At 42.4% G+C, this 121,896-nt stretch overlaps 2 protein-coding genes and 1 long non-coding RNA gene across 7 annotated transcripts in view; 2 read left to right on the top strand and 1 right to left on the bottom strand.

Moving 5' to 3' along the window:
- Positions 1-1,580: 1,580 nt before the first annotated feature.
- Positions 1,581-70,106, bottom strand: ccdc66 (coiled-coil domain containing 66). Of its 2 annotated transcripts, XM_067998752.1 has the most exons (19): positions 69,985-70,106; positions 56,076-56,140; positions 49,713-49,738; positions 48,011-48,443; positions 46,168-46,360; positions 42,419-42,537; positions 31,324-31,466; positions 28,950-29,129; positions 27,721-27,852; positions 22,768-23,039; positions 19,532-19,616; positions 18,006-18,167; positions 16,506-16,650; positions 16,260-16,385; positions 14,585-15,108; positions 7,982-8,040; positions 4,822-5,075; positions 4,170-4,297; positions 1,581-3,069 (listed from the first exon to the last, which is right to left on the bottom strand). In XM_067998752.1, exons 1-19 carry the CDS (start codon positions 69,993-69,995, stop codon positions 2,974-2,976), a joined length of 3,153 nt encoding a protein of 1,050 aa, XP_067854853.1. In that variant the 5' UTR covers positions 69,996-70,106; the 3' UTR covers positions 1,581-2,973. The 2 variants fall into 2 exon arrangements, with proteins under 2 accessions (XP_067854853.1, XP_067854854.1); XM_067998753.1 differs by lacking the exons at positions 49,713-49,738; positions 69,985-70,106 and having other exon boundaries at positions 56,076-56,134.
- A 129-nt stretch (positions 70,107-70,235) lies between these two features.
- On the top strand, positions 70,236-75,216 carry LOC137334187 (uncharacterized). Its single transcript, XR_010966092.1, has 2 exons — positions 70,236-70,697; positions 74,619-75,216. It is a non-coding gene; the product is annotated as an uncharacterized lncRNA (long non-coding RNA).
- A 37,950-nt stretch (positions 75,217-113,166) lies between these two features.
- The window catches only part of LOC137334185 (ERC protein 2), a 631,578-nt gene continuing 622,848 nt past the window's right edge, over positions 113,167-121,896 (top strand). For all 4 annotated transcript variants that reach the window (XM_067998749.1, XM_067998748.1, XM_067998751.1 and 1 more), the window contains exons 1-2: positions 113,167-113,227; positions 113,782-114,002. The gene's annotated coding sequence lies outside the window, so the exon portion shown is untranslated. The remainder of the gene's footprint in view (positions 113,228-113,781; positions 114,003-121,896) is intronic.

Below are 121,896 nucleotides of genomic sequence, written 5' to 3'. Positions count from 1 at the left end.
AATGTGGACTAATCCATGATTGTGCTATGCAAATATAGTTGATATAGTACTGTGTTTCTATTCTGTTCTTGAGATTCCTATCCTTAGCTTAACGGGGCAACAGGTCTACCCCAGGTTAATAGATTTTAATGACACTTCTGGAGGAAAATAAATCAGACCAATGGAGATAGGTGAAAACTGTTTATTATTTAACCTGTAAATAAATCAAATAGGGAAGGCACAGCAAGATATTCAGCAGCACCACACTAAAAATATAATTACGCAAGGGGTTATATGCCTTTTTGGAATGTTTCTTCAGAATGTAAGAAACAGCTTTTCAACAAAACTTGCTTTGGTGCAATTTGAATCTTTTACATAGAATAAAACTTAAAAACAAGTACTATGATTTATGCTATGGGACAGTTTTCACATTACAATGATGGGGATTCACTAAAATAGTGCAAGTTTTACACTCTGCCACTGTGACGTATTACTGTCCAGATTCTGCGGTTTCTGCTGGAGAGAGTTCAGCTCTGAAGGAAAGGGTTAACTTTGCCCCATTCGACATTATAAATTTGAAACTGCAAAGGCAGCAATGTGGAGAAACTTTGAGAAGCTTCAACTGTCAACAACCGATAAGAACGAAAGCAACAATGTGCAAAAACTTCGAACAGGCCTTTGGTTCTCAAAACAACTGACTTGGAAAATCAATGCTGAGACAGTTAGACAAATAAACAATTTTCTGGGTTCACATGGACAGGAAGCTACAGCAGGTTTCACACGGTGGAAAGGCTGCACCTGGGTTCACAGTTTTGAGTAGCCCAGCCAACCGTCCATCATTAATGCAATAGTGGGTGAATGGCCAAAATGGGATGTCTCTTATCTTTTCGTCACACCCAAACTGCCAAAAATCATATAAAGATGGGACATTGTGGCAGCTTATTTACTGCAGTCAGTGGAGCCTAATGAAGCACATCCAACAAGAAGAAACTTCAAGAGCTACAAGAGAACTAATCACTTTTCTGCCTTGATGCTGAAATCCTTGGTTTTATGGTTGCATGTATTGCTTGATGCTTGTGTGAATGGTTTAAACCATTAAATAATCACCGATTAACAAAACTACTATTATGTGTGACTTTCTTTGACTACTGTCCAGGTTCACGAATCACTGGAACATCTGTTTTCCTACAACTCCTATAAATGATGAAATCCCCTTTTAGATCCAAATTTTGATATAGCCTACTTCTATATGGACTACATTTCATCTGCTTTTTCTCTGCTATGTCCTCCAAGAGTAATATTTGTTTTTTTTCCCCTCTAAATAAATGATTCAGGTTCATCCACTGAAACTTAACATACTTCTCTTCAATAGTGTGATCACACATGGCATTGGAGTACAAATATGCTTTAACATACACCACAGGTTCAGGTTTCACTCTACTGAGATAGTCCGATCTCCACTGTGGAGTTGCACCTGCAGAAATCTCAGCATAGAAGTGGAGAGGAGGAAAAAAGACAGGTATCATTCCAGGGAGAAAAATACCAAATAGATCCTTTATAATAGATCATACAAGAATTAAAAACCACACACACATTACAACTTTCAGATCATTAAAACAATTTATTTCATTCTGTGCTTTGCTGAATGGTAAAAACAATTTATACATAAATTAAAAAATTAGAATTGAGAGTCACACAAAATTGAAGTTCTCTTTAAATATAAAACTGGTTGTCAACACACATTTGACATTTGTACCAAAAAAACCTAATAATTACAGGTAGTTACAACAATCAGTAAGCTTCGATTTATGTTGTTTGTGAAATATCCGTCTGCCATTTTTATATGGTCCCAGCTCTTGGGTCCTTTCATGCCACTCATCACTGCCTGGCTAAAAGAGTGGACAGGCAATGTGCCCTTGAACTCTGCTAATGCTACTGTGGAATTGGCTACTGGAAAGCAGAATTATCCAATCCTAAGAGATTTGGCTGCTCCTTTTTTCCTCATAAATGTAAACCTTTGCCTTATTACTTCAAATCCACTTCATTCTGCCACTGGGAAACGGTAACCCATATCATTAATGCTCCTATCAATATGTATAACAATTAGGGGAAGCATCAGGCATTTTACCACAAATTGAGGAGCACACATATAATTGCTAGACAGATGGATTTTTGAAGGAATAAAATGTTCCATGCTAATGTAGCACAGATGAAATCCAGCCTTTTTTAGTTAAAAAAATTGAGTACAAGGGTCATTCTAATACCATTGTGGGAGAATCATAACACAAAACCTACAGCTGTTCAAGAAAGCAACCCACCACCACCTTCTCAGGGCAACAAGGGATAGGCAATAAATGCAACGTTGCCAGCATTGCCCACATCCTGAGAACAAGTATAAAATATTTGGGGATCATATACTTAGCAGTTCCCTTCAGCCCCTCTCACCACTTTACTCAACTTGGGAAGGCATAAACAAAGAAGACCAGGAAGCTGCCAGCTCCCTACACCCCTCCCAAATGCCACCCAACAATGGAAACAGCCTCTCTGTCGCTTGCATCAGTAAATGTCATGCTTAATCTCCTATTCAGCCTTCAGGAACCTGCCAAAGATAGACTCCATGCTTGTAAGTAAACGATTGTATGTGGAGTATTTTGGGACATCCTGAGATGCTTGATAAGGTGCTTTATAAATGCAAGTTCCTTCTTTGTGTAGTGCTACTTAACAGTACACAAATTTCTACATGTCACTCAGTATACAACTGAATCCCAAATGACCATAAATGCATCCTTTACATATTCTGCTATGTAAACTTTGTAGATAACATCATCAACAACAACAAAAAAAATAGCAGCCATTACATTTCAATGCCTGCAATAATTTCCAACAGGTTACTATCTAGTGCTATCAAAGTGCTTTAACTATTTCATCCACAAACTTGATTTGTCTGAAGATATTATTTAGCAGCCTTGGGAGAAAAGAAGTGCTTCTAACTGATCATAAATGTTGAGAAGGTACTAAATATTGCTCATCTTGATGTAGAGGACTGGATGTTAGACCAGTTTCCAATTCCCTTTGTTTCTGCATTAGACCCTAGAAACAAAGGACAAGGATATTGATTTCAGGTAACTGTACTTGTGGTTTTTGTACATTAGTACTTAAAATGTAAATTCTTCATTGCAATGTTTGTACCCTTTCACCTTTGAATTGCCACTACGGTCTCCAAACATGGCAAAATATAGCATCTACACATCTCTACTAGTCTTAAAAAAGTGAACTTCCAGGTTTACCTTTATGCACCCTCCCCTTAAACACATATCTACATAATAAATGACTGACAAAATCACATCCAAATTGTACCTTTCAAAGTTGCTTATTCCCATTATTTCATTAGCAGGTTATATCCAACCAGTACCACGAATGCACTCAGTCCTCACTTCTCTCATCTTCTTGATCGACACTGCCACCCACACTGTCTGACCCATTCAGCTATCATATCCTGACCAAAATTAACTGACCTTTTCAATTATGTTTTAAAAAGTCATGCTTTATATTTTTCTGACATTTCCTTTTAATCTCCCAGGTTTGTCCCCTGTTTCTGGGTATATATTAAATTGTATAATTTCTGTTTCAGTACTTTGGGGTGTCACCAAATGACATCACTGTAAATCATAAGAATAATCAAGTACTAATGGTTTTAGTGGAAAAATATATCGGCAGCACGTATTTTAAAAGAGCCTTGCAGTTTAAAATTATTGTGTTATCATTCCAGTGCTGAGTTATAGTCAGTGCTATTTTGTTTTGTGGAGCACCCTCAATGTGGAAGCCTCCTTGTGACCACAGGGAACTGTGAGGGCCTGTGATGGATCTGCCTAGAGACACACTCTGGGCCAGGGCTGGGAGAGAGTTACAATGCGGGGACTGCGGGGTTGGTGGGGGGGTGGTGGGATGGTGTGGCTGGTGAAGCAGAAGGTTAAAAACTGAGAGTCAGGACTGGGAAGCCACACCTTTGTTGGCAGCAGAGATACTGCACAAGGTGGTCTCTCATCACATCTGATTCTATTTGGTTGACAGGAACCAATGAATCAGCAGTTGTGATGATCAGTAAGATGGCTGGAAATAGAAAGCCGACGGATACAATTTTAAAAATTTATACAGATGCATTAGTATCTGCTGTGCGGAATGAGTCTTACCTGGCGAAGCTCTGAAAGCCCTTTGAGGATAGCCTGCTGTCGTTCCCGGTTTCTCACCAGATCAGGGTTAAGAAGAGGATCTCTTGGATGGTCTGAACTATAGCTTTGATGCTGCTGGTGATCTGGATCTGAAAGAAGGGATGCAGTAGAAAACTTGGATATACCTAGTCAAAACTGGACTTATACAGTTTCCCTGATTCACATCTATCACATAAAAAGATGATCAAATAATGCAGTGCATTCTTACTACAGAAATCAACCTCTGTGTTATATAGGAACCCACAAATCTTACCCTCTAATTTAAGTATGTTCCAAAGTAGAAAAATCACAGCATCAGTTGTACAAATTATTACATTCTGGGTGGATTTTTAAAAATGATTAAATGTACCTTCTGAGATAGGGAATTTACTACAAGTTGTAACAGAACTGTATACCTTCTAATGTTATGTAAATGGAGTTACTGAAAGAATATTACACTTCTCGGTCAATAAGCCAAGAGAGGCACTTAACATGGCAGCAATTTTAAGAAAGAACCAAACTGAAAAACGGAAGCCATGACCCCAGCAGGTGTATGTGCCAAACTGGTGACCAGAGGTACAATATGTTTATCACTTTTTTAATGAGCTCCTAAATTAAAAACAAGGCTGCATACCATTGCAATGCTTGTACTGTGGGTCATGTGTTGACGGCCTCGACATTGGGGCATCAGGATCCAAATGATACACCTCATCTGTGCGCACATAAGGAACAAAGTTGGATGATGGTGGTCTGTCATTGTCTGATTCATTAGCAGATAGAGCCCTTTGGCACCATTCGCCTGCATTCATGTTTTGAACTGTATGAAATTCCTTCTGCTCCATTTGGAGATGTTTGTTCCTCAGTGCAGGAACTGGTGGAGATTCAGACCTACAGAGAAGAAAACAGCCATTAAACCTTCATTTCTCATTACATCATTTATTCTCGCAAAATTGTTTCCATTCATTCTAGTACATAATTTTACTTCTACTGTAAAATAGCAATTGTTTACTTCAGACATGGTTTAAATATAATACTGCAGGCTAGTCTATTAAACATAGAAAATATTTTTACTGTCAGCCCAGCATTAAAGAGTTCAGTTCCTTCGTGAATACCTTCAATATTACATGGACTAGAATTTATATTGCATTTTAGAGACCCCAAATAGCGTGAAACATAGAAATAACTTAGCGTGAAACATAGAAATCTCAAGATTGTAAGAGATCATACGTCCATCTAGTCTGCCTTCCTACTATCCTAGCAGCTGTAACTGGTAGTGTGTTTCTCTTCAAGGTACTTGTCCGATGTTGTCTTCAAATATCTAAACTACCTATCTCTACAGTCTCCCTCAGTAAACTGTCTCACTAACCAATAAGTGCATATGGGTCTGATGGTCTTTTCTCATCCTGAGTGCATAACAATTTATTAATTGTTTCTTTACATTTTGTATGAATCTACTTCTTCTCAGTTTGAACTAATGCCTCCTCATTCTGCTTATGCGTGCCAATACAAAGAGTACTGGTTGATCTTCTGCATCTCTGAGCCTTATTATTTTGAATACCTCAATCATATTCCGTCTCTAGTCTTCTGCTTTCCAACAAGAGTCCCAGATCCTGGAGACTATCCTCATAATTTTTAATTTTCCAATCCTATTATCTTAGCTCCTTTTTGTAGCTATTCCAGCTGAGCTTCATCCTTTTTGTAGTGTGCATTCTGAAACTGCACAGAATACTCTAAGTGGAACCAATGCTCAATTTAATGGTAGAATTACTTCTTTGATCTACTTTCCATTCTTCTTGTTATGTAACCCAACATCCCATTTGTTTTTTTGACAGCTAGCAGACATTGACCTGATATCTTGAGAGCCATCAATTATGACCTCAAGATCCCTTTTCTGATTTATCTTGGTCAGTATTTTCCCATTAATTCTGTAATCTCACTGCCTGTCCTTTGACTTTAAGTGCTTTTCAATATCTACATTACATTTATCTATTTCTGTCAATTATTTGATAATTTCCCCAAGCAATGTAGGATCTCCTGTAGCTCTTATTCAACTTCTACTGTATTAACTACAACTGCTATTTTAGTGTCATTCATAAATTTTGAGTTCATTAATAAAAATGTTGAAGAGTATTTTAGTGTCCTACTATCTATTCAGATCAGTGTTTTCAAGGGGGTGATTTTAGCCCTCCTCGCCTGATGGAAACCAGGTGGGTGGGTGGTTAAAATTGCTGGAGCCAACCGATCGCAACTGAGCAGGTGGTAAGGACACCCGCCCAAAGCCAGCAGGGGTCTGTTTTAAAGAGGCACGTCAGGTCCCGATTCCATAATCGGTCCCGATTGCAATCTTACCTTGGTGCCCTTAGCAGGAAGCCACAGTGAGTTTCCCGCCAGGCCAACCCATCACTGAAGTGGATCGGGGCCAAGAGAGGCTCAAAAAGTTATGTTTTTACATTTTTTAAAAACTTTCTTTGTGGGGCTGGGAAGAGCATAAGTGCTTCCATAAGGAAAGCTTAGGCCTTCCCTGCCACAGATCTCACAACCCCCTTGCTGATGACAAGAACCCCGCGGGACAGCCCCAGCAGCCGATCCCTGGTCTTAGCGGGCAGCCTCCATGCCGCACTATTTCCTGCCACTTCTCACCAACCTCCCACACGGAATGGGTGGGAAGTCGACAGGTGGAATTTAAGTGAGGCCCCAAAGCTAAAATATCCTGGGCCGCATTTCTGGAGCAGCGGCTGAGTTTCACAGCACAGAAACAGGCCATTTGGCCCAACTGGTCTATGCCTGTGTTTATGCTCCACACGAGCCTCCTCTCGGCTTACTTCATCTCACCCTATCAACATATCCTTCTATCCCTTTCTCCCTCATGTACTTATCTAGCTTCCCCTTAAATGCATCTATACCATTCGTCTGAACCACTCCATGTGGTAGCGAGTTCCACATTCTCACCACTCTCTGAGTAAAGAAGTTTCTCCTGAATTCCTTATTGGATTTATTAGTGACTATCTTATATTTATGGCCCCTAGTTTTGGACTCTCCACAAGTGGAAACATCTTCTCTACGTCTACCCTATCGAACTTCATAATTTTAAAGACCTCTATCAGGTGACCTCTCGGTCTTCTCTTTTCTAGAGAAAAGAGCCACAGCCTGTTCAGTCTTTCATGAAAGGCATAACCTCTCAGTGCAAGAAAGATTTACTGGGATGATACCAGAACTTTGATATCCTTTTTGTAATATAGAGACCAGAACTGTTCACAGTACTCTATGCTCTAACCAAGGTTCTATACAAGTTTAACATAACTTCTCTGCTTTTGAATTCTATTGCTCTAGAATATAGTTTCTAACTCACACTGTAGCTCACCTGCCCAAAACTGGCCCAGAGTTACAATCGGGGCCCAAGTGTTTGTCGTTTACCCAAAGACTTCCAGTAATTTGGTTGCACTGGATTGAAGACCATAGAAACAAATCTTTGGGTTATAACCTCACTGCAGTAGCCATACTTTACAGAAATCACAGGCTTTTGTTTTCTTAAAAAATCTTTCAGATACATTTTCTTCCTTAAAAAAAGCACAAGCAGCAGTGGTGCAATTCCTGATCCCACCAGTCTATCGGCATGGAATTCCACCATGGGACTCAAACCCATAGTTGGAAAATAAGGAATAAACACCAGACTAATTTTTTTCCTTAATGTTTTCTGTACTAAATTACTTCTTGCTCTCCGCTATATGTCTTTAGCTCATGCTCAATAAAAATACTATTCTCCAAATCTAATCACAAATTTCAGCAAAACCAACCTGTAATCCTTGTCAGCAGGTAATCTACTATTTGAGTTGCTTCTTAGGGCAGGGTCTTCCTGTAAATAGATTTAGTACCATACAAGTTAAACAATGAATTGCAAAATTTGAAAATTACACAACTTTTATTTTTTTTGAATGTTTGTTTGTGGACCTTTGCATACCAGGAATATATTGGAAAAGTGATTTAATTGATTGTTCATTTAAACAATTCAATGAAGTAGAAAACAATGTTTTACACATTTGCAAGCATCCTTATTAATGCAACAATGCAATTTCCATCTGAATATTCAAAAACACACCCTCAAGCCCTTGAAGTAATTTCGGAGATAGCAGAGGAATGCATTATAGATACACCTTCTGCTACAATGATTTGTAAAGCTCCAATCAAAGTTTTCTATTACTGCTCTGTAACCTTTTGACTTCTTGCAGAATCTTGGAGAGAGCGGGAGGAGGGGACAGGAAGAGAGGGAAGAGGGCGAGGGGGAAAAGAGCAAGAGGGCGAGGGGGAAAAGAGCAAGAGGGCGAGGGGGAAAAGAGCAAGAGGGCGAGGGGGAAAAGAGCAAGAGGGCGAGGGGGAAAAGAGCAAGAGGGCGAGGGGGAAAAGAGCAAGAGGGCGAGGGGGAAAAGAGCAAGAGGGCGAGGGGGAAAAGAGCAAGAGGGCGAGGGGGAAAAGAGCAAGAGGGCGAGGGGGAAAAGAGCAAGAGGGCGAGGGGGAAAAGAGCAAGAGGGAGAGGGGGAAAAGAGCAAGAGGGAGAGGGGGAAAAGAGCAAGAGGGAGAGGGGGAAAAGAGCAAGAGGGAGAGGGGGAAAAGAGCAAGAGGGAGAGGGGGAAAAGAGCAAGAGGGAGAGGGGGAAAAGAGCAAGAGGGAGAGGGGGAAAAGAGCAAGAGGGAGAGGGGGAAAAGAGCAAGAGGGAGAGGGGGAAAAGAGCAAGAGGGAGAGGGGGAAAAGAGCAAGAGGGAGAGGGGGAAAAGAGCAAGAGGGAGAGGGGGAAAAGAGCAAGAGGGAGAGGGGGAAAAGAGCAAGAGGGAGAGGGGGAAAAGAGCAAGAGGGAGAGGGGGAAAAGAGCAAGAGGGAGAGGGGGAAAAGAGCAAGAGGGAGAGGGGGAAAAGAGCAAGAGGGAGAGGGGGAAAAGAGCAAGAGGGAGAGGGGGAAAAGAGCAAGAGGGAGAGGGGGAAAAGAGCAAGAGGGAGAGGGGGAAAAGAGCAAGAGGGAGAGGGGGAAAAGAGCAAGAGGGAGAGGGGGAAAAGAGCAAGAGGGAGAGGGGGGAAGAACAAGAGGGAGAGGGGGGAAGAACAAGAGGGAGAGGGGGAAGTGGACGAGAGAGGGGCACAGCTCCATGTATTTCAATGGGCCTGTGATCTGTCACACTGTCATTAATGCCAACATTATATCCCTCACATAACCTCCCATCTCAAATTTATATATTCCCTTTGTAGCAGGAATTGTGTAAAGCTGCATCCTCGATATATTTGCTCAGCTCCTTTATCATTGGCCCAAGCTGGACATCTCCTGCTGGGTGGCAGGAAGTATCGCCACTTCTTCAGCATCTGCTTCTGTTCTCCTCCTGAAGGCACAGCATTGATGGGCCTGCTTCACCTGTCCTGCACCGACACACCCCCATGCCATCTTGCAAATTGGCTCAAAGCCAGTTGCATGCCCCCAAGTGGTAACAACCATAAATCCATAGCTGCCCATTGCCCATTGAAAATTTCCCCCCATAGCAGCGCCCAGAATAGGCTGGCGGTTGACAGTAGCAATTCTTGAAGGAGTCGGGGTGGGAAGGGGCAGAGAGGCACAGCAAGACTGCCAGTGCGTTAGCCAACTGTCAGGAACAAAAAAGCTGGAGAGAATGGTCCCAGAACAAGCTCAGAAAAGTGGGCAAGATTTTTTTTGGGCAAGATTTTTTTTGGACAAGGGAGGAGAGATGAAGGAGGAGAGAGCAGTGCTGAAAACCTTCCCAATGGCACAGTAGAATTTTTTATTACATGGAGCTTTAAGGGGCTGTAGATAGCAGAGCATACAGGGTGTAAAATAGCCTAGCAGAACTGACAGCTAGGCCATAATGCCATGAAGAATGCAATACCAACCAAAGATCCATTTGGGGCACAACACATGAAAAGAAAAAGAAAGAAATTAAAATGTTAAAAAAAGCACACAGTGCTTTACCTGGAGAAAAGGAGCCTGGATGATATACGGAGCAGGATCAGAATATTAATTGCACAGCAGAACCACCTGGTGGCCAGAGCCTGCAACTGTACACCAACTTGCTTCTAGTACCAGTAAAACAGCAGATGTTTTATTTAACAGGAAAACGTTACGTAAGATAAAGTGTGACAGCTCTAACATTGAAAGTCCTATCACAGTGCCACCTACAAGTATAAGAGGGACTGCAAGAAAATATGGACACAGATTTAAGGTGATTGGCAAAAAAACCAAAGGTGACATGAGGAAAAACTTTTTTACGCAGCGAATAGCTATGATCTGAAATGCGCTGCCTGAAAGGGTGATGGAAGCAGATTCAATCGTGGCTTTCAAAAAGGAATTGGATAAATACTTGAAGGGAAAAAATTTGCAGGGCTATGGGGAAAGAGTGGGAGAATGGGACTAACTGGATTGCTCTTACGAAGAACTGGCATGTGTTCGATGGGCTGAATGGCCTCCTTCTGTGCTGTAATCATTCTATGATCCTATATAATTGGATTTCCCATACAGCAGGTTGACATAGGAGTTTTCAATGGAATTCAAGCCTCATGTACCAAATTTAGTATATTACTAGTCAATCTCCCATAGAGTTGCATACTGGTAGTTAAAACCAATTTGAATTTTTCAGGTCAAGCAGGGTTAGAGGATAGGGAATAATGGAAATGCGGGGGAGAGGAGAGGTTAGTGGGAAGCAGAACAGGAGAAAAGGGTGGGAGAGGAGATGACAAGGGAAAGCGAGAGGGAAGAAGGAGGAAGGAGACGGAGAAGAAATAAAGGAATAAGGGGTAGCCAAAGATCACAAAATCATTTTGGAAGGGCCGCTGCAAGAAAATCGTCTCCAGCTGGTAAGGGGGCCGGCAAACGACTAGAAGTGAGGCAGTTTAAAACTCAATCGTAACTGACACAGTCTCAGGATTCTTGTTACACCATTGCCTGTAGGACTTTACACTGAGTACATGTGTGTGAGATACTACTGGGCTGCTCACAGAGAAAGCTTCAAAAACAACGGGGGAGTTGCTGAAAGAAGACATTGCAAGGTGAGTGGACATTCGTAGGTTGGTTGGTGCACACTTTGCTCTTCTTGATGCTGGCTTACCTAAGGAACGAGTGTGGCAGCCATGGATTGGCGGGGGGGAGGGGGGGCGAGGACCCTGGCAACAACTCTATCAGAAGACCACAACTCTATTAGAAGACCACAACATTAAAACAGCTCATCAGAACTTCACTGACAGCAACAGAGGAGCATCCATGAGGTAACGAAGCAGGATCTGCCAAATCATCCTGGGATGCAAATCTCTGTCAGCAAGGGCGGGGAGGTGGGATGATGTGGAGAAAAAAAGAACTGGTAAACTTCAGAGTAGCCCCCTCCTCAATTTTTGGACACTTCTTTGAAATGCCTTTGTTTCTGTCCTGAAGTGATTTGTTTAGGTTCTTAGCCTTCTGTCTTTAAAGATGCTTTTTCAGACAGCCCAATCATTGGGTACTGCTTGCGGGCTGAAGATGATCTTCAACATCCCAACACGTAACTGAGGAGCAAAACTTTATAGTAGAATATTTTGTTCAGTATGCAAATTTCAACTTCATCACAAAAGCACCAGGGTGGCAACGGATAAGGCAATTTCAGTTGAAATTTTAAAAAGGTTGGGAAACAACGGACTAGAAATTGCACAGAGGCGAGGCAATGCTCACCGCAGTTCTTGCGAATTAAATTATCGAAAATACTTACTGCAGGCTCTGTGGCGTAGAATTGCTTGATTTTGACCTTTAAAAAAAATTGTGCGCTATCAACTCAGCTGCTGAGCAGCATGAGTTGACGCGCACGGAACAGTCTGTGAGAGGAGAAGACATGCTCACAAAATCTGTCAGGAAGAGAAGTCACGCTCACAGATTCAGGCTGCTTTGCTCAAGCAAGCAGCAGACTTCATTCATTTAATGTTGGTATTCTGGATGTCATTGTAAATAAAATGTTAATTTTTTTATATAAAAAGCCAAAGAAATAATTGAATTAAATTAAAGAGACAGAAGGGAAAAATAAAAATAAAAATGTTAATTTTTTTTTAATGACCAAAAACTATTAAAATAAGGAGTAATATGAGACTCCACATTTTTAAAAGTTAATATTTAGTTGTATGGCAGTCATTAAGACTAACCGCAGTGTTAAAGCTTAATTTAGACCTGGAATTTTTAAGCATTCCTGTTTGGTGGCGTAATTAGTTACTTTCCAGCTGAGCAAGATTATGATTTTTCAATGATTTCTTTGATTGCAGCGTGTGATGGCCCTTTAATTCGAAGATGTCATATCGCTGGTGAACCACTAGGAACAAGGTCACGATTTCCGCGTTTTACTGCGCATGTGCAAACGTGGAAATTTGCTCCTTCAATTCGCCACTAAAAATGGAGCGCGCTGTTGAGCTCCTCCGTTATTTCAGGAGCAATTTCTGGCCTAACGGGTTGCTCTAATCCACAATGGGGATTTCAGTGTTGTAACATTAATTGAGCCCTAGTGTATTTAATGTATCACATAACGTGACCCTCACAACATCATCTACAGGCGCAGTGCCATTAGAATGTTGCAACCACTCACCATATATATATCTCCTGCGTGGTGCACATGGGGAGTCAAGATGGAAGGCAGTATTTAGTTCAAGCAGGGTTAGAGAGTGAGGGGACAATTGGATGGAGGTGGGAAAAGGTAGGGAGAGGACAAACTGGAGCCAAGGAAAACAGGGAGGGAAGGGAGGTAAGTGAGGAAGGAGGGAAGAAAGATTGGGATGGAGGAGGAGGATGGGGAAGAGGGAAGGGAAGAGAGAGGAGACAGAAATTCAAATAAACAGGGCCAGGGTGATTGAGAGATGGGACAACCAGCAATCAAGGTAGGATAGGGTAGGGGTAAGGTTTAGATGGGAAATACAGTCAATGAGGGGGTGGGGCGTAGGAGGGGGAGCTGCAGCCAGTGGGAGGGGAAGGGATTGGCAGCCATGGGGTGGGTTGGAACAAGAATTGCAAGGGGAAGGAGTTGTTGGTAGGGGAGATGTAGCTAGCAGTGAATGATCATTTGTGCCAGCGGGCGGGGCGGAGGTGTGACACTGCTAGCAGGGGGATGGAAGGAAATGTGGCCCAAAGACATGCTCAGTGTCAGAGGTGCAGACTTGCTCATGGCGTGGAGAGGGGCAGGGGAATCTGAAAACTTGATTTACCAGGGTAGGGGACACACGTGGGACATTCTAATTAGGAATGTTTAAGCTGTTTTTCATTTACGTGGGTTATATTTGATGCATTTTTTCCTGTCACTTCCTCTTAATTTTAGGATTAACTCAAAATACCGTTTCGACTCTCACATGACATTATTTGGTGCCCCATTATTTCCAATTTGTCATTTAATGTTACATCGCCAACATCATCTACTGGTGACATACCTTTTTCAAATTATCAATTATAGCAATACTGACACCCACATCTATTTCCTAAGGAATAAAGATTATACCTTTCTATTTTTTTTTTAAGTAGGTAGAATCCTGACTTTAGATTTAATTGAACAGCAACTCTGATCAGCCTGAACTTCAACATTTCTAAAAAACATAAGCTGTGGCGATCTCTTGACTTGGGACAGCTAATGCTGTTCAGAAAAAGAGAGAAAGAATAAGCTTTATGATAGAAACGCATTGTCTTCATGGTAAAACCTTCACATTAGAAGTTATTTGTTTGCCAGAAATAAGAATCCATTGAGTGGTTACTACTGTATTTCCTTTCATTAAGAATAAAGTAATTGAAAAATTAATAAATGATAAGTCACAGTAGCAATAAGATTGCATACATACCTCATGAAGCTAACCAGATAGCTTGTGAGCGACAGTCAAATTTCTCTATTGACCACAATAAATTTGTTTAGATCATGTTATTTTCTCCCCCCACTTTCTTACCTTACCCCTCCTCTCTGGAAGGCTGTGACTTACATTGAATTCAGCAAACCTCTGGTAAACTACCCAAATGGCCATTCTTCATTTGTGAGCTGGGATAGTGAATACTGGAAGACTGCTAACCTCTCAACAGTAGGAGTTACTGGGTAGTAATCAAAAACTGGAGCCCTGATTGATTACCCCCACCCCAGTGTAGGGACAGGGCTGTCACTTACAGCACACCCAATGCTACCTTCGCTTGGATTAGCCATCACAGTATAGGTTCAAGATTCAACTTCCTGGTTTGTATGTTTCAATACCATGTTGAGCAGCACTTTTACCCACCGAACATTAGAGACCCTTCAAATCATATTTAATGATCACAAGCACAGAAACATGAAAATGATCTCCAGTTTCGATACTACGGGTGACAAAATATCTAGCGTTATCTCACTGTTGTACTGAACATGTTGCAATATAGCTATAATGTGACCTCATTACCTTCCTCAGAACAGATAGTCCTTGCCTTTCTACAGGATGAGATGACACACCAACAGCTACTTTTGCCTGAAGTGCTGGCACCACTGGTGAAGGTGGGCTCTCTGCTGAGAACTCTTTTGAGGACTGCTTTTTCTTAGGTCGATGCTCTGGAACATTCTTTTCCAACAACTGCAACAGTTCCATCTGTCTTCTCATTTTCTTTTCTTCTCTCTCTTTTTGTAACTCTTTAGGATATCGTTCCGAGGCAGGAACGTACCTCTTATTTGTTTTGTTTGTATTCCATTCTGGACGTTTCTCATTTTTTCCTTTCTTAGTTCTTGCAAATTGATTGTATGAATCATCAGATTGTAAAACATTTTCTTTTCCAGTTACAACCATCTTTTCACTTGGCTTTGGCTTCTTTTTGGTTTTCTTTGAGTTGGATGCGATGTTGTATTCTGCAGCAATGTCTGGTGTATAGGGTACCGGACTCTGATCTATAACTTGCGCATTGTGCTTAACTTTTCCAATCAACTCAAAATCCTCTGAAAAACACAAAAATTGTTGCAATTTTCTACTTCAGCTAGCACTTAAATGGAATTTCCTGTAGTTACGGAATCATACTGTGGAAGAAATACAAGAAAAACTATCATAAATGATACTACAGGGAAGCATCGAACCAAAATAAATGAGTTTCTATCAATAAATGGTAGTATAAAATTTAATTACTAGGTGAGTCAAATTTTTCACTTGCTTTCTACACAGTCGATATGCAGGGCTAGTAATTTGCAACAAGTGATCTGTTATTGTTCAGAAACTGACATTTTCACAGCCTCTGGGGGCTTTTTTGTGTGACACACCAGGCAGAAATCACACTAGATTTCTTGTGTGACGTCGCAGTCCACCACATTACCGTCACTAACAATATAAAACACTGCCCTTGAAATGTTATTTCCATTAGCAGGGCATTGAGCACTGTTTTCACACTTGCTGTTTTTGGGAGTTTGTTTAATAATGCAGAAGTAGGTAAACTATTTTGTATACCAATTTACTCCATCAGTTACTAGCTATGTAAGTGTAATACAGAGTTATTGTTTTTCCAGGTATCTGCCATGTGAAAGAGAGATTTCACAGCCATTTGATAAACACAGGTATTGTTTCAAACTATGTACCATGAAATTTTGAATTCATAACAATGTTTCAATTAGATAAAATTGACATTGGATTGTATGCCAAACACAAAATTTCACAGAAGTTGTATTGTTGCCCCTCCCGACATTAACCATGTCTCCTTTTACGTGCATGTTGAATAGGAAAATGGGTATTTCAATATAGTACAGCCAATTATTAACTGCAGTGTTTAAATTTGAAATTAAAAAATGCTGAATTTTGCTTTAAAATGATCAGCATACATACATATTAGTTACACTTTGCACAATTTACAGGCAAATAGAATTTTCACAGCTATTTGTATCGCAGACCAATGGGCTTATGTGAGAAAATTTCAGTGGTCTTGTAAGTTGACCAGGCTTAGTCTAAAGGTGTGATTACAGTCACATTTAGGCAGTCTTACTGTTTCATAAAATTCAGTGGCAAGTTTTTCACTAGGATGCAAAATTTTCTAAGTATGATTTATTCCTAGTTTTGCATGAGAACTCAACTGAAAAAGTTAAATTAGTAATTTGCTAATACTGACCAGTTTGGATACCTCTGTCTTTTCTAGGAGAGTCCTTTGCCATCAAGATTTGTCCCAGTACCTCACTAACCTCTTCGCAAACAAGACTACTAGGTGCTGTACAGGAGCTCATGCGACTTATAGTACCTGTCAGTCAGAAATAATGTTGTCAACCAAAAGGAAGTGAAAAAGAGAACAATATTTACTACATTCTTCAACAGAATAACAAACGCAAACTCTAAAATCTGCCAGTTATCTGGTACGTGCCTTCTACGTTCTTCTGAAAATTTGAAATGTCATGTCCTTTGCGAACCAGCTCTCTAATGCGCTGTTCCTGTTTCTGCCTCTGAGCCTCTTCTTGTGCTCTCTGCACAGCTTCATAAAGCAGATTGGTTTTACGACTATGAAGTTCCTAGAAGATCAAAGATGCTTAAGACCAGTATTGCTTGTAAAGAACAAGAGGAGTGATTTTTCTAATGTTTTAACTATAACTTCATAATTAATCGGTGTTGAGAATCATTCTGTTGTCAATGAATAAAATGAGACCAAGATTTCACTGAAGTGGCAGATTTACAATCACACATTCAATGTACAAATAGTTCTTCAGTCCTGGGGCCACTTATCAATATATATATCGATTTGGACTTTGGCATAAGAAACACAATCTCAGACATTGCTGACAACACAAAAGCACTAGGGAAGGTCTTGGGCACTATTTTCAGGGCAACAGGAGCAAACAAATGGACATCTTAGCCTTGATTTTTTTACTACTGCGGAATCGAGCTGCATATTCAGTGGATGGGAGCTCCACATGCCACGAAGTTGCACTCCTGACCTCAGCTGATTTATCCAGGGTCCAGGTTATTTGTATTTTTTAGGCAGCCTCCCCAGCCTCCACTCAGTGTCCAGCTGGTGGGGGACCAGGATTGGCTGCAGCAGGCGTTGGAAGCCTTCCACAGCACAGCATGGTTGGTGGCCTTTATGCTGCCTGTTCACATTTTAAAAAGAAATAAGAACATACACAAGCTTATGCAATCAAACATCCTGCAACTGATTACATAGGCTTTTAGCTTTTTGGCCCTTTAAAATTTAAATGGCCCCTTGCTTCCCACTAAAAATAAAAAAAAGACTTGCATTTATTTTGTGCTTGTCATATTCACAGGGCATCTCAAAGTCCTTCACAGCTAGTGAATTATTTTTGAAGTACAGTCATCATTATTTTGTAGGCAAATGTAGCAGCCATTTTGGATACAGCAAGGTCCCATAAACAGCAAATGAGACAAATGACCCATTGATTTGTTTTGGTAGTGTCGTTCAAGGGAGGAATGTTGGCTAGGACACTGGGAGAACTCTTTCCACCTGAACAGGTAAATGGGGCCTTAGTTGCACACCTCATCCAAAAGACAATACAGCACTCTCTCAGTACTGCACTGAAGTGTCCACCTAGATTATGTGCTCAAGTCATGGAATGGGGCTAGAACCCATGATCATCTGACTCAAAGGCAAGAATGCTACCAACTGAGCCAGCTGACACTTAAAAACTATACTGAATACTGAGTTAAATGTTGCTGCAATAGTTTGTAAGTCAGAAAATCAGGACCAGGAGGCAATTATTACTGATCAATATGATACCTATAAAAGGATTAAAATGCAATGTAGTGTTATGGGTGCAGGCCAGGTGATAGCATTTAAACACTGAATGCCAGAAATATTGCTCACCTGGAAGTTCCTCTCATAACATTAAATTGAATGGTTAATAACACCTACCTCTTTTTCCCTTTGTGTCCGAGTCTCTTCCTCATATTGTTGTCTCAACCTTTCTCTTTCCTTTGCCAAACGAAGTTCCTCTTTTTGTTCTTCTTTTCGTTTCTGATCCTCTTCCAGTTGCTTCTGTCTGCGGCGTTCCTCCACCTGAATGGCTATAGCTTTCTAGAGCACAAGAAATATTAGCTATCATGTTGTGAGAAATTGGGACCGCCCATTGTTTCTCTTAAATATCACTACATAAATTTTCACATGGTCCAAAGAATGTAAAGCAGGGTGATAAGAGACCTGTTTCTATTCAAATAGAAGGAAAAATAGGTTATCCTAGTTCCTTTTTTGCATATTGTCGCAACCTTTCTCTCTCCTTTGCCAAACAGAGTTCCTCTTTTGGTACTTATCAATTGTGATCCCCTTCCAGCTGCTTCTGTCTGCAGTGCTCCTCCACCTGAATGGCCATAGCTTTCTAGAGCAGCCATGTGGTTTGTGCTCGTTGGTGTCAGGAAGGAATAGAATTTACTTCAAATAACTAGGATAGGCACCTAAGGTCTTTATCATAACAACCTCTGGGAACTCTGCACATCACAAGTAGGAGGAATGTCAAGGTTGTTCCAGTGTGGTGAGTTTGGAGATATGGCCTATAGAATGTAAAAGTCAGAAATATCTCTTCAGATCCAAGTAATGGGCTCAACTGCTGTATGAAGCCATTGCTTGAGAATTGGAAAATTGTCTAAAGATAGATGGCAGCAGCATCTTCAGTTATGTGGAGAGACTAGAGAAGCTGGGATTGTTCTCCTCAGAACAGAGAAGGTTAAGGGGAGATTTAATAGAGGTGTTCAAAATTGTGAGAGGTATTGATAGAGTAAATAAAGAGAAACGGTTTCCATTGGTGGGTGGGTCAGTAACCAGAGGACACAGATTTGAGATAATTGGCAAAAGAACCAGAGGGGAGATGAGGAGAATTTTTTTTTACACACACTGAGCTGTTATGATCTGGAATGCATGGCTTAAAGGGTGGTGGAAGCGGATTCAGTAGTAACTTTCAAAAAAGAATTGCATGTATACTTGGAAAGGAAAAGCTATGAGGAAAGAACGGGGAGTGGGACTAATTGGATAGCTCTTTCAAAGAGCCAGCACAGGCACAATGGCCTCCTTCTGTGCTGTAAGATTCTATGCTTCTTTGGCATATTGGCCAGAGATCAACTTATGCATGAATTGTAATAAAAATTGTTTTAAGTCTCTGGGATGTGGAGATGGGTGCAGAAACCAAAGAAAAGAATACAAGAAATTGGCTAGAAATGTTGACATCAATGTCACTTTTTGGGCCCTTTCCTGAATTCTTGCCCAATTCCATAAAATTAAATTATTTAACTTAATGCTAATAGGATTGATCCTACCTGTTTTGACAGGAGAAAATAATATGCCAATAAACTGTAAATATCTGAAAATATTAGTTATAAAAATTTGTAAAATCTAAATCCTGTATGCCCGAGTTCATTCAGTTAGTTAAAAACAAGGATAATTCTGGTTACCTGGTGTTCTAATTGCTTCTTTCGACGTAAATCTCTTTCCTCAATCTGTGCTGGATCCAAAAGCGCAGTCATGGATCGCAGAAAACTGAAATGTAACAATAATGCACAATTTCTAGTATTCTCTGTAGATTCTATAATGTTGAAATCTTAGGAAAACTAACAAATTACATGTACCATCAGATAAATGTATTACTTGATTGTTAATTAATTGTGTGACACCACAAATCACATATTCTACCAGTTTCTCTGTTGATTAATCTAATCTTGAGGCAGTATTTTTTTTTAAATTATCTGCAAGCACACTTTAACGCTTTTGGCTCACTATAGCTGCCTGGTGCTGTTACAGTTTTTCTTTTGGTTGGGCAGGTTGGACATTGTTGTCAGCAATGCCACTTGGTGATCTGTGGTGAGGGGACAGCAGCATTTTGGTCCACATGAGCTAAAACTAGTCTTGTGCTGTGAGGAATGAACAATGCAAGCTGAATCATATTCCAACATCTGTGATCTATCCCTAGAACACTGAACTTGATGGAATCGGTAGTTTCAGGTATTGGTCAAAATACTGTTGCGCCATTTTCCAGAAATGAAAAAGCTGTACCTGGGCAACTTCAGGTTCAAATTGGCCAAATTCGAATCAATTCTATTTTGAAACTGCTTACGAACTCATTGCTGGTCAACAATCAGTATACCTCAAAAAGGTTAGAAGAGAACAGAACTACAGATAGGAAAGCACTTCTGTTGACACAAACAACTGACCTCCAAACAAAAAGAGTTTGTCATTAAAAACAATAGAGCCAATTTTCCAAATTGAGCATAGCAGCAGTGGGAATGTTGCAGTGAGAGCATCATGCCTGCCTGAATTAGGAACAGCAAACCCCAATGCACCTCCCAGAGTCATGCTTCATTACACATTCACAGATAGCTACTGTTACTGTGTGTAATCTTCTGCTGATTGGGAGCTCACAATTTTGTGCTAGATAATCAGTGGGGGTGGATTTTTGGTGACAAAAAGATTTGCAACACTTGCTGAAAGTTACAAGTGTGAGAATGGAGGAATAGCAAGACCAAACATCAAAGTTTCTTGATGCAGCAATGAAGATGCTGCAAGAAGAAGTGAGGCACAGGAGTTATCCTTTTTGAAACTGCAGAGCATCCTCCCGACAGGAGAGAACTTCAAAGTGCCTAGGAGGAGGTGGCATAAAGGATCAATTATGTATTCACCATGCAAAATGCACAAAAACTGCAGCCCAGACAAGATCAGCCAAAGTAAGGCTACCCATCAATGTATTATAACAAACAGATGAGCGAAGTATGCATACTAATAGGTGTTTCCTCTCACTCAAAGAGTTTCTAACAACCATTTGAATTCTTCTGATACATACTTATGCTGTAGCAGAGCATAAATCGCAATGGAAACCCTTGGCATACTCATATCTTAAAATACACCCACCCAAAAAATCCTAACAAAATGCAGTGTATGTGGTGCAAGTACCTGTGCTCACACCCATGTTGGGGGGGATTTTAAAAAAATATATTGCTATCTGAGCACCAGTGTTTTATGCAGCCATTTGAGGCTTTGGATGCAAAGTAAGTCTGCAGTTATGGATGACCACTGAACAAAACTGAAATCTTCAATGGAACACATGACAATTCCAAGGACAGCTACAATGGAACACCCAGTGATAAAGGTCCTAAACCCAGTTGGAACACCTCTCATGAATGCTCGGACTGCTTCTATAGAGTCCCTAGGTTCCAAAGTACAGCAGGCTGTTTTGTTCAGTTTCAACATGCTGGGGGATCAGAGAGCCATTATGCAGGTCTGCATACATGGGGCCAATGAACATGATAAAGAAATGCCCAGCAGGGCATGGCTGGAGTTGGAATGGATTAGGCTGTTGCCTCTCACCATGACAATATCCAACCACCCCCTCAAAATGACAAAAGCTGGGCCTAAAAACAGACAGAACAAACAGATCAGCCACTGCAGCATTTAAAGATGGTGGCATTAATTGTAGGGTCATCTCATGATGGCCCAGCCCATGGACATATAGGGCCACCTCAATCTCAATAGGCTCCCACTGAACCCCGCAGCCAACCAACTCACTCTTACTATTGAAGATCACCTAAAAAGAGCACAACACACTAAACATAATAACCACCATGCACACATGCATTATAGTGGACAATAAATTGGGTTTACTTTATTACTTTGTCCAGCGTTTCTTTCTGTTGGTGGGGAATAAGATGCCAGCAAATGCCATCTTTCATCTTACGCCACTTAAACGATGAAGTGTTGCCATTGGGCACCTTCACCAATAATTTCACAATGACATGTCAAATGGCACTAGACTCTGCAGCTTGTGAATAGGTGCCCCAGCACCCTGAAGGTGAAGTCAAAGTTGATACTGTAGGAACTGCTCTACAGATCCTTCTCTTCTTTAAGAATTTTCCAGTTCTGCTTAGCTTTTGAAAATACTTTTATCCTCCGTCTATGATAATGAAAACAATGATTCAGCTGCTTGTCTAATAATACGTTCCCATGTTCTGATCCAAAAGCTAACTAAATATCCAACCAAAAACCTACCTAAAAAGCCAACGTCACTTCAACTGCTTCTTTTGCATGTAGTTCAACTTTAAATCCTGGTGTGACTGGGCAGAAATAATTTCCTGATCCTTGTAAGCCAAATCCTGCCAGTTAAACCCAGCCCATCAACTGGAAAATTGGCTCTAATGAGGCTTAGCTGATCTCAGTTGGGATTGAATTAAGGGTGCTACAATAATTATCAGCTCTTCTGGGCTGGGGTCAGTCAGGACTCCTACTCCTGACTGCAATCCAGAAATCCCAGAGGGTTACTGGTGCCCATGGAACAGCACCCCAGCATAAGTCGCTATCGCAAAAGAGGAGAAAATTGGAATGCATCATGAAATGTTTAAAAAGTTGTTTGCTATTTTTTCTTTATAAAGTGCTCAGTTTAGATGAGTGAGTACATCTGACAAAATACACTAACATTTTAGTCCTTATTGCCAGTGAACTCTTGGACAGCTGTGTTCCACATATTGAAAATAGCCACTGACAGTTCTTTTCTCTGTTTTCATCCTCAAAAATCAAAATTCAGTAATTTAATTCCAAATAGATTATATGGAATGTGACTTTGTAAGGGAAGAGTTATTTGAAAAATTAAACACTATCTACTTCTATTACAGTAGAATATGAAGAAACTGCAGCTGAACCTAACCTGGCCTTATGTGTGTTAGTCAGCAGATCAGCTCCCGTGTCAACAACTATGCTCCCTGTATTTTCTCCAGCAGAAGAGTTACGATGACTAAGTGCAGGAACTGCCTGAGCAGGAAACTGCTGCAATTCAGATAACGCGCTTTGTTGCCCATCCCCTGATTCAGGTGGTTTTTCCAGTGTTGATCCACAAGTGTTTACAGAAACTGGAGTCTGCTGGTTAGGTTTTATCTGGTAAGAATCAAAGTGCATAGCCCATCTGTTGTGATCGTCACCCTATTAAAACAGAAGATATGCAATAATTTATAGTTACATAGAATTACATGGAATATACAGAACAGAAACAGGCCATTCAGCCCAACAGATTCCATGCTGGTGTTTATGCTCCAGACGAGCCTCCTCCCACCATTCTTCATCTAACCCGATCAACATATCCTTCTATTCCCTTCTCCCTCATGTGTATATCTAGCTTCCCCTTAAATGCATCTATGCTAGTTGCCTCAACTATTCCTTGTGGTAGTGAGTTCCACATTCTAGCTATTCTCTGGGTGAAGAAGTTTCTCCTGAATTCCCTACTGAATTTATTAGTGACTATCTTATATTTATGGCCCCTAGTTCTGGTCTTCCCCGCAAGTGGAAACATCTTCTCTACATCTACCCTATCAAACCCTTTCATAATCTTAAAGACCTCTATCAGGTCACCCCTCAGTCTTCAAAAAGCCCCAGCCTGTTCAATCTTTCCTGATAAGTATAACCTCTCAGTTCTGGTATCATCCTAGTAAATCTTTTTTGCACCTTCTCCAGTGCCTCTATATCCTTTTTATAATATGGAGACCAGAACTGTTCACAGTACTCCAAGTGTGGTCTAACCAAGGTTCTATACAAGTTTATCATAACTTCTTTGCCTTTCAAATCCGTCCCTCTAGAAATGAACCCCAGTGCTTGATTTGCTTATTTTATGGCCTTATTAACCTGCGTCGCTACTTTTAATGATTTGTGTATCTGTTACCCCAGATCCCTCTGTTCCTCTACTCCTATTTAGAAAGATTTAAGGGAAATTTTAACCCACCCTGCCCAGTTGGAACGGGATGGCGCTTAGTTAAAATAGCTGTGTAAAGACTCACCACTCATTTCCACTTGATTCCCGCCTGCCTCCATCTTAACTGGGCCATGTTTTTAGGCGGCCAAGATGCCTGCCTGACTTAGGTGGGAGCCTCATTAATAGCAGCAAATCGGGATCCTTTGGAGTCATTAGGACTCCGATGGCATTTTAATGGCCTACTGAGAGAGATACCCGCCATGGGCACTCCATTCAGTAAAACCTAGAGGGGACGAACATGGGGCCCTCAAATGCAAGTCAAAAACTTTCCTTAGTTGGGCCAGGAGGGCTTCTCCAGGCCCCGCAAGGAATGTCTGGACCTCAGCTGCCTCAGGCTTCCCTCCTACGCAAATGCAAAATGGCCTTGATCCCCTCCTCACGACTTACTTTGGTGCCAGTGGGTGACCACTGGGCCCTGCAATGTTGACCTGTCCATAGCTGGCCAGTTGCCTTTTTCTGCCAATTTCAGGTGGGCAGCTGGCTGGCTGAATGCAAATGAGGCCCAGGAGCTAAAATAGCCGGGGCCTGAAACTGATGAGGTCAGGTGGGTTTGACGCTTGCCCCGCCCCCTCAAAATTCATTTCTAATTAAAATCCCCACATAATCTGTTATGTATTAAAGCTGTTGAGTAGGTTGTAACATTGCATCTCAAAATATATTGAAAGCTCCTATATCAGGCTTCGTCAATGGAAAAATCAATTTTAAAAGTATCAACCTTTACCTGTCGTACAAATTATGCATGTAGATGGTGCAGTGATAGATCTTTTACATTGTTAGAAGATTGATCACATAACATTAATTTGGAAAAGAAACAGCTGATACTGTAAACTGGAGTTATCGCTCCATGACATTCCAGAACCTGACCACTAGATGGCTCTGTAGCAATATGAGTGCTGTAACCACAATATCTGAATGCAAGATGCATTCATAAATTATTTGTAAGCTGTCATTGTTAGGTGTTTAACCCTTTATTTGTTAATTAAGGTTGTTTCTCCTTTGCATAGTCTCCTAAACATGTACTGTTGCGCATTACCGCACCTTGCCAGGCACTGTGATTTGACCCTGTGATTTCTGACTCTCCATGTCCTCTTCCAACCACCAAACTCTCCACCTTTTCCATTGAGTCCCTCAGCACTATTTATTAACATGCCTATAACCAGCCCTCCATTATTGTTTGTTCATTGTGCTGTTAGCAGTAGGCTCCTTGCTGCAAAAGCAGACTTTGCTCTCTCTCTCAACTGATTTTAGTTGGCAATGCCACCTGAGAAATGCAAAATCTGGTGCCTCTCCCCCAGCAACATTGCTCTGTGCCACTCCCCCCCCACCCCCGACTGTCTTCTTGTTTTATTCCTCTCTATCTCCCTCTACCCTGTCTGCATCCCCACTCCCCACTCTCAACTATCCCCTCACTTTCAATAGCAAGTGCAATAATATTTTTCAACAATAAAACTTATGAAATCAACTTTGTTCAGAAATACTGAAAAATAAAGAAATATCTCTATAATTTTATTTTGTAATTCACTGATATTTTTGCAGTTTTAAATTAAAAACATACAGGTATTTTGAGAGCCACAAAGGGCATTTAATATCAAGTGGTTAAACTATAATCAATATTGTACCAAAAATAAAATGGCTAATTAGCAACACATACAATTATACATATTGAAATTCTGTTAGTTTTTTTCCCTCCCCAGGCAGCAACTGTACAGCCTGAAACTAAAATTTCTGAAGGCATTTTTGCATTAAAAGGAGTGCAGTTGACAGCAAATATGTGTTTCCCTCACTATCAATGGCACTGTTTACGAGGAAGCTGTGGAGCTCTAGAGAACCTGACAGCATTGGAGACCCACATTTTCATGTGTCCTGTAAGCAGCTGTTGATCTCAGGAGCAATGGTATCATTAAACAAGCAGAGGAGATGAGCTTATGGAGGTTGCAAGTGTCTGTTTAAGTGCGACTTATCTAGGACCGCACACATTTGATGTAAAAAAAAGGTACCATGAGAGTTTCTTACAGTTGTGTGAAGCAGAATATTTCTTCTTTTGGCACCCATTTGTGGTTGCTATTTATTGCCACATAGAGCCTAGAGATGGTCCAGGAATAAATCAAGTAAGGAATTCAGAGTTGCTTGGATCAACATTTCAGAAATGCCAGAGATCCAATTCAGGCAGTCAGGTTTGTCCTTAACTTTTTAAGAATATCTGACATCATATTTAAACTTTTCTAAAAAGAAAAAGCTCTACCTAAACATGAAAATACTAAATAGGAATAAGTGTTGGTAGGAATGGGTTCACTGATAAAATGGGTCACTAATTGAAGCAAAAAAAAAATGCTGTGGTTATAAATTGGGAAATCAATTTTATACTCATATCAACTTTTCCCATTTGAAACCGAGGTAAATATACCCCAAGACTGCCATAGGAAAAACTAGGAAGAAACAGCAATAATCTACTTCTCTATAGCATTCCTCCCATACTGGAAGGTGTCTCAAAGTACTTTACATTAAGGGGGGGAAAAAGGATAACATACAAGAGGTGAAAAAAGAAAACTGAGAACAGGTGGGGATGAATGCATAGTCAAAGGGAAGGGTTTTGAGGATGTTTTTCAAAGCAGGTAAGAAGGTGGCAAAACTGAGGATTTAGACAGGGAGCTCCACAGTGGAGCGGCCTAAGCAGCAGCCACCAATAGTGGATCAGAAGGAGGTGGAAACCAAGAGTAAGCTGGTTATGTAACTAGGAAGGATGTGTGTGAAAGCATGTATGAATGAAGCAGATTGCTAAAGTAGGGTGGCTCAAGACTATAGCGGAATTTGAAAGCAAGAACAAGCTCGGGCACACGGAGCAAGTTGAGCTTGGAGAGGATGGGGGTAATGAAGGTGCAGAAGCACATTAGAGAAGTCTAGACTCAAAGTAATAGAGGTTTCAGCAGCAGTGGGAGAGAGGTAGGTGCAGGGGCAGACAATGTTGCACAGGTGGAGGAAAGGGGTATTGGTAACTGAACAGATGTGAGGAAAGGACGCTCAGCTTGAGATTGAACAGTACACTGAGGTTCTGCACTTCCTGACTTAGCTTGAGGTGGCAGCCAGGAAGGGTGAAGTTGAAACATGTAGATGCTGGTGTTAACTGAAGAGGATGGCTTTGGTCTTGCTTATATTAGCTGAAGGAAATGTTGGCTCACCCAGGTTTAATGGCTGAGAGACAGCTGGAGAATGTAGCACCAGCCTTTGATTGATGGAGCACGTGGAGATACTGCTGGGTGCCATTGGTGCACATGTAGAAGTTGACCCCATGTTTCTAGACGATATTACTGAGGGATAGCATAAGTGATGAAGAGGAAAGGAGTCAAGGATGGATACCTCGGGTATATCAAAAGGTATCGTGCAGGCAGGGAAAGAAAAGCTGTTAGAGGTAATGTAATGCCTGTAGTCAAACATGAGCAGAATCAAGACAGAGGGGTGCCACAGAGGTGTACTACAGGAGAGATATTGGAGGAGGATGGAGACTATATCAAAGGCATCATAGAGACCAAGGAGGATGAAGGGAGGCAGTGAGCAGAGTTTGTAGTCTCACATGAAGTCATTTGTGACTTTGACCAGTGTAGTTTCAGTGGCAAAAGCAAACATTGTGCTTAGAAGGGGATATTTGGTGCTCAGGAGCAAGAAACAAATAGGAATGAAACAAACATGCATAATCTGTAGGCATGTCTAGTAGATATTTTCTTTCTCCTGTTTCAATGAGCTAAAGCAATCTCAGGTAGCATAGCATGACTACAATACAACAAAGCAGGAAATGTGTCTTAATAGTTAAAGGATAGACAAGTTGCGTTCAGGTGTATTACTGTGCTTTTATTTAAGATATACCTCTAAATATTTTAACTTTTCTTGCATCTTCCTAATTTTTTCTTCCTCTCTTTGTTTATCCAGTTCTTGAAGCCACTTTTTTTGTTGTTCACGTTTTGCTGCACTGAAAGGATGCTCTAGTGGTGCAGATTCCTGTGTGATACCAGAAGGAAGCACTTCAAAATAATACTCTTTCTCACAGACTAAATTAACTCGAATACATACAGAAATCATACTACTTATGATCAAATTGTTTTCAGCTGCCAAACTATGTTTATATTGGTAGCGGGGTAACTGGTAGGCTCCCATTCTGCAATGTTTGCACTGATGCATATTTTAGACCTCTGAAGTTCAATTCTGTATGCGCAGCATTATTATACTAGAGCAATGACTTCAAGTCATAAAACTGGCATCCTTTGTTGCCTGGAGACAAACAGGATGGATCAAAGGATGCACTTTGGCATCAGTCCAGATACCCATATTGGGAGTCATATTTCTGATATATCAATATAAAATACACAACTGTACCGTGGGCCAGAGAAGTGAATTTTCATACCAGTGTTGAATTTACATATACAGCGTATAATATACAGTGAAACATTATAATATTTGATAATTTAGCATAACGACATCAACATGGCTTTGATAAATTCAAGTGATGCATCTTCCATGTATTGGACTAGGGAGCAAGTCTTTGACTTAGTGGTAGCATTCCCACCTCTGAGTCAGAAGGTGCAGGGTTCGAGCAAGTAGAGACCGGAGCTCTGGCTCTGAATTCTGGGTTGACATCCAATGGGATACTCACGTACAGTGGGTGTGGGTGGCCTCCCCCCCACAATTGTATGGGTTGTGGGAGCCCATAAAACCCTCCCGTCATATCGGACTAACCTGATATAAAGACTGTTATGACCATGGAAGGAGCGTTCACGTCCCTGCCTGTCAGACTGTTAATCAGCCTGCGAATCCTTCCACTACAAGTTGTACTTTATCAAAAGTTCAATACAATAGCAAGTCACCTTTTCACTCTTCCATGCTAATAATAGAAATTTTTTCTCAAATATATTTTTCTGTTGACCCAGCTCAATAAAATGAACTATTCTCTGTTTACATTAGGCAGAACATATCACAACTAGTTACTTATAATTAATTTCTTCCTAAGTAATACTGTGCTCTTCACAATTAGATTTTTTCATCAAGTGATACTTTATTTTCTCATGTGACATCATGGGGGGGAAAAAAGTACCTCTTACCCCAAGGACAAAGGCTGAACGGATGGCAGCAGGTAAATCTGGAAAACTAAAGCTAGAAGCTTTACCGACGTTACCATCTGAAGGAACTGTTGTATTCGTAGTGTTCTCCACAGTGGGGGCGGTGCTAATCACGCGACCAGCAGTATATGGGCCGGGTGCAGCTGGTAAAGTTGCTTGAGACTAAGAAAGAAGGAGGCAACAATCTACATATTGTAATCTCGTAACATACAGCAGCATTTTCTGCACAATACTGGATTACGCTGGAAAGATCTTAGTTTTGTACAACCAATAACATTTAAAAAAAGAAACATTCCTTCCAGATTTGAGAAAAGTGCTTGATAAATACATTTTCACCTAAAAGATTTCCACAACGAAGAAATTTTACTGGGAATTGTTCAGATACTGATCCATCAATGTTTCAAGGTAACAGGCAGCTATTTTAGTCAGAGAAGGGCAATTACAAAATACTCCACTATTGCTTAAAAAGCAATCAACTCTAACGTAACATCTTTTGTGTTTTAGTTTAATGCTTTTGAAATTCTCTGAAGATTTACAACTTTTTCAAAAACCATTTTAAACTTCTAATCAAATCTGAAATTTGGGCAAATATATAGAAACAGTACTCTCTTGGAAATGCAATTTGCTAAAGAGACACAGGTAGATTTTTGATTTTTAATGTAATTTACAAATTTTGCCATCCCTCATATGTCAAAACAACAATGCTTCTCCTGAGCCATCCTTCAACATACCTAGATGCTTGAAAACAGATGCTCATTTCTTGTGTGGCTAAATACTACCAGAGTTAAGCTAGTCCAGGACCTTTGCTGGCTGTAGATTGACTGCTGACTTGGGCCTCCTCAGCTACAGATAAGCCTACGCTATAAATTTCTGATCCTAGAGTGTCCATCAACGCACTACTAGCAATCATTGACCCTGTCAATTTTTACAGGTCTGTCAATCAAAACCATCGCCTCAGGCTGGCCTGATCATTTGATCTGTGCCAGGTAAGTTGGAACTACTTGTTTAACTACTGTGAAGACATGTCAGAACAAAAGACACTAACAAAGTAGCTTTTTCAAGTTTAGTACTGAAGGACTGTCGCAGGTGCCATTTTTTGGATGAGGCGTAAATCTGAGGCCCCCCTCTGCGCTCTCAAGTGGAGGTAAAAGATCCCATGGCACTATTTGAAGAAGAACAAGGGAGTTCTCCTGGCCAATATTTATCCATCAACTAATATCACTAAAAAAACAAACAGATTAACTGGTCATTTACCTCAATGATGCTACTGGGACTTTGCTGTGTGTGATTTGGCTGCAACATTTGCCTACGTTAAAACAGTGACTATATGTCAAAAATACTTAATCGGCTGTGAAACGCTTTGGGATGTCCCGAGGTTATGAAAGGTGCTATATAAATGCAAGTTCTTTCTTACATAGATTGGCTACCAAGTACTTTGAATACCTGCAATGGCCAGCCAGTTATCAAAGACACTATTTGACAGAATAATACTAATGAGTTAACAATCAGTCTATATTAGCATATTAAGCGCTCTATAATATGCTAGATATTAGAGAGCATAGTCAGGAAGCAGATATATGATTACTAATTTACAAAGTCCATCAACACCCATGCAGATAACTCGTCAAGGTTCTAGTAGTTGCATATTGCTTGGCAATTTTGTGAGTGAACCTATGTTTTTAACCCTTCATACACTGTTACTAGTAATAAATATTTAAAATCAATAATCTAATATGGATAAAAATGTTTTTTTCCCCACAGTGACAAAAGCCTTCCAGTACCTCACCCAAGCAGCTATGTTTCATGGTGAGTTACTCAACAGTAGAGAACCATCACAGCCAAGCCCAAGTCTGTCCTCACCTAATGTCCAACAAGTGCATTTCCAGCAGGGGACTATAGCTAACAGGAGCAGAATATTTCATGCTTTGATCAGAGAAGTAAAGTGTCATAACACTTTGTGGTCATCCAACACATTTCTAGCAATGTTTCTCTTCCATTGTGACTGAACAGACCATTATATTATTTTACTACTAGATTAACATGGTTCAAATCCATTTCCTGAACTTCAGTGTGGTGAATAGGGAAAATATGCAAGAATTAAATTGGGCAAAGGAACATTTCTTTATATGTGTATTTGCAAAACAAAACAGCAACATTAACAAGCAATGCTATGGCAACTAGAGCCAGACTGCAGATTTAATTAAAAAAGAAACATTTGCCTATTATTCTTCAGGAAGAGGGAGAGAAAAAAAAGACAGGGAAAGAGAGAAAGAAAAAAATAGGGGGGTTGGGTGGCAAAAGCGTGGAGAGAGGAGGAGAGATAAAATATAAAATGTTAACTAATTTTTACCCTTACCTTTGCTTCATATGTCGTAAACATCTTCTCTGCGTTGGATTGTATGGGTGCTCCTGCACCAGGCCTTCCCCATGGATTCCACTTCAAAAATTCTGAAGCTGCATTACCTTTTTGTAGCTGTTTCTTTAAAGCCACTTGTTCATCTGTAGATTTCCAACAACCAAAAATATTGTCAATTATATTAGACAACCATATTAGCAATTTGGTTGATCCTGAAAATCAATTTTATAGCCAAAGTTTACTCTCTTTTTAAGATGGGAATGGAAAGAAGAATGTTTTGCTCATCAAGACAACAACAACTTGCATTTAAATAGCGCCTTTAACGTAGTAAAACGTTCCAAGGCGTTTCACAGGAGCGATTTTCAAACAAAATTTGACACCTAGCCATATAAGGAGGTATTAGCTCAGGTGACCAAAAGCTTGGTCAAAGAGGTAGATTTTAAGGAGCTTCTTAAAGGACGAGAGGTAGAAAGGCGGAGAGGTTTAGGGAGGGAATTCCAGGGCATAGGGCCTAGGCAGCTGAAGGCATGGCCGGCAATCATAGCATCACAGAAAATTTACGGCACAGAAGGAGGCCATTCGGCCAATCGTGTCCGCGCCACCCAGCCTAATCCTACTTTCCAGCACTTGGTCTGTAGCCTTGTAGGTCACGGCACTTCAGGCGCACATCCAGGTACTTTTTAAATGAGTTGAGGGTTTCTGCCACCCTTTCGGGCAGTGAGTTCCAGACCCCTACCACTCTCTGGGTGAAAAAAATTTTCCTCAGTTCCCCTCTAAACCTTCTACCAATCACTTTAAATCTACGTCCCCTGGTTATTGACCTCTCTACTAAGGGAAATTGGTCCTTCCTATCCACTCTATCTAGGCCCATCATAATTTTGTACACCTCAATTAAATCACACTCAGCCTCCTCTGTTCCAAAGGGAACAACCATATCCAATCTTTCCTCATAGCTAAAATTCTCCAGTCCTGGCAACATCCTCGTAAATCTCCTCTGTACCCTCTCCAGTGTAATTACATCCTCCTGAAATGTGGTGACCAGAACTGTACGCAGTACTCAAGCTGTGGCCTGACCAGTGTTTTATACAGTTCCAGCATAACATCCCTGTTCTTATATTCTCAGCTAATAAAGGAAAGTATTCCATATGCCTTCTTAACCACCTTATCTACCTGCCCTGCTACCTTTAGGGATCTGTGGACATGCACTCCAAGGTCCCTCACTTCCTCTACACCTTTCAATATCCTCCCATTTATTGTGTCCTTCCTTGCCTTGTTTGCCCTCCCCGAATGCATTACCTCACACTTCTTCGGACTGAATTCCATTTGCCACTTTTCTGTCCACCTGACCAGTCCATTGATATCTTCCTGCAGTCTACAGCTTTCCTCCTCACTATCAACCATACAGCCAATTTTTGTATCATCTGCAAACTTCTTAATCATGCCCCCTACATTTAAATCCAAATCATTAATATATATCACAAAAAGCAAAGGACCTAGTACTGAGCCCTGCGGAACCTCACTGGAAATAGCCTTCCAGTCGCAAAACCACCAACGACCATTACCCTTTGCTTCCTGCCACTGAGCCAATTTTGGATCCAACTTGCCACTCTCCCTTGGATCCCATGGGCTTGTACTTTTTTGACCAGTCTGCCATGTGGGACCTTGTCAAAAGCCTTGCTAAAATCCATGTAGACTACATCAAATGCACTACCCTCATCGACCCTCCTTGTTACCTCCTCAAAAAATTCAATCAAGTTAGTCAGACACAACCTTCCCTTAACAAATCCATGCTGACTGTCCTTGATTACTCTGTGCCTTTCTAACATAGGAACAGGAGTAGGCCATTCAGCCCCTCGTGCCTGCTCCGCCATTTGATAAGATCATGGCTGATCTGTGATCTAACTCCATATACCCGCCTTTGGTCCATATCCCTTAATACCTTTGGTTGCCAAAAAGCTATCTATCTCAGATTTAAATTTAGCAATTGAGCTAGTATCAATTGCCGTTTGTGGAAGAGAGTTCCAAACTTCTACCACCCTTTGTGTGTAGAAATGTTTTCTAATCTCGCTCCTGAAAGGTCTGGCTCTAATTTTTAGACTGTGCCCCCTACTCCTAGAATCCCCAACCAGCGGAAATAGTTTCTCTCTATCCACCCTATCCGTTCCCCTTAATATCTTATAAACTTCGATCAGATCACCCCTTAACCTTCGAAACTCCAGAGAATACAACCCCAATTTGTGTAATCTCTCCTCGTAACTTAACCCTTGAAGTCCGGGTATCATTCCAGTAAACCTACGTTGCACTCCCTCCAAGGCCAATATGTCCTTCCGAAGGTGCGGTGCCCAGAACTGCTCACAGTACTCCAGGTGCGGTCTAACCAGGGTTTTGTATAGCTGCAGCATAACTTCTGCCCCCTTGTACTCTAGTCCTCTAGATATAAAGGCCAGCATTCCACTAGCCTTCTTGATTATTTTCTGCACCTGTTCATGACACTTCAATGATCTATGTACCCGAACCCCTAAGTCCCTTTGGACATCCACAGTTTTTAACGTTTTACCATTTAGAAAGTACTCTGTTCTATCCTTTTTTGATCTAAGTGACGGTTTATTCTGTCCCTCAGAATTGATTCCAATAATTTGCCCACCACCGAGGTTAGGCTGACTGACCTGTAATTACTTGGTCTATCCCTCACTCCTTTTTTAAACAATGGTACAATGTTACCAGTCCTCCAATTCTCCGGCACCACGACAGTATCCAGTGATGATTGGAAAATGATGGTCAGAGCCTCCGTTATTTCCTCCCTTGCTTCTTTTAACAGCCTGGGATACATTTCTTCCTGGTGATTTATCTACTTTCAATAATGCTAATCCCCTTAATACTTCCTCTCTCGCTAAGTTTATCCCATCCAATATTTCACACTCCTCCTCCTTAACTACAACGTCTACATCGTCCCTCTCTTTTGTGAAGACAGACGCAAAGTAGTCATTAAGAACATCTTCTGCTTCCACGTATAGGTTACTTTTTTGGTCTCTAATAGGCCCTATTTTCTCCTTAGTTATCCTCTTGCTCTTAATGTATTTATAAAACATCTTTGGGTTTTCCTTGATCTTATTTGCCAATATTTTTTCATGCCCTCTCTTTGCTTTCCTAATTTTCTTTTTAATTTCACCCCTGCACTTTTTATACTCCTCTAGGTTTTCTGTAGTACTGAGTTCTCAGTGTCTGACATAAGCTTTCTTTTTCTGCTTTATCTTACCCTTTATGCTCCTTGACATCCACTGCTCTGACATTGATTTACCTTCAAGCAGCTGTCCACTTTTGCTAAATCACTTCTTAACTTAGTAAAATTGGCCTTTCTCCAATTGAGAACTTTAACTCCTGTTCTATCTTTATCCTTTTCCATAACTATGCTAAAACTAACTGAATTATGATCACTACCACCAAAATGCTCTCCCACTGATACTCCTTCCACCTGCCCAGCCTAATTTCCTAAAACTAAATCCAGAACTGCCCCTTCTTTTGTTGGGCTTGCTATGCATTGGCTAAAAAAGTTCTCCTGAATGCAATTTAAGAATATTGTGTCCTCTATACCCTTCACATTGTTTGTGTCCCAGTTAATATTAGGGTAGTTGAAATCCCCTACTATTACTGCCCTACTGTTTTTGCACTTCTCAGAAATTTGCCGACATATTTGCTCTTCTATTTCCCTCTGACTGTTTGGGGGTCTATAGTACACTCCCAGTAGAGTGACTGCCCCTTTTTTGTTCCTTAGCTCAACCCATATGGCCTCATTTGATGATCCTCCTCTTTAACCAAAACTGCCACCCCCCCCCTCCTTTTTAATCCCCTTCTCTATCTCGTCTGAAAACCCTGTAACCCTGCCATTCCTGTCCCTCTTTAAGCCATATTTCTGTAACAGCTAAAATATCGTTCTGCCATGTGTCTATCTGTGCCCTCAGCTTATCTGCCTTATTCACTATACTCCTTGCATTGAGGTATTTACCTTTAAGCACTGCCAAATTCCCTCGTTGTTTATTTTCTAACCTTTGTTTCCTTTGCCTTCCTAAGTCACTTACTAATTTTCTGCCTTCAATCTCCAGTTCTGATTCTGTCCCATCTGAATCTACACTCAGGTGCCCATCCCCCTGTTTAAACCCTCCCCAACAGCACTAGCAAACCTCCCCGCAAGGATATTGTACCTTGGTAATGGTGGAGCGATTAAAATCGGAGATGCGCAAAAGGCAAGAATTGGAGGAGCACAGAGATCCCTGAGGGTTGTAGGGCTGGAGGAGGTTAGAGACAGGGAGGGGCGAGACCATGGAAGGATTTGAAAACAAGGATGAGAATTTTAAAATAGAGACAGAGAATGTAGTAGTGGAAGACTGAGAATAATTCAACTTTTTTTGTATAAACACTACTTAAACCTCAATGCATTATCCTAACAACTTGCCTTAATTGCAACCTCCGAACAGTTAGCACGAATACAAAAGTGTGGCATTTCCATTTCCAGTACTACCCAGCTTTAACAAAAGTTATTAAAAAAAAGTCACAATATGAAACTACTGCAGTTTGTGAAAAAGGACTTGCACTTGTAGAGCACCTAACTTGCCCCCAGAATATCCCACAACAACAACTTGCATATGTATAGCACCTTAAACATAGAAAAACATCTCAAAGCATTTCACAGAAGCATAATCAAATGAAAATGCACATCCAGCTGAAGGAGATACTAGGAGGGCTGATTAAGAATTTTGTCAAGTGGGAGTGGGTTTTAAGGAAGATCTTAAAGGAAAAGAGGGAGGTAGAGTGGCAGAGCAGTTAAGGGAGGGAATTTCAGAGCTTAGGGCCTGGACAGCTGAAGGCAATGCAGCCAATGGTGGGGCCAAGGGAGTGGGGGATGCACAAGAGGTCAGAGTCAGAGGAATGTAAAGTTCTCGGAGGTTGTAGGCTGAACAGGTTGCAGAGATGGGGGGGGGGGGGGCGCAGGGTGAGGCCATGAAGGGATTTGAACTAGGGCTATCTTCGCCTTCCAGGATGATCCTAGAGCTGTGGGTCGTTTTAGCAGAGGAGTGAGGCCCAGTGGGGCTTTATGTGGTCCAGTTAGATCTGGAGATGGATAGATAAACCAGTCATGCAACAGGTATCCTCAAGTTTGTACCCCTTGGGCAGGAAGGAGCAAAGATGGAAGCTGTACCAGGAAGAACAACTGGGATGGGAGACTGTAAAGGTTTTGTTTTGGAGATGAGGGCATCAGAGATGGAGGCGAAGGAGTCATCAAGTACATCAACAACTGCAGAGCTAACATGGCAAAATGAAGGGCCAATGGCTAGTCATTTGGGAGTTTGAGAGTGCAATTGTAAGCAACTTGTGGGGTGGAAGAGGAAAAAGTATTCAGAAGGAGGTAAGGTCAAGGGGATGGCCATGAACATGTGTAGGAGAATTTATATGAAGGAAGAAGTTTAGGGAGGATAGGAGGGCAGTGAATTCAGAGGAGAGAGGGCACGAGGAGCTGAGATCGAGTTTGAAATCACCAATGATGAGGAGTCACTTGGTGCAGAGGCTGAGGGAGGAAAGGCGAGAGGATATCTTGGTGAGAAACTCGAGGTTGGGTTTGGGGGAGACTGCAGGCATTGAGAATTTTAACGGAGAGGCAAGAACAAGATGAGATGCTCCAAAGAGGAGAAAATAGCAGAGCAGTGAAGAGGGAAGTGGGGGGAAAAAAAAAAGAGGCCAAGGCATGACTTGGCAATAAGCCCTTTGTGGTGGTTTGGCAAGGAAGATGGTGGAAAGTATAGCCAGGCAGGGAGGCTTCAGTAAGAGGATAGGTGTCGCCCTCCCCCCGTAAACCAGGATGCCAATATGATCATCCACAATAAGGTCACGGATGGCAAGGGTCTCATTTGCAAAGGAGCAGATATTTTCCTATATTTCCAACTATAGCTTCTTGCCACCACTCAGTATCCTGTAGCTAGTAGATCAGGATGGTCTCAGTCACAAGTTGCTCTAATACCATTTGGTCAACATATCTGTTGACCAGCTGATGGATGGTGAAATCAAGCTAACCATTACCAATTTTTCTTTCTCTACAACATGAAATGTAAATTGCTGTCCTCCATATAGGTTCACTGCTAGCAATTACTTTCAAGGAGTGGCACATGCATGTTACTAGGCCTGATGTTATTTCAAATATTCTTGCTTCAGTGGGAGCTCAGAATAGTCACAACAGATAGGATTATTGGAGATTATGCTTATCAAAAGCATTTGTGTGACTGGATCCAAATAAAACATACACTTGCACATCTTGCATTTCAAATTATATTGAAAGGAAGGAAAACAAAAATGTTACCTCTTTACAGGAAGAGTAACCACAGAGAAAGAACAAGTAACAAAACAGTGTTTCTTTTTTGTTGAGTTTAATGAACATTAATGTGGATCCTCGCAATCTCAGAAACTTTGAAAAATATTTTATACTCATTGATCTGTTTTCACAGAAATACATAGAACTTACAATATGGAAACAGGACCAATCAGTTGTCGATTATCTTCCATGCGAACAAGTAGTCTTAATTACATTTACCCACCCGGTTCCTTTATCCACCTATCCAACCCGATCTCGAATGTTGACAGTTTCTGCCTCAACCACCTACCATGGAAGTAAATTTCACAGCCTCACTTTCCACCACCTGCCCCGCCGAAACGGTCGTGGTGGTAGAGTGTTTCTTATCGCTACGTCATGCCTTGGCCTCTATTTGTTTCCCTCTCTCTCCACTCCTCTGGTACCTTCTCCTCCTTGGTGCATCTCACCCTGTTCTTGCCTCTCTTTTAAAATTCTCTTTGTCTACTGCCCACCCCTGCCAAGTTTCTCACTGAGATATCCTCAATGTAAAGAACTTTCTCTTGCTTTCTGTTCTCTATTCTAATTCTCTTACATTTAATCTTGTATCTATGGTCCCTCGTTCTCGACCCCTCAAGTACAGGAAACAGTCTACTTCTATCCACCCTGTCCCATCCTTTCATAACTTTAAACATTTCTATCAGGTCACATAATCTGCATTGTTCTAACTTAAAAAAGACCCAATTTGTCAAATCTTTCCTTGTATTTGTATTGTCTCATACCAGCAGCATCCTAGTGACTCTGCATTGTACCCCCTCTAAAGCCTCAATATTCTTCCTATAGTGTGGAGCCCAATAGTGGCTACAAGAGCAGGTCAGAGGCTGGGTATTCTGCGGCGAGTGACTCACCTCCTGACTCCCCAAAGCCTTTCCACCATCTACAAGGCACAAGTCAGGAGTGTGATGGAATACTCTCAACTTGTCTGGATGAGTGCAGCTCCAACAACACACAAGACGCTCGATACCATCCACGACAAAGCAGCCCGCTTGATTGGCACTCCATCCACCACCGGCGCATAGTGGCTGCAGTGTGTACCATCCACAGGATGCACTGCAGCAACTCGCCAAGGCTTCTTCGACAGCACCTCCCAAACCCGCGACCTCTACCACCTAGAAGGACAAGAGCAGCAGGTACATGGGAACAGCAACACCTGCACATTCTCCTCCAAGTCACACAACATCCCGACTTGGAAATATATCGCTGTTCCTTCATCGTCACTGGGTCAAAATCCTGGAACTCCCTTCCTAACAGCACTGTGGGAGAACCTTCACCACACGGACTGCAGCGGTTCAAGAAGGCGGCTCACCACCACCTTCTCAAGGGCAATTAGGGATGGGCAATAAATGCCAGCCTCGCCAGCGACGCCCACATCCCAGGAACGAATAAAAAAAAAATATTGCACACAGTACTCTAACTGAGGACTTATTAAGGTTTTATATAGACTCATCATTACCTCTTGGTTTTTATATTCTATACCTCTTATGATAAAACCTACAATGCCATTAGCTTTTTAAAAAAAAAACGGCCATATCAACTTGATATCCTGTGACCTTGTACCCTCAAATCCCTCTGCTGTTCCGCTCATCATGCCCACTTTCTTTCAGAGGATCATTACTGTTGTTTTTTATTAAGCACAGTGTATCACCTCACACTCACTGATATTGAATTCCATCTACTACATTTTTAGCCCATTCCCCGATCTTATCAATATTCCTTTGGGGCTTCTAAAGAATTAACTATACATGCCTCATATTTTGCTATCATCTGCAAACTTCAACACACTCCCTCTAGGCCTATATTCTGTATATCAATGATTTAAGTGAACAGAAGTGGCCCCTGATTAAGCCCTGTGGACACCACTACTCACTTCCAATCATTCTGAAAAGCTGCCCCTAACTCCTACTCTCTGGCCCCGATATCACCAGGGAGGCGGGATGGCAGCAAGGTTGGGGGGGGGGGGCGGCGACTGGGCAACCCACCCAGTAAAATCCGTCCGTTCCCCACGCGATCGCAGGTAAATTGAAGGCACTTACCGTGGCTTCCGGGTTTCCCGTCGTCAACCCACGCAGCGGGCGGACTGCGCATCCGCATCACAGGCTGTCAGCTGGAGGAGCCCTATTTAAAGGGGCAATCCTCCAATGCTGCTCCTGGAGCAAACAACCAAAATTATACAATGGAGCAGACCAGGGGAAAAGCTGCTCTCAGATTTACTGATGCCTCACTCCAGGTCCTACTGGATGAGGTGAGGAGGAGGAGGGAGATTTTCTACCCGGCAGATGGGAGGATATGGCCTGCCTCTACCACCAAGAAGGCCTGGCTCAAGGTGGCAGAGGAGGTCACCAGCAGCAGCAACGTCTCCCGCACCTGGATACAGTGCAGAAAGCGCTTCAATGACCTAACTAGGTCAGCCAAAGTGAGTACACTTACTCATTCCCCTACACTCCGTCTTCCACATCACCACCCCCACCCCACAACTCCTTCTGCACTGCCAATACTACTCTATTACATCACTCCTCACACCCACTCAAACCTCATCCTCAACTTACCTGCACTTACTCACCTCCCCAGTACTCATCCCACCACTACCACTCAACCCAATCCTCATACAATGTCATGGCTCTGTCTCATACTCACCCTCTGATGCATCTCTTTCACGGTCAGCCTCACCCAAACCAATGCATTCAGTGGTTGTCCACGTCACCATCCCTCACTCACACCTCTCTACTTTCTCCCCTTATAGGAGAAGAGAGCCCAGAATGCACGGGAGGGGGCGGGGGGAAGACCGGAGGGGGGCCACAACATCTGGTCATCCTCAAAGATGCGGAGCAGGAGGCTCTGGAACTGAGCTGCACTCTCAAGTGCCTGTCCGTCGGGGATGCCGAGATTGCCATCCTCAGCACGGGAAACACGCTGAGGATCCTTCAAAATTCACCCCTGCCAAAATCTCCACTCAATAAGGTCTGTCAAGTACCTCAACTTCTAAAGCAGCATCCCACCGGCTTTAATTGCCGGTGGAAGTCCCGCATTCGGGAGCCATGCGTGCACCCAAACTAGTCACTGAAAAACCCGGAAGACTCTGAACCTGCTCCAGGATTCTGCCATTTTAGGAGCCTCCCCCCTCCCCGCCCCCAACGCACCTGCTCGGCAATCCGAAAATCGGCCCCCATGTCTCCCTTCTAACCAATTTTTAATCCAGTTTGCTATCCATCCTGTATTTCCATACCCTTTAATCTTCTCTAATAATCTACCATGTGGTACTTGCCAAAAGCTTTTCTAAAGTCCCTGTACTACATCCATTGCATTTCCCCCAATTGTCATGTCTGTTACTGCTCCAAAGAATTTTACAGTTTGTCAAACACAATCATCTCTTTTGAAGTTGTACTGGCTGCTTCTATTTTCTCTTTATCTAGGTATGTGGTAATTTCATCCTTAATTAAAGACTAAAAATTTATCCACCACAGATGTTAAGCTAATTGGCCCATAATTTCAAGGATTAGCTCGGTTTTTAAAAATTGGTGCTACATTGGCCACTCTCCAGTCCTCCAGTACACATCCACATTCAACAGAGCCCTGAAATATCATTTCTAGGACCTTAGCAATTTCCTCCCTTATCTCCGTCAGGATCCTAGAATGTATTCTGTCGGGCCCTGGTGCTTTGTCTTCCTTTAACCTAGCTAATTTATATAAAATTTTCCTTTTATCCATCTTAATATTGTTCATCTTGCTCTCTACCACTTCAGGATTTACCTCCGTTCCAATCAGTAATGCCTGATGCAAAGTACTTACTAAATACCTCCACCATTTTTTCTGATCATCATCTATAAACTCACAATCCTCCACATAGACTTCTACAATATACTAAATGAAATCAACTACAAATTTAGCAAAACGTAAATTAAAATCACACCTACAGTACACAGGCTTACTACAACAGTTTATTTCTTTCATGGATGAACTTTCAAACACGATGGCCCTGAATTTCCGCTTTGGACGGAATCGGCAATTGCGCGGGCTGGGTTTTATTGCAAGTTTCCGCAAAAATGGATTAACATAAATCACAAATGTAAACTCTTCCATGAATCAGCACAATCCGGCAGCTTAACAGAGCGTAATCATTTATATATTTTTTTGCAATAAAAAATAATTCATGTATTTTGTATTTAAGAGTGGTAACCTGGTGCAGTTTTATTAATACAGCTGAAAATGGGTTTAATCACAAAAAATAAGCATTTTTAATAAGAGTGTCTAGTCCTCCACCTGTGAGTAACCTGGTTTTAAATCACTGAAAATGACTTAGAAAAACTATATGGAAGCATTAACTACTTTCATTGGTGTACACTAGTCAGTTTCTTAGTAAATTAAATATTTTTTAATGTTTAAAACATGCCTGTGGGCCTAAGAAAATGAGTTTAATTTTAAGACCCTCCTCGAACGGCCGCAGGCGGGCACAATCGGCAGAAACTCGCCATCCTCATTGTTTTGAACAGGGGCGTGGCCAGTTTTGTGAGCAGGGCCGGCCTAAGCATGATTTTTTTGAGCCAACGCAAAACATCGCAGAAACTCAAATTACGCTGGTAATTATGGCCACAGTAAATCGCTGTTTCGGCCTGATTGCACTGAAAAAGCCAGCACAATCTAGTGGAAACTCAAGGCCGATGTTTTTTAAAAATAAAACTTTTTCAGACACAGAACAGGATGTACCTAGTTCTTTCTTCCATTGGATTCTCTTGGCTTCCAGCTGATCCTTTTCGTTTTCTCTTTCTCCAAGGTACCTGAAAAGACCATCTCTGACTTCGTTGGGGGCACTGTTCAAAGTCTCGCTGTTCACATAAAAAGAACCAGAAGTATATTTTTTGCTGGGCTTGTTTTAAAGAATCATATACTTGCAATACAATTCTAAATCAATGAAATTGTCTCTTTGTAGGCCAAGGTGGTTGTATCACATGCTATGTGACTAGCTGTACACAATCCTAGAGAACTATGCAATTTAGATTATTCACAAAACCTCTAATCAAAGTTATCAAGTTTTGGAATAACATGCAGGGAAAATATTTAACCGATTACGCTACAAAAAGAAAAAAATTGTTTGTCGTCTTGAGTCACTGAGAAAGATATGACAACCAGAAATAAAGCCACAAACCCCAAAACATTGTGTAATTCTTACTGTAATCTTTAAAAATTATGCAATTTAAAAAAGCCCCAATTCCCCCAGTGGTTCAGTAAGTTGATACATATATGGTACTCAGCCATGCAGACCAGGAATCATAGGATCACAGAAGGAGGCCATTAGGCCCATCAAGCCCGTGCTGCCTCTTTGTAAAAGCAATCCAGCTAGTCCCATTCCCCCCACTCTTTCCCCATAGCCCTGCAATTTTTTTCCCTTCAAGTATTTGTCCAATTTCTTTTTGAAAGCTACAATTGAATCTGCTTCCACCACCCTTTCAAGCAGTGCATTCCAGATCATAACCACTCACTGGGTAAAAAAGTTTATCCTCATGTCGCCTTTGGTTCTGTTGCCAATCACTTAAATCTGAGTCCTCTGGTTCTCGACCTTTCCACCAGGGAACAGTTTCTCTTTATTTACTTTATCTAAACCCCTCATGATTTTGAGCACTTCTAGCAAATCTCCTCTCAACCTTCTCTGCTCTAAGGAGAAGTACCCCAGCTTCTCCAGTCTATCCAAGTAACTGAAGTCCCTCATCCCTGGAAGCACTCTAATAAATCTTTTCTGCACCCTCTCTAAGACCTTTACAGCCTTCCTAAATTGTGGTGCCCAGAATTGGACACAATACTCCAGTTGTGACCAAGCCAGTGTTTTATAAAGGTTCAACATAACTTCCTTGCTTTTGTACTCTATGCCTCTATTTATAAAGCCCAGGATCCTGTATGCTTTCTTAACTGCTTTCTCAACCTGTCCTGCCGCCTTCAAAGATTTGTGCACATATACCCCCAGATCTTTCTGTTCCTTCACCCTCTTTAGAATTGTACCATTTAATTTATATTGCCTTTCCTTGTTCTACCTGCCAAAATGTACCACTTCACACTTCCCTGTGTTAAATTTCATCTGCTATGTGTCCGCCCATTCCACTAGCCTGTCTATGTTCTCTTGAAGTCTATTACCATCTTCCTCACTGTTTACTACACTTTTGTGTCATCTACAAATTTTGAAATTATACCCTGTACATCCAAATCCAAGACATTAATATATATATTTTAAAAAGCAGTGGTCCTACTACCGACCCCTGGGGAACACCCACCTTCCTCCAGTCCGAAAAACAACTGTTCACCACTGTTCACCACTACTCTCTGATTCCTGTCTCTTATTTTGCTGACAAGCCTATTATGCGACACTTTATCAAACACCTTTTGAAAAGTCTCAGATAAATGGTCTCACTCACTCAGAGCAGCAGTGGAGCACTGCAAGTAGTCTCAGTGTCCCTGGCTACCTGGGTGGGGGGTGGGGGGTGGGGGTGGGGGGGGGGGGAGAAAAAGCAGTTAGGGTTCCCACTCCTGATAACTATTAAATCAACCTTTGTTGGAAGGTGTACATAAGAACATCAAATTTCCAGTCAAGTAGCCTGCCAAAATTCATCATCTAGCACCGCATATGAAAAATGGCCAATTTGGCAACGTGCAGGAGAGTTGTTGGTGCCATTGTACCCTAAATTAGCATGAATAACTGCTTTCAGGAGAATAAGAGAAAAAAAAATCGGGACAGGGGGGCAAAAGCACCCCAATATTCTACAGCGTGAATTGTTTACAAAGACGTTCAGCACAGTGCACTCCTCAAAAATAACGATTTTATTCTGAATTTCATATATCTGTTTATTCCAATGGATTTTACTAAACAAAGCAAATGTGGGGCTTCAATTAATTCAATGACAAAATGAAATATTCAAAATACTTTAAAAAGTTCCAATCCTCTTGCTTTAAGACTGCTCCTAATTTGCATCGAAAATAAAGTGAATATTCTGACACTTGGGAATAGCATGGCTGAACCTTGTACTTGCATTAGTGTTTTAGGAAACATCCATTTTTAAAATCTCAATTGCGTTTAATTTTCAGTGCACCAAGATGGTGTGATGGTGCCATGTGTCAATGTCGCAAAATGTTTGAGTGCCATGTAGGTTATAGATCCACACCAAGGATTCTTGGCACAAGGGAATTCCTCCACCACCATCTTTCTTTTGTGGTCCAGCTCCATGGGAACTGATCTTGCCTGGTTCTAATCCTACCTGTCCCAATAACATCTCCAGCAACTGATTCTCCTCCCAACTGCAGAGTCACCTCCCAAGTTCCCCAAGGATCCATCTTTGATCCCCACTTCTTCCTCATCTACGTGCTATCCCTTTGTCATATCATCTGCGGGCAAGCAAAGGCAGCTTCATTCTCTGCTGCACCTCTGCACCCCATGACCACCTCTCTACTGTCAAGACTGCCTGTCAGACACTAAATAGTGGATGATTCAGAATTTCCTTCAAACGAACATTAGGAATATTGAGGTTGAATAAGCACCCGTCTGGCAGGCTGTGAGCAATATCAACTTTCTGTTCAACCCACAGCTACGCTTTAAATCCCATATCCCATCCATCACCAAGATTATTTACTTCCTCTTCAATAACAGCTGCCTCCATCCCTACCTCAACCCACCATCGCCAAACCTCTTATTCATACCCTTGTCACCTCTGGCTCAATTTCTCCAACGCCATCCTTACCAGCCTCTTGACCTCCACCCTCCATAAACTGTAACTCATCCAATATTCCACTGCCAATATAATGTCCCAACGAGCTATAATCCCCATACTTGCTGACCTACACTGCCTCCCTGTCCCCAACACAGTGAATTTTAAATCTTCATCCTCAATTAGAAATTCTTCCATGGCCTCGGTATAATGTAATTTACTATTGCAACCACCACCAGCGTTACATTCTTCCCTGTGCCCTACAATCCTCGGACACTATTCTTATGAATATCCTTGCTTCCCTCTCTCGGCTCCATTATGGGTGGAAAAGCCTTCTGTCATCTCAGTCCTATTCCTGAAACTTGTTTCCTAAACCCTACACTCTCTTGCTGCCTTTGAAGGCCTTCCCTTCAACCAATCTACAGTAAAGATTCTATATAAATGTAAGTTGTTGTTTTTGTCAGTTGGATTGTTAGGGGGAAGGCAGCTCCCTAAATCAAGTAAGAGCAAATCCCAGAGGACTAGCCAACTGGAGCAATTCTTCGAGAGCTACTAACTGCCAATTACATAGTAGGTCGCCTTCAGGGGATATAATCACTCATTGCAACAATGGCATCATCAACTCTCCACCTGACCTTACTGATGAAACATACTACAATATAGACCAATTGTACAACTTTGCACTATAGGATATGACACTAGAATTGAGGTACTTGATTTATTTAGTGTATTTATATGGTGTTTTTGTGCTTTGTTTCAAATACCTACTTATGACCCATAGCCTTTTCAGTTTGCACAGGGTTTGCTTGTTCAACATTTGCTCCAGATTGATCAGTTGTCTGTGGTTCAAGGGATGAACTATTGTCCTGAGAGGCCTCACTATTGGCGCAGCCAACTCCATTTGTCAGGGTTGCACTATCTTCCCCTTTATGCCCCTTGCCTGTGGCCTCAGTTTCTTTACCTATTAAAAATAAAACATTAGCATTTCAAAGCAGAAATCAGTTACCTTTAAAACTTTTGTTTACTATCCTTGTTGTACTGTGTTCCCCCTTTGTTTAGTTGGGTAAAAATAATTGTGATCTATCAGTACACTTAAAATTGATATCTTTCGATTTTTTCTAAAGAGAAAATGTTGATATTTTATTCACCTGCTACAGGAAAGAACAGCAACCCACCTTAGAGCACTGGTTTCAGAATGTTGTGTATGGGGATCCTCTGCAAACAATGACATACTCCTGGGGTCCCCTGTCCTAACTTCTGTAAGTTTGTCAGTTACTCAAACAAAAACAGTGCTATGATTGTGCAAAAAATTTTATTACACAGCACCAGGAATAATGTGTTAATCGGTCAACAAATACAGTAAAGTACACATATCTGAGACTACATGAAATCCCCTTAAGGACCAGTTTGAAAACTTATGCTTTAGAGCATACATTTTAGACAGTAAAGTGACAGTATCAGTCTCTAAAAAGGGTTACTCACAGCTTTCATGGTGTGGTACTGATCAGAAGGATTGCAGGTTTTATCTTGGCTTGTGTTAAGCCAACTCGTTTCAGCCAAAGCACTAGTGTTGGGTGTTGCAGTGACCCTCAGTGGGAGGGTAGGGTAAACAGAATTAGCTAGGACCCTTGTTCCTAATCAATATCCAGTGACTCCTTTTCAAAAGCACGTATGGACATCACGGTCAAGTTTGGCAGCATTTCTTTCTCCAATCGCCCTGATCACTCGGTGTCGAAGTTCACACGTAAAGAATGGCCATTTGGGCGAAGTATCAGAGGACTGCTGTTGATGCCATAGCATACAGAAGGGAGAAAGTGGAGAAAAGCAATAGTTTAAATATGTGACTTGTGCCCTGTTGGCTAGGGGCTGCGGTAACCTGAGACGTCGGCTGCTGATACATACAGGCAGGAACGACTTTTGAACTAAAGTAACCTGGGTTCAGTTACTGGCCTCAGCTGCCTGGAACCAGTTTGAATTAACCAAGTTTTGTGAAAGACAAAGGAAATGTGATAAGACACAAGTCCTTATTTAGAAAAGGAGTAATGAGGTAATACTACCTAAGTCCTTGGGACAGAGCCAATGAGGAGAAGACCCAGGCAAAAGCGAGAAAGCCTAAACCAACGAAATAGAGAGACAGCACAGCTTGAAGAGATAAGATTCGGAATAAGAATGAAGGATCTGGGGCGTGGAGCCAGAGTGAAGACTCCGGAGACCAACCATCGCAGAAGTGGAAGACCCGACATCAGGGACGTAGAGACGACGTAAAGAGAGAGAGAGAACGGAACGCCTGGTCAGCTCTCCTTTTCGGGTATTATCCTTTATATTCTGTGACCACTCAGGGAGTGTCAGAGAAACCTAGTGTGTGTGCGTTTAGATCCTAGTTTGGGTATAAGACTGTATAACCTGGTGTAAACTGCATGCCTATATCTAACCAGACATATAAGCTATATGTATATGATCTAACGGCGTGAATAAAGTGAATTGAGAGTTAAGAGAGAATTGACTCTTCTCCTCTGTGTACTAAGCCAGTAACCGTAACCGGTGACCTCCGGTCATAACCCCAAATTCCATAACTATGGCAGAGCAGTCAGCACTCCTTCAAGACACCTACCTGGTTCTGTACTTTTGTCTCTTTCCTGGTTTTGGCTGGAATTTTTGTTCACTTGACTTATAGATGTTAAAATCTGCTGTAGTTGCTCTTGGGTCAGGCATACCAAATTCTCTCTTAATACCTCAGAGGAAATCTTTTGCTTCTTTGGTAGCTGTTGCTTTGTTGGGGCAAGTTTCTTCACAGTTGTTTTACTTCCAGGCTGACCATTTTTCGGTGCTGTTTCACCATTGTTTTTGGTTTTATTATCTGTCTTTTTGTCTGCAATCAACTGTTCCACATTTTCTCCTTTCCCAGATGCAGCAATAGTGTTAGTTACAGCATGTTTCAATAAAGGCTTCTCAGTCTTAGAATTACTTTCATGGGCTGGAGCAACTTCCTGGAAAATTTGTTTGGACCTCAGCGGCTGCGTTGTAGTTCTGTTCTTGTTCTTTATCTGACAAATATTAAAACTGTTAGCAGATGTGGTATTAACATGCTCCTCTTTTTATCTGAAGTTTAAAAATGCTTTTAGAAATGATCTTCTATAGAATGCCATCAGGTTACAGCTTACATTCTCGTCCATAAGTCTAAGATGAACAGATATCACATTTTAGAAGTAAAAACACTTTTAAATTATACGCAGTTAACTAATGTCTAAAAAATAACTGCTTACTAGTTTCAATCTCAACCCCAATTAATCACCTCCTCACCATAACCTTCAATCTCTTCATTCTAAAAACACATCTAATTGTTTTTTTAAACACATTTATATTGTCTGTTTCAATATTTTTCCATGGTAACTTATTGCACAGGATCCTTCAGTGCAGAAATTCTGTCCAGCTTCCCTTCTTAGGTTCCTATTATTTTATCATTTATCTGGATAAACTTTGTCAACTTTCCTTCATAATCTGGAAATTTCAATTCAGTCACCTCAACATTTCTTTTCCAAAGAAAATGAACCCAACTTCCTTTCAACTTTCCTCATAATTTAAAATTTCTGAATCACTGACGAGGATTTGTCACTTAGTCCATGACTAACAAAGCATTCTACATATATTAGCTGTATATTTCCCGTAGCATTTTATTAAGTTTCCTAAAACAATGAAGGGCAGGAGGGTGAGAGAGAATAAAAGAGGGACATGGGAAAGAGGGAGGGGATGAGGGAGGAGGAGACAGAGAAGTAGAGGGAGAAGGGGGGAAAGGAGAGATGAGGGTCAACATCTGCCTCAGGGGGACTGCACGGTGCCGGTGGGATTTTTTACCCATTTATTCATGTGGGGAATCCTAGTGGGTGATTTTTGCATCAGCAGTGGGGGGGGGGGGGGGGTTCCCGTGTGCAAATGCCCCTCATCGAGGGGGCATTGGGGGTTTCTTCATTAAGTGCGAGGCAGGTGCTGGGAAATGACTTGGCAGGGGCGGGGGGGAAATGGGTTTGTGAGTTTACCTGATTGGGGGGGGGGGGGGTGGGGAGTGGGTACCTAAGTACACATTTTCAGACTCAGTGGGGAGTGTTAGGGTCATATTTTTATTTCCGGGGAGGCAGGGGAAACTTGGTGGGGTCTGAATTTTGCTTCAACAATGATAGGGGGTTAAATTCTGTCACGACCGGGCATATGGTAGTTAGGGCGTGATTTTTGTCGTCAACGGGAGAGGGAGGTGACGGAATGTTGCAACTACAGATCTTTTCCGGTATACAATAGATGAATAATTTTGGACCACTTACCCTTTTAGCATCTTTTGATGAAGCATCTGTAATAAGATTAGACCAACCATGAAAATTGTACAATAGTTAGAAGGATCAGTTTTCAGCTTAAATATATTCACCTACTATAACTCATTACTCTTTTCTTGATGAATACTTTGCATCTGCCTTCACAAAGGTGAAGGATGATGCAGGGATTGAAGTTAAGGAGGAGGACTGTGAAATAATGGATGGGATAAACATAGTGAGAGAAGTATTAAGGGGATTAGCATCTTTGAAAGTGGATAAATCACCAGGGCCGGATGAAATGTATCCCAGGCTATTAAAAGAAGCCAGGGAGGAAATAGCGGAGGCTTTAACAATCATTCTCCAAACTTCACTGGATACAGGTGTAGTGCCAGAGGATTGGAGGACTGCTACCTTATACCGTTTTTTAAAAAGGGAGCGACGGATAGACTAAGTAATTACCGGCTAGTCAGCCTAACCTCAGTGGTGGGCAAATTATTGGAATCAATTCTGAGGGACAGGATAAACTGTCACTTAGAAAGGCACGGACTAATCAAGGACAGTCAGCACAGATTTGTTAAGGGGAGGTAGTGTCTGACCAACTTGATTGAATTTTTCGAGATGACGAGGAGGATCGATGAGGGTAGCGCAATTGATGTAGTCCACATGGATTGTCGCAGTGTCTGCATGGTCTCGCCAATGTACCATGCTCCGGGGCATCCTTTCCTGCAACGTATGAGGTAGACACGTTGCAGGAAAGGATGCCCCGGAGCATGGTACATTGGCGAGACCATGCAGACACTGCGACAACGGATGAATGGACACCGCGCAACAATCGCCAGACAGGAGGGTTCCCTCCCAGTCGGGGAACACTTTAGCAGTCAAGGACATTCAGCCACCGATCTTCGGGTAAGCGTTCTCCAAGGTGGCCTTCGAGACACACGACAACGCAAAATCGTCGAGCAGAAGTTGATAGCCAAGTTCCGCACCCATGAGGACGGCCTCAACCGGGATCTTGGGTTCATGTCACGCTACACGTAACCCCACCAGCAAAAAGGGGAAAAAAATTATGTTTTTTAGTATTCTCTCTCTCTCTGCCATTTTGGGTTTCTTTCTGCCTGTCTGTGTAATTGACACAATGTATATCCAGTGTACTGGGACGTGCTGTTCTCCGTGACTGGCCTGTTTGAATAACAACGACACCTTTTGATTGGTGTGATGCTGTCCCAGCCTAGTATAAGATATGCGATTTGAGAACCTTTTCACTCATTCATCTGACGAAGGGGATAATCTCCGAAAGCTTGTGATTTTAAAATAAATTTGTTGGACTATAACCTGGTGTTGTAAGATTCCTTACATTTGTCCACCCCAGTCCATCACCGGCATCTCCACATCATAGAATATAAAAGTAGGGATGTTATGCTGGAACTATATAAAACACTAGTTAGGCCACAGCTTGAGTACTGCGCACAGTTCTGGTCACCACATTACAGGAAGGATGCAGAGGAGATTTACGAGGATGTTGCCAGGACTGGAGAGTTTTAGCTATGATAACAGATTGGATAGGCTGGGGTTGTTTTCCTTGGAACAGAGGAGGCTGAGGGGTGATTTGATTGAGGTGCACAAAATTATGAGGGGCCGAGATAAGAGTGGATAGAAAGGACCTATTTCCCTTAGCAGAGGGGTCAATAACCAGGGGGCAAAGATTTAAAGTGATTGGTAGAAGGAATAGAGCGGAAATTAGGAAAACATTTTTCACCCAGAAGGTGGTGGGGGTCTGGCACTCACTGTCTGAGAGGGTGGTACAGGCAGAAACCCTCAACTCATTTAAAAAATACCTGGATGTGCACCTGAAGAGCCGTGACCTGCAGGGCTACAGGCCATATGTGGGAAAGTGGGATTAGGCTCGTTTCTCAGCTGGCACGGACACAATGAATGGCCTCTTTCTGTGCTGTAAATTTTCTATGATTCAATCCTGGTAGTGTACTGTACTATGCAGTTTGGCCATTCTCCCTTGTTTCCCAATTATGAAAAAAAGTGTTCTTCCTCTAAATTGACACATTAATCAATTTTTTTTGATAGAGGAGAAAGCTTCATACACAAATAGATCGAATTTAACTCAAGTTGGGAATCAATCAAAATTGGTAAGAGGGAGGGTTCAAACTGAGGACCCACGGAAACAGACTTGGCAAGATAAGTATGGATTGGGGGAGGGGGGGCGGTGGGGTGGGCTCAGCTAGTCCTCCATCAGGGGTGGGTGGATTAGCCCAGGGCAGGTGAGACCCAAGGTGTCCTCGAGGGACCAGGAGGAGCACAAATGTTCCTCATGGCCCACAAAGAATCTTTAAACAAAATTTTAAAACCCATTTACCTGGTCTTCTGTGGCCTGGATCCATGCTGCCGAAATCATGCGAATCTTAGTCAGGCCTACGGTTAAAATGGCTTGCGCACCCAATCATGTCATTGGGAGGCAACACTTTTTTTTATTTGTTCATGAGGTGTGCGCGTCGCTGGCAACGCCAGCATTTATTGCCCATCCCTAATTGCCCTTGAGAAGGTGGTGAGCCGCTGCCTTGAACCGCTGCAGTCCGTGTGGTGAAGGTTCTCCCACAGTGCTGTTAGGAAGGGAGTTCCAGGATTTTGACCCAGCGACGATGAAGGAAAGGCGATATATTTCCAAGTCGGGATGGTGTGTGACTTGGAGGGGAACGTGCAGGTGGTGTTGTTCCCATGTGTCTGCTGCCCTTGTCCTTCTAGGTGGTAGAGGTCGTGGGGTTTGGGAGGTGCTATCAAAGAAGCTTTGGCGAGTTGCTGCAGTGCATCCTGTGAATGGTACACACTGCAGCCAAAGTGCGCCGGTGGTGAAGGGAGTGAATGTTTAGGGTGGTGGATGGGGTGCCAATCAAGCGGGCTGCTTTGTCCTGGATGGTGTCAAGCTTCTTGAGTGTTGTTGGAGCTGCACTCATCCAGGCAAGTGGAGGGTATTCCATCACACTCCTAACTTGTGCCTTGTAGATGGTGGAAAAGCTTTGGGGAGTCAGGAGGTGAGTCACTCACCACAGAATACCCATCCTCTGACCTGCTCTTGTAGCCACAGTATTTATGTGGCTGGTCCAGCTAAGTTTCTGATCAATGATAACCCCCAAGATGTTGATGGTGGGGGATTCGGCAATGGTAATGCTGTTGAGTGTCAAGGGGAGATAGTTAGACTGTCTCTTGTTGGAGATGGTCATTGCCGGGCTCTTGTCTGGCCCGAATGTTGCTTGCCACTTATCAGCCCAAGCCTGGATGTTGTCCAGGTCTTACTGCATGCGGGCATGGACTGTTTCATTATCTGAGGGGTTACGAATCGAACTGAACACTGTGCAATCATCAGCGAACATCCCCATTTCTGACCTTATGATGGAGGGAAGGTCATTGATGAAGCAGCTGAAGATGGTTGGGCCTAGGACACTGCCCTGAGGAACTCCTGCAGCAATGTCCTGGGGCTGAGATGATTGGCCTCCAACAACCACTACCATCTTCCTTTGTGCTAGGTATGACTCCAGCCACTGGAGAGTTTTCCTCCTGGTTCCCATTGACTTCAATAACACTGCCATCTAAATAAGGCCCCCGCTCCTCTGGGGTGGGTGGCCTTCCTGTGCCTGATTTCAGGCAAGTAAAAATGAAGGGGGGTGGACCGGAATACGGCATGAACTGCCCCCTGGCCGCACCATTCCCACTGTGGGGGGTTAAAGTGTTAGTTCCCTGCCTCCTTCAATCAAAATTTTGCACGGAGAAAACACTGGAACAAGGACTAAGGCATAATTCTTTCGTACTGTAGCTTCAGATGTCACACAATCAGTTGTAAATGAGCCTTTGAAAAATGTCTCCCTTTTTTTCTAAATTGACAAATCTGGTGCCTCAGTGGAGATGTTAACATCACCCACAAAGTGAAATAAGCTAATGAAATAGAAGACTTTAACTTGTACCATAGTATGTAATAAGAGTAACAGTTACAGTTAAAATACATAAGGGAAGATTTTCACTGGCTGGGTGGAAACAGCGTGGTAGCACCCCGAAAATAGTGGGGAAAAGCTTGCCATCCCAGTCCCGATTTGTATTTGGCCAACGCCATTATCAGAAGGGACGATCACTGGGTAGCCGAAGTGCCTGCCTGATTCAATCAATAGGCCCTATTACTATGTAAATCAGAGTCCTATGATGTACATAGGATGCCAGTTGCCATTTTTTGACACAACTGAGTAGAGCATGCGCTGCGCACGCTTCGCCCAGGTTCACCTGGCGATTCTGCCAAATGGGCACCAAAAAGGTATGTTTTAACAATTTTGTGGGAACAAGAGGAGCAAGAATGCTCTTTTGGGCTCCACAAACGTAATGTGGGCCACTGCCACATTGGGTTCCTCTCCCTTCTGCGAACGCCAGCACCCTCCCCCGAGGCCAACATTGATGATAATGTGCTGGCCTGGTGCTGCAGCGGGGCATTTATTTGGTGCCCAGTAGCCATATGGTAATGAGGCTCGGCCCTCAAAATGGACCAGGCCTCCCTTGGCACTATCAGGCGGCCAGCCGGCACACTTCACCAGCGCCCAATAGTTAAAATCTACGCCATGGGGCAGATCTTTCAGCTTCAGCGGGGTCACAATACAGGCAGTAGCAGATCGACCACCCATTATAATCCTGCCTGATTTTCCTTTTTATTGACTTCAGGCAGGGAGAACAACGGGCGGCCGATCCGCTACTGCCCTTGATATACCCCCGCCGAAGTTAAAAGTTTTGCCTATAGAAAATATGAATAACTGGGACTGGATTATCTTGTGATTCCATTGAGGAGTTTACATGTCAAGCCATCTGAGTTTTATAACTCATTTGAAAGGAGATAACAGCCTTGAAATCAATTACTTTAAAAAAAGATGTATTCTGTGGAATTTCTGCAATGTTCTGTTCTCTTTCAGGTAGTTTGTCTTTTATTTTTTGTCAACAGCAAGTGTCATGCCAGACATCCATCATGGAATTCCATGAAGATTGTACACAATAACATCCACACTCAGATTAGTAACCATCTCAAATTCTGTACATTTCTGAACCTGATTACCAAATTATATACAACACAACTAGTTTAGTAAATATTTGTGCTTACTCTGTTTAATTTATATCAGAACAGCTTTCTTCCTACCACCAAATATTAGCTCATTTTAAAGTTGCTGCAGTGAATTAAACTATAGACTAAAAAGCAAAGTAAGCAATCTTTGGGCTTGACTTGAACCATACAAGGTAGCAGTCTGCTCTGCCACAGATGGTCTGATTTCAGAAATAATCAGTTTGTGTATCATGGCATTGGTTTTTCTCTTTGTACAGTACATATGGGGTTAAAAACCAGGTTCTCGAACAGAAAATGATCTAGCTTGTTTTGATATATTAACAGAATATGGATGTTGGCCTAGGTTTATCCAATCAGAATGCTGATAGGAATTCCTTCATTTTAAATGGGTTACTGTTGGTGTTATGATTGGAAAAACTAGGTCACTGCATTTGGACAGGTATCCAAGGGAGGACCCAAAATACTCAATTGAAATAAAAGCACCGTATGGGTTTTATTTGTATGAATGTTTGATTGGCAGCTTTTTGAGTTCAAGAGACACATATTTAAATTTAATTTGTCATGGTCATTTGTAAATCTACAGTGTGTCATTGCTTCTGTCACTTAGTCATTTAGTGCTTAAAATATCTGTTTGGCTGTTTCTACCCTAAACCACCTAGACTTTATTCTACTGTCTTTCGAAGTCAAGGAAGATTAATGAGGACACATTAATGACCAACAGCTGAAATACATTAATGATGATTTTATGTTCAATCCCCAAGTTCTCTACGAGTTACTCAGGTATTAGGCAGATGAAGGGGCAAGAGCTTGTTTATAGGAGTGGTCAGAGATGCTGAACCCAAGAAAAATATCTGGCGTAAAAACCTAAAAACTTAACTGAACAAAAAGCAGAGCAGGCAATCTTTAGACGAGACTTGCACAGAATGCAATAGAACACAGCTCTCCCACAGATGGTCTGATTTCAAAATAAATCAGTTAACTATCCCAGATTGCTTCCTTTCCCTTTGCCTTCAGAAATTCACATGTAAATGAATTGATGGAACCTTTAGGCTGGGATCAAACTCCCATACTTTTTAAAAAGTGAAGTCTGGATCTGTTACTTGTTAGCTACAGGGCAAACAGAGCATACATCTTCATAAATGACACAGGGGAGAACTGAAATAAAATAATTATCCTATTTCAACAAGGAAAATATGGCCTCAATGTATCCAAAATGGTGACTTGTATTATGGGCAAACAGAGTACAACACAAAATCAACCACTAAATTATCACTTACCATAAGGTGCTAAAATTAGCTTAGGCTTTCCATTCAAAAACTGTGTTTCAAGCTTCAAACCATCTCTACAAGCAAGCATAAATTGTTAGTATGCATAACATTACAGATCTATTGAAGCAGTTTTTATTTAGAATATGTTCTTTGAAAATAGTTACTTTCACAAATAACATCGTCCAGATTGATACAAATCTATTTTCACACATTTTCTGCAATGAACTTTTATAGAGCTGGTGTAAAGAAGTGTAAGTGGCCCAACTTCAAATGTTAAGGTTTTTTTTAAATTAAAAGGAGAACACAATCAAGGCATGACTTTTGTTTAAAATATGTTTCTTCTTCCCCACTTGGGTTCCATAACAATTACTCAACTCAGAGGATCAGTTGTCTACCTGTACCAGACTTCTGCTGCTCATTTGCAAAGCAAATTTCCTTTGGCACCTTTTTTCCAAATCACATGGCCATGTCGCCAAGATTAGGAATGGTAAATTTTGGAACTCAGAAGTACGTCAAGAAAATAAAAAGCCCACAATGGAGCTTTGAAGCTAAACTTTAAGCTCCTTCACGCTGGAGAACACATGAGCTTAATTACATCCCTGCAGGTAATTACTTGTCGGGAAGGAAAAAGGTCTAAAACAGCAACCAATCCCGAAACAAGTTCTAATCACTGCTCCTATGGATCAGTGACGGTTATTTTTAAACTTCTTTTGATTTAATATTTTGCCAGTTAACTACAAACATATGAAAATGAAAGACCGCAAAAGACCAGCTGGTTTACTGAGCCTGTCCCTTATTGTCATAGTGCAACTTACACGTATGATGACCACCATCCGTAAGAGACCTTTACAAAATAATTTATTGAATATTCTTCCACAAAAAAAGTAAATTTAAAGTGCATTTTATATATTCATAGAAAGGTGTTATTTAATTTCCTTACACAATGTGCTATTTATCGCTGCCAAAAACAGACTATAAATGTGAGCTATATAAGATAAATTTTTATGCAGTTATTAAGGCTCAAACTAGTACAACTCAAAACTTATCAGCCTAAGCTCAGAGGTAGCACTCTTGCCTGAGTCACAAGGTCATGGGTTCAAAGCAACTCCAAGACTTGAGCACATAATGTAGGCTGACATTTCAACGCAGGACTGATGAGAGTGCTACACTGTTGGAGGTGCCATCTTTCGGATGAGACATTAACCCAAATCCTCATCTGGGCTGGACATAAAAGGTTCCAAGGCACTATCTGAAGAAGAGCAAGGGAGTTCTCCTGGTGTCCTGCCCAACATTTATCCCGCAACCAACACACTAAAACAGATCATCTGGTCAATTAATCTCATTGTTATTAGTGGGACCTCACTGTAGAATCATAGAATCATAGAAGTTTACAACATGGAAACAGGCCCTTCGGCCCAACATGTCCATGTCGCCCAGTTTATACCACTAAGCTAGTCCCAATTGCCTGCACTTGGCCCATATCCCTCTATACCCATCTTACCCATGTAACTGTCCAAATGCTTTTTAAAAGACAAAATTGTACCCGCCTCTACTACTGCCTCTGGCAGCTCGTTCCAGACACTCACCACCCTTTGAGTGAAAAAATTGCCCCTCTGGACCCTTTTGTATCTCTCCCCTCTCACCTTAAATCTATGCCCCCTCGTTATAGACTCCCCTACCATTGGGAAAAGATTTTGACTATCTACCTTATCTATGCCCCTCATTATTTTATAGACTTCTATAAGATCACCCCGAAACCTCCTACTCTCCAGGGAAAAAAGTCTCAGTCTATCCAACCTCTCCCTATAAGTCAAACCATCAAGTCCCGGTAGCATCCTAGTAAATCTTTTCTGCACTCTTTCTAGTTTAATAATATCCTTTCTATAATAGGGTGACCAGAACTGTACACAGTATTCCAAGTGTGGCCTTACTAATGTCTTGTACAACATCAACAAGACATCCCAACTCCTGTATTCAATGTTCTGACCAATGAAACCAAGCATGCTGAATGCCTTCTTCACCACCCTATCCACCTGTGACTCCACTTTCAAGGAGCTTTGAACCTGTACTCCTAGATCTCTTTGTTCTATAACTCTCCCCAACGCCCTACCATTAACGGAGTAGGTCCTGGCCCGATTCGATCTACCAAAATGCATCACCTCACATTTATCTAAATTAAACTCCATCTGCCATTCATCGGCCCACTGGCCCAATTTATCAAGATCCCGTTGCAATCCTAGATAACCTTCTTCACTGTCCACAATGCCACCAATTTTGGTGTCATCTGCAAACTTACTAACCATGCCTCCTAAATTCTCATCCAAATCATTAATATAAATAACAAATAACAGCGGACCCAGCACCGATCCCTGAGGCACACCGCTGGTCACAGGCCTCCAGTTTGAAAAACAACCCTCTACAACCACCCTCTGTCTTATGTCGTCAATCCAATGTTGTATCCAATTGGCTACCTCACCTTGGATCCCGTGAGATTTAACCTTATGTAACAACCTACCGTGCGGTACCTTGTCAAAGGCTTTGCTAAAGTCCACGTAGACCACGTCTACTGCACAGCCCTCATCTATCTTCTTGGTTACCCCTTCAAAAAACTCAATCAAATTCGTGAGACATGATTTTCCACTCACAAAACCATGCTGACTGTTCCTAATCAGTCCCTGCCTCTCCAAATGCCTGTAGATCCTGTCTCTCAGAATACCCTCTAACAACTTACCCACTACAGATGTCAGGCTCACCGGTCTGTAGTTCCCAGGCTTTTCCCTGCCGCCCTTCTTAAACAAAGGCACAACATTTGCTACCCTCCAATCTTCAGGCACCTCACCTGTAGCGGTGGATGATTCAAATATCTCTGCTAGGGAACCCGCAATTTCCTCCCTAACCTCCCATAACGTCCTGGGATACATTTCATCAGGTCCCGGAGATTTATCTACCTTGATGCGCGTTAAGACTTCCAGCACCTCCCTCTCTGTAATATGTACATTCCTCAAGACTTCACTATTTATTTCCCCAAGTTCCCTAACATCCATGCCTTTCTCAACCGTAAATACCGATGTGAAATATTCATTTAGGATCTCACCCATCTCTTGTGGTTCCGCACATAGATGACCTTGTTGATCCTTAAGAGGCCCTACTCTCTCCCTAGTTACTCTTTTGCCCTTTATGTATTTGTAGAAGCTCTTTGGATTCTCCTATGCCTTACCTGCCAAAGCAATCTCATGTCCCCTTTTTGCCCTCCTGATTTCTCTCTTAACTCTACTCCGGCAATCTCTATACTCTTCAAGGGATCCACTTGATCCCAGCTGCCTATGCATGTCATATGCCTCCTTCTTCTTTTTGACTAGGGCCACAATCTCCCGAGTCATCCAAGGTTCCCTACTTCTAACAGCCTTGCTCTTCACTTTATAAGGAATGTGCTTACCCTGAACCCTGGTTAACACACTTTTGAAAGCCTCCCACTTACCAGACGTCCCTTTGCCTGCCAACAGACTCTCCCAATCAACTTCTGAAAGTTCCTGTCTAATACCATCAAAATTGGCCTTTCCCCAATTTAGAATTTTAACTTTTGGGCCAGACCTATCATTCTCCATAGCTATCTTAAAACTAATGGAATTATGATCACTGGTCCCAAAGTGATCCCTCACTAACATTTCTGTCATCTGCCCGCCCTTATTTCCCAAGAGGAGGTCAAATTTTGCCCCCTCTCTAGTCGGGCCATCCACATACTGAATGAGAAATTCCTCCTGAATACACTCAACAAATTTCTCTCCATCCAAGCCCCTAATGCTATGGCTGTCCCAGTCAATGTTGGGAAAGTTAAAGTCCCCTATTTTTCTTGCAGCTGTCTGTAATCTCCTTACATATTTGCTCCTCAATTTCCTGTTGACTATTTAGGGGTCTGTAGCGCAAATTGTCTGCCGCATTTCCTATTTTACAACAGTGACTACAATTCAAAACTACTTCACTGGCCGTGAAGCACTTTGAAACGTCCTGAAGTTATGAAAGGTGCTATATAAATGCAAATTCTTTCTTTAAGAGCTAAGAACATATTACATTGTCAGGTCACATGTTTTCACAACCAGCTAATTCACTGTTGCTTACCAACTAATTCTGTTTATACTAAGCTACTAATTAAAAGTATCAGCACATTAGAAGAAAATTTTAAAACGAGCTAGATGTGCTCTCTTCCTTAATAGCAAAGCAGGATCCAGTATGATGCCATGATGTACTGCTAAGACCAATTACGTGCCAAAATACATTCAACAATCTTTTGTGGTATAATAAATTATCCTTCTTCTTCATTTGTGTTACCTTAAACTACATCAGAATAGTTGCTTCATCAAACCGGCAGATGGGATGAAGCAAAGGCACAATTTTGCTTGTAGCAGTTCCACAAGAACCATTTGATTCTTCTCACTGCTCCACTCACAGTCCAGTCTGTAGTTCCTTTTCTCCCATCTTCAGCAGTTGTGTCTTCCCATCGAAAGTTTGCTCAAGTCCTTCTCCTTGACTTTTTCAAATCAAATGTTGGTTCAGTTAATAGTCATAGCTCACCTCTCTCCGCCATCAGGTATCTTCCAGGTCATCTTGAAAGTCTGTTCACAGTTGATATATAAATCAAGTGTTTTCTTTTTCCCATTGATAAAATACTCCTGCTAGTAACCCCATGAAGTATGATTTTTAAATTAAATTTCATATATACAAAACCGTATATAACAAACTGTTGAACAAATTATGTATTATAGACACTACATCACTGTTTAATACCACTGTGGTTTCATATGACAGAAAATGGTCTAGAAAGCCACTCAGTTCTACAATCTCGCTACAAAAAGTCATAATAAGAATAAAACCGGACTGACCACCCGGCATCGGACCACGAGGCACCGGACACGACAAAGGCAAACCAAGCCCAGTTGGCCCTGCAAAGTCCTCCTCACTAACATCTGGGGACTTGTCCAAAATTGGGACAGCTGTCCCACAGACTAGTCAAGCAACAGCCTGACATAGCCTTACTCACAGAATCATACCTTTCAGACAACGTCCTAGACTCTTCCATCACCATCCCTCGGTATGTCCTGTCCCACTGGCAGGACAGACCCACCAGAGGTGGCAGTGCAGTGGTCTACAGTCAGGAGGGAGTGGCCCTGGGAGTCCTCAACATTGACTCCGGACCCCATGAAATCCCTTGGCATCAGGTCAAACATGGGCAAGAAAACTTCCTGCTGATTACCACCTACTGCCCTCCCTCAGCTGATGAATCAGTCCTCCTCTATGTTGAGCACCATTTGGAGGAAGCACTGAGGGTAGCAAGGGCATAGAACGTACTCTGGGTGGGGAACTTCAATGTCCATCACCAAGAGTGGCTCGGTACCACCACTACTGACCGAGCTGGCCAAGTCTTAAAGGACATATCTGCCAGATTGGGCCTGTGGCAGATGGTGAGAGAACCAACATGAGGGGAAAACCTACTTGACCTTGTCCTCACCAATCTACCTGTCGCAGATGCATCGGTCCATGACAATATTGATAGGAGTGACCACCGTACAGTTGTTGTGGAGACAAAGTCCCGTCTTCACACTGAGGACACCATCCAACGTGTTATGTGGCACTACCACCGTGCTAAATGGGATAGATTCAGAACAGATCTAACAGTTCAAAATTGGGCATCCATGAGGCGCTGTGGGCCATCAGCAGCAGAATTGTATTCCAGCACGAACTGTAACCTTATGGCCCAGCATATTCCTCACTCTGCCATTACCAACAAGCCAGGGGATCAATCCTGGTTCAATGAGGAGTGTAGAAGAGCATGCCAGGAGCAGCACCAGGTCTACCTAAAAATGAGGTGCCAACCTGATGAAGCTATAACACAGGAATACATGCAAACTAAACAGCGGAAGCAACATGCTATAGACAGAGCTAAGCGATTCTACAACCAACGGATCAGATCAAAGCTCTGAAGTCCTGCCACATCCAATCGTGAATCCTGGTGAACAATTAAACAACTAACGGGAGGAGGAGGCTCCGTGAACATCCCCATCCTCAACGATGGCAGAGTCCAGCACGTAAGTGCAAAAGAAGAGGCTGAAGCGTTTGCAACCATCTTCAGCCAGAAGTGCCAAGTGGATGATCCATCTTGGCCTCCTCCCGATATCCCCACCATCACAGAGGCGAGTCTTCAGCCAATTTGATTCACTCCACGTGATATCAAGAAATGGCTGAGTGCACTGGATACAGCAAAGGGTATGGGCCCCAACAACATCCCAGCTGCAGTGAAGATTTGTGCTCCAGAACTAGCCACGTTTCTAGCCAAGCTGTTCCAGTACAACTACATCACTGGCATCTACCCGACAATGTGGAAAGTTGCCCAGGTATGTCCTGTCCACAAAAAGCAGGACAAATCCAATCTGGCCAATTACTGCCCCTTCAGTCTACTCTCAATTATCAGCAAAGTGATGGAAGGTGCCGTCAACAGCGCTATCAAATGGCACTTACTCACCAATAACCTGCTCACCGATGCTCAGTTTGGGATCCGCCAGGACCACTCGGCTCCAGACCTCATTACAGCTTTGGTCCAAACATGGACAAATGAGCTAAATTTCAGAGGTCAGGTGAGAGTGACTGCCCTTGACATCAAGGCAGCATTTGACCAAGTGTGGCACCAAGAAGCCCTAGTAAAATTGAAGTCAATGGGAATCAGGGGGAAAATGCTCCAGTGGCTGGAGTCATACCTGGCACAAAGGAAGATGGTAGTGGTTGTTGGACGCCAATCATCTCAGCCTCAGGACATTGCTGCAGGAGTTCCTCAGGGCAGTGTCCTAGGCCCAACCATCTTCAGCTGCTTCATCAATGACCTTCCCTCCATCATAAGGTCAGAAATGGGGATGTTCGCTGATGATTGTACAGTGTTCAGTTCCATTCGTAACCCCTCATATAATGAAGCAGTCCCTGCTCGCAAGCAGCAAGACCTGGACAACATCCAGGCTTGGGCTGATAAGTGGCAAGTAACATTCGGGCCAGACAAGTGCCAGGCAATGACCATCTCCAACAAGAGAGAGTCTAACCATCTCCCTTTGACATTCAATGGCATTAACATTGCCGAATCCCCCACCATCAACATCCTGGGGGTCACCAATGACCAGAAACTGAACTGGACCAGCCATATAAATACTGTGGCTACAAGAGCAGGTCAGAGGCTGGGTATTCTGTGGCGAGTGACTCACCTCCTGACTCCCCAAAGCCTTTCCACCATCTACAAGGCACAAGTCAGGAGTGTGATGGAATACTCTCCACTTGCCTGGATGAGTGCAGCTTCAACAACACTCAAGAAGCTCGATACCATCCAGGACAAAGCAGCCTGCTTGATTGGCACCCCATCCACCACCCTAAACAGTCACTCCCTTCACCACCTGCGCACCACGGCTGCAGTGTGTACCATCCACAGGATGCACTGCAGCAACTTGCCAAGGCTTCTTCGACAGCACCTCACAAACCCGCGACCTCTACCACCTAGGACAAGGGCAGCAGGCACATGGGTACAACACCACCTGCACGTTCCCCTCCAAGTTACACACCATCCCAACTTGGAAATATATCGCCGTTCCTTCATCGTCACTGGGTCAAAATCCTGGAACTCCCTACCTAACAGCACTGTGGGAGAACCTTCGCCACACGGACTGCAGCGGTTCAAGAAGGCGGTTCACCACCACCTTCTCAAGGACAATTAGGGAAGGGCAATAAATGCTGGCCTTGTCAGCGACGCCCGCATCCCATGAATGAATAAAAAAAACAATACTAGATCAAGATATTTTAATGTGTCAAATTACTGGATTTATTATTTATTATAAAGCCACAACATCCCAATATGGCTTTTGAAGTCATTGCTTTGTTCTTTTTTTAATTAAATGTTCTCAGGATGTGGATGAGTTTGGAAAGGCTGCATTGATTACCCAACCCGAGTTGCCCTGAGGTGGTGGTGGCTTGCCTTCTTCCTTTTCATACTCAGAGTGCATTAAGAGCCTGAAGTCATGTGGTGTGAAGCATTGATGTTTCAACAATCTAGGAGCTCTCATTTTTTTCCCCCTGGTGCCAGCAAGTAAATTACCAAATTTATTCAATTGAATCTCACAACTTGCCGGTTATGGGATTTAAACTCAGAACCTTTGGATAGCTAGGACAGTACTGTAACCACTACGCTACTGTTCCAATGTATAAATTCATCAATTATATCACAGCCTTGAAGTACCCACCAAGCCAATTATTTTTGTCCATGATACACACATGTTGATGAAGTAGCTTCCTATTTGCTTCTTTTCCATAGTACTATCATGGTAATGATACTTATTATTGACTTTATAAGAGATCTTTTATTTACTATCACCACTTGATTCTTGTTTTGATAAGTCAGCACCATCTATTTTACAGACTTCTGCCCTCAAAACATTTTACTCTGCATCAGGACTATATTGAACGTAGCTTATTAGTAAGTAATTAATATACAGGCTGCAGCCCTGCCTTAACGCCAATCCCTATGGGAACATAACCTGCTTAAAGAGGAAGTCCATCTTGTAAATTTTTCAAAAACTAGTTCCACAAAGAATACAAATGTGCAAGCAATCATTGTCATCAATCATGCCTGGTGTCAATTTATGCTTTTTTTTTTAAATTGCAAATTTGCTCTGCAGACAACAATATGGGAAACTGGCAGAATTTTGAACATACAGCTGTGAGAACTAAGCCAACCAGTTATTCTTTACTCAGGCAAACTTCCCTTTGATTAAATAAGTTCATATGCATAAACAACTTATCTGCATAGCATCTTGGCCTTCAGATGGATTCCCATCCAACCTACATATTTGATCACCATTTCCACTAGGTCTCTTGATCTAACTAGCAATAGTTAAATTCCACACTGATCTGCAAGACCAGACTCCTAATTATACAATATCTATTGTATGGTATTCCTTGGAATGTTTTATTCAAGTTGATAAAATCAATGTGTAACTAAGCAATACAGACCAGAAGGTCGCAGTATCAATTCTCAGTCTCTGCTGTGTTTGCTGATCTCAGTCAGGAGCCAGTAGAGGTATTACTATTAGCCTCGGCAACCTGGCAAGGGAAGGAAAAAAAAAATCTGCCAGGGTTCCCACACCTGATCAGCATCTACAGACTCCTGCTGGTAAACAGGCATTGCCAAATGATGACCAGATGGGGTTTTTCTGTGATGCCAAAGAGTCAAAGTAGGCTGCTAACATTTATTGTCTCACATATGAACAATGTGTGAGGTACCAGTGGACTTTACCCTTGCAGAAATCTACACCTGGGGATAGGTGGAGGAGGACAAAATTTTTCCTTGTATTCTTTAGAAATTGCAATCTAAATGCTTAGGTAAGTTTTTATAAAGAAATGTAATGGGGAATTCTTTTAGCTGACATTTCAATGGAGATTATTTAATTACATATTTCTCCAGTACAAACTGTTGGAACGAGGTACAGTATACAAAATATTGTTACAGCAGATTCAAAAAATGTCTGAGATTCTTTTGAAGAAGAAAGCAGAAAGCAAATGGCTAGCAGTCTCCACTAAGTCTACTTTTTTTTTAAATGGGAACAGTCAAAAGAAATTGAGTGTGACAATCGCCATAATTTCCCAAACTCTGAGCAACATATTTTCTGTTTCCTACAGGCCTGAGCCCTGTCACTCTACTTGCAAGTAGCCCTTTGCAAAATTGGTCGTCCCCAACCCTCAGCTCTTATGAATGTGCACCAAAACTCTCTGAACTTAGTTGAGTGGCATGCCCCTAAGGGAGAGTGCCCACTAAGCCCAGCTCCAATGACCCCCACCCTCCCCCTCCAGCCCTGAATCCACCCTCATCTCACTCTAGTTTCTCTCCCATCTTCCCAATGCCTTCTCTAAACTCATCTCATGCACGAGACCCCCTTATTCCCATGAAAATGCTGACCACCTAACTTCCCTTTCTGGACCCATGTTAGCTGACATTGTAAAACTATCATCCTCCCTCAAAAAAAACCATACTTGATCTCTCAGCCCTTGTAAAATACTGCCCAATCCCTAACTTCCCTTTTCTCTCCAAAGTCCTTGAATATGTTGTTGCCCCCCAGATCTAGGCCCATCTCTCCCGCACCTACTTCTTTGAATACCTTCAATCAGGCTTCTGCCTCTTCCACATCACTGAAATGGATCTAACCAAACTCATGAACATCATTCTAATGTGGTGCATTACTTCTCCTCATCCTCTCTGCACCATCTTCCTTCAATAACTCTCCCCTGTTGTTGAGCTCGGTGGGATTGCCCTCACTTGAGTGCACTCTTACCTATTGTAGTAATGCATCTCTAGCAATGACTTCTTTTCCCACCCCCATACTGTCACCTTGGGAATCCCCATCCCTGGTGCCCTCCTTCCTTATATACACACTGTCCCTTGATATCATCATTCAGGCATGTGGTCAGATTTCACACATACACTGATGATACTCAGCTCTACTTCTTCACAACCTCTCGCAACACCTCCATTGGCCCTGTGCTGTCAAAAGCCTTGGATGAGCCACAATTTCCTCTAATTAAACACTGGGAAGTCTAAAACTATCGTCTTCAGCCCCTGCTACAAACTTTGTACCTTGCCACTAACTCCACACCCCGGTCTGGCCACTGTCTCAAGCTGAACCAGACTCTCTTCAATCTCAAATGTAAACAATTTTACAACACCAAGTTATAGTCCAACGATTTTTATTTGAAATCTACAAGCTTTCGGAGGCTTCCTCCTTCCTCAGGTAAATGTCATGAGCTCCTTGAAGCCTTCGCATTTATACATCATAGAATACATGGGTGTTTACAGACTGCCCCTGCAACTGCCCGTTGCCAAGGCAATCACCGTGTTCAGACAGAGAGGTGTCACCTACAGAACCCCCGAATACACATTCAACAAAAAAACAAACAGGATAAAAAAACAGAGAGAGAGAGGCAGAAACATCCGGAAGGCAGAGAAAGCCAGCAAATGACCCATTATATTAAAAACAGATAGCTTTTGTTCGCTGGTGGGGTAACGTGTAGCGTGACATGAACCCAAGATCCTGGTTGAGGCCGTCCTCATAGGTGCGGAACTTGGCTATCAATTTCTGCTCGACGATTTTGCGTTGTCGTGTGTCTCGAAGGCCGCCTTGGAGAACTCTTCAATCTCGGCATCATATCTGACCCCTAAATGAGCTTTGACTCCATATCCTCTCCATCACAAAGACCGCCTACTGCCACAGCAGTAATATTATCTGCCTCCACCCCTAAGTACCCATCAGCTGCTGAAACCCTCACTGGTGCTTTCTTCACCTCCAGTCTCAACTACTCCAATCTCTCCTGGCCAGCCTCCCATTCTCCGTAAATACCAGCTTATTGAAAACCCTGCTGCCCATATTCTAGTCTGCACCAAGTCATGCTCGCCAATCTCCCTGCCCTCACTGACTCTTGGTCCCCCAACACCTATGATCTAATACTCTCATCCTGTGCTTAAATCCCCAGCATTAGATGAAGTAGGGAGGGAGGAGGCTCGTGTGAAGCAGAAACACTGGTATGGACCTGTTGGACCAAATAGCACATTTCTGTACTGTACTGTATGTACAGTACAGAAATGTGCTATGTAAATCCCTCTATGGCCTCATTCCTCCCTAACTTTGTAACCTCCTCCAATCCAATCCTCTCCTCTCCTGTCTTGTCCAGCTCCATGCATTCTGCCATCTCCTTTGCCCCACCATCATTGACCTTGCCTTCAGCTGCCTAGGCCTCACTCTGGAATTCCCTTCATAAGCCCCTCTACTAGTGTCTCTCCCTCTTCTTCTAACCCACCCCTTTGACCAAACATTTGGTCATTCCTCTATTATCTCCTTTGCCTCGGCCTCCATTTTTTCCTCTTATGCTTCTGAAGCATCTTACAATGTTTCTAGACATTAAAGACACTAAATAAATGCTGTTGTTGTGTGTGGTATTCCATACAGGGATTCAGATTCTTCCTGTGTAGATTTCTGAGCAACTTTGTTTAGATATTCTTAAGCATGGTAAGACACCCAATGGATCAAAAAATAAATAAATTTAAAGATAGTCGCCTTGATAATAGGTACAAATGTTAATGTCTGAAATTTCTTTCTTTACTCTTTTAGCAGAGTGGTTAACCCATTTTTTATGTTTCTTTTAAATAAGCTAACATCTCTGGTAAAACAGTAGAATCATTTTGATAAGCACATTAAGCATTTGTACCGATCATCTCAAAGAACAATTTCAAGGCCATAGTGTTTGATTTCATACTCAAGACTAACTTAGACTAAACTGGTTTCAGGATCCAGTAGGTCCTTTCATCAGGCAAATAATATATTAGCCCTATGCTAATATCTATATTGTGTAATCTAAATTAGTCCAAGTAAAGGTGTCAAAGAAACACTTTGGCCACTCCTCCTATGTGACTGCTTGGCTCAGTCGATAGTTCTCTTACGAGTCGGAAGGCAGTGGGTTCAAGTCCCATTCCAGGACTCGGTAATGTTTTTTTTATTCGTTTATGGGATGTGGGCGTCGCTGGCAAGGTCAGCATTTATTGCCCTTCCCTAATTGCCCTCGAGAAGGTGGTGGTGAACCACCTTCTTGAACCGCTGCAGTCCGTGAGGTGAAGGTTCTTCCACAGTGCTGTTAGGAAGGGAGTTCCAAGATTTTGACCCAGCGATGATGAAGGAACGGCGATATATTTCCAAGTCAGGATGGTGTGTGACTTGGAGGGGAACGTGCAGGTGGTGTTGTTCCCATGTGCCTGCTGCCCTTGTCCTTCTAGGTGGTAGAGGTTGCGGGTTTGGGAGGTGCTGTCGAAGAAGCCTTGGCAAGTTGCTGCAGTGCATCCTGTGGATGGTACACACTGCAGCCACTGTGCGCTGGTGGTGAAGAGAGTGAATGTTTAGGGTGGTGGATGGGGTGCCAATCAAGTAGGCTGCTTTGTCCTGGATGGTGTCGAGCTTCTTGAGTGTTGTTAGAGCCGCACTCATCCAGACAAGTGGAGGGTATTCCATCACACTCCTGACTTGTGCCTTGTAGATGGCGGAAAGGCTTTGGGGAGTCAGGAGGTGAGTCACTCGCCACAGAATACCCAGCCTCTGACCTGCTCTTGTAGCCACAGGATTTATGTGGCTGGTCCAGTTAAGTTTCTGGTCAATGGTGACCCCCAGGATGTTGATGGTGGGGGATTCGGCAATGGTAATGCCGTTGAATGTCAAGGGGAGGTGGTTAGACTCTCTTGTTGGAGATGGTCATTGCCTGGCACTTGCGTGGCGCAAATGTTACTTGCCACTTATCAGCCCAAGCCTGGATCTTATCCAGGATGACATTGTAGTGTAATACTGAGGGAGTGTTTCATAGTATGAAGTGTTAGCTTTTGGATGACATGTCAAGGCCCTGCCAGTTCAGATGGACATTTAAATTGTTTGAAGAGCAAAGAACTCTCCTAGTGTTTACCAACACACACAAAAAAATAACTGGCCATTTATTTCACTTGCTGTCCGTGGAATCTTGTTTGTGTACAAACTGACTATTGCATTTGCCTACAAAAAAAGTAACTGCCCTTCAAAAGTAATTCATTGGGACGTAATTAAGGCAAGTTTTTTTTTCTTCTTTCACACGCAAGAAGCTCGTCAACAGATCCTTCAGCTGCAACATTGTAGCGTTTCACGATCCTGTTCATTAGATTGGATTTACTACATAAATTCTGGTCTCTGATAAGCAACCCACAGCGTAACCTCCGGTTAAACTCGTCGCTTTGGGCCGCCCATTAAACCGTCTCCAGTGGCTTCAAGCCCTAGAGACATCGAAACAGCAGGCGGTCGATTGGTAAGTAACACGATTCTATAAATTAACAATTTACCCCAGATTCATGGCACAATCGTCATCTAAGCAGCTTCGAAAACGCTGATTGAAATAACTGGAGCGATGCCTCCCACAGTCCCGAATCTTGACCACGGCTTCGTCACAAACTGTGCATCTCGGTTGCTGGCCTCACATAATAACCAACTCTTTGATTGGTCCTATCTTCTGCACGACTCCCACCAATCGGCAACCCAATTATTCCGATGTCCAGGCCGCATGCGCAGAGGTGGTATTGTAGTGTAAAGTTTCTGCGTTGTGAGTTAAGTATGGAAGCTGTGATCTGTGCTCTGAAGTGAAAGCGGTAATAATGCGCGATGGCAGTAAGATTATTGAGAACAAGTTTAATAATTTTGAATAGTACAATCAGTAGTATTTGTCACCGCTCATGCAGATGTTGCTCTTATTGGTGTTTTATGGGGGCTGATAGCCATTTGGTATCTGGAGTGGCTACTCACCTGGTTTCGAAACAAGGAGTTCGGTTTTGGAGGTGGTCACCTGGTAACTTTAGTAGCCGAAAACTTGAAAAGTCCTTGCATTTAAATGAAAATACACCATATTTGTGCAAGTGGGCCCATCTACAGGGGGCACACCAGTGGGTCTATTCAAACATAGGCACAAACACCTACAAAATGATGGCAAGAACACTGGAGGCTTGTTTACAGGCGACTCTCTACTAAATGACCACGCGATTTCACTCAAGGCTGTCTCAAGGTAATGTCATTTTTGACAATAAATTTGAAGAAAACGGCTTTATTCCGTGGTACTTGAATGTTTTAAGTTTGGGCCACATTGAAAAACTTAGCCTCTCACATCCCAGTAGTGAAGGATAAAGCTAGTAAGTTTGTACATAAAAACCGTGTTCACTGTTCTTGCTTTCCTCCTTCACATCTGTTTGTCTTGTTCTCTATTTCTATTTCATGTTCTCCTTTTTCTCTTATATCTCTTCATTTCTGTATTGCTCCCTCACTTTTGTCTCCCCCTTATTTGTTTCTTCCCTTTTAATTTTCTCCTTATCATGTTATTGTATTTTTTAAATTGCTGCCTTCCCCTCTTTAGATTTTCTACAGTGCAACACACATCAGTCATCTTCACTCTGCCCAGCTGATTCCTATGCTTCTCTTTCCTCTGTTCTTTGCAGGTGCTGACTTGTTCTCTTGCTAGTTTACTTGTTAGTTTTTCAGATGCTTGCAGCTATAATTAAATAAGAATGGTGTACTGGAATATTCTATCTCACTTTATCCCGTGTTAAATATTGGTTGACATTTTCCCGCTTGTTGGTAGCACCACTGTGTTCAAAACTCGCTCCCTAAATCCTCACTAAGTGGTATAGACGAAGGACAGATGTGGCAGCTGAAACCTAGGCATCCATGAGGAGCTATGGGCAGAATTGTATACTACTGCAGTCAGTAACCTGATGGCCTACACATACCCCACTTTCCCCATCGCCATCAAGCCAGGAGATCGACCCTGGTTCAATGTGGAGGTCAGAAGGGCATGCCAGGAGAAGCACCAGGCATACCTTAAAATGAGGCACCAACCTAGTGAAGCTACAACATTACCTCTGTGCTAAATACTTAAAGCAGCAGCTTATTGACAGAGCTATGCGGTCCGACAGGAGGAGGAGGCTCCATGACCAGCCCCATCCTCAACCACAGTGGAGAAATCACGTGAATAAGAGATAAGGCTGAAGTGTTTGCAAGTGTCTTCAGCCAAAAGTGGCAAGTGTATGATCCCTCTCAGCCCTCTCCGGTCCCTATTATCATAGATGCCAGTGTTCAACCAATTTGAATCATTCCACATGCCATTCATTGGAAGCTGAGTGCATTGGATACAGCAAAGGCAGTTGTACTGCTGCCCACCAGAACTAGCTGCCCCCCCCCAGCCAAACTGATCAGTGTAGATATGACATTGGTATCTACCTGACAATGTGGGAAATTGCCCAGGCATGTACTACGCACAAAAAGCAGAATAAATTTAACCTGCCCAATTGCTGACGTCTGCAAATGATGGAAGGAGTTTTCAATAGTGCCATCAAGCGACACCGACTCACTAATAACTCCCAAAAATTCTTCAATCCAATCCAATGTTTTATGAAACAATTTTTTTCTAAATTCAAGCAAGCAGGTAATTTATGGATTTTTCTAGAAGTTTTACTTGGAGACCTTCTAAGATTTGCCTGACTGCAGCATATCTCCACCAGACCTTCATCCTCCACAATTAGACACCCTCTTTAATCCTGGGTGGCCTTACCCTCACTTTAACTATTATTGCACTTTTCATAAAAGGAAGAAATAAGTGATTTTATGTTATCTGCTAGTCTAATTCTCATATTCCCTTTTAGTCTTTCTAATTTTTTTATCTTCCTACTACATTTTCTATACTCCTGATTATCTGTAGTATTATTGGCCCTACCATTATCATATGCCTCCCTTTGAAGTTTCAGTTTAATATTGATCTCTTTTATTTATCTAAGGAATTCTATACTTCTATGCACCCCCTCTGCCTGAGAGGAATATATTTATTTTGTACACTGCATCTTACATTTGAAGATTTCCCACTGCTAATTTTTCAATCTGTTTACTAAACTTTCCGTCCAGTTAATTTGGGCCAGATCCCCTCTTATTTCACTGAACTTTGCCTTTTTCCAGTACAACACCCTTATCTTTGACTTTTCATTATCCTTTTGTATTCCGTTAAACCTAATTATGTTGTCACTCTTTGCCAACTAATCTCCAACTCTCACATCAGCTTTTTGCCCCACTTCATTTGAAAGAATGAAATCAAGCAATGCCTTGCTCCTTGTTGGACTACAAACATACTGATCTTGGAAACATACATTCTAAAAAGAATTCCCCACTGTGACTACATGCATTACCTTTATACACTTTTCCCGGCAGGTCCTGCAAAACCACTCATTGTGTTTCAGACTTTATTTTTCTTATTGTACAAGTGAATCTGAATGAAGACATTTATCTCAATTTAAGTATGCTCATCAGAAATTGCTTTTCTCAATCTGCATGAAAAAATCCTAGCTGGAGTTTTAGCAGCCACACAATTCTGTGGGAGGATTTACACATACATCCACTGGTAATGATTTGTGCAATCCAATGCAGGGAAAAGCCACACAGACACCACTGATAAATGTTACTGATGTTTATCAGAACATTAAACAACAAAAGGTTCTGTGGTATTGTGTATATAACCACCTTTCTGCATTTTGTATACATTCTTAGTAGGCAAAACATGCAACAGCATAAACAATGATACTGGAAATGTAAATCTTTTGATATAGCCTACCATGGAAGAGGTCTCCTCATAATAGCCTGGTTGAATATCCATTGTAAGTACCATTAAAGATTGTGGCTCAGTGGTTTAGCTTGGATGACTAAAGATTTATCATCTCAAGACACGTGTCACTTCTAGTCTGCTTTTAGCCAGTACAGTCACAGCCAGTAGCTGACCTGATAGCATCTGACTTCTAGTGAACTAGAATTTCTGAAATGGAATGCTAAAGTAGCTGACGTAAGCATAGGAGGATAAATATTTCATTGCAATGCACCATAAAATTCCCTCTGAATTGCACACTGTCAACAATTGTACTTCACCGAGAGAGAACTCTTAATTTTAAGTTACAATTGGTCATATATTCTTTTCCAATAATTTTAGCAAGAAAGATGTGAGAAATGATGGTAGAAAGCATTAAAGGACTATATCCTTATTTGGTGCTGATCTAATGATTCCTACCCCTCCAAATATGATTAATGAACATTAGCGAAAAGTGAATTTTTAAAAGTAATTTTCTTTGCATATTAATAAACTTGTGCACCATAACATTTTTGATTTTTATAAATAGAGGCGTAGAGTACAAGAATAATGATGAATTTATACAAAACATTGGTTAGACTACAGTTACAGTACTATGTAAAGTTTTGGACATTCCACTATAGAAAGGGCATTAAAGTCATAGGGTATGTTCAGCATAGATTCACCAAGATGATGCCAGGGGAGGGCAGCTATAATTATGAGGAGACACTTGAGGTATTGGGGCTAGTTCCACTGGAGCAGAGAAGGCTAGACATTGATTTAAGAGGGGGTTTTAAAATTAGGAAGAGTTTTGATAGAATGAATAGGGAAATATTATTTTCTGTAGTTGGGGAGTTGATGATGAGGGACCATCAATTTAAAATTATCACTAAGGGTTGTTGGAGCATGGGGTGGTTGGGCCACTACTTTTAAGGGAACGTTGGATAAATATTCAAAGCAGAGAAAGTTACAAGGCTATGGGGAGAGAGCAAGGAAATGAGATTAGTTTTGGATTGCTCTAACAAAGCCGGCATAGACATAATGGCTTCCTTCTTTGCTGTAAACTTACACGGTTCTTTAGTAATAACCGACTCTGAAATTGGGGTTGGGTGTAGGGCAGGGGTTAAAACCCCTTGAACATTGTGAATTCAAAACCTTCTTGACATTACATTTGAAGGAAAGGCTTAACTTGCCCCTTTAGACATTACAGTTGGATGTTATAAATTTAAAACTGCAAAGACAGCAAAGTGCAGTAAGTTTAAAACTACAAATGTGCAAAAGCTTCAGCTTTTCAACAACTGATAAGAAGCTTCTGGGTGCTTCTAACAGGTCTTTGGTTCTCAAAACAATTTTGGTTCTGAAAGCAATTAATTTGGAAAATGACAGTGCTGAGATAACAAGAAATCCTTGAGAAAGAGAACTGCACCTGGATTCACATGGATAAGAAGATGCAGCTGGTGTCATGGTGAAGAGACTACACCTGGGTTCACACAGTTTTGAGTGGTCCAGCCAGCCGTCCATCATTGTGCAATGGTGGCTGAGTGGCCAAAAATGGGACCTTTCTTAACTTTGTCCACACCCTAACTGCCAAAAATCATATAAAAGTGGGATATCGTAGCAGCTTCTTTACTGCAGTCGGAGGAGCTTGACGAAGCTTCACCTAGAGGAAGAACGTCCAACAAGAAGAAGAACCTGGAGCTACGAGACTGCTGATCACTTTAACTGCCTTGATGCTGAAATCCTTGGTTTTTAAGATTGTATGTATTGCTTGATTTGCTTGCTGCTTGTGTGAACTTTTTAAATCATTAAATAATCACGTTGTGACTACATAAGTGTATAATGGTAGAGGAGGGTTGTACATATTGCTTGCTTTGCTTCATGCTTCTGTGAACTTTTAAATCAATAAATAATCACTTTGATTAATGAACCTACGGCATATGTGTGAATTTCTTTGACTGTCTATTGTCTAGGTTCATGAATCACTGGAAATCAGGTTTTCCTAACAGGAGAGGGGTGCTCTTAAATTGGGGGGAGGCCTCTCAAATGGAGGGCAGGTCTCCATAATAGTGGTGGGGGACTGAAATTGGGGGGGCTCAAGTTGGGGAGAAAGAGGGAGACTGGGGGATGAGGGCTCGGGGAGGGGTAGACTGGAATCAAGAGGAGACTGGGGGATGAGGGCTCGGGGAGGGGTAGACTGGAATCAAGAGGAGACTGGGGGATGAGGGCTCGGGGAGGGGTAGACTGGAATCAAGAGGAGACTGGGGAATGGGAGCTCGGGGAGAGATTGAGACTGGGGAATGGGAGCTCGGGGAGAGATTGAGGCTGGGGAATGGGGGCTCGGGGAGAGATTGAGGCTGGGGAATGGGGGCTCTGGGAGAGATTGAGGCTGGGGAATGGGGGCTCGGGGAGAGATTGAGGCTGGGGAATGGGGGCTCGGGGAGAGATTGAGGCTGGGGAATGGAGGCTCGAAGAGATGGGGAATGGGGGCACGGAGAGATGAAGACTGGGGAATGGGAGCTTGGGGAGCGATTGAGATGGAAATGGGGGCTGTGGGGGAATGATGGGGAATGGGGGCTCCGGGGGAGAGATTGGGGAATGGGGGCTCGAGAGAGGGAGACTGGGGAATAGGGGAGAGATGGTGAATGGGGGAATGGGGGCTTGGGGGAGAGATGGAGACTGGGGAATAGGGGAGAGATGGTGAATGGGGGCTTGGGGGAGAGATGGGGATTGGGGGCTCAGGGAGAGATGGAGACTGGGCAATAAGGGCTTGGAATGAGGAAGACTGGGGATGGGGATTAGAGGATAGTAGGTCGGGAGAGAAGGTGACCAGAAGTCTGGGGATTGAAGCTCAAGGGGGGAGGAAGTGGGTTGGGGTGGGTGTGAAGACCAGCATTTCCCACAGAGCCAGGAGCAGCACTGTGAGAGGAACAGGCGGTAAAGGGGTAAGTGAAACCTGGGGACCTTACTGTTGGTAAATAGTGAAAGATTATTTCCACTGGTGGGCGAATGGGAAACTAGGGAATGGAAAGCAAGGATTCTCACTGGAAGAAACAAGGGGGAAGGGAGGAGGAAAGTTCTTGAACTGAGGGCTATTAGACCATGGGATACTTCACCACATGTGGCTATTGAGGTAGAGACTGAAACTTCATTTCAAAGGGAACAGGATAAATATTTGAAAAGGAGGAATATAATAAGATTTGGGGCAGGGGGGAATGGAGTTACAGGTTAGAGGGCCAGCACCAGCGGTCAAATGGCTGCCTCCTGTGCTGTAATTTCTATAATTCTATGAAAACTTTATTGAATCCGAGCTCAGGGAGTAGTTTAGAAATGGTGCTGAGCTGAGTTTAGAACGATGTGCCCTGTGAGAAGTGTCCCAAACACTGAATCCACTGCGATCTCTTGGTTTGGTTCAGATCAGCTCTGACTGAGGTTCCAAGTTCAGAGTTGTCATCTTCACACAGAACCGGAGTCCAAACCAGAGTCCAAGGAGATAGGGGGAGAGAGAGCAAGCTTGTTAAGTGGCAGCGACTAGGGAGCCTAACCACACCTTGTACAGTGCAGGGGAATTCTGACAGTGGTATCAGGGTGAATATCATTGGGTTATAGGATTACTACTAGATACTGATAGGATTTTGGGGCATTACACCTATTACTACGAGTTACAAATAGACTATCAGTGAGTTATTATGTTAATGTTGGTTATGAGGGGAATCTGAGTGTTACCACTTTACTATTAATTTTCAGTGCAATTTCAGTGAGTTACCATTAGTTACATAAAAACATAAGAAATAGGAACAGGAGTATGATTCTATGAGTAGGCCATATGGACCCTCAAGCCTGCTGCCATTCAATAAGATCATGGCTACTCTTCTACCTCAACTCCACTTTCCCGCCCTTCTCCCCATATCCCTTGATTCCCTTCGTCTCCAAAAATCTATCGAGCTCAGTCTTGAATATACTCAATGACTGAGCATCCACATTCCTCTGGGGTAGAGAATTCTAAAGAGTCACAACCCTCTGAGTGAAGACATTTTTCCTTATCTCGGTCCTAAAGGAGAAACAGCCTCTCAGCGTCTACCCTGTCAAGCCCTCTAAGAATTCTTTGTTTCAATGAGCTCACCACTCATTCTTCTAAACTCCAAAGAATATAGGCCCATTCTACTCAATCTCTCCTCAAAGGACAACCCTCTCATCCCAGGAATCAATCTAGTGTACCTCACAACTTACTTTCCCATCTAGCTTTGTATCATCAGCAAAATTGGATACATTTACATTCAGACCCCTCATCTAAGTCATTGATATATATTGTAAGCAGCTGAGGCCCAAGCACTGATCCTTGTGGCACCCTACCAGTTACAACCTGCCAACCCGAAAATGACCCGTTTATTCCTACTCTCTGTTTTCTGTCCGTTAACCAGTGCTCAATCCATGCTAATATATTACCCCCAATCCCATAAGCTCTAATCTTGTGTAACAACCTCTTGTGTGGCATCATATCGAATGCCTTTTGAAAATCCAAATATACTACATCCACTGGTTCCCTCTTATCTACCCTGCTAGTTACATCCTTGTAAAACACGATTTCCCTTTCATAACACTGTGTTAACTCTGCCTAATTATATTATGATTTTCTAAATGCCCTGTTACTACATCCTTAATAATAGATTCTAGCATTTTCTCTACTACTGACATCAGGCTATCTGGCCTACAGTTTCCTGTTTTCTCTCTCCCTCCTTTCTTGAACAGTGGGGTTACATTTGCTACCTTCCAATCCACGGGGACCGTTCTAGAATCTAGGTAATTCTGGAAGATCAAAACCAATGCATCCACTATTTCTGCAGCCAACTCTTTTAAAACCCTAGGATGTAGGCCATCAGGTCCAGGGGATTTGTTGGCTTTTAGTCCCATTAATTTCTCCAGTACTTTTTCTTTACTAATCTTAATTATTTTAAGTTCCTCACTCTCATTAGACCCTTGGTTCCTCACTATTTCCGCTATGTTTTTTGTGTCTTCAACTGTGAAGACAGATACAAAATATTTGTTTAATGTCTCTGCCATTTCCTTATTCCCCATTATAATTTCTCCTGTCTCTGCCTTTGTTGAGCTTGAAGATCAGCCATGATCTGATTGAATGGCAGAGCAGGCTGGAGGGGCAGTATGGCCTACTCCTGCTCCTATTTCTTATGTTCTTATGCCTCTAAGGGACCCACGTTTACTTTCATTAATCTCTTCCTTTTTATATATTTGTAGAAGCTCTCACAATCTTTTTATATTTCTTGCTAGTTTACTCATATTCAATTTTCTCCCTCTTTATCAATTTCTTGGTCATCCTTTGCTGATTTCTAAAACCTCCCAATCCTCAGGCTTAATACTCTTCTTTTAATCCAATACTTTCCTTAACTTCTCTAGTTAGCTACGGTTAGATCACTTTTCCCATGGAGTTTTTATTCCTCAAGTGAATGTATATTCTTTGAGAATTATGAATTATTTCTTTAAATGTTCACCATTGCTTATCTACCGTCATGTCTTTTAATCTAATTTCCCAGTCTACCTGAGCCAACTCGCCCCTCATACCTACGTAATTGGCTTTGTTTAAATTTAAGACCCTAGTTTCGGATTTAACTACATCACTCTCAGACTCAATATAAAATTCTATCATATTATGATCACTCTACCTCAGAGGATTCATAACTATAAGATTACTAATTAACCCTGTCTCATTACACAATACTAGATCTAAAATAGCCTGTTCTCTAGTTGGCTCCTCGGTTCTAAAAAACTGTTTTGAATGCATTCCATAAACTCGTCCTCCAATCTACTTTTGCTAATTTGGTTTGCCCAGTCTTTGATTATTGGTGGAATCAAAGTTCCTCCCACTTCTGGTTTCCCCTTGGTGAAACTCTCCCTCACCTTTGGTTCCCCCTCTTCCCCGCTCTCGGTTTCCCCTCTTCACCTGTTCATGGGTGGCCTCCTGGTTCTTGGAACTTCTCGCACAACAGCTACTGGCGCAAAACCACGAACAAAAATACTCAACTACAGGGGACCCAAACTTTATAAGGTAAATGCAATAACATTTGTAGAAATCATGTGATCAAATGTTACATGATCAAACCTTCAGCAATGCTTCCAACCAGAGTTGACAACCCTAGTGAGACATGGTATGACTAATGTAACGACTGACCCTGAGAAACAAAATCTTCAATATGACGGTTTTCCCAAGAGACTGTAAGGCATCTATGAAAATGCTTTTCTGTGGAAGATTCTCACACTGTTGCTGGGTCCCAAAACTGCATCAATTGCTTGAAATTGATAGGGCTTGTTGAAACTCAACACATAGATTGTTGGAAAAATGATCCAAGAGCCGATGCCCACATTTTCTAGATCCATGATAAAAGGCAACCCAATGGGTGACCAGATGAAAAGATCTGCACACGTTGTGAACACTTGTGGTTGGGTTTATGTTACTTATTACCCTAAATAACTAGAGCAACATTGTATATTTGGGTACAAGTGAAGAAGAATCCAAGGAAGATTGGATTTGAATATCAGTAGCCATACTCCTCAGAACTAGAAGCAGCCATGGAGATCTAAGTGCAAATCTTTAATTTCCTGAAAACTGACTCATCAAGTCTTTGGCACACAGACTTTCTTGCAGATGGGAGGTCAGGATCAGGAATAAGCATAAGAGGTCATATCTTAGCAACAAGTGGCTGAGTCATGTGGCTAGGTTTAAAGCATCATATTGATTCTCTTGTGGCTAATTTCTGTAATATTTCAGGTAGCAGGTACATTTTACTTAATTATTAAACAATAATACATTAAAGATTACAAAGGTTCTATCTTCCAAGCTGTCCTTTTGCTATCATTAACAGTCCATAGCACAACTAATATGCCTGCATTCAGATGAGCCTACTGTTACATGATCAAGCATTAGACTTAAATCAGCTTTCTGACGTATGATAATTGTTTTGTTATTTTACTTATGTATCAGCAGCTTTTGAAGCCAGTGAAATTTGAGTTACATCTTCATTAGTAACACAGGTGATGATACCTTATTTATTATGTTAACACTGCTTATATTAAAAATATTCATATCAAGTTTATAAGAAGTCAGCATTGTTCTTTGGAAAACTGTAATTAGAATGTTATTTCACATACTAGGTGATGGACAATATTACATTTATAGTGTTCTAGAACTAGACACAAGGGGGGAGATTTTGACGTGGAGCGTATCTTGGGCAGGCGGTGGGCACAGCAATCCTAATGCCCATCTGATGTAGTTCCCCAGAGGCCCAAACCATTTTCATGGTCGGCCTCATTTAAATGAAAGTGGCAAGCTGCCAGAGCTAAACGAATGTTGATAGTCAGCTCGCCAATCCGAGGTAGAGGGGCAAGAAATCCAGCAGCCCATCGTGGAGCTGAGCCGACAGAAGATGCTGAAGTGGGAGGTCAAGACTGAACAGGGAGAAGGGAGCAGCGGAAGCTAAGGCAACGGTCTGGAAGATTTTTATGGAACACAGAAAGAGCAATCCTGCTTTTCCTGCTCCCAAAAAATCACCTACAAAACATTTTTTTTTGCTTTTTTCTAAGCAATGCCTTTAAGGGATGCTAGGCTGGCTGCCTACTGCTTGGGATAAGTCACCAGAGCTTGCACAACATGGATGCTGCACATATTAAAAATGGCTTTGGGCTCTTTCTATGTTATAGGACCCCGGTGGGAATGCTGGCTGTCTATTTCAAGGCCTGCTTCAAATAAACTTCAGCTCATCCAAAACTCTGCTGCCCGTATTCTATCCCGCATCAAGTCTCACGCACCCATCACCCCTGTGCTCACTGACCTACATTTTCTTGGTCCCCCAATGCCTTAAATTTAAAATTCTCATCCCTCCCTATCTCTGTAACCTTCTCCAGCTGTTCCAAGAACCCTGCATTGCTCCAACTCTGGCCTCTTCATAATCCCTTTGCCCACCATTCGTTGCCTAGTCTTCAGCCATCTAGACCTTAAGCTTTGGGATTCCCTTCGATAAACCCACTCCCTGGAAATCTCTGTTCCTCTGACTCCGGCCTCTTGTGGTATCCCCCCTCCCTCCCTCTGCCTCCACTATTCACGGTCATGTCTTCAGCTGTCGAGGCCATAAGCTCTGGAATTTTCTCCTTAAACTGTTCCGTCTCTCCAACTCCCTCTCCTCCTTTAAAACCCTCCTTAAAACCTATGTTTTTGACCAAACTTTTAGTCAGCCCTCTTAATATTTCCTTCTTTGGCTCAGTGTCAATTGTTGTCTGACTTTGCTTCTGTGAAGCACCTTGGGTTGTTTTGCAATGTTAAAGGCGCTATATAAATGCAAACTGTTGTTGTAAAACTTATTGGGCTAGAAATTGGGCTGTCCAGCGCCCATTGTTTCGGCGCTACGCAGCCTCCCGAAGTGCCAAGATGGTGTCTTGGCTGCGCACGCACGTTTCTAGCGTGACGTGCACGGACGCCATCTTGGTAAAGCTAGTAGCGCATGCGCAAATAACGAACGCCGGCAGCATGTAAAGTAAGAAGAAAATGCATACAATCATTGTACAATGAATGCTGATTTAAAGTGATAGACACCATTTTGGGACTTAATACTCCACTCAACACACAGTCTTAACCACGACTATCTGAACCTGTCTTAGAGTACCTGGAGGATTCCCCCCCTTCCCCCCCCCCCTATTTAAAGGGACCAGGCAGGATTTACAGGTTATTTGCTGGATGCATTTGTAACTGTTTTTGGAGGTCTCTTATACTTGAATACTAGGACGAGGGGACATAGCCTAACATTTAGAGCCAGGACGTGCAGGAGTGAAGTTAGGAAACGCTTCTACACGCAAAGGGTGGGAGAAGCATAGAACACTCTTCTGCAAACGGCAGTTGGTGCTAGCTCAATTGTGAATTTTAAATCTGAGATTGATAGATTTCTGTGAACCAAGGGTATTAAAGGATATGGGGCTGAGGCGGGTATATGGAGTTAGGTCACAGGTCAACCACGATCTCACTGAATGGCGGATCAGGCTCGAGGGGCTAAATGCCACTGCCACTTGCTGCCTCTTGATATGTGCCACCTTCTCCTGCAAAAAAGCGGGACGTGTGTCTGGGTGATGTGCCTGTCATGGTTGAATAGCTGCCTGTGTGTGGTCTGTGAGTTATGGGTGGGCTGCTTGCCACAGTGGTAATGTGTACGGGTGAGAGGAAGCATTTGATTGGAAGAGTTTAGTACTGATGGAAAGAGTTTGTTGGTATGAGCGTGATGGGGGGTGTAGTGCGTGGAGCAGTGGATGTGGCTGGTGGTGCGGTTGGTAGGAGATGCCGCTTGACAGTTGACCTCACTCATCTCGACCACTCATGTCAAAGCATTGCACTTCTTCCTGCGCTGCATCCATGTTCATGGTGCTATGCGCCTGGCATTGACTTTGTCCCCTGCTGCCTCCCACTGCCTCTTGAGCATATGTCTGGAGGGCCTCTTGCCTCCCCCCCACCCCCCGCGGATATAGGATGTCCCACCTTCTGTCCACCTCTTGCACCAAGGCCTCTAGTGCATCAGCAGAGAACCTTGGTGCACGCACTCTCGCAGGCGTGGTACAAATTTAGATCAGCAGATTGGTGAGATCTGGCATGCAGATTGGAGGATGTGGGATTTAGTAGTGCGCAACCTTTATTCAATGTTTTAACATAACTCATCAGTTTGTAAACATAGGGACGGGACCTGCATCTGTGTTTTACATGTACGATGTCTGATCTCCGTTCAGACTCCATGCAGACAGCAGACTTATTTTTAGCAAATAACAGGTACCGACTACCTTTAAGAGATTTTAAGAGACATTCTCTCTTTAAGTGATTCGAGCCCCCCCTGCTGGTGGAAAGTGCATATATTCTTGAATTCTCATGCGTCAGGCCTGGTTTTTAACGCTGCTGTCTGGTAAGTGTTCAGGCCAGACGAATGTCTCGTCCTGCCTGCACAGGAAGCACCGGGCGCGGGTTAGTCACATATCGCAGTACCCGCACCTGGATTCTGGCCTAATCGAATATAACCCCCCATTATGTTCCATTGTTTCAATGTATGGAGTTCACAGGACAGAAGGGACACAGAGAAAAAAATGATCTCTCTGTCTCTCCCCTCTATGTCTGTGAATTGTGCACATCAAAACAGTGGAAGTAACAAAACTCTTTGGACTTGTTAGTAACTCCTTTCATGATCTGATGTAATACACATGCACATGGAGGTACATTTGCATACTCCATACAACTTTGCTCTAATCATACCAATTTTCCAAATATGCTACTATCACCCTAAATTACTAAGCACGTACATCTATGAATATAGTTTGACATGTCTTGATATGATGTGGAGATGCCGGTGATGGACTGGGGTGTACAAATGTAAGGAATCTTACAACACCAGGTTATAGTCCAACAGTTTTATTTGAAAATCACAAGCTTTCGGAGGCTTTCTCCTTCGTCAGGTGAGTGTCAGATTCCTTGAAAATTACCGCATATATAGTCATAGAACAATGCCTGGTGATTACAGATAATCTTTCCAACTGCCCGTTATCAAGGCAATCAAATGAATTGAATAGTGTTCAGACAGAGAAACATTAGATACCAGACTACTGAATATACGAACGGCCAGAACCAAAGACAGAGAGGGAGAGAGAGAGAGAAACATCCAAAAGGAAGAGAAAGAGAGAGAATGACCAGTTGTATTAAAAACAGATAACTTTTTTTTCCGCTGGTGGGGTTACGTGTAGCGCGACATGAACCCAAGATCCCTGTTGAGGTCGTCCTCATGGGTGCGGAACTTGGCTATCAATTTCCGCTCGACGATTTTGCGTTGTCTTGTGTCTCGAAGGCCGCCTTGGAGAACGCTTACCCGAAGATCGGTGGCTGAATGTCCTTGACTGCTGAAGTGTTCCCCGACTGGGAGGGAACCCTCCTGTCTGGCGATTGTTGCGCGGTGTCCGTTCATCCGTTGTCGCAGTGTCTGCATGGTCTCGCCGATGTACCATGCTCCGGGGCATCCTTTCCTGCAACGTATGAGGTAGACAACGTTGGCCGAGTCACAGGAGTATGAACCATGTACCTGGTGGGTGGTGTCCTCTTGGGTGATGGTGGTATCTGTGTCGATGATCTGGCATGTCTTGCAGAGGTTGCCGTGGCAGGGTTGTGTGGTGTCGTGGACGCTGTTCTCCTGAAAGCTGGGTAATTTGCTGCGAACGATGGTCTGTTTGAGGTTGGGTGGCTGTTTGAAGGCGAGTAATGGAGGCATGGGAATGGCCTTAGCGAGGTGTTCGTCGTCATCGATGACATGTTGAAGGCTGCGGAGAACATGGCGTAGTTTCTCCGCTTCGGGGAAGTACTGGACGACGAAGGGTACTCTGTTGGTTGCGTCCCGTGTTTGTCTTCTGAGGAGGTCTATGTGATGTTGTAAGATTCCTTACATATGTCTTGATATGTCCTCCTAACACTATGGCTCCAATGAGGTAATAAATGCAGCTCATGCATTTATTAACCTTTATTAGATTACCAGCATGGCCAGATACTAGGAGGCAGGCACCCTAGAGATCTTGACAATGGCATAATAATATTAATGTACTTATTAATTATTAACTTACTCAAGTAAATGCAAAAGGACCACTATTAGCAATGACTGTACAGTGATCAATTGGCCTGAGGGGTTAATTTAGTGGACATGCTGGCTTTTAAATGCCGCAACCATGTGTGTGTGCGCTGTACCCTCTGGTGATTGGTTTAGAGCGGAAGGGCCTCCAAAACAGTACCTCTAACCTGCCCAGGAGTAACAATCACAGCGTTATTTATTTACTGGGGACAAAGCAAGTGTCTTCAACCACTTAGGTGGACTGTATGGTAATTCTAACATCCTTTTAGAGATGAAGACTCCCAAGGAATAATGATTTGCCACGTCATGATGTCTATTCATTGATGAAGAATTGACCACATTATAGTCACTTAGAAAACCAAAACTATATAACCTTTATGCAACGTTTATTTACTTCCAGAGATGATTGCTTTATTTTACAGCTCAACTCATTTGTCAATGAGTGCACAGCATGCTGAGTTTAGCATTAACTATAGTCAGTCAAATGGGAAGAAAAAGACCTAGAAGGCAGTACAGCAAATTTGACAATGCAGACAACAGAATAGGATTCCAGCTTATGTTAATTTTTACATTCCTATTCATCAATATGAATAATGTTAACTTTTGATAAGGAAACAAGTGCCAGCTTTTCCACCTAATCAACATAATTGTAATTGTGTTCTGTTAATCTGTGCTTTAGAACAAAACATCTTCCTTATAAATTGCAATTTTTTTCATTTTTCTGTGTTTAGGTATTTAATTAATTTGCATAGACTTATGTAGCAGTTAGGACATTTGCTTCATGGTTCAAGCCCCATTGGTGCCTGACAATTGAATCCTCCAGCCATGTGTGTGATGTGATTTGATGGAATACAGACTGTCTGTTGGATCTCATAAAAAAATTGACACTCAGTAAATGGAACTCCTGACAAATAAACTATAGGGTAGAATGATGTATGGAGGCCATCAGCTATGATGGAAAAAGGAAAAAGGACAAACAAAGAAAAGCGAAAAACTGCAAGTTAAATGTGTGAGAGAGAGAAATCTAAATCAGTAAATTCTAAAAATGAGAATGACAGCCTATTGTGCTATCACTGCACTTGTTTGCTAGTCTCCCAATGGAAATGTTAAAAACTTCAGAAGAATAAGGAGAATTTATTGTTTTCTCATATATTTCTTAAAGAAGGGATTTATGCTGAGGTTTGATTACAGAGCCACTGCAGCCCTGCAGTACCTATCTGAGTGGTCCTTCTTCATGTGTAAGCCCAGTCAGTCAGTCAGTGTTGGAAGATTGATGGGGGGAAGTTTACCTAGATCCTGTCCTCTCTCAGTGTACATTCTTTCTAGCACAGGTCCTGAATAGCAATAATGAAATAACTTTGCTGGACACATGGCCAACTACCACCCCACCTGACATCAGATAACTCAGTACCATAATGCGTGGTGTATTTATTCACTAAACCAATCAAGAGTTCAGATAACCAATCCTTAATGATACACAGGTAATAAAAAGAATGATGTGCTTTCATGAAAATATCTGGACCTAGAAATTCAGCTGCAGGAATCAATATGATGTGTGGCATGCATGCGCTCAGTCCACACTGGAACTGCACAGCACACCATATTGATTAGGGCACCCTGTAGTCATCCAGGGTGCCCGTCTAAAACTGGCGTTAGGCTCATTGCTTATAAATTTCAATGGAGAGTAAAAGTGGGGGATAAAATGGGTGGCCAATTTGATCCCATCAGTTTCCTGCTGCGTGGGTTAGGTTAAAATTACCCCCAGGGAGAGAGAGAGAGTCTTCATTTAGTACCAGTTCATTTAAAAAAACACCAGTTGAATGTTGAAGCTAACTCATTATCTCACGCGTGCTACAAAAGCGGTGAATAGAAGAGGCGCAGCCGGAGTGGACCTGAGGGGCGAATAAAAGAGGCACGGCCAGAGCGGACCTGAGGGGCGAAATCAAAAAAATGTTTTTTTAAATGTCAAAAAAGGAGGTCACAGAGGAGCGCCAAGGGTAAGTCAGTGTAAGTATTTAATTTATTGGTAAATGTTTTTAGTGGTTACTGTGTTTAGTGGTTAGTGTTTTTAATGGTTAGTCTGTTAGTGTTAGTTAAAAAGCCTTAAAGCTAAATGGTCAAAAAGAGCAGGAAACCAGAGCAGTTAAACAAACCCAGGGAAGAATCTCAAAAGGTGACGTGATAGTCAGCGCAGAGAGGGGAGCGGCGGAACCCGAGGAAATTAAATTAAGGGTCAGAAATCACTCGCGAAATAACGGAGGAGCTCAACAGCAATCTCCGTTGTTAGTGGTGAAATGGAGGATCAAGTTCCAGCCTTCACACATGAGCAGTGAAATGCGGAAATCCAGAACTTGCTCCTAGTGGTTCGCCGGCAATATGACAGTTTCGATTTAAAAGGCCATCGCACGCTGCAATCAGAAATCATTGAAAAAGTGCCAACTTGCTTATCTGCCCAGCTGGAAAGTAACTAATTATATCACCAAACAGGTATGCTTAAAAATACAGGTCTACACTAAGTTTTAATAGCACGGTAAGTCTTAATGACTGCCAAACAACTAAAAATTAACTTTTAAAAATGTGGAGTCTCATTACTCCTTATATTAATAGTTTTTGGTGATTAAAAAAAAATTAATTAAAAAATGAAACTTTTTCTTTACTTTTCCCTTCTGACTCTTTTATTTAATTCAATTATTTCTTTGGCTTTTTATTAAAAAAATAAAAATGTTATTTACAATTACATACAGAGTACTATCAATGAATGAAGTCTGCTTGCCAGTTTCAGCAATGCAGGCTGAATCTATGGGGGTGACTTCTCTTCCTGACAGATTTTGTGGGCGTGTCTTCTCCTCTCATAGACTTTTCCAGCCGCGGCAACTCACGCTGCGCAGAGGCTGGGTTGATAGCTCCACAATTTTTTTAAAGTTCAAATTCAAGCAATTTGACACCACAGAGCCCGCAGTAAGTAATTTAATTCGCAGGAGCGGCGGTAACCGTTGTCTCGCCGTTCGGAGCAATTTCTGGCCCTAAGTTTTTAACTTATGATACACACTCTATCTTTAAATATAGACTATAAATAAACAGTTAAATAAATAAATATTCAGAATAATTAATTACTAATTTATTTAAAATCAAGCTAAAATCCATCTACTAAATATCATGTAGACCTTAAGTGTTTCTATTAGTTCTAGAATTAAATTAACACAAATAAATAAATAATTAAATAAAAACTAGAACTGGCTGTGCAGGTTCTATATCAGGACTGTGGTATGTGGAGGTTTGTGGACAGTGAGACTGTCCCGGATTGCCTGGCTACTGTCTGAGGCTGAACCAGATGGTTCACAACCTTGGCGTCCTATTTGACCCTGAGATGAGCTTCCAAGCACATATCCGCTCCATCACCAAGACTGCCTACTTCCACCTCCGTAACATCGCCCATCTCCGCCCCTCCTCAGCTCATCTGCTGCTGAAATCCTCATCCATGCCTTTGTTACCTCCTGACTGGACTATTCCAAGTGTCTCCTGGTTGGCCTCCCATCTTCCACCTTCCATAAACTTGAGCTCATCCAAAACTCTGCTGCCCGTATCCTAACTCGCACCAAGTCCCGTCCTCCCATCAACCCCGTGCTCACTGACCTACATTGGCTCCCAGTCCGGGAACGCCTCGATTTTAAAATTCTCATCTTGTTTTCAAATCCCTTCATGGCCTCGTCCCTCCCAATCTCTGAAACCTCCTCCAGCCTTACAACCTTCCGTGATCTCTGCACTCCTCCAATTCTTGCCTCTTGCACATCCCCCATTTTAATCGCTCCACATTGGCTGCCATGCCTTCGGCTGCCTAGGCCTAAGCTCTGGAATTCCCTTTCTAAACCTCTCCGCCTCTCTACCTCTCTTCCTTTAAGACGCTCCTTAAAACCTAACTCTTCGACCAAGTTTTTGATCACTTGTCCTAATATCTCCTTATGTGGCTTGGTGTGAAATTTTGTTTGATAACGCACCTGTGAAGCACCTTGGGACGTTTTACTACATTAAAAGTGCTATATAAATGCAAGTTGTTGTTGTAAATGTCTCTGCCTTGAGTCAATCCAGCTCAGAGTCCTTGATACATAGCTCAGCAGGATAAGGAAAACTAAAGGAGGTAGAGAAGGAGGTCCTGCAAACATTGGTCCTATCCAACAGGTACAATGTACTTTCTACCTGTTAGGATAAGGATGTAGGCTGCGGGGAGGACCATGGCACCTTGGTGCAGGAGGCAGTCCAAGGTGGGGAGGTGGGGGGGTGGAGGAGCAGAATAGAAAGGTTGTATTTATAGGGGATTCTATAATTCGAGAGATAGATAGCGTCCTCTGCAGTCACGACCGAGAGTCCAGGAGGGTGTGTTGCCTCCCTGAAGCACAGGTAAAGGATATCTCGGAATAACTGGAGAGGAACTTGGAAAGGGAGGTGGAAAATCCAGTTGTCGCAGTCCATGTTGGGACCAATGACATAGGGAAGAAAAGGGCGGAGGTCCTGCTAAGAGAACACCAGAAGCTAGGAACTAAATTAAAAAGCAGGACCTTACGGGTGGTAATCTCAGCATAGGGATAAACAGATCAGGGAGGTGAACACGTGACTGAAAGACCGGAGTGGAAGGAGGGGTTCCATTTCATGGGATACTGGCACGAGTATTGGGACAGGAGGGAGCAGTACCTGAACTGGAATGGGACCAGTGTCCTAGTGGAAAGGATAAATAGGGCTGTCAATAGGACTTTAAACTAGTAAGACGGGGGATGGGATCTGGGGAAGATAACAGAAGTGTGAAGAAAAAACAAATAGGAAATGAGAGTAAAGGTCAGACCAAGTTAAGGAATAAGGGTAATGTAAATGGTCAGGGAACAAATACAGTTATAGAACATAAGTACAAAATGACTGTTAAAAACAAAGGAAGGGGAACAATTATTAAAAACAAATTAAATTGCCTGTGCAGCAATGCGCACATCATCCAAAACAAAATGGGGCAACTGGAGGCAATAATTCATAGCGAGGAGCCAGATGTTGTAGTGATAACTGTAGTTACGTAAGGAACAAGACTGGCAGTTAAATATTGCAGGATATAATGTATTTAGAAAGGATAGAGAAGGAAGAAGGTTGGGGGGGGGGGGTCACTGTACTAATTAGAGACACCGTAGTAGCAATAGAAAAAAGGCACATGAGTAACATTAAGATAGAAACGGAATCCATATGGATTGAGAGAAAGGATAAAAAGGGATTGATCAAGTTAATAGGTATATTCTACAGACCACCTAATAATGGAAGGGAAGTGAGGAAAAAATATGTAGACAAATCTACAAAATGAGTAAAAAAACATTGAAGAATAATCATGGGAGATTTCAACTACCCCCAAATAAACTGGCAAGAGGAGGTAAAGAAAGGAAAAAAGAGAATGGAGTTTTTACAGAGTGTACATGACTCTTTTCTTACCCAGTGTGTGAGAAGCTGAATAAGAGAGGAATCACTGCTGGATTTTTTAATGGGAATTGAAGGAGGATAGATAAGAGAAGTAAGTGAAGGGGAACATAAGAAATAGGAGCAGGAATAGGCCATACAACTCCTCGAGCCTGCTCCTTCATTCAATAAGATCATGGCTGATCTTCTACCTCAACTCCACTTTCCTGCCCTATCCCTTGATTCCCTTAGTGTCCAAAAATCGATCTCAGTCTTGAATATACTCAACAACTGAGCCTCCACAGCCCTCTGGGGTAGAGAATTCTAAAGATTCACAACCCTCTGAGTGAAGAAATTTTTCCTCATCTCGGTCCTAAACGGACATCTAGGCAAAAGCAATCATAAGATAATAACGTTTAAAATAATGATTGAGAAAGACATAAGACAAAGATCAAAGTAATGGATTGGAAAAAACTAATTTATGGGAATGAGATTGGAACTGGAATAACATTAGCTGTCCGCCAGTCCTTTGGCACTATTCCCTTTTCTAGTGAATTTTTATATATATGTAATAATGCCTCTGCTATCTCCTCCCTAACTGGAAAAAACATTTTGACACATAAAGAAATAGACCAGCAGTGGAGAGATATTTAAAATGGTGATCAATAGAGTTCAGGAGAAATATATTCCTCTAAAAAGCAAGAACAAACTAGCCAATAATGAAACACTATGGATGAATAAAGAGATCGGAGTGAAACTGAAACTAAAGAAAAAGGCATACTCTAAGTACATAGACAATAAACTCTAGGAACAGCATCTCATCTTTTGTTTAGGCACTATACAACCTTCCGGACTCAACATTGATTTCAATAACTTCAGATCATAACCACTGCTCCCATTTTTTCGGTCAGCTAGTGCTTGTAATGGTTCTGCTGCTGCCATTTACAGCTACTTCTGATCAATCTTTTGTTTCTTAACCTGTCCCATTACCACCTTCCTTGCCTTGCACCATCATCCCTTTTGTCATTTAATCACTCATGCCCTCTACCCTATCAGAGATCTTCCCTTTTGTTCTTTCCTCCCCTCCTCTCCCTCCCCCCTCCTTTTCCTGGCTCTGTACTTGCTCAAAAACTTTAACCCTTTTAACATCTTCCAGTTCTGACAAAAGGTCTTTGACTTGAAACATCAACTCTGTTTCTTTCTCCACAGGTGCTGTCTGACTTGCTGAGCTTCTCCAGCATCTTCTGTTTTTATTCCCTTTGACCTTCAATGACACCACCATTGCTGAGTTCCCCACCATCAACATCTTGGAGGGCACCATTGACTAGAAGCTTACCTGGACCAGTCATATCAACATTGTAGCTACAAGAACAGGGCAAACAGAGGGTTCTCTGCAATGAATAGCTCACCACCTGATCTCTCAAAGCCTCTCCACCATTTACAAGACTCAAATCAGGAGTGCGATGGTTCACCACTTGCCACGATGGGTGTAGAAGCAACAACACTCAAGAAGCTCAACATCATCCAAGACAGAGAAGTTTACTTGATCAGTGCTCCTGCCACTAGACTCAATATCAACCCCTCCATCACTGGTACACTGTGGCTGCAGTACGTACTAGGTACAGGATGCACTGCAGCTACTCACCAAGGTCACCTTGACAGTACTTCTCTTCCCTAAGACCTCTACCACTGAGAAGGACAAGAGCAACAATGTTATGGAAACACCATCACCTCCAAGTCACACACCAGTCTGACTTGGATAGATAAGAACATAAGAACATAAGAAATAGGAGCAGGAGTAGGCCAATCGGCCCCTCGAGCCTGCTCCGCCATTCAATAAGATCATGGCTGATCTGATCCTAACCTCAAATCTAAATTCATGTCCAATTTCCTGCCCGCTCCCCGTAACCCCTGATTCCCTTTACTTCTAGGAAACTGTCTATTTCTGTTTTAAATTTATTTAATGATGTAGCTTCCACAGCTTCCTGGGGCAGCAAATTCCACAGACCTACTACCCTCTGAGTGAAGAAGTTTCTCCTCATCTCAGTTTTGAAAGAGCAGCCCCTTATTCTAAGATTATGCCCCCTAGTTCTAGTTTCACCCATCCTTGGGAACATCCTTACCGCATCCACCCGATCAAGCCCCTTCACAATCTTATATGTTTCAATAAGATCGCCTCTCATTCTTCTGAACTCCAATGAGTAGAGTCCCAATCTACTTAACCTCTCCTCATACGTCCGCCCCCTCATCCCCGGGATTAACCGAGTGAACCTTCTTTGTACTGCCTCGAGAGCAAGTATGTCTTTTCTTAAGTATGGACACCAAAACTGTATGCAGTATTCCAGGTGCGGTCTCACCAATACCTTATATAAAGCCGTTTCACCGTCATTGGTCAATATCCTGGAATTTCCCACCTTACACATTGTAGAAGCACCATCACCACAGTTGCTGCAGTTCATGGAAAAGCTTACCACTACCATCAGAGGACAACTGGGGATGGGCAATAAATGCAGCCTTGCCAGCGTCTCTTACATCCGAGAACAAATTTAAAAGTACTTATATATTTAATAATAATATTATTAAACTTAAGAATAAAATTGTCTTTTGTGTCTTTGAGTACCTTCATTAATGTTTTTATTCAGAAGCTTTTGAAACATAGAGAGGCAGAGTGGTTTAGGGAGGGAGTTTCAGATGTCTAAACACTCGGTCATGATAACCTACATCCCAAGAAGAAATAATTAAAAAATCTCTGTAGCTATCCTACATAATATGCGCTTCTCTATAGACAAATATCAGAAGGTTCTTCGCAGACTTACCTATCTCAATGAGGTGCAAGGAAATGTATGTTGCATGGAAGGTATATTGTTGAAAACTGAGTAAATTGACAGTTACATTTCCTGGTGTTGATTCACTCTGCCCTTCTATGTTACAGTATACAATAAACTGCCATGTATAAGTCAGATCTTTGTGAATTTTTATATCATGTGATTTTAGAATAACAGGTAGTGAAGTGGTTTGGTAAAATATGAAAAAATGAATTAAACCATGCAGAGGCAGGAAGTTTTTAATTCTCTCCTAGTTACAGACGGGTCTATTAATTCCTACACAGATTACTGCTCAAGATTGTCTAAGAAATGAAATGGTGTTCAAGTGAGATGGTGTTACCACATAATTTCTTTTGCCAGGATGAATTTCCTCACAGGGTGCTTCATGTACATGTTTAAGGATGTAGTCATCAGTAATTATTTAAGGTGACTTAGTTCCAAATAATTTATGAGGAAGACAATTCATGATTTAAGCATGAGTTTGGTGTGACACACAATAGTATTTAGTTACATTAACAAAGTTAGTCTGCTCCTGTGATTTGTAGGTCAAATGCCTGACTGGGTGTTCACTTTGTGTGAATCACTGTCCCTGTGGTGTATCTCAGACACTCTAATAAGCTGCTTATGCACAATAGATTCAGATTTTATCTCTTGGAACTTCATTAGAGGAAGCTTGAAATAATACTCTGCAATGTAGCACACTAAGGATGAAAGCCATGCCAGTTGCAGTCATTGTTCTTCATGGTCAATGAGTGGGTCGCTGTGCCGGGAGTCGAGTTGCACTGGGTGAGCCTCCAGACTGCTTGGGATTTCTCCAGCTCCAGGTAGAGGCCAGACAACATGCATTTTGATTGGGATATGCTTCAGCCACACGTTTGTTATGGTAAGAGCTACATCTTGCAACTTGGTGGGATCTACTTTCTTGAAGTTAACAGTGATTGTTGTACTAGCCTGTTCGTTTGGGAAGCCCTTGTTCTCCAGCGGGTCAGTCCAGCAAGCACTGACCTGGGTCCTCATTAGAACATAAGAACGTAAGAAATAGGAGCAGGAGTAGGACATATGGCCCCTCAAGCCTGCTCTGCCATTCAATAACATCCTGGCTGATCTTCTACCTCAACTCCACTTTCCCGCCCTAGCCCCATATCCCTTGATTCCCTTCGTCTCCAAAAATCTATCAATCTCAGTTTTGAATATACTCAACGACTGAGCATCCACAGCCTCCTGGGGTAGAGAATTCCAAAGATTCACAACCCTCTGAGTGAAGAAATTTTTCCTCATCTCGGTCTTAAATGGCTGACCTCTTAGTATGAGACTATGACCTCTAGTTCTAGACTCTCCAGCCAGAGGAAACATCCTCTCAGCATCTACCCTGTCAAGTCCTCTAAGAATTTTATATGTTTCAATGAGATCACTTCTCATTCATCTAAACTCCAGCGAATATAGGCCAATTCTACTCAATCTCTCCTCAAAGGACAACTCTTTCATCCCAGGAATCAATCTAGTATACCTTTGTTGCATCCCCTCTAAGGCAAGTATATCCTTCCTCAGGTAAGGAGACCAAAACTGTACACAGTACTCCAGGTGTGGTCTCACTGGAGGCCTATATAATTGCAACAAGACTTCCTTACTCTTATACTCCAACCATCTTGCAATAAAGGCTAACATACCATTTGCCTTCCGGATTGCTTGCTGTGTCTGCATGTTAACTTTCTGTGATTTGTGTACAAGGACATCCAAATCCCTCTGACTACCAACATTTCTTAGTCTCTCACCTTTTAAAAATATTCTGCTTTTCTTAAGATGGCTGAGGCATCTCTCACAAATTGAGCATACTACACATTGCTATTCTTTCCATTGCAGCAATGCAGCATTTACCTGAGGAAAACATTAATTCAAATTAAGAACAAATACATGTGTTGATGCAGCTGAGTCACGTGCATGCATGCACCATTACCCAAAGGGCATGCTCACATTGTTCTAGGCTGTGTAATCCATTATTTATTTTTGCAAACACAATGCATAGTAATTTCAGTTTTAAAGTAGTCTTAAAATGAAGGATGCATGGATCCAGTTTGATTTTCATCCTGATTTTAGCCATCAGTATATTTATCAGTGTTACAATAAATCTATGTAAATACAAGTCTTAATGTTTGTTTAATTTGCAGTTAAGTGCTGTAATATATTAGATACCTTATTCTACATTGCAACAATGTTTAAATGTCTTGTATTTTAACCTAAACTACGAGTCCATGCTACAAATTTAAACCTACCTGTGCAGAGCACATTGCATTGCCCACCCCCGAACCCTGCTTGTTTTGTATCTTTACAGTGCTCTTTTCAATGGTTGGAACTCTGCTCAAATTTGACTTCTTCGACTTCTGGATTCCTCCATTATCAGGATTACACTACTCTGCTGGACTACACTGTAAGACTTGGCTGCAACGACTCTGCTCTGCTACTCACTCACTTCAAGTTTTATGGTAACCCTTTCTAGCCACCTGCTGTTGTTACCTGCTGAGCTCCTGACTGCTTCTAACTCCTACTCCTCCGGGGCCCACAGAAACAATTCAAGATTTAGCTTTGACAGAATTCTTCTCTTCAATTGCCCATGGAACTGGACGGCGCCTGCACTGTGGAGGCACCAACCAGTTCCCACCTAAAATCGCAATTGGCATCCTTTATACATCCTAGGACCCCAATTTCCAAATAAAAAGGGGCCTATCTCCTGATATAGGTAGGCTCTTTGGACACTCGCTGGTAGGCCTTTTCAAAATGGAGCCGGCTGCATCGCTGGTGTTAAGGCTACCAATCCCATCTTGAGGTCATTACCGACCCATTAACGCCAGGTGTGGACATTCAAAATTGACCCTTCTAATTCTGATTTTGATCCTTTAGTGAGGAATCTTGTTTGGAATCCAATACTTCATAAAGGTAGTGAGCTGTATTTCTCATTGAGGTAGTTGCAGTTAAAGAGGCTATGCAGTTCTGATGAAAATCTTGTAAATATTGACAATAAACACAGTACCAGTTTGACGTTGTCCACTGTAATGTTTACAATAGAGATGTACAAATTCTTACCTATTACTTTTAAAGCCGTCATTTTATGTTAGCAACTCCCAGTACATTGCATGGTGGAAAAGATGAAGAACAAAACAATTGTTAATTAATTTATCTTTGTTAAATAATCAAAACAATTTTGGAGAAAAAATATTGGGGTGTGTGATTTTTACAAAAGAAAATGGTGCATTTTTCCGTTTGTGACATTCCCTTTCCGCAGTAAGAGAAGTACCACTTTTGCAGTAAAGGCCATTGTGGAACAATGTTTTTGATAATAATTTCATATTTAAAATGCAACTTTTTGCTGTTTACTGATCTGAAAAACCTTATGAACTAACAAAATGTGAACAATCACTAGGTACTGTATCTTATTATGATTTCACAGAAGCAGGTATACTTAGCTCTGCAGATTGGAATTTTTGTTTCATAGTTTTTTCAATTCATTTTATCTGACATAAGGATAAGAATATAAGGTGTCTTCTAAATAACCTTTCCTCATCATTATGTAAAGTGGGTGTCTTGAAACTTCTACAAATAAACACGTTTCACAACCACAAGAGTAGACTACTTTCTGCCAGTTAATAATTACAGTAGTCATAAGAGAAGCCCTTAATTAAATGCATTTCATGTTTTTTCAGAATTAAAAAATCTGCAGACTGTGCAGTGTTTTTCAGTCTAGCGGAATTGCAAAATAATTCAGCATATTGGATTACATAACCCTTATTAGATATTTGATTTAGTGAGGTGGGAATGTTGTGATCAGTAGAGATCTCAGTATTGGGAGTGAAATATTTGATCATTTTTACACTCAATGTCAGAATCAAGCATAGCATGGGTTAGAATGCAAGGTAGAACACTCAACACTGACCAGCAATGTGCCTTAACTGAACCTCAGAAGAGCGTCCCCCAATGCACCAGTGTAACATTTTCATTTCGCTCACCAGCCATTCTTGTTGTTTCCCTCAGTAAGACTGCCAATTAGCATTGAGTTATAGACTGTGAAAGCCCTCACATGATGTCTGGGTGAGAATTTTCTAGTTTGCTCTGGCTGTCCTTGATTAGTTATCTGATCCATTGTATAAGCCAACCAGCCCCAGTAACAATTTTCAGGGAACTGGTCCCTTAATTCCCTCAACCAGCTAGTCCAGCTTCTCATTGCTCAGTCCACCCAAATCAAAATTACATCCATTGCAGGGTGGCAGGAGGACTACTCCACTTGTAATTGAAAAAAACACAATATTGATGATTTAAATTTTTTATTTAAATTTGTAGATTCTGAAATTAATGCACATAGCTTCTTTAAACAGAAATTGTCATCTGGTAAATTGGCTAAAACATATGTGTACATAATGTACAAATAATTGTCTTTGCTACAATATATGTGTACATAAGTGTACAAATAATTGTCTTTGCTACAACAAATACTTAACCTGGTGACCAACAGTATGCAATTTCAGCTGAGTGTAGACACAGCCATTCCTCATCCTTGCAGGGACTTGCTCAGCCCAAATACTTCAAATTTGGTGATAAAGTCCTTTTAAACAGTACTTTGCATTCAGGAAGTTCGTAAACCATATTTTTCAATAGCGCATTTTTAAATTATGTTCCTATGTTATAATTAATTTTCTGCTTGTTTCAGGTGGGAGCTCTTGCTCTCCCTGGCTCCACATTGATGTACAGTTAAAAATAATGTACTGTCCTTTTTTTCTGCGGCCTCCCAAAGTCCCTTTAAGAATCGTTAGGTAGTCTATAGATCTGGAAATATTAGTTGGAGCATGTATGGCACATGCTCTGCCTAGTTTTTGACGAATATTGCAGAAGGGTCTTGAAATAGGCGTTAGGACCCTTCTTTGTATATTTAAATTGGGCCAACACTGCTTTCAGGAGGCCACTAGGAGCACCTAAAAACAGTAAGGACCAATATGGCGGTGGCCATGTTGGTGGCACAGGACCTCACGCCCAGAAATTGGTATATGTTGCATCCGTTTTATCCCCAAAAAACTGGAGCACGCATACCAATTTCTCCCAGAATTATTTTAATTAAAGGTTCCCAAACTAGAGAAAAGACAGTTCAATCACACACACTGCAGTCATTAATAGTGGGATTAGTTTAGAACTTTTTCTTTGTTCCTACATTATTTTGGATAAGTATTGACTCTTTCGGAATTGTGAATTTGTTTTTGAATGTGGTGATCCATAGCTTGAATTTGGCACTTCAAATCAATCAGTGCATTTATTTTGTTGCTTTGCTGCTGACAAGAGCCACAAAGTTGGCGGCAAGCCAGCAAAATAGCTGAGGTTCTGCCAGAAGCAATGGCTGCACCAAAAGAGATGGTTTTGCCTGTGCCTCGAAACAGCAACATGGCATTAATCCAATGGCAATGTAAATCCGAGTGGTTTGTCATTGAGGTAGAGGTGGCTATATTTTTTGACCATCACTAGGATGAATGGCTGAATCTTGCATAAGCATAGTTTTATTATAGGTCTGAAGGGTAAAGAAATTGCCCAGGAGTATAACCAGGCCAATTTCTAAAGCAACAACAGCAGTAGCTGGATTTGCAGAACTACTTCCTGAAGTTTGAAGCATCCACCGTCAGTAGTAATGAACATTCCTGTGTGTTTTTTGCTGGAGTCAGAGAAACAGCTGATTAAAACATGAGTAGCAGCAAAATGCCTTAATCGGCTTTCTGTATCTGACTCAAACATGAAACAGACTACAATATTCATTATTACCATTAGTAGATAAAAGTCATAAAATGGATGTAGGCTTTTAGTACATATAAGTGCGTACTCTTGTAGGCTGATCAGATCACTCCTTTTCTTTGTCTGCCAATGGAGAGTAACAGCTGGAAATTCAAAGAACTCATAAGTTAACAATTAACTCATTCATTGCTGAAAATGGCAATGTAATTGTATACTCATTAATTAAATGAGAAGTTAAAACATGAAGCTAAATAAGTAGATTTATCCATTTTGAAAAGCTTGTTCTATGACATAGTTTTTATTCCAGTAATGATAGCAGTATCCTAAACACAGAAACTATGGGGTCAATAATATGGTCGCGGTGCAGTGGCTGGAGGACCACTGCATTTTGGCCACAGTGCATACCTGCAGTGCTGTAAGCTCACCTCATATTATAAAGCAAGCTTAGCTCATTTACATAATGGCAAGGCACCTCTAAAGCAAAGTGAATGATTCACTGAGAGTGTGTCAGGGTCAAGGAGCAGGTTATCTGCTCCCATATATCTGTCCTGACCAACATTTATTCGTCAATCAACACCACCAAAAGAGATTAACTGTTCATTTATCTCCTCAAACCTCTCAATCTCTCCACCACTCTCTCCTTCTTTAAGATGCTCTATTAAACCTACCTCTTTGACCAAGATTTTAGTCACCTGTCCTAATATCTCCTTCTTTGGTTCAGTGTCAATTTCTGTCTAATTACACCGCTGTGAAGCACCTTGGGACGTTTTACTACATTAAAGTTGTTGTTGTTACTGCTATTTGTTGGATCTTGTGTGCAAATTGGCTACTGCATTTGCCTACATAACAACAGTGACTACACTTTAAAAGTAATTCTTTGCATGTGAAATGTTTTGGGATGTTCTTTGGACATGAAAGGCGCTATATAAATGCAAGTTCTTTTAAAGGGCAGCTGTTCGCCCCTACTAGGGGGAATAAATGGCTGGAGCATATGTCACAGGGACACGTTGACCTTCCAGCTCTAATGGATATTTTGTATTGTTTCTCAGCATTCATTACCTTCCTTCCTTTATGTTCTCTCTCTACCTTTACCTCAATTAGACAAAGGAGTTAGCTGAGTGTGATTAAAAAGAACTTGTATTTGCAATCGAAGTGATTTCATTTTCGATAGCCCAAAACTTCATTAAAAACATTGAACTAACTTGCAGCTTTCCTTCTTCACCAGCATCTCTGCAATGAATTATTGGTACTAAAGAGCTTTTAATTATGTACCATCTCTTGGATGTCAAAAAAGCATGAAAATTCAAGGCAGTGGTCAGCTCGACAGCTGCCATCACTGTCCTCAAAGTCATTTCAAGCTGCAATGGACCACACAGTTCTGTCATGGCCTTCTTGATAAATTGTAGTCTCCACATGAAGATCTTGTCAGACATATGCTGGTACAAATGCTTTGGCCTGTATACGAGACTGTCTCCTTTTGAGCACCTAAAGTGTAACTTCACCTGCCTTGCATGCCTCCAATGATCCGCTAACTGCAGCGAGATCAGTGCTGGAGGATATCAGTGTCTTGCAGATTTTCTGGGCCAATGTGTACATTGATTTGCCAGAGTGCTGTTCTCATGTGAATCTTATGGTAGTATAGTGTCTTGTACCTGTTGGGGTTGGCTGCAAGGTCCTCTGGGTCGCTCCTTGAGATTCTGCTGGTACATTAACTCTACATGTTTATGCCTCTGAGGAATCAGCAACTGCTGAAGCAAAATCCTGTGCTGAGTTTGAGGAACCGAACATGCTTTGGGGGCATCAAGGGCCACTTGCACAGAGGCATGAGCTGCTACACTACCAGCTTCATGTGACAGGCAGACATCTGTCCTTGTGCTGCACGTGCATGCTGCTGTTTGTGTAGGAGAATCCAGAACAAGGGGGCATAATCTTAAAATTAGAGCTAGGCTAGTTAGGAGTGAAATTTTTTCACACAAAGGGTCGTGGAAATCTGGAGCTCTCTCCCCCAATAGGCTGCAGTTGCTAAGTAAATTGAAATTTTTAAGACTGAAATTGATAAATTTTTGTTAGGAAAGGGTGGCGAAAAGGTGAGTAAATAGAGTAAAGGCACAGAGCAGCCATGATCCAATAGAATAGTGGAACAGGCTCGAGGTACTGAATGGCCTACGTTTGTTCCTATGTTCTATGAATCCATATGATGACCAATCCTCTGTGTGTGCATGGAACAAACTACTGCCACTAGGTTCCCAAATCTCCCATTAATGGTTGTCTGCAATCTTGTTCTAAATGCAAGTGGCTTGGATTGCCATTCAACAGTAGCAGGGGGAAAATCCATGAGCGAGATGTGAGAGGCCCTTCTTGCACTATTTGCAGGTTTCATCCCAGATTCCATTGACTTTGATAAGCTAGAAATGGCAGTGTGCAGGTCAGACCCATGCTACATGGTGGTAAAACTAAGGCTGGTCATGGCGATAGTGATATGTACACATGACTGATATACTCAACATATACCACTTTCCACTGTGCCGTGCATGGAGATGGAGTTAATTATTCATTATTCTATGGCTTCTGCTTCCATACTGACAGGGAGAAGAAGCAAGATGCAAGCAGGATGGGGAGGTGTTGAATGGAAAGCACGTATCTGGAATGTGAAACGAGGAAGGAGCCATGAGATAAGTATTCTGCAGACGCAGAAATAACAAAAGAAAAATCAGGATAGGAATAGGGCCACTAAGGGGTACACACGATAAACTCACAGTTAATGACCGCAAAATGGCAGAAATAATTACTTTGCCTCAGTATTTACCAGGGAGACTAAAGTATTGAGCATGACATTAGAAGAAGAGATCAAAAAAAATAAAGTCTTTTAAGATAGAAAGGGGAGATAATTGATAAACTAATCAAATTTAGAGAGGATAAAACCCCTGGTCCAGATTGATTGCATCTGTGCATTTTAAAGGTGATAGGGAAGAGCTAGCAGAGGCATTATTACATATATATAAAACTTATTTAGAAAAGGGTATAGTGCCAGAGGACTGGTGGACAGCCAATGTGACTCCTATATTTAAAAAAGGAGATTGAACCAGTCCAGGGAATAATAGACTAATTAGCTTAACGTTGCTGTTAGGAAAGATAATGGAATCCTTACTCAAAGATGTAATAGAAAAACATCTAAAAACCAAAAATATATTAAAGAATAGTCAGCACAGATTCCAAAAGCGAAGGTCATACTTGACCAACCTTATTGAATTCTTTGAAGAAGTAGCAGAAAGGGTAGACAGAATAATGCAGTAGATGTAATATATTTGGATTTTCAAAAGGCCTTTGATAAGGTACCGCATTGTAGACTCAGAACTAAGGTCAGAGCACGTGGAGTCAGGGGACAAGTAGCAGAATGGATAGCAAGCTGGCCACAAAACAGAAAACAGAGAGTAGTGGTTTCTCAGACTGGCAAAAGGTAGGAAGTAGTGTTCCACAAGGATTGGTGCTGGGAACACTGTTGTTCACCATTTACATAAATAATTTGGACTTGGGATTCGGAAGTACAATTTCAAAATTTGCAGATGACACCAAATTGGGAGGTGTAGGAGGACCGCAACAAAATACAGGAAGACATTAATAAACTTGCAAAATGGGCATGTAATCGGTAAATGAATTTCAATATAGATAAGTGTGAGGTATTACATTTTCGGAAGGAAGAATAAGGCGGCCACATACTCCTTGGATAATAAGAGGTTAAACAGGATAGAGAAGCAGAGGGATTTGAGGTACAGATGTACAAATCACAAAAAGTAGTGACGCAGGTTAGTAAGGCCATAAAATGAGCGAACCAAGCATTGGGGTTCATTTCTAGAAAGATAGAATTGAAAAGCAGAGAAGTTATGTTAAACTTGTATAGAACCTCGGTTAATCCACACTTGGAGTAGTTGAACAGTTCTGGTCTCCATGTTATAAAAAGAATATAGAGGCACTGGAGAAGGTGCAAAAAAGATTTACTAGGCAGATACTAGAACTGAGAGGTTATAGCTACCAGGAAAGATTGAGCAGGCTGGGGCTCTTTTCTCTAGAAAAGAGAAGACTGAGAGGTGATCTGATAGAGGTCTTTAAGATTATGAAAGGTTTTGATAAGGTAGACATAGAGAAGATGTTTCCACTTGTGGAGGAGACCAGACTTAGGGGCTATAAATATAAGATAGTCACTAATAAATCGATTAGAGAATTCAGGAGAAACTTCTTCACCCAGAGGGTCGTTAGAATGTGGAAATCGCTACCACAAGGGGTAGTTGAGGTGACTAGCATAGATGCATTTAAGGGGAAGCTAGATAAACACATGAGGGAGAAAGGAACAGAAGGATATGCTGATTGGGTTTGATGAAGTAGGGAGAGAGGAGGCTCATGTGGAGCATAAACACTGGCATGGATCTGTTGGGCTGAATGGCCTGTTTCTGTGCTGTATATTCTATGTAATTCTATGTAAGTTGTTGATTCTGGAAAGGCTACCAAGTATGAGAATGCTACTAGTAGCTGCTGTGAAGGGAGCAAGAAAGAGGTGACTGTGTTTGGAATGAGAATAAGAGGTGGTATGATGTGCCCTTATGAAGGGTGGCTAAGGATGTGATGGAGGGGAGGGAATTGTTGAGAGTTCTGGGGAAGGGGGAAATGGATTGTTGCCATGTGTTATTGACAGATATGGAAAAATTAAGAGCTGTACTCACCTTTGCTACTCTTGTGAGGTCACTGGAGCACTTCCTGCACTGTATCCAGGTCCTATGGGTGATGCTTCTGGAGCTGACAATCTCAGCAATCTCTCTCCAAGCCTGTTGCACATCATGTTTAGGAAACCTCCTCCCACTGGTTGGAAACAGGACTTCGCTCCTCACCCTCACCACTTCCATGAGGACCTCCATGGATGCTTCTGAAAGCTCTGGGGCTTGGCTGAGATTCATTTTACAGCAGTTTCTTCCTCCACCACTCAAACAGCCAAATCAGCCATAAGGGAATGCAACTTCCCTTTAATAAGTGCATTCCACTGTAAATAGGCCTCTGTAGGCCCACTGGAAATTGTGCCCTGAAATTGTGCAGTTTTCTCATTAGCTCAGCAAATCAGGTGGAAAATCCGCTAGTCAAATTAAAATAAGGCCCAATATGCTGGAAGATGTCATAATGCTTTTATACTTCACCAGTCCAGTGTCCCAGCTCTATTTCAACAGCAGGGGCAAGAGGCAGGATAATTGATGGGTAACAAGGGATACCTGCTGCTCCCATGGGTCATGATGTCACTTTTTAGAACCACCTGTACTGCAGAGGAGTACTACAATGAAGCAGACAATAAGGCAAGAATTAGACTTGAGCAAGCCATTGGGATGCTTAAAGTAAGGTTCCAGTCCCTGGATAGGCCTGGGGGTGCCCTGCAGTATGTGCAAAGCATCCTCTCGCAAATTAAAATAACATGTTGTCTATTTCAGCAAGTGACTGATGGTTGATGTTCTGGAGGATCACAGAGAGATGACTATACTGAGGATAAAGACAGGTCTATGAAGAACATGAAGCAGGCCCAGTGGTTAGTGCTGCTAGACAGCTAAGAGTCAAACACATATGGGATACCTTCACAGATGGGTGGAGCATTATTCTTTTGAGCTCTCAGCCCATTAAAGAGCAGCCTCCTCTCATCAACCTCTCCATGCTTTAATCAAAATCCTTACTCCTCACAGCTAGCCATCATGTCATAATTTGAAGTTTCAATAAGAGCAAAGTACTTATTCACCATTGCCCTATAAGATAGTCAAACACCAAGCAACAACAACAACTTGCATTTATATAGCACCTTTATCGCAGAAAAACATCTCAAGGCACTTCACAGAGGTGTAATCAGATAAAGATGGACGTTGGTTGGTCAAAGTGGTGGATTTTAAGGAGGGTCTTAAAGGAGGAGAGGGAAGAGAAGAGACGGAGAGGTTTAAGAAGGGAATTGCAGAGCATCGGGCCTAGATGGCTGAAGGCATGACCATGAATGGTGGGGACAGAGGGAGGGGGGATATCACAAAAGGCCAGAGGAAGAGAGAATTCCAGGGGGTGGATTTATGGGGCGGTAAGAGGTTACAGAGATAGGGAGGGATTTAAACACAAGGATGAGAATTTTAAATTTGAGGCGTTGGAGGAACTTGGCGCCAGTGTAGGTCAGTAAGAACAGTGGTGATGGGTGAGTGGGACATAGTGCAGGATAAGCAGGGGCAGCAGGGTTTTGGATCAGCTGAAATTTATGATGTGTAGGGGATGGGATACCAGCCAGGAGAGCAATAGAAATACTGAATCTTGAGGTGACAAATGCATTGCTGAAGGTTTCAATGACAATGTTATGGAATTGGATATAGGTGGTCTTTGTGATGAATAATATATGGGATTGGAAGCTCAGCTTGGGATTTAAAAGGACGACGAGATTACAAACAGCCTGGTTCAGCCTGAGACAATGGCTGGGGAAGGGAATGGAATCAATGGCGAGGGTACGAAGTTTGTGGCTGCATCCAAAGACGATGGCTTTAGATGAAGGAATTGTGTCCAAAGTGCTCAAATTTGCATACGATACCAAATTGGGAGCAGTGGCAAATGATGAATATCAACGTGCAGAACTTCAAAAAGACCCTGACAAGCTTGATCAACGGGCGGAGAAATGTCAATGGCAGATGAAATTTAATATAGAGAAATGTAAGATTATGATATTTGGCAAATGGAAAGTTGATGTGGATTATGTGCTAAATGGGAATGTACTTGAGATATTGGAGCAAGTCAGAGATTTTGGAGTTTTAATGGACAAGCCAATAAAACCATCAGCACAATGTTCTCAGCAACAATTTTATTTGGGGACTTAGCCTGTGGAGCTGTTCCTCTTGCATTATGGGGATCTCCCCTCATTTGCAAAAGAAAATGAGGCTTTAATAGGCTTTGCACACAACTGGTGCATGGGCTCCAAGAACCTCTGCTGCTTCCGATTATGCTATCCAGCGCTGTGCAAATTGGCCTCAGTGCATCATCGTCCAAGAAGCTGGGACTTGATGTGCTTTTGATTTGCCAATATAGATCAAAAGCAGCTGAGGGGCAGGAACCAGAAGTGTTCCTGCAATAATGGTTCCTTGGGCTTTTTGTTGAGTTGCCTTTTTAAGCTGCTGCAGACTTTTAGTTTCTGTAACAGGATGCAAATTCCTGCCCCCTCCCCTTCACCAAATGGTGAGCAGTGGTACTACTGTTGGGAGTTTACCAGGATTATTAAAATTAGGCTGGCATCAGAAACTGTGGTGGGGTTAAATGGCGCCCCACTATTATTCCACTTGGGGACTTGGCCAAGTAGAAAATCTAGGCTCTGTAGTTTAGGGTCTTATGTGAACAGTTTGGAAGAGGTGATATGTGTACCTTTGGAACCTTATGCCAGTATGTCACCAGTTTGAAGAAAGGAGTCGGATGGGGAAAAAAGAGGAAAATTGAAGGAGAAAAATAAACCATCGTAATGAAGAGATATGGAAAAGGCAAGACCTTCCATGATGAAGATAGCACCACCAGGGAGGGATGCAGTAGCATAGTGGTTATGTTCCTGGACTAGTAATCCAAAGGCCTAAATTAATAGTCCAGAGTCATAAGTTCAAATCCTGCCATAGCAGCTGGGGAATTTAAATTCAATTAATTAAATAAAATCTGAAATTAAAATACTAGTATCAATAATGGTAGCTATGAAACTACCGGATTGTCGTAAAAACCCATCTGGTTCACTAATGCCCTTTAGAGAAGGAAAGCTGCCGTCCTTACCCGTTCTGGTCTACATATGACTCCAGACCCACAGCAATGTGGTCGATTCATAAAATGGCCACACAAGCCACTCAGTTGTACAATCTCACTTTAAAAAAAAAGTCATAATAAGAATAAAACCAGATAGACCACTGGACACAACAAAGGCAAACCAAACCCAGTTGACCCTGCAAAGTCCTCCTCGCTAACATCTGGGAACTTGTGCCAAAATTGGGAGAGCTGTCCCACAGACTGACATAGCCATACTCACAGAATCATACCTTTCAGCCAATGTCCCAGAATCTTCCATCACCATCCCTGGGTATGTCCTGTCCCACTGGCAGGACAGACTGACCAGAGGTGGCGATACTGTGATATACAGTCAGGAGGGAGTGGCCCTGGGAGTCCTCAACATTGAATCTGGACCTCATGGCATCAGGTCAAACAGGGGGAAAGAAACATACTGCCCTCCCTCAGCTGATGAATCAGTCCTCCTCCATGTTGAGAAGCACTGAGGGTAGTAAGGGAACAGAATGTACTCTGGGTGGGGACTTCAATGTCCATCACCAAGAGTGGCTCGGTAGCACCACTGCTGGCCGAGTCCTGAAGGACACTAGCTGCCAGACGAGGCCTGCGGCAGGTGGTGAGTGAACCAACGTGAGGGAAAAACTTACTTGACCTTGTCCTCACCAATCTACTTGTCCACGATAGTATTGGTAGGAGTGACCACCGTACATTCCTCGTGGAGATGAAGTCCCGTCTTCGCACTGTAGAACACCTTCCTACATGTTGAGTGGCACTATCACCGTGCTAAATGGGATAGATTCAGAACAGATCTAACAGCTCAAAACTGGGCATTCACGTGGCGCTGTGGGCCATCAGCAGCAGAATTGTATTCCAGCAAAATCAGTAACCTTACTCTACCATTACCAACAAGCCAGGTGATCAACCCTGGTCCAATGAGAAGTGTAGAAGAGCATGCCAGGAGCATCACCAGGTGTATCTAAAAATGAGGTGCCAACCTGGTGAAGCTACAACTCAGGACTAACATGCATGCTAAACAGCGGAAGCAACATGCCATAGACAGAGCTAAGCGATTCCACAACCATCAGATCAAAGCTCTGCAGTTGTGAATGGTGGTGGACAATTAAACAACTAACGGGAGGAGGAGGCGGCTCTGTAAACATCCCCATCCTCAATGATGGCGGAGTCCAGCATGTGAGTGCAAAAGACAAGGCTGAAGCGTTTGCAACCATCTTCAGCCAGAAGTGCCGAGTGGATGATCCATCTCTGCCTCCTCCCAATATCCCCACCATCACAGAAGCCAGTCTTCAGCCAATTCAATTCACGCCACGCCACTGGATACAGCAAAGGCTATGGGTCCCGACAACATCCCAGCTGTAGTGCTGAAGACTTGTGCTCCAGAACTAGCTGCGTCTCTAGCCAAGCTGTTCCAGTGCAGCTACAACACTGGCATCTACCCGACAATGTGGAAAATTGCCCAGGTAAGTCCTGTCCACAAAAAGCAGGGCAAATCCAATCCGGCCAATTACTGCCCCATCAGTCTACTTTCAATCATCAGCAAAGTGATGGAAGGTGTCGTCGACAGTGCTATCAAGCGGCACTTACTTACCAATAACCTGCTCACCGATGCTCAGTTTGGGTTCCGCCAGGATCACTCGGCTCCAGACCTCATTACAGCCTTGGTCCAAACATGGACAAAAGAGCTGAATTCCAGAGGTGAGGTGAGAGTAACTGCCCTTAACATCAAGGCAGCATTTGACCGAGTGAGACACCAAGGAGCCCTAGTAAAACTGAAGTCAATGGGAATCAGGGGGAAAGCTCTCCAGTGGCTGGAGTCATACCTAGCACAACGGAAGATGGTAGTGGTTGTTGGAGGCTAATCATCTCAGCCCCAAGACATTGCTGCAGGAGTTCCTCAGGGCAGTGTCCTAGGCCCAACCATCTTCAGCTGCTTCATCAATGACCTTCCCTCCATCATAAGGTCAGAAATGGGGATGTTCGCTGATGATTGCACAGTGTTCAGTTCCATTCGCAACCCCTCAGATAATGAAGCAGTCCGTGCCCGCATGCAGCAAGATGTGGACAACATCCAGGCTTGGGCTGATAAGTGGCAAGTAACATTCATGCCAGACAAGTGCCAGGCAATGACCATCTCCAACAAGAGAGAGTCTAACCACCTCCCCTTGACATTTAATGGCATTACCATCGCCAAATCCCCCACCATCAACATCCTGGGGGTCACTTAACTGGACCAGCCATGTAAATACTGTGGCTACGAGAGCAGGTCAGAGGCTGGGTATTCTGCGGCGAGTGACTCACCTCCTGACTCCCCAAAGCCTTTCCACCATCTATAAGGCACAAGTCAGGAGTGTGATGGAATACTCTCCACTTGCCTGGATGAGTGCAGCTCCAACAACACTCAAGAAGCTCGACACCATCCAGGACAAAGCAGCCTGCTTGATTGGCACCCCATCCACCACCCTAAACATTCACTCCCTTCACCACCGGCGCACTGTGTACCATCCACAGGATGCACTGCAGCAACTTGCCAAGGCTTCTTCGACATCACCCCCCAAACCCGCGGCCTCTACCACCTAGAAGGACAAGGGCAGCAGGCACATGGGTACAACACCACCTGCACGTTCCCCTCCAAGTCACACACCAATCCCGACTTGGAAATATATTGCCGTTCCTTCATCGTCGCTGGGTCAAAATCCTGGAACTCCCTTCCTAACAGCACTGTGGAAGAACCTTCACCACACGGACTGCAGCAGTTCAAGAAGGCAGCTCACCACCACCTTCTCAAGACAATTAGGGACGGGCAATAAATGCGGGCCTCGCCAGCGACGCCCACATCCCATGAACGAATAAAAAAAAATAGAAAGAAAGAACTTGCATCTAAATAGAACCCTATCAGGTCTCTCAGAATGTCCCAAAGCACTTCTCATATTATGAGTTACTTTGAAGTGCAGTTACTTTTGTATGTAGATGAACACAGCTGCCATTTTGCATATAATGTGGAGATGCCGGTGATGGACTGGGGTTGACAATTGTAAACAATTTTACAACACCAAGTTATAGTCCAGCAATTTTATTTTAAATTCACAAGCTTTAGGAGGCTTCCTCCTTCCTCAGGTGAACGATGTCGAAATGAAATCCTCGAAATGAAATCGCATTTATAAATCACAGAACAATGCTTGGTGATTACAGACAGTTTTTTCAACTGCCCGTTGCCAAGGCAATCAGTGTGCAGACAGACAGGTATTACCTACAAGTTCTCTGAATATACAAATCACCAAAAAAAAAACAGAGATAGAGAGGTAGAAACATAGAAAAGACAGCAACTGACCCGTTATATTAAAAACAGATAACATTTGTTCGCTGGTGGGGTAACGTGTAGCGTGACATGAACCCAAGATCCCGGTTGAGGACGTCCTCATGGGTGCGGAACTTGGCTATCAATTTCTGCTCGACGATTTTGCGTTGTCGTGTGTCTCGAAGGCCGCCTTGGAGTACGCTTACCCGAAGGTCGGTGGCTGAATGTCCTTGACTGCTGAAGTGTTCCCCGACTGGGAGGGAACCCTCCTGTTTGGTGATTGTTGCGCGGTGTCCGTTCATCCGTTGTCGCAGCGTCTGCATGGTCTCGCCAATGTACCATGCTCTGGGGCATCCTTTCCTGCAACGTATGAGGTAGACAACGTTGGCCGAGTCACAGGAGTATGAACCATGCACCTGGTGGGTGGTGTCCTCTCGTGTGATGGTGGTATCTGTGTCGATGATCTGGCATGTCTTGCAGAGGTTACCGTGGCAGGGTTGTGTGGTGTCGTGGACGCTGTTCTCTTGAAAGCTAGGTAATTTGCTGCGAACGATGGTCTGTTTGAGGTTGGGTGGCTGTTTAAAGGCGAGTAGTGGAGGTGTGGGGATGGCCTTAGCGAGGTGTTCGTCGTCATTGATGACATGTTGAAGGCTGCGGAGAACATGGCGTAGTTTCTCCGCTCCGGGGAAGTACTGGACGACAAAGGGTACTCTGTTGGTTGCGTCCCGTGTTAGTCTCCTGAGGAGGTCTATGCGATTTTTCGCTGTGGCCCGTCGGAACTGTCAATCGATGAGTCGAGTGTCATATCCCGTTCTTACTAGGGCATCTTTCAGCGTCTGTAGGTGTCCATCGCGTTCCTCCTCGTCTGAGCAGACCCTGTGTATTCGCAGGGCCTGTCCATAGGGGATGGCCTCTTTGACGTGGTTAGGGTGGAAGCTGGAAAAGTGGAGCATCGTGAGGTTGTCCGTGGGCTTGCGGTAGAGTGAGGTGCTGAGGTGCCCGTCTTTGATGGAGATTCGTGTGTCCAAGAAAGAAACTGATTCTGAGGAGTAGTCCATGGTGCAGTCAAGGACATTCAGCCACCGACCTTCGGGTAAGCGTACTCCAAGGCGGCCTTCGAGACACACGACAACGCAAAATCGTCGAGCAGAAATTGATAGCCAAGTTCCGCACCCATGAGGACAGCCTCAACCGGGATCTTGGGTTCATGTCACGCTACACGTTACCCCACCAGCGAACAAATGTTATCTGTTTTTAATATAACGGGTCAGTTGCTGTCTTTTCTATGTTTCTACCTCTCTATCTCTGTTTTTTTTGTATTTTTTTTGGTGATTTGTATATTCAGAGAACTTGTAGGTAACACCTGTCTGTCTGCACACTGATTGCCTTGGCAACGGGCAGTTGAAAAAACTGTCTGTAATCACCAAGCATTGTTCTGTGATTTATAAATGCGATTTCATTTCGAGGATTTCATTTCCAACAACGTTCACCTGAGGAAGGAGGAAGCCTCCGAAAGCTTGTGAATTTAAAATAAAATTGCTGGACTATAACTTGGTGTTGTAAAATTGTTTACAATTTTGCATATAGCCAGATGCCACAAACAACAAGGAGAGGGATGACCAGTGAAACTATTTTTTGGTGATGTTGGTTGAAGAAAGAATTTTGGCCAGGACACCATAGGACTCCCTTATCTTTTTTTGAATAGCACCATGGGATCTTTAACATCCACCTGAACAGTAGATAGGGCTTCAGTTTAACATCTATGCCAAAGGACAGCAGCTCCAACAATGCAGTACTCGCTCAGTCCTGCAGTGTCAGCCTGGATAATGCACTAATGTCCTGGAACCCACAATTTTTTGACTTAGAAGTGAGAGTGTTAGCAACTGAGCTAAGCGGACAGTCATATTTACCTGTGTAGATTACTTAGCAGCTTGGTTTTGAAATTCTTAAGAATGGCGTTTCGTGTGTGTCGGACATCCATGTGACCAGAAAAATAAATCACTATGAAGGAAAAACAGAACTTGCATTTATATAGCACCTTTCATGACCACAGGACATCCCATAGCGTTTCACAGCCAATGAAGTACTTTTGAAGCGTACAGTTGCAATGTAGGAAACACAGCAGCCAATTTTGCGCACAGCAAGCTCCCACAAACAGTAATGAGATAAACGACCAGATAATCAGTTTTAATGATGTTGGTTGAGGGATAAATAATGGCTAAGACACCAGGCAGAACTCCCCTGCTCTTCTTTCAAATAGCACCATGGGATCTTTTATGTCCACCTGCGAGGGCAGAAGGGACCTTGGTTTTACGTCTCATCCGAAAGATGTATTGGCAGATAGGTGACCTGCCTCTTTGATCTATTAAATTATTATTGATCTATTTTGCTTCTCTCATTCTGCCATGGACAAACTTAGGAAAAGTACCCCCCCCAGACACACACACTCACTATCCTCCTTTCCCATGGTGGTGGGTGCTAAAATACAGAAGGCCACAAAAATTGACTGGGCAACAAGGACTTTTTTCCTTGATTTCTGTTTTTTTATGGCACAAATATATGTTAGGGCAGAGTGTAATATTGCTTTTGCATGGTTGGGATGGGAGGGGGCGGAATTGGTGGGTGCTAAAAATCGTGAAGTCACAACAATTGGGTAACAAGGATTTTTGTTCTCAATTGTTGTTTTCGTACAGTACAAATATATGTTAGGGCGGAATGTAATACTGTAGTTCTACCTCTATTTCATAACGCCAGCCCACGCCCTCTAACTGTGTCAAAACTTCAACCAGGGAGAATAAAAGGCGACTGCAGCTCTGAACACAGGCTGAGACGATAACATGCGATTTTAAAAAAATAATAGACAGCAGACCTAAAGTGTATTTGCTGTGTAATGTCAAATTTCACAGCTCTTTTGTTCTGAATCAGAACTGCTGGGCACAAAAAAATACCAGCGCCATTAGTAACATAAAAAAGTGACTAATGATCGTAAAAATAAATAAAGAGGACGAGATCCGAATGCAAGTGTCGAAATCGAAAAGTGACTGTCTCTTTAAATTCCCTGGCTGGATGTAGTTCCAGCCAATTGTAGAGAAGGTGTAGAATGCTGGGAATGCTGGGAATGTTAAGTCAAGCCTGGCTGGGATAAGCTGAATGGTGAAGGACTGAGGAGGGATTCCCGAGGTAAAAATTTTCTCTGAAGAACCGGTTCTTATTTTGTGCTCGTTTTTTTTTCTTTCAAGAGGATGACTGCATAGGGGGGGTTCAATGCGGCTATTGCCGGGTGCCTTTTAAGCAGCAGCAGCAAGCAGCAGCAGAGTCCTGGTGTCACATAGCTGGGTTTTGTTTTAACATTTTCAATTTGGCTTGTAGTGTGAGGAGACAGATGCAATGATTGGAGGTGAGCGACTGGCTTTAATTATTGCAGCTTCAAGGGAAGGCGAGAAATCTTTTGTAAATCAAGGCAACGGGAACGGGATATTTTGTGTTAAATACACATTAATCAACGTTAAGTGCGTATTTTTCTTCAACAGAAGGCCTCAAAATGCCATTTATATTAGATATATTGTGCATTGCTAAACCAAAATGAGTACAGCAAACGCCCATTGCCAGAATAAATGGCTGGACGTTACGGTGCCTTTTAATGTATTTGAGATCGTCATTACTATATCATTTTGTTTTTAAAAAACACATTTTCTTAAAAGTAACTAAGATTTAATCAACGTATTGATTTCTAGGCGGTTTCCTGGGCTCAGCCCTCTCCATCTACCACCGTGTTTGATGGGTCCGCGGAATCTGCTGCCTCTACCAAACCTGGTACTGGGGATGGTGGGGAATATTTTGATTGACGTTTCACAGACCATCCAGCAAGTCAAAAATTAAGAAATCCAGATTGTTTTGACCAATCGGCGAGGTCGGGGTTGGCTGATGTCAAGTTTGGCTGCAATCTCGATTTTGGGTGAGCCCTCTCTTTTAAATAAAAAGCAGTACGGACAGTATTGGCGTTAACCCATTGAAGGCTTTTTTTGGTAGCATTTATGGACTGTCATTTTCATGTAGTTTAATCGATCAAAGGTGCTTCATTTAAAAAAAAAATTGCCTTTAGATTTCTGGGATGTCAAAGCAAATATGTGAAGCTTTATAAAATACAGGCACCGTTTAATATTTTGCTGTGAAATTATTTACAAGTCTGTAAATTCTATTTTGATTAGCTCGTGCTTCCCTGACAAATGATTCTTAGGCAGGTGAATATCTTGTGATGCTACAAGAATGGCTGGCAGTCGTTGGGATCCTAGATGTTCATACTGCATCATTCATGAGAATCACTGATATTGGTTGCTTACAAATAATTCTAATTGTAATGTTTTAAAAATGTTATTTTCTTGATTTTTTAAATAGTCCACTGGTACTGGTGCATAACAGCATCTATTTTGCTTGTGAGACCTGATACATTATGGGCATACGAGACCCACAGCGTTAACATATGCCAAATAATGAAATGCTGCTAGCAATAGACCTCCTATGTGACACTAAAAACACTTGAATTATGGTTGTTTGCAGAGTTGGATTTGTATTCAGTTTTTTTTAAATTACTGGGATCTGAATTTGAATCTACTCCAGATGGGTAGGATGAAAATCTCTCTTTCCAATGGCTGTAAGGGCCTAAAATATGAGGTGGAACAATCCCATTCTAGTTCATAGGCATGAATCCACAACACAAAACATTCCATAATTTAGTGCTAATTGCCAGTCTGGCTCAGAGCTTGTAGAAGCTATGGGATGCCGGAGGTGGAAAGTCATGCTGGTGTGCAGTGGGGCTGTGTGCCATGCTGAGTAGAGGAAGCTGTGTGTTATATCTAATTTGTACTTATCTGATTTGGCTGCCAGCGGGTACAAAAAGTAGAAAATGTTCAACATCTCATCACTGCTAAACTAAACCTTGATAAGCTCAAAATTCACTTTTTTTCAAAAAAAATTAGACATTTATTTGCATAAAATCTACCACACAGCGCTACTGACATCTGTAACCAAGGCAACATCGTGTGCATTGCTGTCACAGCCCGACATATTGTTCCTGAAAATTGCAATGGTGAGTTCTCACTACTGACATGTAACTTGAACATTCTGTTTTTTTAGAACAAATGCTATACAGAAAAAAACATTCAGCCAGTAAAAAAAATAACTGCAGAAATATACAACACTGGAACATTTATGATATAACTCTGGCCCATAGAAACCTTCCAATTCAAATATAGCAATACCACTGAATGAAAACAAAACCATATAAAAATTGATCAAATGGCAAATCCACTAGCATTACCCACATACAAATAATAAATAATTGTGGATTAATACAGGTGATGCATAATCACAGTACCATGTAGATTTGTACATGTAACTTTTATTCCCACCACCAATCGAATTGGAATGTGTTGTCCAGGAGAGATGCTGAAAGGAAACTAAAGGCATTTTGCAAAGTGGAAGGGGAAAAATCCTTAAGGGTGAGTCATCCTTTGCTGATTACAAAGTGGCACAGATGAAAGCCTAGGAGCAGATTAGGTATTCTTCCTCTTGGGGAAATAATACATGATGCAGGGGCACTTAATGGGGGGTGGGGTAAGAAACAACAGCAAAAAAACGGCAGACTTAAATAGGAACCCTTCACACAGAGTTTGGATTGGCTTCTTATTTTTGATTTATTTAACAATGCCATGATGCCTAGGGTTTTGAGTGTTTGTAGCCATTTTTCCTATCCTAGTAAATATTTCTGTGCATCATTATAGGTGAACAGCTGCTCTTTGTATGGCTGGGGCCACAATAAGAAACTTACTTTACACAAATGCTGTAATCCTAATGGCTTCCCTCAACTAGCTGCGCTTGATATTCACCCTGCCAGAAGCATGGATGCTGTTCTCTTCCCTCTTATGCTTATCACTATTATGGTTCAGTATTGACTGATGAAGTGTTCACCCCACCAGTCAGCTCTCCTGCATCACATTGCCATTGTACATTGGTATCCATGATAAGTGCCCGTATACCCCACACACACAAAATAAAATGACACCACATATCAGATCTGGAAGCTGTATAGGAAATTGTTGGTTATAGATTTTACTCCCATAAGTGAGTTTAAATAAGTCTCTCAGTTGTGGAATTACATACAAAAACACTTTTCCCAAACACCAATGTGAAATTATTAACATTTCTGGCTTTGGGGTTTACTATTTCCTTTTTAAGGTTTTTTTCCTCTTTTTTTATCAAATGAATTATTTTATTCCCCTCTTCCATCCATTTCTTTCCCTCTGTTCCCCTTTGACAAGTTAACAGTTACTGCACTTCAAAGTAATTCGATATATGTGAAGTGCTTTTGAGACACTTCTGAGAGATGAGATAAGGTACTTTATAAATGCAAGTCTTTGTTTTCTTTATGATGCACCATTCTCAACCAAGAGTGTGGCAGTAATTTCCAATGCTACTAATAGAAGGTAAGGGTGGCATGAAGTAACTTGCCCACTGATGAGATATTCTTTTTACCTGCCCCTCTCATGGAGAAGCGTCTGACATCCATGTATTTCAGATGTGTGTTAATCAAAAATGGTAAGTTCAGGTTTTCCAGATGGATTAGTGGGTAAAAGCACAAAATGATTTGATACTAAGCCACAATGACAAATAAAGTTTCAGGGTTCATCTTGGGTCTGCCTGTACTAATTTAGTTAATCTTGGCTGGGTCAGTGATTGGGACACAACAATTGGTCACAGTATTTTTGATTAGAGAGGTAAAAAGTCAGCCAATTTTCCTAACCTATCAAGTATTTTGTGCTGGAAATATGTGGATGTGTACACTGGCTAAGGACAGGATTGGACACTGCTGTGATGCCCTCACATAGTTCAATTGTCTGCCAACAGTCACTGTCTAGGTTCATGCATGAAGAATGGTCATGCTACTGGATGAATGCCATTGCCTGTGGAAGTGCCAAATCCAGCATGAGTTACCACCTTCAGTGGAGGAGGGAGGGAAAATTAGAGGAAAAGAAGCCTTGCAAGACTGACGACAAATGATGTTCCAAAATCTTTTTAAGAACTGTTGTGAACTGGCTGAGATCAGTTGGCTTGCCACAGATCAGGGATTAAATCTAGGACCTTCCATATCTGTTTGACTCAGCAGCACACAGAGGATACATTTAACCACCTGTATGTTTGATATCTTGAAGCAAAACTTGCTCATTATGGCACAGCGACATTGATAATAAGAGTTGTAATCAGAACTTTTAATTTTGTATCAAGTGTTTCTCAACTGTAACAGCCCCTGCCCTTGCCCCCACCCCCACCCCCACCTAATGTGTGTCTCAATCTGCTCACCCACTCTCTCCGCACCCCCCCCCACCCCCACCAAGTGTTTTGCTACTGCTTTCTCTTGTTTGTGTTGCTAAGGGTATCTCTGCTAGTTCAGTGTGTATGGCCAGAGGAACCAGGCTGCATGTACTGAGCACATCAGTTTACTCTCACACCCAGCCAGCACCACTGTGTAAACCCTCACTAGGAGGATTGGATGAGGGCTCCATGGTGATTGGCTAAACTTTTTGTATCTTACTATTCCTCCCAGAGGTGGCTGGCTTCCACTAAATATTCCTTAGCAGTGTGGTTGCGATCAGATGCTTGCTGTGTAGGGAATCATTTCATGTACAAAGACAAATAAGATGTAAACAAAAATGTTTTTATAAATTAAAGGCACTTAATACACAAAACAAGTTTTTAAAAAAAAACAAGACTAAGGCTGCTATTAAAGCAGCTGAAAAGTTAATGGAAAAGAGGATTGTGGTCAACTGTGATAGTATTGGGAAAAGCTTTTAGGAACATTAGCAATAGGAGTAGGCCATTCAGCCCCTCAGGCCTAGTCCACCGTTCAATTAGATCATGGCTGATCTGCACCTCAACTCCATTTTCCCACCTTTGTTCCATATCCCTCGATAGCCTTACCTAGCAAAAATCTATCTATCTGTCTTGAAAACTCCTATTGTCCTAGCATCTACAACCTTTTTTGGGAAGAGAGTTTCAAATTTCTACTACTCTTTGTGTGGAAAAAGTGATTCCTGAATGGCCTAGCTCTAATTTCAAGATTATGTCCTCTTGTTCTTGATTCTCCTCACCAGAGGAAATGATTTCTCTGTCAAATATAAATTACCCTTAACAAACCCATGTTGGCTTTCTCTGATCAACTCATATTTGTTAAAGTGCTTAGTCGCTCTATCCCTAATGACAGTTTCTAGTAGCTTCCCCACAATTGACATTAACCTGACAGGCCTGTAGTTACCTGGTTTTTCTCTCCCACCCTTCTTAAATAATGGAGTGATATTAGCAAATTTCTTTCTATTTTTTTTCATTCGTTCATGGGATGTGGGCATCGCTGGCGAGGCCGGCATTTATTGCCCATCCTTAATTGCCCTCGAGAAGGTAGTGCTGAGCCGCCTTCTTGAACCGCTGCAGTCCGTGTGTTGACGGTTCTCCCACAGTGCTGTTAGGAAGGGAGTTCCAGGATTTTGACCCAGCGACAACGAAGGAACGGCGATATATTTCCAAGTCGGGATGGTGTGTGACTTGGAGGGGAACATGCAGGTGATGTTGTTCCCACGTGCCTGCTGCTCTTGTCCTTCTAGGTGGTAGAGGCCGTGGGATTGGGAGGTGCTGTCGAAGAAGCCTTGGCGAGTTGCTGCATTGCATCCTGTGGATGGTACACACTGCAGCCACAGTGCGCCGGTGGTGAAGGGAGTGAATGTTTAGTGTGGTGGATGGGGTGCCAATCAAGCGGGCTGCTTTGTCCTGGATGGTGTCGAGCTTTTTGAGTGTTGTTGGAGCTGCACTCATCCAAGCAAGTGGAGAGTATTCCATCACACTCCTGACTTGTGCCTTGTAGATGGTGGAAAGGCTTTGGGGAGTCAGGAGGTGAGTCAGCCTCTGACCTGCTCTTGTAGCCACAGTATTTATACAGCTGGTCCAGTTAAGTTTCTGGTCAATGGTGACCCCCAGGATGTTGATGGTGGGGGATTTGGCGATGGTAATGCCGTTGAATGTCAAGGGGAGGTGGTTAGACTCTCTGTTGTTGGAGATGGTCATTGTCTGGCACTTATCTGGCGCGAATGTTACTTGCCACTTATCAGCCCAAGCCTGGATATTGTCCAGGTCTTGCTGCATGCGGGCTCGGACTGCTTCAATATTTGAGGGGTTGCGAATGGAACTGAACAATGTGCAATCATCAGCGAACATTCCCATTTCTGACCTTATGATGGAGGGAAGGTCATTGGTGAAGCAGCTGAAGATGGTTGGGCCCAGAACACTGCCCTGAGGAACTCCTGCAGCAATGTCCTGGGGCCGAGATGATTGGCCTCCAACATCCACTACCATCTTCCTTTGTGCTAGGTATGACTCCAGCCTCTGGAGAGTTTTCCCCCTGATTCCCATTGACTTCAATTTTAATAGGGCTCCTTGGTGCCACACTCGGTCAAATGCTGCCTTGATGTCAAGGGCAGTCACTCTCACCTCACCTTTGGAATTCAGCTCTTTTGTCCATGTTTGGATCAAGGCTGTAATGAGGTCTGGAGCCGAGTGGTCCTGGCGGAACCCAAACTGAGCATCGGTGAGCAGGTTATTGGTGAGTAAGTGCCGCTTGATAGCACTGTCGACGACACCTTCCATCACTTTGCTGATGATTGAGAGTAGACTGATGGGGCGGTAATTGGCTGGATTGGATTTGTCCTGCTTTTTGTGGACAGGACATACCTGGGCAATTTTCCACATTGTCGGGTAGATGCCAGTGTGTAGCTGTACTGAAACAGTTTGGCTAGAGGCACAGCTAGTTCTGGAGCACAAGTCTTCAGCACGACAGCTGGGATGTTGTCTGGGCCCATAGCCTTTGCTGTATCCAGTGCACTCAGCCATTTCTTGATATCACGTGGAGTGAATCGAATTGGTTGAAGACTGGCTTCTGTGACGGTGAGGATATCGGGAGGAGGCCGAGATGGATCATCCACTCGGCACTTCTGGCTGAAGATGGTTGCAAACGCTTCAGCCTTGTATTTTGCACTCACGTGCTGGACTCCGCCATCATTGAGGATGGGGATGTTTGCAGAGCCTCCTCCTCCCGTTAGTTGTTTAATTGTCCACCACCATTCACGATTGGATGTGGCAGGACTGCAGAGCTTTGATCTGATCCGTTGGTTGTGGAATCGCTTAGCTCTGTCTATAGCATGTTGGTTCCGCTGTTTAGCATGCATGTAGTCCTGAGTTTGTAGCTTCACCAGGTTGACACCTTGAGACCTCACCTGGAGTACTATGTACAGTTTTGGTCTCCTTATCTAAGAAAGGATATGCTTGCCTTAGAGGTGGTGTAGCGAAGGTTCGCTAGATTGATTCCTGGGATGAGAGGGTTGTCCTATGAGGAGATATTGAGGAGAATGGATGTATACTCACTGGAGTGTAGAAGAATGAGAGGTGATCTCATTGAAACATATAAGATTCTGAGGAGGCTTGACAGGTGAGATTGACGTTATGCTGAGAGGTTGTTTACCCTGGCTGGAAAGTCAAGAACTGGGGGCATAGTCTCCGGATGAGGGGTCAGCCATTTAAGACAGAGATGTGGAGGAATTTCGTGACTCAGAGGGTTGTGAATCTTTGGAATTCTCTACGCCAGAGGGCTGTGAATGCTGAGTCATTGAATATGTTCAAGGTGGAGATCGAAAGATTTTTGGACTCAAGAGGAATCAAGGGATATGGGGATCTGGCGGGGAAGTGGAGATGAGGTCGAAGATCAGCCATGATCTTATTGAATGGCAGAGCAGGCTGAAGGGCCCGTGTGGCCTACTCCTGTTCCTATGATAGAATCATAGAAGTTTACAACATGGAAACAGGCCCTTCGGCCCAACATGTCCATGTCGCCCAGTTTATACCACTAAGCTAGTCCCAATTGCCTGCACTTGGCCCATATCCCTCTATACCCATCTTACCCATGTAACTGTCCAAATGCTTTTTAAAAGACAAAATTGTACCCGCCTCTACTACTGCCTCTGGCAGCTCGTTCCAGACACTCACCACCCTTTGAGTGAAAAAATTGCCCCTCTGGACCCTTTTGTATCTCTCCCCTCTCACCTTAAATCTGTGCCCCCTCGTTATAGACTCCCCTACCATTGGGAAAAGATTTTGACTATCTACCTTATCTATGCCCCTCATTATTTTATAGACTTCTATAAGATCACCCCTAAACCTCCTACTCTCCAGGGAAAAAAGTCTCAGTCTATCCAACCTCTCCCTATAAGTCAAACCATTAAGTCCCGGTAGCATCCTAGTAAATCTTTTCTGCACTCTTTCTAGTTTAATAATATCCTTTCTATAATAGGGTGACCAGAACTGTACACAGTATTCCAAGTGTGGCCTTACTAATGTCTTGTACAACTTCAACAAGACATCCCAACTCCTGTATTCAATGTTCTGACCAATGAAACCAAGCATGCTGAATGCCTTCTTCACCACCCTATCCATCTGTGACTCCACTTTCAAGGAGCTTTGAACCTGTACTCCTAGATCTCTTTGTTCTATAACTCTCCCCAACGCCCTACCATTAACGGAGTAGGTCCTGGCCCGATTCGATCTACCAAAATGCATCACCTCACATTTATCTAAATTAAACTCCATCTGCCATTCATTGGCCCACTGGCCCAATTTATCAAGATCCCGTTGCAATCCTAGATAACCTTCTTCACTGTCCACAATGCCACCAATCTCGGTGTCATCTGCAAACTTACTAACCATGCCTCCTAAATTCTCATCCAAATCATTAATATAAATAACAAATAACAGCGGAC

The sequence above is a fragment of the Heptranchias perlo genome, chromosome 17 (genome assembly GCF_035084215.1).
Source record: "Heptranchias perlo isolate sHepPer1 chromosome 17, sHepPer1.hap1, whole genome shotgun sequence".
NCBI classification, from domain to species: Eukaryota; Metazoa; Chordata; class Chondrichthyes; order Hexanchiformes; family Hexanchidae; genus Heptranchias; species Heptranchias perlo.
The sequence above is the reverse complement of the archived record's forward strand: the minus strand, read 5'-3'. Positions and strand labels throughout refer to the sequence as shown.

What these genes read in the sequence shown, in the direction of transcription:
- ccdc66 (XM_067998752.1), bottom strand. An exon ending in GCTAATTTTAGCACCTTATG is followed by an intron (nt 49,739 to 56,075) that starts GTAAGTGATAAT and finishes ATCTTATTACAG; the next exon opens with ATGCTTCATCAAAAGATGCT. An exon ending in CCTGCTGACAAGGATTACAG is followed by an intron (nt 5,076 to 7,981) that starts GTTGGTTTTGCT and finishes TCTTCTCTGTAG; the next exon opens with GTCTGAATCTCCACCAGTTC.